The 144,179-nt window shown below is 40.7% G+C and overlaps 2 protein-coding genes across 2 annotated transcripts in view; one reads left to right on the top strand and one right to left on the bottom strand.

Annotated features, from left to right (window-relative positions):
• Positions 1-866, top strand: part of LOC134487053 (uncharacterized) — a 2,359-nt gene extending 1,493 nt beyond the window's left edge. Inside the window, exon 2 of the mRNA XM_063288671.1 lies at positions 274-866. Within this exon, the coding sequence (XP_063144741.1) occupies positions 274-776 (503 nt within the window). The 3' untranslated portion in view covers positions 777-866. The remainder of the gene's footprint in view (positions 1-273) is intronic.
• A 59,597-nt stretch (positions 867-60,463) lies between these two features.
• On the bottom strand, positions 60,464-114,729 carry Trpa1 (transient receptor potential cation channel, subfamily A, member 1). The gene is made up of 27 exons (NM_207608.2): positions 114,482-114,729; positions 103,788-103,947; positions 102,308-102,483; positions 97,472-97,579; positions 96,144-96,252; positions 95,837-95,982; positions 94,838-94,974; positions 93,437-93,485; positions 91,701-91,800; positions 91,084-91,184; positions 89,997-90,166; positions 89,750-89,914; positions 88,569-88,683; positions 84,739-84,905; positions 82,822-82,915; positions 81,646-81,705; positions 80,601-80,699; positions 79,811-79,881; positions 79,085-79,250; positions 78,002-78,091; positions 76,363-76,532; positions 73,847-73,976; positions 73,292-73,474; positions 71,897-71,965; positions 63,937-64,047; positions 62,191-62,288; positions 60,464-61,576 (listed from the first exon to the last, which is right to left on the bottom strand). The coding sequence occupies exons 1-27, from the start codon at positions 114,590-114,592 to the stop codon at positions 61,354-61,356; spliced, it is 3,378 nt and encodes a 1,125-aa protein (NP_997491.2). The 5' UTR covers positions 114,593-114,729; the 3' UTR covers positions 60,464-61,353.
• Between the last annotated feature and the right edge of the window lie 29,450 nt (positions 114,730-144,179).

Below are 144,179 nucleotides of genomic sequence, written 5' to 3'. Positions count from 1 at the left end.
GGAAGACTGCCATGCCCCTCCTTCTCCATCCAGGACCGAGACCCAGGAAGTGATACCTCCATAAAGATGGGTCTTCGCAACTGGGTGGTAATGCCATCACAGACACTCATGTGTCCTTAAGCCATTCAAAATCTTAAATTGATAATATTGACCATGCTAGCTGACCAGGTCCTTTGGCTGGTCTGTGTCCCTTCTAGAGAATGGATAGGCCATGCTATACCAAGTCTCAATCAAATGCTTGCTCCCAGCTCACTGGTTTTTCTATCACCTTAGCCTTCTGTGCCCAGGCTGCAGCTGCTCAACTCCCACTGCAAAAGCCCTGCAACTACGCAAGCCCTGCTCCGACTACGCAAGCCCTGCTCCGACTACTCAAGCCCTGCTCCGACTACGCAAGCCCTGCTCCGACTACGCAAGCCCTGCTCCAACTACGCAAGCCCTGCTCCGACTACTCAAGCCCTGCTCCAACTACGCAAGCCCTGCTCCAACTACTCAAGCCCTGCTCCGACTACGCAAGCCCTGCTCCGACTACGCAAGCCCTGCTCCGACTACGCAAGCCCTGCTCCGACTACGCAAGCCCTGCTCCGACTACGCAAGCCCTGCTCCGACTACGCAAGCCCTGCTCCGACTACGCAAGCCCTGCTCCGACTACGCAAGCTCAGCACAACTACACTTTCAGCAGATGTTCGCTGAGTTTTCTCGTTTTCCTCTATCTGATTCTATTCGTTTTTGCCCTTGAGTTTATGTTTCCACTTGTTTCCTCCTTGGTTGACATTTGAGGAGTCAAGCAAACTGTGCACTCACCGGCTTGGTAGTAAGTACAAGCTGTGGAAATGTTTCCGACATGCTCTCTAATAAAGTTCTCAATTTTTATAGGCTGCGAATCTCATTTTCTTATTGAACACTCTCTATATCTAGGGCGTAGGGATTAACATCAGAAATGGTGTCAATCTCCTTGATGAATCTTTAGAAATCTGGTCAGTTGAAATAATGATTGTTAATTGTCTCATGTGAAAAAGCATTAGAAAAAATTTCATATGGTAAAAAATACCATTTGATTAGCATCAACATATTAATTTTCAGTATTTAGCTGTGGTCACATATTTTGTGTTGTACAGTTATTCACATTCCCAGTGATATTACTTAATCAATGAGGACAAACCAGTTTGGTCAACTAACAATGTACAGAAGGCCCTTGCTTTACTCCATATGAGTAAATATGACCATATAAGCTGAAATAAACACAATAATTTTAATAACTAGTAGGAAAAAACTGTGATCGCTCTTTGGTTTTTAATGCTTTATGCAACACATTGAATGCTTGCTTTGTCTTCATTATGTTGAATATTTAAGTGGTTATAATAAATATCCATGGAGACATAGAATATGCTAAAACTAATATATCTTGATTTACTGTATTCTAATTTACTAGAAATTTTGATAACTAAGGTGCTTGCGCTGTTGTACAAAAGTTCCTATTTAGAGCAACTGCTTTGAATAATGTCTCCTTTTTTCTCATCTTACGTTGACAATGTCTCTGAGCATGCCTTAACGATGAGTATATTTAACAGCTCTCTTCTATAACTCTGTCTTCATTCTATTCAGACTCCCATTCTAATATTGTCAACTATATTGTTTCCCTTCTGTGTTTTCCCCAATTTCCACCATTGTTTGCTTGTCTATATATGTAAATATTACATGGGGAACAGGGGAAGCAGTACAAATCCATTATTTTCTGCCTAACTGACTAAATAGACCATCATCAATAGATTTTGAAGGAAATAAAATCAGGTAGACCATGGTATGTGGGCTAAAGGGTCAAAAACCAAGTGGGTGTTTCATACAATTTCTGATGGATAATATAAATGGATAACTGATGTCTATGAGAGACTAGTGTTGCTTTATTAAATAACAGTAGCAGAAATTCATATATATAGAAAGTTCACACAGTGTGAACTGCCAGAATCATCATATTAAAGGCAGTCAACCAGGTAGTTATGGTTGCTATGAAGACATGCACTACATGTCTATACCAGGAGAGGTGCTAAGTAATCAGGCTCACAGGGCGAGCTCTGAACCTTGTATTGTGTTTCTTCCAAGCCTGCATTCCCTATGCCTGTCTTCTAGACACTGATTTAGTGATGTACACATCAAAAGGCATGGCAGGTTCACTTTGGTCAGGCAGTGCTTTGGCTTCAGGATTCCTCCTTGGCTTATTAAGACTTTTCTTGGAATGTAGTATCCCCTCTTACTGAAGCTTTTTCAGTTCCTCTTCTCCTTCCTCATAAAGCATACCTGTACTGTGGTTCTAAGAGTTTCTCCACCAATCCCAATTCATTTCTGTCTACATATTTCCTCAAATGATTCTCTTGCACATCTTCTCTCACTCTAACATCTGCTTCTGAAAGAACTTAAACTAACAGAAGGAACTGATTTGGTTCCAAGTCTATCACCATCCAATGGTGAAAGGAACATAATAGTAAGTAGCACAGAGTCAGCCCTTTGCTTCACATTTCACAGGTGAAGATCTGAGACATGGGTCCTACAAACCACATGATCTGACATTTGGATGAAGCCTTTAACCAGGTGCCTGGTTATTGATAAATGATATGAGTGCCCTGCAGAGGGATAAGAAGTTTAAGGTCATCAATAAGCAGTTACAGGCTGATTAAAGAGGTATTTATTGCATTGAATGAGCAGAGTAATCTATCATCAGACCCCAGAAAGCCTGGGCCCCAGAATCATGGGGGACAAGCTATGAAGATGGCTGACTTTGAGGATCTCAGTTGTGCTGAACCCCCTAAACCCACAGAGCCTGCATTGGTAGCCCACCATCCCTTAGTACAATAGAGCACTGTCCGTGTGGACACCATCACAAACATCACACTCACAGGCACCGTGACCCCTCAGGAGCTGCCCTACCTGCTCGTTGGGCTTTGAGATGAAAATCAGTAATTTTATGTCTCATTTACAATATGGCCAGAAAGAAAATAATGATAACTTAAGCCATAGGGAGGACAGAGGTATAAACTTAATTAAGTCCTAACTGAAGGAAGATCAAAGAGAGCAGACCAAAGGTCAAAGCTAGCATGGGCGGATGAACCTTAGTGGAACAAGAAGGAGAAAAAGGAGGAGGAGAAAGGGGAGGAGCAGGAGGAGGAAGGGGAAGAGGAGGATGAGGAAAGGGAGGAAAGGGATGTTTGTGCACAGGCAAAGATGCCTGGGTGAGGCACTTTTGTGAACTGAGAATCACCCAGTGTATTTAAAGAAGCAGAAGAGTAGAGCATTTGGTGAAAACACTCACAGCCATTAGTGTGAGTCCCAGTCCTGAAAAAGAGGCTGAGACAGAGGCAGTGCAAGAATCTTGGACATTTTATGCTGGAGGGTTCCACGGGAAGGCCAGTGTTTATCATTGAACACCCAGTGTCATAGAATTTTATGTGGACGATTCTTGCTTTTAGATGGCAGTAGAAATGATTTTTGAATAAAAATACTCACAACATAAACTCTTTTTGTAGTGAGATGGAATTAGAATTGTACACAGATCCAGGAATCATGCCCCTCAACTTTATGGAAGTTGTATAAATGGTTTAGAAAGCTTGGTCCTGTTGAAGTCTCTTGCTTTCTACTCTGAATCCTGGATTTTGTGGAGTTTTTTTTTTTGTTTGTTTGTTTGTTTGTTTGGTTTCTTGTTGGTTTATTTTCCCATCAAAGATAGATCATAGAAAGCTGTCTGCTCAGGCTCAGAAGCCACAGGCAAATGCGAATTAGCAAAAAGAAATATAAAAATGGTCTTGGAAGTGTGAGATTGGGAAGGAAGAACATGTGCACAAAGTCTGCTCGTGCCCTTTGTGTTATCACCTGCCTTGGTGCACACTCGGACAACGTGAACTGGTGAAAGCCACGTCACAGATGCCATTCTTGTGTTCTTTCACTTCCCTGTTGGAAAGTATTTTTTTAGTTTTATATTTTGCTTCGACAAGTGAAACAATCAATAGTTGAGGACCTGGTTCCATTATGTAGTGGAGTAAGAGATTTATAGATGTTTATCCGAAATGCTGTTGCAGCTAAGGCAAGCCAGCGTAGGGAAGAGTTTAGCCCCTTGCCTTGGGTTCTGCACACACTCCTCTCTAACAAGGCACCTAACAACAGGCTAGGGACACAAGTGCATAGATCTGCTTCTCCGCCTGCTTTAAACAATGTGAAAATGAGTTTAAATGAGTCACTCTCCTGAGGACACATAGATAGCATCGTCCCATGTTTCTACTCAAACACGTCCTGAAATACCATCCAGGAACCGCAGTAATGGGTTGATAAGCCTAGATTGGTTTGGAGTACATGGACAGGTTAAAACTCTGCCACAGATGAACTTTTAAAATGAATCTCCTATACCCATGCACAATTGTGTGTGTGTGTATGTGTGTGTATACACATGCATTTGTATGATTAAAATCAGATGCACTATGCAAGGTGATGTGTGCAGGGCAAAGAAAAGCCTACATAATCTAAGGCTGTTAATCAAAACAGAACTTCCCACATTATGTCTTAGTAATAGAGCTTCTTTACTTGAACCCCAGAAAAAAGTTCAAACAATAATTAGGGCCCCTGTCTTCAGTCTTATAGGCAGCCCACTTCACTCCTGAAGTATAAGCTGTTCTGTTCCTTTGCTTTTGAATAAAGTTTCCTGACTACTTTGCAAACTGTGTGGACTTACTTCACTCTTGGACCTAGAACACCAGGGAGAGACCCAACCCTGGAATCATAACTGTTGCTCGATGTTTTGAAGTTGGAGGTTCAAGCAACACAATAGAAGAACAAAATTTGTTTTTTCTTGCAAACATAGATTTGGGTTTGCTTGTAGTATAGAAAAAATGAGTCAAATTCCTTTATGTAGTTTCATGTATGATTTCCTTGGGTGTGGCAGCCAGTTCAGCTGGCTGATTTATTTATTTATTTTTATTTTTATTTTTAATTTATTCTTCATTTTGCTTTCTCAAGATGGAGTTTCTCTGTGTGCAGCCCTGGCTGTCCTGGAACTTACTCTGTAGATCAGGCTAGCCTCAGCAGTTTGGGCTTATATATTTGTTATTTGTTAATGAGACATTAAAAGAAGACTTGATAAGGCCTTGAAATGTGTCTTCAGAATAGGACAATATTTGATTGATCAACAGAAAATATCCTTTTCATGGTTCCAAATGGATTCCCCATGAATCCATTAATCCCGAGTCCAGATGCTTCATGAAGCCTTCAGTGTAATGAATTAGATAGAAATATGAACCTTTCGTATGGTGTATTTCGATCCCAGCTGGGAATATGACTGTGACCCGAGGAAGAATTTGCAGAAGTACTAAATGCAACTGGAAAAGCAGCAACAGATATTAGTCTCAGCTCTCATGGTATCAGATTTTCATCTCTGCCAGCCTGGGGCAGCCTGAGGAATCTAAGCAATCCTGTGAGAGACTTCACAGAACTGAAGCTGTTAATGTTCTGAGTGCCCACATCTAAATCCCTGCTTGGATCATTTAAAAAAAAACAGAAAAAGAAAAAAGAAAAAGAAAGAAAGAGAGAGAAAAAGAAAGGAAGGAAGGAAGGGAGGGAGGAAGGAAGGAAGGAAGGAAGGAAGGAAAGAAAGAAGGAAGGAAGGAAGGAAGGAAGGAAGAAAACTTGAAAAGTGTGTTGGGAAAAAAGAGTCAGGATAAAAATCTTCAGTTTTGTTAGGACAGCTTCAGACTTGTCTCTCAGTGTGGGGCACTGACACTAGAGCCAGCCCCCACCCCTGGGGTCACAGGGGAAGAGTTAAGAGATAACACACAGCTGTTCCCCTTTCTCCAGAGGATGGAGAGGAAATGGGTTTACACCCAAGCAGAGGGATTTAGACTGATCTCGGGGAAGGCAAGGTAATGCTTTCTCAGAAGAAACCTAGTGTCTTCCCAGGGCTGGTTAGTGACCAGTGATTCCCCAGACCCCCAGAGCCCCACAGAAGGACTTTGTTAAACACCGCTATTCTCTTTGATAAAAAGACTAAAAAGTCTCTTCTAAAAAGCCATTTGTGTGGGATTATATCAATTTGGTATATTCTCAGTTGCCAGATGCTCTATTTGGAAATAATCTGTGTAAATTAAAGTGGGGAATTTAGTTGTGACTTCATTTTTATCACTTACTTTTGGTTAATTTTTTTTTTAAGTTGGGTCCAGTGAGAACAAATGAACATTGACAAGAATTTCTTGGTCCTTTCTTGGTCTTCATGTGGAGAAAACAGAGCGTGGTAAGCTAGCTTTAGACTTCTGATTCTTGCAGCTTTGAAGTCTTAATTCCATACTCTGCCTTGGGCATTCCCAGCACCCTGCTCTACTTTCTCATTTAAAAGCGAGGAGAACATTCAACTTGCTAACATACATTTTTCAAGAGAAATTACCTAAAATGAGTCTCTATGGTTTTTGGTTCTGAAGATAGAGACACAGAGATATATTTTTGTGGGGCAGAAAATCAAGTGCATAAAACCATGAAAAAAATTTGGAATATTTTTCTCAATAGCTCTGAATCTACCACCACCATTCATTGTCTCTTGACACTTATTTGTTTATCTGTCCACAATAGTGAAAATACTCATGTGCAAAAACAAACAATTACAATAGAGGGACGTCAAATTTTAAGAGAGTAAGGAGGAACGGGGAATGGAAGGGAAGGGGAAGGGAGGGGGAGATGATATACTTATAATCTCAAAATTAAAGAACGAATACAAATGCATTTATAATTAATTGCAATAAAAAATAAGGAAGAGTTAAGAACGTGGAGAGGGAGCTCAGCCATTGAGAACACATACTGCTCCCAGCAGACTTGAGTGGGATTCCTAGCACTGTATCAAGTGGCATACAATCACCAGAATTCCAGCTACAAGGAATCCAACATTTCTGGCCTTCATGAGTGCCTATATTCATATGCACATACATATCCATAAACATACACACATATACATATAATTAAAAATAACAAAAAGAAAAAAATTTAAAGAATGACAAGGCTTTACTAGAACAGTGATTTTAACCATTTTTGTCACTTTTGTTTTGTCTTTCATTCTCTTAAAGCAAAGCAATCTCAATGCAGTTAATAATTTATAGATAGCTTATAGTTTGTAGCATCTGTGTTATTGACGCAATATTATCTAAGAGGCATTAAACATTCCTTAACTTCATTGGAAGATTAGTATTCCATGTTTCCTTTTCCTCCAGGATTACACGGTTATGCAGGACAAGCAGGAAACCTAGGTCTGCATAAACCCTTCGAATCTGCTGTTCATCTTCCCACATGGGTCACCATCTTCCTTCTCCTCTGAAAGTCATGGCAGGTTTCTAGAGGCCCCAGTTTCAACAGGAAAAGACTCATGGGGGCCGCCTGAAAATGGCAGCAGTGATGGGGTCCAGATGCAATCTGGTGTGGAGAAATGTGTGGCATTTTTGTGCACAGAGGCTGCTGGGTTCCCATAGCCTCTCACTAAGAACCTCCTTAATTGCTTATCTACAGCTAATTTACCACCAGCTCCACCAGCTATTTATTTACACACACACACACACACACACACACACACACACACACACACACATTTGAAATTTCTTAATATTAGGAGAGCTCAAAACTAGATCCAGAAGTCTGAGGTAAGACAGGAACATGACTGTGGTAGAAGTTAGTCTGTGGAAGAATGGTGGAAGGAAGGCAAGAATGACTGCATCCTCTTTAAAAGAAACAAGCAAACATTTTTTTTTTCAAGTGGCCGGAAGTTAAATTTCTCATTTAGATAGCTAGACACATTTATCTTTTGTTACTTTTAAAATAAATCAGAAAATGATTGTGTGGTTGTATATTGCATAATGTCTTGAGGAACAATTAATAACAATAACAACAACAATCCAAAATCAAAACAGCAGTAACAATAAACCAGAGCTGTGTTGAAGTTCTGAGCACATTCCTACATTAGACAAGAATTCCTGAAAGGCTGAAAGGTTCATCCACAGGAGTTTAAGCTTGAAAGATAAATTCAAGCTGTGTGTTCCCTTGGGGGTTGGCCCAGCCATTAGCAGGACAAAAGCACTGACTTAAAGGCAGAGACTATCAGCCTGACTGAGACCCATCTTCCTGGTGGGACTTGCCTCAAAATGCAATTAGTGGGTTCTTTGTAGAAATCGTTTCCATGTATAATTACAGAGCAAGTGAGGTTGCAGTGGCGTGGGGGTGGTGCCAGAGAGGAGATCCTATGCTATTGTTTCCACTTACCCATTGTGGACACTTAATCCACCAATCTCCCTCTCCTGCCAACTTCCCCAAGGTGCATCTTCAACTTTGACAGAGCCAGTGGTGGAAAGGACATGCCAGGGTTCCCCCCTCATGATCTGCACTCTCTGTTTTGTTTTAATCTTCATTTCGGATGTGCAAAATGCAGACCACTTTCGGCTCTCTCCGATATTGGAGGATATTTGATCCTTCAGCATTTACCCATTATCGGCCCTGTTTTACCCAAGGGAAAATTAGCTGGCTTTAGAACAGGCAGTGCTTTAATTTGAGGATGCACATGCTGATCTCTGACAGATGTTGGTCTTTGGGAACAGCAGAAAGAGGAGCTACGTCATCCACTTGGGAAGCTGTTTGTACAAGCTGACTGATCTTGCAGGTGCCCAGGCAGTGCAGCCATGAGCAGAGAGTAGAAAAATGTTTTCAGGGACGATGCCCAAATACTTGTGCACACACACACACACACACACACACACACACACACACACACACACACAGCTGGTATAGCCCTCAGAGCAGTGCCTTCCTGAGAAAATTAGCCATCTGAAGAGATTTTCATTTCAGCTATGTTACTAGCTTATAGATTTTTACTCTGTGTTGTCTTTTAAAACATTTGTGTTAGTTACTGGGTAATATGGTTGTCTTCCGTTTCTTTGCTTTGTTTTGTTTTATGTGAGTCAAGGTTCAGACATGCTAGGCTGGCCTCCAACTTTCTGTTATTAAGAATGACCTTGAACTTCTGATCCTCTGTCCTCCACTTCCTGAGCACAGGGATTGTGATGGCAGAGACTGTCCCAAAGGAATCTCTTCACCTCTTGGTAAACAGGAAGTAGAGAAAGGAAGACAGAAAAAGAAGAAGATATTCTCAAGGACTTGCCCATGATGATGGACTTCCGTCAGGGAGGCCCAATTCCTAGTGTTTCCAGAACCCCCCAAAGTATCACCACCGTCTGTGAACCTATCATTGACACGTGAGGCTCGGAAAACATTTCATATTCAAAGCACAGGCTCTCATCAGAGAGTGTACCCAATGCTCTTCAGTTTTGCTTATAGAAGATAGGTAGGGTCTCTTATATTAGCTAAGTCCAGGACAGACACAGCCATTTCAGAGGTCTTTAAGCAGGCAAGAACCAGCACCACGTTCTATAGTTGTCCTTCCAGGACATGGGAAATAGGAGCTGACAGAGTCTGGTCCCTTATACTTGGGACTGGAGCTACTTCTCAGGCTGAGAGAATACTCTGTGTTTAAATCTTGGCTCGTGTGCAGTCAGATCACACCAAACCAGCATGATTACACGTGGAGCTGTTTAATGTAGAAGGGGGGATAAGTAAAGGCCGACCATGAGCACGTGGAGAGAAGGGAGGATGGGGAGAGAAGGGACAGAGGGAAGAGGGCAAGCGAGCAGAGAAGAAGAGGAAGAGGAAGAGGAAGAGGAAGAAGAGAGAAGAAGAAGGAGAAGAAGAAAAGAAGAAGAAGAAGAAGAGGAAGAAGAAGAAGAGGAAGAAGAAAGAAGAAGAAGAAGAAGAAGAAGAAGAAGAAGAAGAAGAAGAAGAAGAAGAAGAAGAAGAAGAAGAAGAAGAAGAAGAAGAGAGCAAGAAGGGGCCAAGCAGCCCCTTATATATATAGTGTGAGGCATAGCTGGCTGTTGGGGCGGAGCATACCTGGTTGTTGCCAGGTAGCTGTAGGGGTGGAGCTCAGACAGAATACCAACATTCCCCCATTTTGGTTTAATTAAAAAAGAAAAATTAGAGGTGATGGTGAAGCAGGAATAGGGTCATTGTGATCTCTGACTACTTCCTGCTTGCTTTGGGGTGACATGTCTCTAGGGAATCTAGAAAAATGGGTATGGAATGTTTGTCCAGTCTTAGAGGTGGCTGTTTCCTTGTTGTCCAGGGTCTGTGGAACCATCTGAGGCGAGGTCAGGTGGAACAGGTCCAATAGAAGCGTCTGTGTCTGTGAGAGGAGATCAAAACATCTGGAGGTTGCTTCTCTGGAGCCGTCCTGGGTGTAATAAATGCCTTGACTTGACAAGATGCTGAAACGCACCTATCTACACATATATAGGTAGAGAATAAGAGTAAGTGTGTTTGGGAGAAAAGAAAGTTTTTTTCTTAGATGTACATTTGAAACCCAGAGGACTCTCACCCTTTGGAATAGGTAGTAAGTGGGAACTTTAGGCAGATGTACTTATCTGGGTGGAGTCTATTTGATCCATAAGAGGTGGGTCTGAGTGGGTCTCCTGTAGCTTATAAGTTTACAAAAGAGATAACATGAGATAACAACATGAACATTCTTTAAAATAAGGTTTGGGTTTTGTGTGTGTGTGTGTGTGTGTGTGTGTGTGTGTGTGTGTGCGTGTGTGTGTGTGTGTGTGTACAGAAGGAACAAAAAATTGTCCTACAAAACGTGTCCTGGATGTCTTAAAATAGTTTGCCATGACAAAAATACAGACAGAGAAAACAGTTTCCAGATCCTATTTGGAAAGACTGTTTGTTTAGCAACAGAGGGGTTCTGGACCTCCCAGACTAGGGGGTCTACCTAAGAAGCTGGTAAAGGAAGCAACATGTCCGTGTTAGTAGGTTGGCTGGCTAGAAGGAGCAGAAGGCAAGCTTGAGTTTAGGAAAATGGGGGGAGCAAAGGAAATAGAGGCTCCCAACTTAGCTAGAAGATCCCTTCCCAATAAGGGGACAGGGCATGTTGGCACTACCACAAAGGAATGGGAGAGAGATACACCCCTAAAAATGTAACTAAGCAGTGGGGTTTGGTGATGAAGGTAAGGTTGTCCCCCTACCCTGACAATGGGGAAATGGGAGAGAGAAGTGGGTCTCCAAAACTCCATTAGGACTGAGTAGGTAGCCCCAGTGTCCAAGAGGAAGGAGATGGGCTGCCCATATACCATGATGGTTACCCATGGCTCTGCTGGTGATGGCAGTGGTCAGGTTCAGGGAACTCAGGTCCCTTCAGTCATCCATAGCCAAGCCAAGGAGATGTCCTTCTGTCCTGTGCAACATGAGGGTAATCAACAGCCCAGTGTCCCTCTTGATGGCACCTCGAACATAGGCCCTTGGCTTGCAGAAGTCAGGGCAAGCCCTCACCCAATGACCTTGTTGACCACATTTGTAGCAGGAGCCTGGTGGTCCCAATCCTAGAAGACCAGGAGTTCAGACCAGGAGTGCTGGTTGGACAGCCTTTGCCAGCATATGGTACTTTAGTCTGCGAGCCTTCCCATCTCTCCCATGGTACACTTTAAATGTCAATGTCAAAATTTCTGCCTGTTAGTTAGGGGCCCCCTCTCTTGCTTTTTCAGTTGTCTTTTATGTCAGGGTAGCTCTGGGAAAAGAAATAGGTCATCAGAAGTTGCTTACCTTCTGGGTTTTCAGGGTCCAAATTAGTGTATTGCAATAAAGTCTTTGTAAGGTGTTCTAAAAATTGGGATGGGTTTTCCTGTTTTTCCTCTTGCAGTTTTTCAAAATTCACTGGCTTTAAGACATGATTCTATCTCTGGCTAAAATACCACCCATGGAAATATAATTCCATCAGGGATCTTGGTCAGGAACTGCCTCAGATACAATTGGGTATGTTTATCTGCATGTATTCTCACCTACTCCCAAACTCGCCAGCGTTCCTCAGGAAGCAAATTATTAGTAAGGATCATATGTCAAGACAGGGTAGGAATGAAAAATCTGCAAAGCCAGAGAGAGGCACAAGTGTGTGCGCACAGGTGTGTGCAGCTGAGGCACTGGCGCATGTGCGGTGGTGTGAGCACGCTGGAAAAGACAGTGTGAGAGCTGTTTTTCTTGATGCTGTGGTGGGCCGAGCACAGGAGCAAAGTCCTGGACAGAAAGAGAGAGAGAGAGAGCTTGCACCCAGGTCTTAGCCAGCAGAATCCCTGGCAGAATGCAAGGGGCAGGGCCAGACTCACTTTTCCTACTGCTGTGAACCAGGAGCAGAGACAGGCAGAGAACAGAAGTCTCATCGTGCACAGAAGTGCGCGCGCGAGAGAGAGAGAGGGGGAGAGAGAGAGAGAGAGAGAGAGAGAGAGAGAGAGAGAGAGAGAGAGAGAGAGAAGGTGTAGGGGTCACACGTGCCTGGAAAAGCAGGTCTCACAGACAGAGTCCTTGGCAGATGCAAGGGACAGGGCCAGACCTGCTTTTCACGGGGCAGCAAAGACCGATAGACCCGTGGGTGAGAATAAGGATTATTCATTGTCCCTTCCAGGTCTGGGGCTTCACTCAGAGCTGGTGTTCCTGAGCCAGGGAGCATCAGAGAGGGAATATCTTACCCAAGGGAAAAGGCCCTAGAACAAGGGTCAGTGAAAGGATCCATCCACAGGGCAGCACAGGAGTAGCTCCAAGCTCAAGAAGCCTCCCCTGAGATGATATATACATTCTGGAAAGTCAAGCTCTGAGATAAAGAAAGCACACAGTGGTTGAATAGGTACTGCTCACCAGCACATGCTTAAAGAGGGAGCTCTCCTTGGCAGGCAGCTACACATAGGGCATCACAGCAATGGGGAAGCCTGATGGACTGACCAGCCAGTACTCAGGACACAGGTTACCTCAGCGAGATGCCACAAGAAGTGAAACACAGAGAAGGGTTAGAGCGAAGTTATATGAATGCTTGGACATCAAGAACCTCCTTCCATTTACCAGACTGCTGGCAATATTTGTGAAGATCCCATAAAATTGAGGGATTTAGTGTGCCATTATGCGGCCATTTTGAACCATTACCTGATGAATACTGGTTCCATGCATTATTTGGAGGCTGTATCAGTTTGATGTCTCCAGGTGAGGCATTAGTTTTAGAGTTTTGAAATTATCCGGAAAACATATTCTGGAGGTTCGTGCGAAAACATGAATTGCTCATTGAGGGAAGTTACCACGTCATCGTCCCAAGAGGATTTACTGGTAACTGTAGCACTCTGCCAGGGCAGGTGTCTGAGTCATCACTTAGAATCCTGGAGGCCATGATCGATGGGTCTCAGACCCACCAGAAACCATTTCTACCCAGGCCTGGGATTTCGTGATCGGCTGCGAGAGACTAGAGGAGGAGGGGAGCAAGGAACCGCTTTTGAGGGAATCCCTGCCCAATAATCAAAGTCCTATCTCATATGTTAGCGGGGTGGGGGGGTCCATTAATCCCAGAAAGGCTGGCCTAGCCCTATCTGGGAAATCTTGGGTCCTCCTTGCCAACTGGAATAAACCTAGCAATCTGCCAGTGTTTGTGTGGAAATTATAGCTGCAGTCTGCAGGAGAAGAGAGACCATGTGGTTGATGAGGGCCTAAGTGACCCATGTGGCAAGAGCCGGCATCATGTGGTGAACCATGGAGGGCAGTGGCTCACACAGAAATCTGCATGTGTGTCAGCTACAGCAGCAACTCATGTGGTAGAAGTCCTGAGTCCCACAGCAGCCAGCAGATGGTGGTGTCCAATGGCGCAGTGGAGACCTAGAAGTGACGATCAATTCGGGTAGTGCAGGGCGGCAGTGGCGATCAGGTAGCTTGGGGTCACTCCTCCCTACAGCTCCGTGTGAGCATGTGGCCAATGCCAATTGACTGAGACTACTGTGGGCCAGCTCCATCCCTCCCTACCACGGCTCTGCGTGACCATGACCAAGTGGCAGTGGCGGGCGACTGAGACTCTCCGTGGGAAGGTCCTATTCTCCACTCCTAGGTGGGCCACCTCTGCGGCCAGCCAGGCCATGTATTCACAGGGAGATCAATCATGGAGTACGGTGGTGTAGAAATCCTGGCTCATGTCCAGACAGAACACACCAAACCAACATGGTTCCACGTGGAGAGGTTTAATGAGAGAAGAAGAGTAGAAGGGCAGGATAAGTAAAGTCTGACCATGAGCATGTGAAGGGAAGGGAGAATGGGGAGAGAAGGGACAGAGAGAAGAGGGCAAGAGAGCAGAGGGGGAGGAGGAGGAGGAGGAGGAGGAGGAGGAGGAGGAGGAGGAGGAGGAGGAGGAGGAGGAGGAGGAGGAGGAGGAGGAGGAGGAGGAGGAGGAGGAGGAGAAAACTCAAGAGAGCGAAGAAGGGCCAAGTGGCCCTTTATATAGTGTCAGAAACAGTTGGCTGTTGCCAGGCAACTGTGGGGCAGAGCATACCTGGATGTTGCCAGGTAGCTGTGGGGGTGGAGCTTAGACAGAATACCAACATTCTGGAAGCTGCTAGGCTACAGGACAGGTGGATGCTGGTTTGGACACATATACCTACTTCATCTGTTAGGATCTCCATCACCTATCAGTTGAACCGCCCTGGTGAAGTTAGCTCTATGAGATTTGTCCTTAAGTCTCTTTCCTTCTTATAAGAGCATCAATTTAATCATGGTGGCTCTATACTCAGCTCATAATAATTCCCAAGTACCAGCATCTTAAGAGTTCATATTTCTATCAGTAAATTGGGAGACAAGGCAAAAATGCAATCCATAATGCTCTTTTAGTATAAGAGGCAAAGCCCAAGTATTTAGGCCATTTAACTTTGTGAAGCTGAAATTGGATTATGCATACGAGATTGACACATTACAAAATGAAGTATAGCTGGTGTTTAAGTCAACTATACAATAAATTGAAAAGAACCATTCTGTGGTAACATTGGAAAGATGCATCTAGAGGTCTCAAGTAGGGAATGCAAAGGAAATGACATTTAAGAAATAATTCATGTTCAGCAGAACTCACAAAGTCACAAACTTTTGACTATACTTATATGTAGTGGTAGAATTTTTCAAATAATCATTTAGTAATTGATAAGTGGCATCTATGCATAAGGTAATAAACTTCTAGAGGCCTTTCCTATACAGAAAACCATTTCATAGTAGGCAGCTTCTTATTACTAACCTAGAGGTCTTTTACTGGATAGTGCAACATCGGATCTTTGACCTCCTTGTATCTCATGTGTTCACTGACTTTAAGCTCAAGGTCTGCAGCAGTACCTAGAGTTCCTCTTGTTTCTATTCCACACAACCTAGGGGCTACTAGTAAAATGGAAAAACATCTCTATTTAATAATAAACTTGAAGGTCTTCAATGTAATACACAAAGCAATTTTCCAAATGTCCAAAATTCCAAACCTATTTATCATCACCATCACCATCATCATCGTCGTCATCATCATCATCATCATCACCATCATTATTCATAGTAGTAGTATGTCTGCCTGTCTGTCTGCCTGTCTGAATGTATGTATGTATGTATATTCATGTGGATGTGGACACCTCAGGTAAATTTGGGTGTCATTCCTCAGGTATCAGCCATCTTGTTTTTCAGACAAAGTCTCTCACTAGCTTGGTGCTCACCAGAAAAGCTAGGCTGTCTGATCAATGAGTCCCAGGGCTCCTCAGCCTCCTTAGCCCCAGGCTGTCTCCACCTCCTTAGACCTGGGATTGCAAATATATAACTACTATCCCTGGTTCTTTTATGTGTGTTTTGGGGGTTAAATTTAGGTCCTCATGATTACAAGAGAGCACTTTAACAGGTCAGCTATCATTCCAGCCCTAGATCTATCTGTGTTATATCCACTAATCCTATTAGCACAATTTCTATGTGATAATAACTATTCGTAGTTGCATTCTACAACTCTAGTCATGATAACACAAATCAGTATCTGTATAAGGCAAAACAATTTAAGGTTTTAAGACTTTAAGGGAAGAAATAAACTTAGTATTATCTTGACCATCATTCATTGACATAATGTTGATTGAATCTAGAGTCTTTGATTAGTGTATGTCTTTCAATTTAATGAGACAGAATTTCTCAGTCAGAATCAGTAGAATGGATGGATGGGTGAATGGGTATATAGAAAGATAGTAATAGTTGATGATAGATAGATAGATAGATAGATAGATAGATAGATAGATAGATAGATAGATAATAGATGAAGTTTATTTCACAAATTGTCTCAAGTGGTTATGAGAAATTCCATGAAACTGTCTACAAGCTGGCAGTGTAATTTAATCTAAGAGCGAATCCTATGAACAGTGAGATCTGGAGAAGAAATGCTGCTTTGGACCAGAATCTGAAGGCCGGAGAAACAGAAGTGCTAGTGTATGAAGTCAGGAGGAGCTAGGTCACCTTTTGTTCTATTAGGGCCGCCTCAATGGGCAGATTGGATGATGCCCAGCCACACTGGTGGAGGGAAATTTCTTTACTCGTTCTATTCATTTAATTCTCGTCAGAATTAAATCAGACAGAAGCATCCCTGCAGACTAAGCCCTAAACATTTTAACAGCTATTTGAATTTCCCTTGAACTAGTTTCCGTACAAAATAGCCCAGCACTGTGGTTATAATTCTCAAAGGTGAGGCCAGAGAAACACTTAGCAGGAATAAGCTAGGTGAGGTGATCTGTGATTAACATGAACTAATCTGATGTTTGTTTGGGTCCTGGAAAGTCAATTAGCTTATCAGAGCATCCAGGAGGCAGTGCTTGCCCTCTTTGGGCTGCTACAGAGTAGCATGGAGATTGTCCTGGAAGCAATGCTATTTTTAGGTGAGAGGCAGCCTCATTGTTGTCTGGTAACACCAAAGTTTTAGACATAAAGTAGAGAGAACAGAGTCGATCCTTAGGAAAGAGGCACCCTTAGGATATGTTAGTAGAAATAATCCTAGGATAAGAACTAGGGGTACGGGTGCATTAGGCTTTGGACTCATGCTCTGTTTACAGACATACAAGATTGAACCCTTAATCACCTAATGGTCAGCTGGGCAACAGAAGGCTGCATGCTTTCTCAGCTGACCTTCCCTCCAAGGGAGCCCACCTGCCTGACTATGGGGGTGGTCAGGGCCTTAAAACTAAATTCCAAGCTCACTTTCTTTTACTGAAATAGTTTATTTGGGATGATTCAGGCCCTGTCAGGTAAATATTTGGCTAAGAGAACTGTGCTAGTTTGTCCTTGGAATGTGAGAGAGGATTCTGCTGAAAGCCTTCCTCTTTCTCAGACAGTGCTGAACCAAATGTTTACTGAGTACGTCCAGGAATATAGACTTTTCATGATTTTGATGCTGCCTTCTTCCTCCCCCACACCTCTTTCCTTGCTCACCAGGCTCTGAAATTTGCAGTTTCTATATGTGATCATAGTTTAGGGTACAAAATCTTTATACATAATAGACAGTATGACACAGGGCAGCCTACACAGATGTGTATGCCATGCAGACCATGCCACCAGAGGAATAGGCATGGGATGAGTGAGGTAGAGCATGCTCAGACTGAGGAAATCTCAGAATTTGAGACCAGCAGGAATAAAATTAACTCTCTTCTGTTTCATGCCTGTCTCAGAGCAGGTAATCATAACCTTCAAACAGATGATCACAAGCAGTCAGTCATGAGACCAGTACCTGGAGCACCTCTCCATGCTAAATAGACATCAGTACCCTTAGCCTTCGGCCTTTTTCCTCTCTGAATGGTCTCAGATCCTTTCCCCAAATTACTTAACCTTTGGTTCACCCAAATAAAACACACACATTCAAACTCACCCCTAGTAAAGAAACACAAACGAGATAAAATCGTCAGGGAGAACTGCTTCATTAGATATGGTTGGTCAGGAAGGCCTTCGCTTAAAAGAACCACATCACTAAGAAACACCCCCTACCCCACTAGTCCCAGTCTCTGCTTCTCCCTCCCATCTCTTCTTTCCAGCTACTTATTGTCCTTTTGGAGCGAGAGGGTCAGAGGTGTCCAGACACCACTGGAGGAGAGGCAGAACCTGGGACCACGTGGATGCATACTTTTAGGATAGATTTTGAGGTCATAAGGCTCAAAAGTGAGAGAGAGAGAGAGAGAGAGAGAGAGAGAGAGAGAGAGAGAGAGAGAGAGAAATACAGAGAGAAACAGAGAGAGAAACAGAGAGAGAGAGGGACAGAGAGTCTGTCTGTGTGTCTGTGTGTCTATGTGTCTGTGTGTCTGTGTGTCCATATATATGTGTGTGTGCCTATGTAGGTCAGAGAAAAACCTTAGGTTTTATTCCTTAGCTTCTGTCCTCAGGCAGGTCCTCTCGCTGACCATGAGTTCACCAAATGAGCTGGGTTTGCTGGTCAGCAAGGTCCAGATATCTTTCTGTATCCGCCTTCCCACTGCTAAATCCCTGGATTCTTTTATAGGAGTTCTGGGTGCTGATGGGTGGAGCTCACACTCTTGTGATTATAAGATGAGTACTTTACCAACTGAGCCATGCACAGCACTCTATGACTATCTTTTCTCCCATCTAAAAATGTCACTCCTGACTAGTTCCAAGGATGTAAACTAGCTTTTCGCTAAGCCACGTTCCTTCTATGTAGACTGCACTATATATGTCTTAGGTACTTCTTCCTCAGCATTTAAAATGCCTACTCACATAAAAACCCAGTCATTCATGACTGTATTAAATTTACTGTAGGTGCTTAATAGCTACATATGCTAAGTTAAGTCTAGTTCGGGATATAGATTTCTTTTTAATTTAGGGTCAGTGACAGGCCCTGCCTGAGGACAGAAGCTTAGCAAGGCAGAGGGGATGGGAGAAAGGCAAGGTCTGCCAGAGTCATGTGCTCCTCTGGGCTAGGTCCCCTCACCATGTGTCACTGGGTTTGACATCTTCAGTTTGTTTCCTTGCTCGCTTTGTGTTCCTGGGTTCCTTGGATACTAAAATTGACTTTTGAAATAATTTGAGAAACATGAGGTACTCGTCATCTGGTGCTCAGAGGGCTGAATGGAGAGTACACAGGGAAGGGCCAGAGAAACTTCACTGATGCTCATAGAATACTGGAGTCTTTAAAGCATTTCTCCAGGCGAGGATGTTATTAGACTTGCAAGAATAGTAGCCTTGAAAATGATTGTAAAGGCAGGAGACAGTGAAGGAACAATAACGGTGATAGAATCCTTGTCCCACGCTGGGTGCTACACCTCCGCCTGGCACATGCGCTCTCGTCCTTCATTTGTGTTTGCTAAATCCCACAAAGCAAGCACCGGAGCTGAGCTATGAACCAAGGCAATCAGAACAGACTACATTTAGTTCTGCTGCTGTGTCTCCCCCGTAGGTCAGTGTAATCGAGTTTGGAGATGTGTAGCTTGATAACATACAGAAGCGACAAGATAGGAAAGAAAGCAATACTACAGCAGAGGTGACACAAATAAGTGTGCAGTTGACAGGGGCCTGGAAATGGGAAAGCAGTTTTAGGCTTTGAGAAGCTCTTGGAAATCAAGTAGACATGTCACCCTTGAGCCAGATAAAGAATAGAAGACTGGGTTTGTGGGGGAGGAGGTGTTTTAATGCATGAAAGGGACCCAAAATGCCATGGCAGAGCATGTAAGGCAGATGCTGGAGATGCATTCTGACTTAGAAGAGGAGGACATTCGTTGTGGATAGGGGAGACCCAGATAAGTAGGATGGAAAGGAAAGAATGGGTATCTATGGGCACCGAGAGTCAAGCGTAAGTACAGTTACAGTGCCAAAGGAGAGCAGGGTGAGTCCTACACTGCAATGAGGATTTGAGCACAGCAGGGAGAGGGACAATGAAGCCAGAGGGGCGTGGGGGAGGGGCTGCACAAGGCATCGGCTCTCCAATTTATTTCCTGTACACTTGCCAGAGACATTGCATAAGTTCCACACCTAGTGAGCATTCACAGATACACAGTGTCTTTAGGAGATATGTTAAATTATCTTTATCATTGCTGAAACAACAAACAAACAAACAAGTAAACAAAACCCCACACAAACAAACCTGACTTAGGCTGAAAGATTTTATTTTGGCATTTGGTTTCTGACCATCATGGCAGGGTAGGCGTGGAAGGGTCCATGACCGTGGCAGTATATATGACACCTTCTCATATCTGGGTGGAGCAGAAAGCAGAGACCTGGACCAGAGAACAGAATGGGCTCCATTTCTTAAGAAGTGACACACATCTCGCAATGTTTCCCAAAGGGTTTCCAACCTTCCAAAGCAGAGCTAATAGCTGGCTGCCAAGGTTTCAAACATATGGACTTGTAGGGTCACATTTCCTATCCAAACTGTGACAAAATGCCACAGCCAAGGTGGTACATAGGCTGCTAGACACCTTTAAAGAATCATGAAGTTCTTAAAAAATCTAAGTTTACAACCCAGCCAGACCAAAGGCACTTCTGTTCTCACCTGCTTCATATACTAGCCCCAAACAGCAGTGGTGGCAATTGCCACTATGACAGTATCTACCTACCTATCATCTGTCTGTCTGCTGTCTGTCTGTCTGTCTGTCTGTCTGTCTGTCTGTCTGTCTATCTATCTATCATATACTTATCACCTATCATGTCTATCGACCTACCATCTGTTTATCATCTTCTATCATCTATCTATCTATCTATCTATCTATCTATCTATCTATCTATCTATCTATCTATCTATCCATCTATCTATCTCCCTATCCATCTATCATCTATCATTTATCTATCATGTCTATCATCTGTTTTTCATCTTCTATCTATCTATCTATCTATCTATCTATCTATCTATCTATCTATCTATCCATCCATCCATCTCGTTCCCTTTCTAGAACAGGGATAAATTCTGGAGGTTTATATAAACATATGAATCAAATGCTCTACCACAAAGCTGCATCCCCTGAGACTAGGATGTCTTTAATTTGACCAAAAAGAGGAACAAGAAAATAGACTAGTATGGAGCAGGGTAGATTTGAGAATGTGGCTTTTGTTCTGATGTGACTTATATGACAAAGGAGAAAATATACACAGCAAAGCTACAAAGTTGAAGAGGTCTGAGAGAAGTGGTCACTGACTAGCCAGAACCACTAGAACAGGGACCATGCCATGAGCAAATACTCAGGGTTGCAGAGGGAGCACTCAGGGGAGGGGTTGAGTGGGAGGGCTGTTGTTGTATATTTGCTTGTGACAGAATCTCTATGGCTCACACTGACACTGAGTTCGAAGTTATTCACCTTATCTCACTGAGGTCTGGGACAAGCATGTATCACCAGGAGAGGTTTTCATTCTATGTTTTAAATTAAAATGAATGCTACTTAATTTGTCTCTATTAAAAGTTCTTTCTAGTGTTGATGAATTGTGGAATATGTGCACTTTTCTATCTTCTTGAGTTTTTACAAGATGAAAACTAGTCCCAGAAGTCTTCTGATAATGAAGTTAATTAGAACATCATTGAGAATGTAAACATAAGAAGGAAAAGCAGTTTACTAGGTAGGGTAGATAGGACTGCTCTAAATGTCAACACATGACCTTTGACTATGACTGTTAAGATTATTACACATTGTTAGAAAATGAAATACTCTATCCTCCCTGTCTTCTGTCATGCAGTAGTTATATGAACTCTTTCATATCATTACATAGTTGCAAAGCCCTTAAACAGTCCCTCCTGCCCTGTCCCATTCTTATGAAATTTATATCTTACTTTATCAAGCTGAATTGCAGTTTAACAATACTTCTCTCTTTAGAAAAATGCAAGCATATTTGTAAAGTGTTACCAGCCTAGACTACTAAATGTCAGCACCCTTTGTAACAACTTGACTTTGAAAGGATTGCAGATAACACTCAACGGCTTCTACTTTGCTTTGCTTCTAGCCCATGAGAACACACCCAGTATTTAAAACAAACAAACAAACAAACCAACAAACAAACAAAGTTATGACTTCAAAATACCACAAAGAGACAAGGAGTCAGTAACATTTTCTCTTCCTCTACCCTACATACCATATATGACTTACTACTATTCATGCACAAATATGCTGAAAACATTAAGAAATGTTCGTTTCTTTCCATTTAGCCACCAGGGCCTGGCCATGTGCTTATTGAATAAAGTCATATGGAAAATGTCATCTCTGCTGACAAGAAGCTTCTAGTCAAGAAAGAGATGAGATATCATACTACCAATACTAAAGTTATAGAGTAATTGACTGTAATTATAACATGTCTACAGATATACAAATTCCATAAGGGAGAGAGATGGACTCTCGAAAGTGTGGATAATTCTGAGAACTCAGAGGAGACAACTTCTGCTCACACTCCTGACCCAAGAGGAACCCATCTAGTGCTTTCTGCAGTCAGGGGCAGGACTCTTCCAGTTTCTCCCTGAGTCCAGAGCTGAAAGCCAGTCACCAGGAGCACTGACACACCTGAGGGCAGAGGTAAGACCAACTTTTCTGCTCCAAGTGACTCACCTGGAGGATTCGGGGCACACAAACCCAGGAGCAGCTCTCTGTTCCCAGATCTGGCTGAAAGAAAACAGGTCTACTTACAGGAGGGCCAAGCTCCAGTCAGAGACAGCAAGACCAACTAACATCAGAGATAACTAGATGGCCAGAGGGAAGCAAACTAAGCAACAAAAATCAAGACTACTTGGCATCATCAGAGCCCAGCTTTCCCACCAAAGCAAATACTAGATATCCAAACATACCAGAAAAGCAAGATTTGGATTTAAAATCATATCTCATGATGATGATAGGGGACTTTAAGAAGTATATAAAAAATTCCCTTAAAGAAATATAGGATAACGTAAGTAAACAAGTAGAAGCCCTTAAAGAGGAAACACAAAAATCCCTTAAAGAATTAAAGGGAAAAACAACCAAACAGGTAAAGCAATTGAACAAAATATTCCAGGATTTAAAAATAGAAAAAGAAATAATAAAGAAATCACAAAGGGAGACAACCTTGGAGATAGAAAACCTAGGAAAGAGATCAGGAGTCATAGACGGAAGGATCAGAATACAAGAGATGGAAGAGAGAATCTCTGGGACAGAAGATACCATAGAAAACTTTGACACAACCATCAAAGATAATGTAAAACACAGAAAGTTCCTAACCCAAAATATTCAGGAATCTCAGAACACATTGAGAAGATCAAACGTAAGGATAATAGGTATAGAAGAGAGTGAAGGCTTCCAACTTAAAGGGTCAGTAAATATCTTCAACAAAATTAAGGAAGAAAACTTCCCTAACCTAAAGAAAGAGATGCCCATAATCATACGAGAAGCCTACAGAACTTCAAATAGATTGGTTTAGAAAAGAAATTCCTCCCATCACATAATAGTCAAAACACCAAACACACAAAACAAAGAAAGAATATTAAAAACAGTAAGGGGAAAGGTCAAGTAACATATAAAGGCAGACCTATCAGAATCACACCAGACTTCTCACCAGAGACTATGAAAGCTAGAAGATCCTAGACAGATGTCAACAGACCCCAAGAGAACACAAATGCCAGCCCAGGCTACTACATCCAGCAAAACTCTCAATTAACATAGATGGAGAAACCATGATATTCCATGACACAAATTTACACAATGTCTTTCCACAGATTCATTCCTACTAAGGATAATAGATGGAAAACTCCATCACAAGGAGGGAAACTATACCCTAGAAAAAGGAAGAAAGTAATCTCCTTGCAACAAAACCAAAAGAAGAGAAACACAAACATAATTCCACCTCTAACAACAAAAATAACAGGAAACATCAATCACTATTGCTTAATATCTCTTCACATCAATGGACTCAATTTCCCAAGTAAAAAAACATAGACTAACAGACTGGATATGTAAAGAGGACCCAGCATTTTGCTGCATACAGGAAACACACCTCAGTGACAAAGACACTAAAGACACTAGCACAGATTAAAAGGCTAGAAAACAAATTTCCAAGCAAATGGTGCCAAGAAGCAAGCTGGAGAAGACATTCTAATATCAAATAAGATAGAATTTCAATGAAAAGTTATCAAAAAAGATAAGGAAGGACATTTCATATTCATCAAAGGAAAAATCCACCAAGATGAACTCTCAATCCTAAATATCTATGCCCCAAATACAAGGGCACCTACATACGTAAAAGAAACCTTACTAAAGCTCCAAGCACACATTGCACCTCACACAATAATAGTGGGAGATTTCAACACCCCACTCTCATCAATGGACAGATCATGGAAACAGTAACTAATCAGAGACACAGAGAACCTAACACAAGTTATGAACCAAATGGATTTAACAGATATTTATAGAACATTTCATCCTAAAACAAAAGGATATACTTTCTTCTCAGCACCTCATGGTACCTTCTCCAAAATTGGCAATATAAGGTCACAAAACAGCCCTCAACAGATACAAAAAGATTGAAATAATCCCATGCATCCTGTCAGATCACCATGGATTAAGTTGTTCTTCAATAACAACAAAAACGACAGAAAGCCCACATACACATGGGAGTTGAACAGTGATCTACTCAATGATAACATGGTCAAGGAAAAAAATAAAGAAATTAAAGACTTTTTAGAATTAAATAAAAATGAAGACACAACATACCCAGACTGATGCACACAATGAAGGCAGTGTGAAGAGGAAAACTCATAGCTCTGAGGGCCTGCAAAAAGAAACAGGAGAGAGCATACACTAGCAGCTTGACAGCACACCTAAAAGCTCTAGAACAAAAAGAAGCAAATACACCCAGGAGGAGTAGAAGGCAGGAAATAATCAAACTCAGAGCTGAAATCAACCAAGTAGAAACAAAAGGAACTATAGAAAGAATCAACAAAACCAGGAGCTAATTCTTGGAGAAAATCAACAAGATAGATAAACCCTTAGCCAGACTAACGAGAGAGGACAGAGAAAGTAACCAAATTCTCAAAATCAGAAATGAAAAGGGAGACATAACAACAGAATCTGAGGAAATTAAAAAAAATACTACAGAAGCTTATATTCAATAAAATGGAAAGATCTGGATGAAATGGACAATTTTCTAGACAGATACCAGGTACCAAACTTAAATCAGGAACGAAGAAATCATCTAAACAACCCCATAACTCCTAAAAACAACAGAAGCAGTTATTAAAAGTCTCCCAACCAAAAAACAAACAAACAAACAAACAAACAAAAACAAAAAACAACACACACACACACACACACACACACACACACACACACACACACACACACACCAAAAACCCAGGACCAGATAGATTTAGTGTAGAATTCTATTAGATCTTCATAGAAGACCTCATACCAATACTGTCCAAATTATTCTACAAAATAGAAACAGAATGAACACTACCCAATTCCTTCTATGAAGACACAATTATGCTTATACCTAAACCACGCAAAGCCCCAACAAAGAAAGAGAACTTCAGACTAATTTCCCTCATGAATATCAATGCAAAAATACTCAATAAAACCTTCAAATACTGAATCCAAGAGCACATCAAAACGATCATCCATCATGATCAAGTAGGCCTCATCCCAGGGATGCAGAGATGGTTCAATATACAGAGATCCATTAACGTAAAACCACTATGTAAACAAACTGAAAGAACAAAACCACATGATCATTTCATTAGATGCTGAGAAAGCATTTGACAAAATTCAACACCCCTTCATGCTAAAAGTCTTGGAAAGATCAGGAAATCAAGGACCATAACTAAACATAGTAAAAGCCATATACAGCAAACCAGTAGGCAACACAAAACTAAATGGAGAGAAACTTGAGGCATTTACATTAAAATCAGGGACTAGACAAGGCTGCCCACTCTCTCCCTATGTACTCAATTTAGTACTTGAAGTCCTAGCCAGAGCAATTAGACAATGAAAGGAGGTCAAAGGAATACAAATTGGAAAGAAAGAAGTAAAAATATCACCATTTGTAGATGATACGATAGTATACTTAAGTGACTCCAAAGTTCCACCAGAGAATTTCTAAGCGTGATAAACAACTTCAGGAAAGTGTCTGGGTATAAAATTAACTCAAACAAATGAGTAGCCTTCCTCTACACAAAGGATAAACAGGCTGAGAAAGAAATTAGGGAAATGACTCCTTCACAATAGTCACAAATAACCTAAAATACCTCAGTGTGACTGTAACCAAGCAAGTGAAAGATCTGTATGACTAGAACTTCAAGTCTCTGAAGATAGAAACTGAAGATCTCAGAAAATGGAAAGACCTCTCATGCTAATAAAATAGCAAAAATGGCCATTTTACCAAAAGCATTCTAGTGATTCAATTCAATCCTGATCAAAATTCCAACTTAATTCTTCACAGAGTTAGAAAAAGCAATTTGTAAATTCATTTGGAATAAAAAAGACGGATAGCAAAAACTATCTTCAACAATAAAATAACTTCTAGGGAAATCACTGTTCCTGACCTCAAGCTGTATTACAGAGTGATAGTGATAAAAATGTATGTTATTGGTACAGAGACATACAGGTAGATCAATGGAATAGAATTGAAGGCCCAGAAATAAACTCACACACCTACAGTTACTTAATCTTTGACAAAGGAGCTAAAACCATCCAGTGGAAAAAAGATAGCATTTTCAACAAATGGTCCTGGTTTAACTTGCAGTTCAGTGTGTAGAAGAATGCAAATCGACCCATTCTTATCACCCTGTACAAAGCTTAAGTCCAAGTGGTTTAAGCCCCTACACACAAAACCAGATACACTCAAACTAATAGAAAAAAGTGGGGAAGAATCTCGATCACATGGGCATTGGGGAAAATTTCCTGATCAAAACACCAATGGCTTATGCTCTAAAATCAAGAATCAACAAATGGGACCTTAGGAAACCTCAAAGCTTCTATAAGGCAAAAGACACTGTCATTAGGACAAACCGGCAACCAACAGATTGGGAAAAGGTCTTTACCAATCCTACATCAGATAGTGGACTAGTATCCAATATATACAGAGAACTCAAGAAGTTTAACTCCAAAGAGCCAAATAACCCTATTAAAATATGGGGTACAGAGCTAAACAAAGAATTCTCAACTGAGGAATATAGAATGGCTGAGAAGCACCCAAAGAAATCTTCAACATCCTTAGTCATCAGGGAAATGCAAATGAAAACAACCCTGAGATTCCACCTCACACCAGTCAGAATAGCTAAGATCAAAAACTCAGGTGACAACAGATGCTGGCGAGGACATGGAGGAAGAGGAGCACTCCTCCACTGTTAGTAGGATTGTAAGCTGGTACAACCTCTGGAAATCAGTCTGGAGGTTCCTCAGAAAATTGGACATTCCACTACCTGAGGACCCAGATATACCTCTCCTGGGCATATACCCAAAAGATGCTCCAACATATAACAATGACACATGGTCCATGATGTCCATAGCAACCTTATAATAACCAGACTCTGGAAAGAACCCAGATGCCCTTCAACAAAGGAATGTATACAGAAAATATGATACATCTACATAATGGAGTATTAATCGGCTATGAAAAACTTCATGAAATTCATAGGCAAATGGATGGAACTAGAAAATATCATCCTGGGAGAGGTATCCCAATCAAAAAAAAAAAAAACCCAACAACAACAAAAACCACACACACATGGTACGCACTCACTGAGAAGTGAGTATTAGTCCACAAGCTGGAATTACCCAAGATACACATGAAGCTCAAGAAGAAGGATGACCAAAGTGTAGCTTCTTCAGTCCTTCTGAAAAGGGGGAAGGAACAAAAATATTCATAGGAGGAGATATGGAGACAAAGCTTGGAGCAGAGACTGAAGGAATGGCCATTCAGAGCCTACCCCACCTGGTGACCCAGCCCATTTATATACAGCCACCAAAACTAGACAATATTGATGAAGCCAAGAAGTGCATGTTGACAGGGGCCTGATATAGCCATCTCCTGAGAGATTCAGCCACAGCATGACAAATACAGAGGTGAATACCAGCAGCAACCCATTGAACTGAGAATGGGACCCACGTTGGAGGAATTAGAGAAAGGATTGAAAGAGCTAAAGTGGTTTGTAGCCCCATAAGAACAACAATACCAACCAACCAGAGCTCCCAGCATCTAAACCACTACCCAAAGACTAGATATACATGGATAGACCCATGGCTTCAGCTACATTTGTAGCAGAGGATGGTCTTGTTAGGAACTCAAAGGGAGGAGAAGCCCTGGGTCCTGCCAAGACTGTACCCCCCAGTATAGGGGAATGTCAGGGTAAGGGGGTGGTTTTGGAGGGAGAACACCCTTACAGAAGAAGAGGGAGGGGAATGGGATAGGGGGATTATGGATGGGAAACTAAGAAAGGGAATAACATTTGAAATATAAATAAAAAATATCCGATAAAAAATGTCCACACTTAGGAATCTTCCTGCTCACATTTGGATAATACATTGTATTTTATATATCTTGCACCACATTTCTTCACTCTTCCTTAATTAAGTCTCTGCTCTTGTCAGGTGAGCTTGTTGTCAGAGTATCTATTTATAGTTTTAGTCTGTTAGGCATACCTTGACTTTTTATCTGTATACTGCAAAGTTTCTATATATCTGCGAATTTTCTAATTTTCCGTCTATCAATTATTTTAGTCAAATAGCTTGCATCTTTTGATCCTATAAAATTTGTTGTTTTGTAAGTCTAACAGATTATCCCGGAGAATTTCTAGATTACTATAAAGTAATTTAAAAAAAAAAGAATTGTATATTTTGTTTGTTTAATAAAATTATCTCCACTTTGAAAAAAAAGAAAGAGAAATGTCTTGGTCATAATGTCTGTTCACAGCGGTAAAACCCTAAGACACTTTCTAAACTATTTACATATATATGAGGTCACCAAATAATGGAGGAGACAGCCTCAACTGGATCTGTCTTCTCTAAGTGAAGCTTCCTATTCTGAGACCGGGTTACATCTCATTCAGTTGCTGGTCAAAGGCTTCCCATGTGAAGGAACCCCCATACAACCCAGGATGTTGCCAAAGCTACACGTTGCTCTATGCAAATGGCCTGCAAGGCCTTATTGCTGAGGACAGCATTTATGTAACTCGTTGAATGTGGAGAAGCTGAGCTGGTGCCTACCTGGAGCCTGCACCCTTGTGAACTAACGTCCATGGTACTGAAATGTGCTCTATAGCATGCTACCAACAGAGAAGCATAAACAGCAGTTGAGCTAAAAACTCCTTGATCTACCATAGTGTTCTGCCTATAAGATATGCTAGTGCAATGGTGGCACAAAACTTCTGAGAGTAACCAGCCAATGCCTGATTTCACTAAAAGCCCACTCCAGGAGATGGAACCAATTCAACACTGCTTGGGTGACCAAAATCCTGAGGCTAGATAGTACAGGGACAGAGGGTAAAACCGAATACTACTGTCTTAAACAAACAAACACAACAAACATAGCGATAACACGACTCCTCCTGACGTTCTGCTATACTAAGAGATGAGTGCCTGGCTTAGCTGTCACCAGAGAAGCTTTCTCCTGAGACAGATGCGAATACGGAAATCTGCAGACAGAAACTGTGCAGAGCAAGGAAGCTTGGAGCACTCAGCACTGAAGTGGATGTCGCCATCAAAAGGCTCCGCCTAGGCCTCAGGGACCCCCAGGGAAGAGGGGGCAGAAATAGTGTAAGAGCAGAGAAAACAAGGTGCTAGACGCCGACCTGATCAGTGCACATAGGAATTCACAGACACTGAGGCAGAATTCACAGGGCTTGCTCCGATCTGCACCAGGTGGGGTCCCAGAGCTGGGAAAGAAGGAGGACACACGCTCCATCCCTATCCGAGAAGCCATATCCACTTAATAAACGCCAGTAATGAAAATTTCGTTTTCTCTAAGGGAGTGTCACTGGGGAAGCAAACTGTTCTTAAGTGCAGGCTGTATGCCCAGCAGTAATGCCAAGAGGAAATGCACCCAGTGCACCTTTGGAGGTTCTTTGTGTCATAATGTTGTATCGGGGATTTAAAAAAAATCGTCTTCTAAAATTCTCACATATTATTCTTACTCGCCCCTCCCTCTCCCCCTTCACGTGTATCCTGTATGTATAGATTGTGGCTTCAAACTTAGTGTTTCTTAGAGGATTCCTGAATGTGCACAAAAGTGTGTGTCTCTGCGTCTGCATCTGCTTCGATGACTGCTCCTGGGCTCTTGTCTTTCTGTTTGTGTTGTTCTACTCTGGTGTCTTAGTTTTGTTATGTCATATCATATTATGATCCATTAGAAGCCTGTTTGTTTTCTAATGAGAGACAGAAAGGGGATGGGTGTGGATGGAAGAGGTCGGAAGAAACTGAATGAGGGAGGGGAAGCCTAATCAGGATATATTACATTAAAAAACTATTTTTGGCAAATAAAAGTTATTAGTTAAAAAATCCCGTTAGGAAAGCATCAGAGCTCTGGTTTCCGGTAAGCCGGAGAGAAGGGGCAAAGGGTGTAGGAGCAAGCACTGTTGTGCACAAACGCACCACCTAGTGACCGTTAGGAGAACTGCGTGTAAAAGGCTGCAGTTCGCGTTCCTGTACAGTGAGCGCCCAAGGAGAGCGACTTGCCAGTTATTCCAAGCTCTGCTGCTACCTCCTTTCAGTAAGTCTTCAAGGCTTTACGTTTTATGCACTTCCTTCTTTCCCTCTATCGGCTCTACTTTGAACTGTTTTAGCAATCATACAAATTGAAAAATTGTAAACTGCATACATTCTCCTGCTACGGTGTCTCAAGACAGGTCTCAACTAACCAGTCCAAGATCTGCTGGGGTAGGAGCTGTGGCCATACTTGGTTTAAAAATCAATTATTCAAAATAATCTGCCAAATATTCATACCCCTTGGTCTGAAACCGTCAACATTAACCAAGCATTAAAAACCCTATTAACGTTTCCCTATTGTTTGGAGATTAGATTGCTGAAGCTAAACACTACGGTCAGGGTGGCATCTTCCAATGCTATGTGTTAATTTAGGAATAACACGGGTTTTTGTTTGTTTGTTTCTCCCTAATCCAAAATGCCGTTTACTAAAAGCTCAGGAATAACTCATACCTTTTCTGAGGAAGTAACCACGTTTTAGACTGAATCTGATGAGTATTTATTTTATTTTTAAATTGGATCTGGGACTCTCATCTGTCATTGATGTAAATCCTGCCCACGTGGGTTTCTTTGCTTTCTATGGATCAAGACTTAGGAAGATCGTGTCTGCCAACTAGTCATCCAAGTAGTAAGTACGACATATTTCTATGGGTTAATCTGTAGACAGAAAATAAACCAATTATCTGACTTTATTTAGCAGCATAGAAAATGTTTCTCATTACTTATACTTAATATAATTAAATATAATTCCATTAGACTTTTTAAACATTGTAATTATAATTTTACTTTTAGTGTAATATTAAGCTTTGCGTGAAGTCATTTTTATGTCCCTAGGAGAAAACTACTACACTGATATGCTCTAAAGCTGAGCCTCTATGTCTCTTCTATCTCTGTGGGCTTAGGCAGGGTGGAACACACATAGAACAGAGCCCAGACCTGCAGCCAAGGAGCACTGGCCTCTGCCTTTCTGCACATCCACACTGGGCCCTGGGATTTTAGCATTAACTGTAGAGAATGTGACTTCATCCTTTGAAGAAGCAATCCCAGCATGGCTGTGGGCAGAAAGCTGGCTGGCCTGGGTCAGGGCAGACATGCTCACTGCAAGCAGGTGCCGTGCTGCTGTACCCCAGGCCCTCTTTATTGTCCCTTTTATACATCTTGGACAATGAGATTTGGCAGAAACTGAAATCTGTACTTAGGACCTGGTTAGCTCCATATTTTACATGTTGTCCCTAACATCTTCGCTTTAACGTCTTTTTTCAATGGATTAAATTCACTTTGGCCAGTGTGATACAGGTGTATTGTACGTGCTGCCTATGCTTACCCTCTCGTATTGCCTTATTACTGCCTCCACCCACCCCTCTCCGTCTCCTCACCTTCATGCCTATTCATTTTGATCTGTGGTCCACTGAGTTTAGTGGCTGAAAAAGAATTTATTAACAGCATAGTCATAGACTAAAAAGCTATAGTATTTTTCATTTTTCACACTCCAGTTCTGTCCTTCCCTCTGTTTAAGCTTTCTCTAACACGATGAAGGAGGGCTTGAACGGAAGGTCAGTGCTCACAAGGCCCTGGATTCTGTTCTTATTCTGGTCAAAACAAATAAACAAAAAAGATGACATCAAATACAGAGCAGCACTTCTTTCCAAAGGACACTCTGAAACAGTTCAGCTTAGAATGAGATGATTGATTGATTGACTGATTGATTGGTTGGTTGATTTTTAACCTCATGAGAAAGGCGGGCAGTAGTCTTACATGCTGTGCTCTGGTTTCTGGAAACCAGTAATTTACAGAAGATATTTTCCCCCATTGGCCAGCCTGGTTAAGTATAATACATCCCTTTGCCACTCTATTTACCTTACTCCAAGCAAGACTGTCTTAGTGCAGGCTGAATGGGCTTTTAGGAATATCTTGTATTGAACCTCAGATGCTAGTCCTGGTTCTATGCAATGCTGGACCAGCTACAAGCTGTTTAGAGCCAGGTGGCATTTGGACCTTCAATGCACTAAAGAGTATCTGAGCCACATATGAACTGGGAATAACCTAGAACAACTGGTTCTTTGACTGTCTCCACTGTGAGTCTTACTGAACTGGTCCTAGACAGGGTCACTATTGCTGTGATGAAACACCATGACCAGGGCAACTTGTGGAGAAAAGGGTTTATTTGATTTACACATCAATATTGTTGTTCATCAGAGAAGGAAGTCAGGACAGGAACTCAAACAGGGCAGAATCCTGGAGGCAGGAGCTGATGCAGAAGTCATAGAGGGGTGTTGCTTACTGGCTTGTTCACCTTCTTGTCCAACAGAGAACCACCGGCCCAGAAATGGCACCATCCACAATGTGCTGGGGTCTCTGTCATCAAACATTAATTAAGAAAATGTCCCAGGGCCAGATCCTATGGGCACATTTTCTCAATTGAGTTCCCCTCCTTTCGGGTAACTCTAGCTTACATCAAGTTGATATAAAACTAGCCAACACAGTGCTCAGCTGTTGAAGTCTGTATGATCGATGACTAATGTCTGACTTGACCAGAGTCTCCCATCCAAGGCCAGAGTTCTCAGATCTATGTTTTGATCTTGAAGCCAGCTTAGAAGAGGAGCCTCACAGCCGCGACCTGTCCAGGAAAGAAGGAACTTCCTGCCTTTATTTATCCCTTGCCAGAAGAGTAGCAAACTGGAAATGGTTTTCTAGACTGGTTAAAACACTAACTAGATAGCTGGTACCTAGAAATTCTGTTTATGGCAGTACGGCCAAATATTTTTTCCACACTAAGCTAAGATAAAGCCCCCAGGGTGTGAGCAAGAGACTACACATGGGGTCTTGCTCTCTGATCTGTTAACCAGAACTGTGGGCAATGGGCGTGTGCGGTGCAAGAAGAGGGCTGTGCGTATGCAGTTGATCATGGTAAATCTGATTCAAACTGTGTTAGAAGAGCCAATATTTTAATAGGACTAATGAAACCCTTTCCGGATCTTTAGGCTTCTATCAGTCAGTAATTTATGACCCAGCTTCTTCTGGCACATTGAATTTTATCTTGCTAAAGTCAAGTCTAGCACCTTTTAGCAGGCAAGCTACGAACTGACTGGAATTCATGGCAAGATGAAGTGTCAATAAAGAACATTACAGTAAGCTTTCTTAAATGATTGCTAAACCTAAGCAAATCGAGTCCGGAAGTATAAACGGACTCGTTCACTTGATACTTGAAGTCATTGTTCATTGGAAGCCCCTTTCATTTCCAACAGCTGTTCTCAGTTCTGAGACACTAATGTCCTAATAGGAAAAGAATGGAGCCTTTCCCTTGGGAGAGAAGTTCTGGAGGAGGCTCTTCTCTCTAAAAGTTGCTTCTTCAGTGTAGCTTTGCAGTGAGCCTAGGCTGCCGTCTCCTTCCCAGCTCTAATTGGAGGCCTTCAGAAGACCTTTTCCTCGAAGTTAAATCCACAGTACTAAAACCTTGCAGCTGTTCACTAAAGATTACCAGCAAAGACAGGGGCTATAAAACCCAGGCCACGAGATCTGAAGCTCTGTTTCCTCAGGTCCAGACTCCTCCGAATACTCTGCAGCTTTCTCAGCTCTCAGAGAGTCTCCATGAGAGCTTATGATGTGTCTTGCGTCTCTGGAGTCTAAAAGTTGGTTTACAAATGCTGTTCTTGTCTCAAAAGAATGGCCCGCTTGGTGAGGAACATCTTTGAAGTGAACAGAGCCAGGCCACCCTTCTGTTTTTACCAGGGACTGAAAGTGCAGCCTTCCTTCTAACATTATCTGCACTAATGCAGTGTGGAAAAGCAAACAGAATACTTTTGGTAAAATCAGATTAGACTAATTCTATATGAAGTGCTTTAATGAAAAATGTTTAATGGTTGAAATACTATAACTCTGGAGTTAGAGTACAGGTGCAAGGTTGATATTCTACACTCCCTAGAGAGCAAACTAGTCCGTACTGTGAAAAACCAATTAGAGTTTACAGTTGCCTGGGTTAGCTAAATGTCTTTCTTCATGGGAAATTTTCATCCTTATAAAATAATCATTTTGTATTCTATATGTTCTGAACAATGTGGGCATCCCAAGCTCTTAAGAAATGGATTTATTTTACTAAGCATTCTTTGCTGTTTTTATGAGGTCATCGACATGACTTTTAAATGGGGCGCCAGGCCAACTCTGATTCTCACATCAGTTCATTAATTCACACAGCTGTCTCTGAACAGCACAAGAATAATATATACTGCAGACAGAGGGCCAGCAAGGGGTGGGCTAGGCTAGGATTTTATGCTGTATTTCAATCAGGAGCTCCTGCTGACATCGTAAACTATGAGAAGGCAGCTTAGGCTCTGTGGGGAACAGTACCGCACCCCCAACCCCTTTGCAGGGAAATAAGGCAGGTTTAATAGATCCTTTTCAGTGTCATCGTATACAGAGTGAGGCACTGAGTCATTTTAATCTGAGGAAAGTCAGAACATTAAAGTCAGGCACTGCAGGAGTAGATTAGCGGGGAAACCCAGGCAGAACCTTCAAGAGTGGAGACAGATTTAATTGTGTTGATGATATATGGGTAAGCACAACAGAAATGCTTGGGCTTGCTGCCTCGCAGAGGAGGCTTAGGGTTTGTTTTATTGGTGGCTGAATTCATCTCCTCTGGGAGGTGTTTCTCCAAGTGAAGGGAGACACAGGACGAGATGATTGCAGTGTGAGCGAGGGGTGGGGAGAACCAAGTTCTATATCTAAATCCTGAGAGGCAGAACGCCAGGGACCCTATATGTTTCCATGTGACTTCCAGCAACTTACCCTTCTTGATGTGACGGCAGAATTGCTGAAAGAGACCTAAAGCCTCGTTCCGGACTGGGACCACTTTGGATCTGCTGCTAAACTGAGCTTAGACAGGACCCAGACAGAACTGAGGTGTCTGAGAAGGTCCAGGTTCTCACTGCTTCCTCCGCAATGCACAGAATAGTCTCTGAAAAATATATTTGCTAGTTTCACAGCCTTTAAATTCCAGATTGGTTTTGGTTTCCATGCTGGAGGGTGGTGAGCTAGCCCTCTCTGAGAATAATTTTAATTTTACAAATAAATCTAGCCATATCTTTGGACATGGAGGAAGTTTATAAAGCGTGACATTTCAGTCACTCTCTATTACAAAGCTCCCACCTGGAGCAAGCACGTGACTTGCAGAGATCTGGTGGTTCTTATCTGTACAGACAAGTGTCTTTTTTGTTTGTTTACAAGTCTGTTGAAGCTTTGCATGACAAACTGGTTTCTCTTTACAGAGTATGAGACTGACAAAGTGTAAGAAAGAGAAGATATTGAAATTCACTGAGGACATCAGGAGTCTTCTCTAGGCTCCCCCACCCCAACTCTCCCAACCCCCTCACTTCCTGCCCTTACAGCTCCCCACACACACATGATCTGACAGCGTGCTCTCTCTCTCTCTCTCTCTCTCTCTCTCTCTCTCTCTCTCTCTCTCTCTCTCTCCCTCTCCCTCTCTCCCTCTCTTTTTCCTCTCTCTCTCTCTTATTTTTACAAATGCCAAGAGTCTTAGAAATCTAGGGACTGTAGTCATAAACCCTCTGAAAGACTCTTAGTGGGTGGAGCTGGCTCAGTGCCTCATGCCCATCACCACTACAGTTCGCCTACAGCAGGGTAGGTGGTGTCACTCTAAAGGGTTATCCCAGTATGGTGGCACATAATACCTTTCATTCCAGGCAGAGACAAGTGGATCTCTGAGTTCGGGGCCAGCCTGGCCTATAAAGTGCTTTACAGACCATCCAGAGCTACACAGAGAAACTCTGTCTCAGAACAACAACAAACAATTCTCCTGCTTTCTTTCACCATCCTTTTCTTTTGTCTCTCTTCTCCTCTCTCTTTTTCTTCCCCCTCTCTTTCTTTCTGATCCCTCACCTCTTTTCTTTATGTCCTCCATCCCAGTTTCCCTCCCTTCCCGTCTTCTCCCATTCTCTTCTCCCTTCCGCCTCCTCCTGTTCTCTCCTTTCCACTCCCCTCCAGCCTTGTAAGGACATCACAAAATGTCAGCTGTCTGTAAGCGGGGGAAGGACGTTCACCCGGCACTTAACCCACCCCCATCTTGAGCTTGGACTTGTCTGCTTTTGGAACTGTGAGAAACAAATGTAGCTAAGCCACCCGATACGTGGGATTATATTATAGCAACTTGAGAGCTAAGACAGCAAGTTTATTTTATAGATTTGTTCCAGTGAATGACTCTTTTACTGTTACTGAACTTTCTTGTTATGAGGATTTGTTTCTTTTATTTATACATTACAGATACTCTGGCTCATTAATTGAGTAATTTTATCTGAATCTTCTCACTTTTATCTTTCCAAACTGCTGCTATTGGGAATTCTTTCCCTTAAATACTTGAGATCACAAATGATTCTGCGTCCAGATTCTTTTTAGATTTTGTAATGCTTGCACAAATGCAATAAGGTATCTTGGAAATAGGACCTAGTTCCTTGGAAATAGGAAATAGTTCACCTGTGTTAGCATCTTACGTATGCATATAAACTAAGGTCATCGTCTCACACAATATTCTTAGCATACATGTGTTTTGATAATACTGACATGAAACCAGGTATAGAATTTTGCACTTGTGATGTCCCACTAGTTTCAGATTTGGGAACATTTTTAGATGCTTATAATAAAAGTTGCTCAACTCTCACATAGTTCACAACAGAATAGCATCCAGTGGCAGAGAGGCTGTAACAAGAGGGAGCAACGGCAAAGTCACAATGATTCCTGTGACATGGAGATGCATTGGGACAAACAGATCTTTTATATGATCTTTCCATTAAGTAATCCAATGACTTCCCTGGTAAATGAAAGATTAAGGTGTTGAAATATAATTTTCTTGTAAAACATGTGGTACTACAACAATGATAATTGAAGCCCTCTTGGTTTTTGGAATGTTCCTTTTTATTCTCAAATGGCAAACAGATTGAGCATAGAAAATGTGTGCATTGAATATGCTCATATTATAAATATTATTTATTATTCCATCTATTATAAGGATAAGAAGTCCTTAAAGTCTGAGTTTAAATATTTTCAATAAATATATTTTTTCTAAAGCTCATTAGAAACAATACTTCATACTATTCTTTTTGAGATCAGATGGCTAATTTTTCTCCTTACCCAAGTCAGAATGGCAAAGATCAATAAGACAAGCGCCACCAACTGCTGAAAGGGATGCAGGGAAGGGGAGCTTCATTTCAGGTAGAATTATAAACTAGTTCAGCCCTTCTGGAAAACAGTGTGGAGGATTCTTAAAAATCTAAAAATAAGTCTACTGTCTGAGCCCTGCACTGCTCCTCTGACAACGCACAACAGACGTGACAGTCAACTGCATGGATAGGACACGTCCTCTGTCACATTCAGTATTGTTTCAGCCACAGCAGCTAGGAAGTGCAAACAGGGCATATACCCTTCAGCTGACAAGTGGAGAATGAAAATGTGTTGCTTACACACAATGGAGTAGTGTTCTCCTAAAGAGAAAGATGAAATCATGAACTTCACATGAACTACAGATCGAGCGAAGGACCCCAACCTAGGAAGTCAAACACCATAGACTTACTTGAGTCTCCTACCTCCTAGTCTTCAGAGGACAGTATAAACCTGGAGGAACTGCAAAAAGCAGGAGAGTAAAAGGAACCATTGAATGGAGAAGACTGAGTGGGGAATAGCAGAGTATAGTGATCTGAAGAGGGTGATGGGAAAATGGGGAGGCTGGGAAAGTGGAGGGACAGATATATAATAAGAACGGTAAAATTACAGGAGGATATCTAAGAATGTCATCAGAACTATATTACTAGCTACCTAAAAATATCAACAATACACACAAGTCAGTATATAGATATACATAGGTGGTTTAAAATGACATTTTCTCATCTGGGCTGACAACGCCCACACTCCCAGCCACAGTCCATGTAACAAACCGCCAACACCAGCCATAAAAAGTTCCTTTTTGAGTTGTTACTCTTGGATGTTCAAGGGACTTTCAAACATTTTCAGCTAGTATGATTGCTCTTGCTTGCTTCCCAGAGGCAGAGAGTAAATCTTTACTTCTGAGACACTGTGAACTTTGGACAGGACCCAGAGGATCTGAGCTGGTGCTGATTTGAACCCCTTCTCTCTGATAACTCATTTCACACCTGAAGGTGTCCTCCAAAGGAGGGGAATAACGAACATTCCGAACAGCTATGACACCTGTGAACCACAACAACAACCAGCAAGGCCTGATTATCAGGAATCATTGAAGAACACAGAAGAACAGACTGTAGTAGCCAGTGAACAGGGCATTGGCCATCAGATTGTATCTCCTGGGAATATCAAGCCACACTCATAAAGTATCAGCTTAAAAATAACATGAACGGCATCAATAGACAACAATAGACACACCAACTAACAGGACAGGGAAATCTCTTAAGCCTAGGCAAAGAACTCTAGGCAACTAAGGAATTCTGGGAACAGGAGAAAGAGTCTTCTCCAAAGAAGGGTCCACTAGTTGAGTATCCAATAGCAGATGGTCAGCCTGAAAACATATGTACAAGTAAAATTATATGAACTGAGCTTATATATATATTCCTAATATATATAAATATATATGCAATTATTCATAACATATGTCAATATCGTTTATATTAATATTTATATATTCATACCAATATATTAATAATATATTAATATATTGTACTCTATTAATATATTATATTATAATTCTAAGTATTTGTCCTTATACCAACAGATAAGTGTAGTTCTCATCCATTATATATCAATTATATATAATTATATATAATATATTATTACAGCACATAATTATATTAATATATTATATAAATTAGTATATGTTATATGTCATAGGTAATATATTATTAAGGTGTATATATGTATATATACATATACACACATATACATATACACATATATACATACATATACATACATATACATATATACATACATATATATATACATTTCTAGGGCCCTGAAAAGCAGCTGACTATTAAGCTGTGGATAAGCACCTAGGCTCTGGTCTTATACAGACCTTAGGTTCTGTTACTCTCATAATTCATGACACTGGTGATGTACTATAAATAATATATACATATATAGCATAATACAAATTATATACTCCTAAATACACACATCTATTCCTAAATACATATGTAAATATATGCATGTAATAACAATAAACAAAAAATAGGCCATGGATTTTAAGAAAGGGATAGGGATTCGTGGTACATGGGAGAGTTTAGAGGAAAAAAGGGAAGGGGAAAATAATATAATTTACAATTATGTAATCTCCCAAAATTAAAAGAAATTGAAACAACATATTTGAGTCTTCTTTAGAAAAATAGCAGGCCACCCCAGACAATCACATTATTTTTTTGAGGACTGTATAATACAAATTTCACTTATCATCAAGAGCGCCTAAAAACTATTTTTCAATTGATGACAGACTGTTCATTGATGATATAAAATCTTGTACCTGTCACAGATGCCCCATTTTTCCTGAGGCCACCCAGTGCTCTCCTGGGAGTGTGTCATAGTTCACTGATGGTGCCGACCTATTTCTGGGGCTGTGAGAAGCAGTAGATTATCAAGGTGTGAATAAGCCTCTGGGGTCTGGTCTCATGCAGTCCTAGGTTGTGCTGCTCTAATGTTTTATGACATTGGGGATGACTGTTTCATATATGCAATGTGCCTTGAACGTGGAGGTTACAGCAGACTACAGGACGATCACACACGTACATGCCTAGAGCTCCTGCACACAGCAGCACCTTGAGAAATAATGGTTCATTTTTGTTCACCACATCTAGACCCACTTTTAGAGATGAGGTAATAGAGACTCCACATACGCAATGCCAGTAATTGAAATGAAGTTGTAGTTAGACTAAAGACTTTCCTGAGAGATTGAAGCAAATGGCAAAGGTAAAGCCCAGGGAAATAAGCTTATCTTAATAGTAACAAGGAACGTGTAATTGAAATCGAGTGTAATGAAGTGTCACCCTTGCCAGTGTGTCAGGTGTTCGGATTCTACTAGTGTAGATGAGGCAATGGGAAAGGGGGCTCACTACAAAGGGTGGAGGTGCTGCCACTAAACTGAGGCTCAAGTTAGTATTCTCCATGAACGCGGAAAAAGTGTAAACTGTGAAGCCAGGGGCTGCAATTCTTTTAGTGGCATTTTATGTGATTATTTGATCTCAAAACCACAAGAGCATGAACTCCATAAAAGTTTAAATATTTGTTAAAATTAAACAGAATAACAATAACCTTCACCTGGTAATAAAAAATCCAACTTGAAAACCCACCAAATACCAGGGGAACTCCATTTTGTAATTGACTGATGTGGATAGAAAGTTCCTGGTTAGCTGTGAGCTGTGAAGTAATAGAGAAAAGTTATTCTTTAAGATTTTCATTGAGAGATATGGATACTGTTTGGAAAAAAGCCAGTGGCCCGTTGAAAGTGCCACATTAGCCTAGGAATGGACTGTTTGCAGATGAACTCGGGGACTGAGTTCCCGAAGAGAAGGCTGAATTTGTTAATATCCCATTTTCTGCATCCACAGTTTGGCTGCTCTCCTGAACATTAATGTCTTTCCAACACAATACACCAGACTTCCTGGCTTTTACTAATCTCCTGTGACCTTTAGACCCCTGCTGACTCCTGTCCAGTTGAGTTAATTTAACCTCTGATGTCACACCTGATGTGCCATCTCCCCCTCCTTATCCAGTGGGTATCATCTAACTGTTGGAGGGCAGTAGCATCCTTGTTCCTGTGCCTATCAAAGACAGAAAGAAGCTGGCCTGTGAATTCTTCTTTCTCCCTTTGGCTGGATATTCCCGTGACAGGTAGACCCTTTAGAGTCTCATCATCCTTGTAGGTAAAACACAATCTCACTGATTACAGTCATTATTTTTCAAGAAATTATTATCTCGGGAACTACCAAACATATTCATAGACATCAAAGAAGAATTTATGTTCTTCCTGTAAGGGTGTAGCTCTTAATAAGTCTGGAGATGGTTTATTTCACCTTCTCCATGCTCTCTCATTGTTGAAATGCCCAACATAGTGCCAGGCAGAGACCTCAGTCACTGGGGGAGATACAATGATACAACATGACAGCTGAGCATGTGGCATAAATATCTAAAATGAAATTTGTGCATTTCAAGAATGCATTTTCTAACATAGTAAGACCATCTGAATGGAGTGAAAATTTCTGGTAGTGTCATGTGATGCAGACTCAAGTGATGCTTTTTGAGGTAAGATCTGTGGAAGGACACATAGTGTTTGAAGAGAGTATAAATAGGACACAATCGACAGTGACACAGTGCTTGCATGGCAAACCTTGCAATGTTTCATTGGTCTTGCATCTCCATTGGACCTTCAGTTCCTTGAGAGAGGAACGACAGAGAACCTGGCACCCCAGCCGGTCCTGACCACTCCTCCTGACAGATGCTCTTGGGAGAGAGGCCTGGCAGTTTCTCTTGGATCATGCCTCTGCTGCTGATTCATGTTGGCTCTCCTGGTACTACTGAACTGGACTGCTGGCATCCTGACAAACAGAGATTGGAATCGCCCCAAGGAACGACTTCTAAACAGGCCACACACCCTCGTCCTATTTGCCATCTTTTCTCCCCGATCTTTTGGAAAATGGAATAGAAGAGGTGGTTAGCATTTGAGATCCCTTATTTAAGTAGATTTTGAAAAATTTAAGCCTACCCCTGAATATGGATCAGTATTAATCCATACATTGCAATGAATGCAACAAATAGTAGATGTACATCAAATATAGAGTTAGACTTGGAGGTCTATATATATTAAAATATCATATTGTTACTTTGCTTTTAAACCTATTCCATTTACTACACAAGAATTTTATCCAAACTTTTTATTGTTATTTTATGTGTGCATGATATGGGTAGAGGGGGCATGTGGACGTTAGAGGACAAGTCTATGGAATTGATTTCTCCTTATACCTTTACATGGGTTCTGGGATCAAACTAAGCTCATCAGAATAGTGTGGAAAGTATATCTCTCCACTGAGCAATCTTGCCATCCTTAAACTGTTTCCTTTTTCAAGAATTCAGCATAGTTTTGCATCTTGAGACATGGGCCATCATGGTCCACCATGACTGACTAGCCTACATCATAAAGGCATGGCTGTCCTCAGATTGCCCATCCATGCTTGATCCTGTATGATTTCAAAGGACAAAAAAGAACAATGGTCTTCCCTCACTCACCTAGACAAAGCTTTGTTGTCACGGAATAAATTGGCTTTGAGGAGCTGGTTTTTGATATTGAGTGTATGATTTCTCTTTAATAACATTATGTGGCACTTGTTCCTTGCGAGGTATGACCTAGTCACTGTTGGGAAACTGGAGCACTTCTCTTTTAAGACGAACCCAGTGCTTCCGTTTTAACTTTATTTTCTTAGTAGCATCAATGTAAGTGAACATTTCCATCAGGAACACTATTGCAAGAGGAACTGTGACTAAGTTATGGTTAATTTATTGTAAGTTTCACATGGGCACACGTCATGTAACCTCATAACAAAAGCTCCATGCACTGTAGTAGTATAATCAGTTCCTAACACCAAGGAGAAAAGACACCTTAAGTAGAAAAGAAGCATAGGGAAAGAACTTGGACTTTGTGGGTGAAATTGGGGACAAATGAGTTCTCAAGTGCTTCGGTGAAATGTATAGGCTGGGTGTAGCAATCAAGGGCCTCTGGCTTCCCCTGCTCTTCCGCCTCTGACTGCCCCACCTGTGAGGTCAGCTGCTCCAAAGAGCAATTCATAACATTACAGCTCATATTGTGGTTGCAGGTCCTGAACTGACATGAAACTAAATCAGTCTTGAGTGCTGTGGGATAGCACAGCTACCTTCCTAGTTTACTGAGCCCTCTTGGACTCCTAATAAATCTTAGAAGGTAGCAATCACCGTGCCTGCCAGTTTTCTCTGCTCACAAAAGGACCTTGAAATGGAAACAATAAAGTCCTCTTTGAGACTGAATTTTATGCCAGGGAGAAAAAGTCATACATGGAAGCCAGATTCTTAAATTGCCTTTTCTAACCTTGATGTAAGCACTTTGCAAGACAACATTAAACGGACCCTCAACTTACTGCACATTCCAAGTTGCTGGGGCCACAGGTCATGAAAACATGAATGAAAAGTTCCAGTGACTGTAGCCACAGAGTTCTTTATTGTTTCTCAAGAAAGTGAGCTTCAAATAAAATTTAGGCCACTTATAAACATATGTTCACTACAAGCATGCATTGCCTCAGTTTCCAGGGACACGTGAGGCTCACTGGAGAAGGTTCCCATAATGTGTCTGAGAAAGAATCAGACACAGATGCCAACTCTGAATTATAGCCAAAGATAACTGGTGGCTTCCAGTGTTTTAAAACATAATTTTAAATTATAAATCAGAGTCACTGAAAATCTTAGGGCATAAGGTCGGTCATTGTGACCAAGTACCATGTGTTGTGTTTATAGTTCATCGATGTTACTACTTAGTTCTCCAAAAATTATAATCTCTTGTGAGTCGGTATGTTGCTCAACTTGCCTAGCCATGCGGCCCACTTTATCCACTGTCTGCTAAATGTCAGTCCACACTTTGATACATAGGAATGCTATGCTATAGACATTAAACTTCTCTTAGTAGGGACTGGGAGTATAGTTTTGGGGCAGAACAGGTATTTATAGAATATAAATCCCCAGGAGTTTATTCCCCTAAAAACAAAACCACCAAGCAAAACCTTTAAGAGAAGTGTAATGAGTTGTGGCTGATCATAACGGCGATGGCTTATAGTGGAGTGAGCCTCTCTGAATCAGTTGGAAGGACGATGGGCAAGACTGAGATACATCAAAGAGGAAAGACTTCCATCTATGTTCTGCCCGTGGACTTGCACTGTCCCGTCAGCTCCTCGCTGGCTTCCAGCCTGTAGCCAGCAACCGTGACTCTGACTTAAAGGTGTGTGAGGCCCCTCAATTGCAAACTCTGATTCCTTGTCATAATTTCACTCTAGAGAGCTGTGCATCCTCTGCATCTCTGCCTCCTATTGCTCCTGGTTTTTTTCTGAACCCTGACACATCCATTTCATGACACAAAAGCTCTCTGATGTAAATTCTATGCTGTAGCATTCATCTCACTGAGGTAGGGCTCACTGAAGGGGGCTCTTGTGCTCTGCATCCCCACCTCACTTTCAAGCTGGAGCCCTCCCATACTGTGGCCAGTGGACATGTGAGAGCATGTGGAGAAGTGGGTTGTTTAATCCTCTCACCGGTTTTGTCAGAAAGCTTTTCACAGCAGCCCACGTGAGAGAAACAGATTTGCTCAGAATGAATGTGGCCACCAGTGTGCTTTCTCTCAGTCTAAACAGAGCCTCACACACACTCCATCGATCATACCTCCACACTAAAAGGTCCCCCTAATGCTGGCCTACAAATATTATGTGTCTCAGGGAGCCCCATGCTATCAGCCACATTTCCTGATCTACTCTGATTAGATATATAAACAACTTCAGTAAAACAGAACCTGGGCTTTGCTGTTAAAGATACAAGATAAGTCTTTCATAAAGATTCATCAATGACAGAGGGGCTGTCGAAGTTAGGCATGAGCACTCAGATTATTCACGGTTTCTTTCTATCTTCCATGTTGAAAGCGGGAATGGGCAAACATGTGTGATGTACAGTCAATGGTTTCAGAGTGTCCAGTCTACTACTAAAGTGGATCTTGGGGAGAAGGAAAGGTTAACATAACCGAGAGGTTCACCAAGTGCTCTTGCACTTTGATTGCCCAGCACATGATTGGCTTTCCTTTCAGCTACGTTGTCATTTTGTATCTGGTGAACAGTGCATTTGGTCCCAGCTGAGAGCAGGGAAGAAGAGGGATGATACCCACGAGGTACAGAAGATAACAGAGGCAGCACCGGGAGTCTTCATGACCAGCAAGAAAGGTACTGCTTCATGAGAGATGCCCAAGGTATAGCAATGCTAACAACAACCTTGGACTAGGGGATGTAATAGGCAGGGGATGGAAAATATGTACTAAAGCTGTTTCAGTTAGTCCTGTCCTTCTCTGATGATGTGGGTTTGCTGTTTTAGCTGAATATTGTTCACTTTGTGTGTGGTAGTCACATATTTTGTGTGATGGAAAGTTGTGTTAGAAAGTTCATTTGGAAAGATTGGGCCATTTTTTGGGGCTTTTGATAAGATGTGAACATGTCGATATTTCTTTAGATTTAATATCTTTAGTCTTTCTTTTCACACGATAGTGGTCTCAAGTATCAGACTGGTGGAAATGAGCACCTTGGTCCCATGGGGTTCTATGAATGCAGATAACATCAGGGACCATCATCCCATTTAGGTAGAGAAAAACAGATACACCCTGCATTTGGAATCTGCAACCCAGAATGCCAGACCATCCTGGTCATTCAGGTCTGAAGGAGTCCAAAGCATCACTTTGAGATCACTTTGAACATTTATTCTTCCAAATATCCCCCAGTGACAATTCCCCCAGCCAAGAGACATAACAGAAGTACAAGACCAAAAGACAAATTCCTCATTTGGGATGAAAAAGTGAATCCCTGAAAGAATCCAGGTATCAAGAACCCTAGAGAAGAAGCTTTCTGCTCAAATTGGCTTCCTTAATATGATATTGTCAATAGTCCCAAATAATATAAAATACCTTGATGTGACTCTAACTAAGTGAGTGAAATATCTTTATGACAAGAACTTCAAGTCTCTGAAGAAAGAGATTGAAGATCTCAGAAGATGGAAAGAACTCCCCTGCTCATAGATTGTCAGGATTAATATAATAAAAATGGCCATTTTGCCAAAAGCAATCAACAGATTCAATGCTATCTCCACCAAAATTCCAACTCATTTCTTCATAGAGTTAGAAAGAGAAATTTGCAAATCCGTATGGAATAACAAAAAACCCCAGGATAGTGAAAATTATCCTCAACAATAAAAGAATTTCTGAGAGAATCACTATCCCTGACCTCAAGCAGTATTCCAGAGCAATAGTGATAAAAAACTGTATGGTATTGGTACAGAGACAGGCAGATTGATCAGTGGAACAGAATTGAAGACCCAGAAATGAACCCCCACATCTATGGCCACTTGATCTTTGACAAAGGAGCTAAAACCATCCAATGGAAAATAAGATAGAATTTTCAACAAATGGTGCTGGTTCAATTGAAGGTCAGTGTGTAGAAGAATGAAAATCAATCCATGCTTATCACCCTGTACAAAACTTAAGTCCAAAGTCAGATCAAACCAATACACTCAACTAATAGAAGAAAACGTGGGGAAGAGTCTTGAACACATGGGCACTGGGGGAAATTTCCTGAACAAAACACCAATGACTTATGCTCTAAGATCAAGAGTCAACAAATGGGACCTCATAAAACTTCAAAGCAAAGGGCATTGTCATTAGGACAAAATGGCAACCAACAGATTGGGAAAAGATCTTTACCAATCCTACAACAGATAGAGGGCTTATATCCAATATATACAAAGAACTTAAGAAGTTAGAATCCAGAAAGCCAAATAACCCTATTAAAAATGGGGTACAGGGATAACCAAGAATTCTTAGCTGAGGAATATCGAATGGCTGAGAAAAAAGAAATGTTCAACATCCGTAGTTACCAAGGAAATTCAAATCAAAACAAAACTGAGCTTTCACCTCACACCAGTCAAAATGGCTAAAATCAAAAACTCAGGTGACAGCAGATGCTAGCGAGAATGTGGAGAAAGAGGAACACTCCTCCATTGTTGGTAGCACTGCAGACTGATACAACCATTCTGGAAATCAGTCTGGAGGTTCCTCAGAAAATTGGACATTGCACTACCTGAGGACCCAGCTATACCTCTCTTGGGCATATACCCAAAAGATGCTCCAACAAATAGCAAAGATACATGCTCCACTATGTTCATAGCAGCCTTATTTATAATAGCCAGAAGCTGGAAAGAACCCAGATGCCCTTCAACAGAGGAATGGATACAGAAAATGTGGTACATGTACACAATGGAATACTATTCAGCTATCAAAAACAATGACTTTATGAAATTCATAGGCAAATGGATTGAACTAGGAAATATCCTGCGTGAGGTAACCCAATCACAGAAAAACACACATACTATGCTCTCACTCAGAAGTAGATATTAGTCCAAAAGCTTGAATTACTCAAGATAAAATCCACAGACCACATGAAGCTCAAGAAGAAGGATGAGCAAAGTGCAGATGCTTCATTCCTTCTTAAAAGGGTGAACAAAAATATTCACAGGAGGGGATATGGAGACAAAGTTTGGAGCAGAGACTGAAGGAACAGCCATTCAGAGCCTGCCCCACATGTGGCCCAGATATAGATATAGATATAGATGTAGATATAGAGAGTTGAGAGAGAGAGAGAGAGAGAGAGAGAGAGAGAGAGAGAGAGAGATTGATTGATTCACCCCAAACTAGATAAGGTTGATGAAGCATGCTGACAGGAACCAGATATAGATGTCTCCTAAGAGACACAGCCAGAGCTTGTCAAATACGGAGGTGAATGCTAGCAGCAAACCATTGAACTGAGAACTGGACCCTTTTTGGAGGAGTTAGAGAAAGGATTGAAAGTGTTGATTGTGCTTGCAACCCCTTATGAACAACAATACCAACAACCAGAGCTCCCAGGGACTAAACCACTACCCAAAGACTATACATGGGCTAACCCATGGCTCCAGCTGCATATGTAGCAAAGGATGGGCTTGTTGGGCACCAGGGGAAGGAGAAGCCCTTGGTCCTGCCAAGGTTGGATCCCCAGTGTAACAGAATGTCAGGCGCGTGGGAAGGGGGGTCGTGAATGGGATTTGGAACACCCTTATATAAGAAGGGGAAGGGGGTGTGATAGGGGGCTTATGTCCAGGAAATCTGGAAAGGGAATAGCATTTGAAATGTAAATAGATAAATATTCAGTAAAAGGAAAAGAAAAAATATGATATTGTCATACAGAACCACAGGTGTGACAAGTACAGGATACTCTTAGGCATTTAATCTGCCTAACTAGGAACTCAGTGTTTTACTAGATGTTCACAAACAGACCCCCCATAGTCCTCAAGGAAAGGAATTTGACATAGCAAGTTTACACTCAAGGTCTTGAGTATAATGGTAAGTTACTTCCTCCATTCAACTTTATTCCCGAGTACACAGTGCTGGATAAACAGACCTACTGGCAGACTGTTTTAAGTGGTATTATAGGCACCTACAAGTCCACAGTATGCAGTCTCAAAGGAGATAAAGCATCTTCCATGCATCTCATAATTATAATTTCCTGTTTATTCAAGGTAAGCTTCTTGCTGACCAAGACTGGAATCAAACTTAAGCTGTTTGTATCCAGAAGAGCTGATGCTTCAGGGATCCTCCCTGTTTTAAGCAAGCTGTGTTTATCCTAACTTCCTTGAGGTTGACCTTGCCAGTTTCCTTCATTCCGTTTGTGCTCTTTTGCTCTGTTTATACATTTCTTCCAACACATCCCATGACTGCAGCTGCTGGCACGCTGATGTGCCTTCTCCTTGCCTGTCAGTCACACTGTGTATTTTCTCCATTTTCTGCCATGCACAGTCTTCTGATTACCCAGTAGTAGCTATGCACTGAATTAAACATGAAGCTGACAAGGTCTGAGCTTATAAAATAAATAAGGCAATTCTTTGCATCCTCAAGCTTATCATGAATGCCTCACTTCCCTGAACCTAAAAATTACTCTGTCATTTAACAATTTAACTTGGGGGAGAGGGGACTGAGCCTAGCTGCCACTTTATACCCTCACTGTCAGGACAGCTCCCTACCCTGACCCCTACCCTAGCCTTGCTGTCTGGCACTAAAGAGTGACCTGTGTTTTACTCTGTATTACAGTATCTTTCAGAATGTTCCTATGAATGACAAAACCTTTTGTCGTCAAATCAAACATTCAAGAAATGCTCAGTTTTCATTTCTGACTAATCTTCCAATTTTTGACATGCTGTCGACTAATCTTTTTATTTTCCTGTGTCAGAGTGGCCAGACGGAGATAGTTTAAGAATTGACAGAAGAAAATTTAACCTGGCCTGGACACTCTTGATGTGAGCAGCGACCACACATTCTGAGAGTGTCTTGCAATCTTCTGACTAGATGTCTGAGTAAGCTGGGCTGGCGAACAGTGGCAGGAGATAAACAGGTCAGATTGGGTGGAAAGTCTAGTTAACAATTAACTGATGACCTTTCACAGTTTCTATTTCTGTGATCTCATCACCTTTCTACGGCATTGCAAACTTCCATCAGTCTTCAAGACTATTTCTCTCTATTCCAGTTGGGCCGACCTTGGCGCTATTGGCATCATTGCTGAGTCACAAATGCAGTTAGAGATTTAGCATCGGGCTCTTAGACGCAGGGAGCAGTACTGCATCCCCTTCGTTACAATCGACTTCTAACTCTTTACTGAGAAAATTGCTGCCTTCATGTAGACTTCAGAAGTCCTAAAGGGCAGAGTATAGAGCAAGCCGTAGAACCACATCTGGGACCAAGGGTCCCACTTCTAAGGGTCCCTACTTCTATGGGATGTTACAGAAAGGAGTCAGACACGTCCATCCTGCACCATTCCCTCCTAGGAAGACTTCTATCGAGTCGTGAAACAACCATCACTAACACCAGCTTGTATATAGAGTATTGAATTTAAAAACTGATCATCAGCAGAGATGGCCCGTATTAGGGAACTTCCTCCTCCTCTTATTCCTCCTCTTCCCCTAGGGCCTCTAGTCCAGGCTACTTGTATAACTATCTAACTGAACATGTAATCCTCCTGCTTCAACCTCTTAGATAGGAGGATCACAGTTTTGGCATTCTAGACAAGCACCCTATCAAGTAAGGTATCCCAGGCCTTGGTGTTGTTTCCTTTAACTCCTGTGTTTTGTAGTCCATGTTGATGAGCCAAATCACTGCTCTCTCTCTCTCTGGATGTTTTAGGCACATTTTTACATTTCTGCTTTCAAGTCTCTCAAAGCCCTCATTCATAGATGAAACGATATCACAAGACAATAACAAGTTTGGAGAGTTCTATGTAGAAGGTATCATTCAGAAATGGGAATGTTTATATAGAGAAGGGAGAAATGAAAGAATTCTACAAGATAGTGTCTTCTTTTAAAAAGAGGCCATGAAGTAGGGGAGAGCAGGAAAAATTGATATATCTCAGAGGACTTGGGGGAGGAGTAGGGACAGAGATGAATAAAATAAATTGAACAAATATATATATATATATATATATATATATATATATATGAGAAGAGGAAAATTTTGACACTAAGAAGACCAATTTGGAGCTTTGTAAGATTTTGTGTGTAAAACTGACTACAGATCTTTGTTAGTGGCTTTTCTGTTGCTTGAGATAAAAGGTTATTTTGACTGAGAGCTTCAGAGGCTCCATGACCAGCTGGCCCCGCTGCTTCAGGGCTGCAACAGAAGGGACACCTGAAGAGTGCTTGGTAGAAGAGGCTCGTGTTTCATGGTGGTCAAGACACAAAGGGGAGTGAGAAAAGGGAGCCTGGGTCTAGAATCCCCTGTAAGAGCAACTTCCTCACACTAGACCTCACCTTGGGTACGTGAGGTTATCCCTGAAGGAACCACAGGCTAGAACCTAATTTGACCTTTGGTGACATTCAGAATTTAAACTGCAAAATAGACACCTCCTATAAAAATGCTAAAAACTGTCTTAAGTTAGGTGAAAATAATATAGATATCATTATCATACTCATATTTGAGGTTCTATGAGACAGTGAGTCTGGGACAGCTGTCAAGACTCAGAATAAGACATCAGCAAAATCAACACACAAAAAACAGCAAAAACGGATTAGGTAACTTGTCTTTCTTATCTGGAATAAAGATATTCCATGTGCATCTGTGATGAGATCAAAAATGCCATCCAACACTCATATCCAAGTAACTATTATCAGTCACTGCCATCTAGTGTTAACCAAATGAAGGGAGTTTTATATATTATTTCATCTTTTAACTCATTTTCCAGACCTGCACATCTGGATTAAAATGGAACATGTGAACCACGTTTCTGGCATGTGGAGTGTTATACTGTAATGTCTGCACTCTGCTACACCAGGTGATTTATGCTACACCAGGTACAATTTGTAGCTCAGGACCCCCAATTACTCTCCTTTGTGTTCTCTGGCTGTCGTCACAAAACTGGTTTGTGACTTTTGCCTTCAGACACCACAGTCTCCTAGGACTGAATGCATGAGCTGCCAAACAGTAGGTTTATAATTCATAAATGAATTAAAGAAATAATTGAGAAAAGTACTGCTTCAAGTTTTTGTAACCGAAGATTAAATATTTGCTTAAATAAGATTTCAAACTAAGAACAATTCTGTAATATATTAAAAATGTTTGACCTTCTTGGAGCTAGGGATATGGCTCAGTGGGTAGAGTACTGGCTGTGAAAGTTCAAGAACCTGAGTTCAGTTCTTCAGAGCACACATGGGCCTACGATAGCATGCATATGTAATCCCAGTGTGCCTATAGCAAGATGGGAGGCAGAGACGGAAATGTCCCTACAAGCTGTTGGCCAGTGAACCTGGTATACAGTATACCAGAACAGCAAGTGATCCTGTCTCAAACTGGACTGACACCTGAGGTTGTCCTCTGACCTCCACATGCTGTAATACACACACACACACACACACACACACACACACACACACACACACACACACACACACACACACAGAGAGAGAGAGAGAGAGAGAGAGAGAGAGAGAGAAAGAAAGAAAGAAAGAAAGACAGAAAGACAGAAAGAGACAGAAAGAGACTTTTTAAAGCATATTTGGGTTCTGAAGGAACTTAGAGAAAGCTTACTGAATTCCATTTTTATGTTTTCCTTAACAGTAATGAACTCTTCACCTCAAATCCTTAAGAACTTTACTGTTTCAAACCTTTCTAGTTACTGAGCTCCTTACATTCTATTCCAGCTGTCTTAGTGAAATTATTAGACAAAAATATCAACAGAATATTATAGTGAAAGTACCTAGAAATGAACCAAAGAAAATAATTTACTCATAACAATTAATCTAAGTAATCTGCTTTGGCAAACAGTTTCTGAGCTCGCTTTATCTGGTTTCATTTTGATAAACTGCATGATAATTTCACAGAAGTGAAACTAAGGAAGGTATGAGACATTCAGTATCATGCTGTATAAAAGAGAGAAATAGGTCACCATACTTCTGGACCTTGAGAGAGAGCTGAAGATTGAATCCCCTTCTACTTTCTGGATCAGGAGGAGGAAAACATGTCATCACTTGGAAGAAGGACCTTTTCTATTGTTAACAGATTTATTGGATCAGTGTTACTCTTCCTAAAGAGAACATTTGCATTTTTTGATATGAGTGTTTCCTCCCTCTAAAACTCATGTTGAAATTTAGTTTCCTTTGTAATATCACTAAGGGGTAGAATATTAAGGAGCAGGTTAAACCACGTAGTCTCAACCCTTCGAGGGGGGGTTATTGATGTTGTAAAAAGATGTACTTGGCACCTCCTGCCCTCTTTCTCACCTGTCACCCTCTTACATTGTGATGTGTACTAAGGAGAACATTATTAAGTATTGGCATTTTGGCAATGGACTGTATTTAGAACCCTAGGAGCATAACTCTGTATACTAGGAAGTATCCATCCGTAGTGCTATTACAGCAGCACAGAATGGAAGAAGGCATTGTCCAATGTCTTTCTTCTTCCTATGTTAGGGTTCTCCAGAGAAACAGAACCAAGAGAACAAGCATGCATCCATAGAACCAGCTATAGTACAGTGTGGGATATTGGCTCATGTGATTGCAGAGACTAAAAACTCCTCAGATCAGCTGTTCACTGAGTTCTGGTGGAACTAGGAAAGTGCTCCCATTCCAGGCCCAACAGACTAAAGGTAAGGATGCTGAGGGTAATGATTCTGTGGTTTGAGTCTGAAGCCCAGAGTACTGGGGTCCAATATTTCAGGACAGGAAAATTGATATTCCTGCTCAAGTGGAGAGACTGCTGTCTCTGGCACCACCCTTCTCTTCTCCCCAGGTCTTTGATAGACTGGATAACAGATGCCCTTCAACATGAAAGGGTGATCCTCACTAGTCTACTGATTGAAAGGTGGGAGTGCTCAGGGAACAACTCTATGGAGTTTTGTTTGTGGTGCTGGGACCGGAATTCAGAACCTTGCACATGTGAAGCAGCCAGTGCTCTACCTGCGAGATGTAATCATCCTTTGCCATCCCTTTTAGGGTTTGAGTACCTTGTTAAGTCAGCATGCAGTGCCTGTGAAAGGAAAAGAAGCAGAAATGGAAGGGGGAAGGTGGGTGTGGGTAGTGTAGGGGGTGTGTAGGAGGCTAGCGATTCATCGACCTCAGGTGGCAGGGCAGCGAAGGCAGTGAAAGTGACTCTCCATAGGCAGATTAAGTGAAACGGCTCATTTTAATAGGGAGGACAAAGGCTGTTTAAACATTTGGGGGTAAATAAGGACTATGGGGTCTATGTACAGCATTGGTGGGGGGCCAGGGTGCTGTGGATGCCTCATTAGCATAAGGAGAGATTCCAGGAATGACATCATAAGGGGAGAAGAAGTTCAACTTGGCAACCTTTCTACTTGACTTTTTCCATGCTACATGTGCCCCACAGGGACAGGCAGGTCCAGGGCAGAGGTGATTGACCCTACTCTTGCCTATCGAAGGATAAGACTTCCAGAGTTTGGATGTGCCTTGACCCCACTCTTGATCCAGGTCTGCTCCCCCAGTCCCACACAACTCCACTCATGACCCTGTCCATTCCATCCCTGGGCTCTCCTGCCCTTATAGTACTTCTTAGATGAGAGTTTACACCCAGTTCTACATGTGGATCTTATTAAACTGCAGAGTCTGCTCCTGTAGCTCAAAGTGAGGTTTGAAGTGCTACATGCTACAAGCTTCCATTGTTAGTTCCCCACAAGGTAAAAGAACACAATGGAGAGACAGGAAGAAATATCTGATACTGGGGGAACATCATGATACGATAGACATTTCCTCCTCCTTAGGATCAGTAGGTTAGACAAGTGTGCCTTTCAGTGTGAAATGAGAGAATGAGGGAGACAGCCCCTTGAAGAGTGGGTTACAGTGAAAGAGCAACAAGGCTACATTTAAGTAGCTAAGCAGGATAGATCTCATGCAGCTGAAGTCAGTCCAGGAGATGAGTCAGATCACAAGGGGCTCAGGGATGGTGTCACAGCCCTTCACTGACATTTGGGCCAAGGTTATGCAAAACATTAAACTCTCATTAGTCATTTTGAATGGTTTGCAAGTGATGAAAACTGGAAGATCAAAATGTGAACAGAGATAAAAAGAGGCACAGCCGGGTCAAGGGGAGGAGGTGACATTTACCTAGGAAATACAACCATCTACTGATGGGAACCATAAGCTCTGCTAGCCCATAGACCAGCTTCCTGGCCAGGCCCTGGTCTAGTTTGAACACCTGTATCAGTCCAGCGGCTTCCACCCTCTGCTGACCGCCTCATCTTAGCAGACACTCCTGGCTACTTGGCAACTATGTTTTAATAACCTTTGCAGGTCGCATGGTTCATAAGCCTACGCTGGCTGGGTTAGACTAATGCAAAGTGTGATAAGACTTTTCATGTGTTTCTGTATGACTCATTTCTACCAGCACTAAGTTGCCTTATTTCGATAATTTATTGAAAGCAAGAGGCTGATAACAAGAATTCTTTGTCAGCAAAGTCTTCATTACTGTAGTAATAATTTTATCTGAATTCGTGCTTTCCCTCGGGTTCTCTGCCACAAATCCCTTTTGCTAGTTCTGCAATGTACATCTCGTTGTTTACATACCCTTCTTAAACAGATTCTGGAAACTGGATTTCGTCACTCAAATGGAGTATATTTTGTCTTCCTCTATTTTTTATTCTTTCCATTTATTATCATACACGATCTTTTAGGTCTTGATAATGTTTTTGAACTTTCGTGGACCCTAGTTTATTTAGTAATTTGGTTTTTTTTTTAGTGTGTGTTTATATGTGCATTGGTAGGTGTTTTGTATAAATTATAGTCTTGATTATCTAATACTTGAAAAGTGTTTCTCTATATATTTATTTATGTGCTTAACTTTGCTTCCAGTAGAATTGATATTATTTTTATGAAAAGCAAGGCGGTTTTAATATGCCTAGCATCCCCAGCTCAGCACCTGAACTGTAAAGTTCAAACAGCTCGACTGTTTGGATAGCTGTCAGTGATCAATACAAAAGACAGAATCTACAGGTAGGATGGCTGCCCTGGTCTTTAGAGCTTGAGCTTCACTGGTGATAGTTATTGAATATGTGAATTATTTTATATGAGGATTCTCCCTTGAATCCTATGTTATACTACACTCAATGATAACTGCTTTTCTGGCCCAACAGGCATCCATACACACGTGTACACAGACACTCGTGAACACACACATACACATACAGTTAAGATGTTTCAGGCTGTAATGGCCTGATAGAACACAATGGTGTTGAGTCTGCTGTGAAAATACACAGTGAACTGAGTGGCAAGAATCATGGAGTTAGAAACAAATCCTCTGCCATTTGATTCTGATGTTGCTAGGTTGGAGTATCATTTCTATATGTGGGCAGTGAGTTAGTTCTTCAGTTTCTGGTTCTCTTAGTCTACCCTTCATGACCCCTGCCCAGATCCTGAAGCAGAGTTTAGTAGAAAGCTGGTCATCTGTACCTGGGTCAGGAGCTGAGCCTCAATTCCCACTGCATATGCTGGCTAACTGGTTTTATAAATGTTTTTTAGTACATTGATAGTTTAGAGAGAAGCATTTTCTTATCATGGTCAATGGTTAATTGTTTTGGAAGGATGTAGCAATGTCTAAACTGATTTTAAAATCATATTGTGCCTAAAAATATTAAAATAGGATGGTGGCTTAAACACATTGAGCAAATAGAGAGCCTGAGAGATGCTTTATAAGCACTAATACCTATACCTAGTTCTCAGATGATGTGTTTTCTCTTCATATTCCTTTTTAACCTCCTTATGAATTATTGTCCTATGAAATCAGATGTTGAGGGAGATGAAGTCTACTTCAGTCATATTAAAAGAAGCAACTTCCCTGTTTTAGTGTTTACAGCTTACAAAATGTCATGTTGACTTGATGAAATAGTCATGGGACATTTGGTACCTGAATCAAATCATGCCTAGGAAATTCAGAACCACGCAGGAAGACACTGAAATAGGATTTGATCACTGAATTTGTGAGATATATGTACATAGATCATATTTTTCTTAATATGGAACAAAAACAAAAAAATTAAATAAGTGAGTAATCTTTCAGATCTTTGCAAACAATGTATCTTGCACATTGGCTAGTATTTTCTGAGTGCTATGTGACAAGTCCCTTGAAATTCTGCGCTGCTGTTAACTCATTTAACCTTTCAGGCAGCTCTGTGAGACGTGTGCTTTACTCTTACACCAAGCTACAGGATGGAGGGGGCCAGGAAGTCACTTCTCAGGGAAGCCCAAAGGCTTCATTGTCTGCTTAGGGAAGCCTGCGGGCGTGTGTCATGCCCTATGTCTCCTAGACTTCCAATACCCCCTTTTATAACGAATGCTTCCCTGCATGAATCCGGTTAGTAAGGTAAGCATGAAGCCATTGGTAAATAATGTTTTTTGTTCATTTTTGGGAGAGAATGTAGGTACACAATGAGAGCACAACATCTGAAAAGGTGTGCTGTGCTCTTCTCTCAGTGATGTGACGTCAAGCCTGGGATTCAACATGGATGTACCATGATTTTCTCGCATAAAGCAGGAATGGTGCTCATAGCCACATCCATGCGGTCTTGAGACTCTGAGTAGTTAAGACATGGGTTTTCTAGCAGTGTCTCATACAAAGGAACCTCACAAGCCTTTCTTTCGCTACCATTATTTAATCTGGTCATATTGAAGTGTCTCAGATGGTTTAAAACACTCAGTGGGTTTTTCTGTGTGTTTAGTGCCTGACTTACTGAGGGTTTAAGTCCAGGCAGCTGAAGAATGTGGTTAGCAAGGTGAGCAAAGATATGCAGATAAGAGCAGTGATTAACCAAAAACCAATAGAAACTGGAGAAAGAGAATGCCTCAAAGATTGCTGAGAGCTCAATTAATTGAGTATGGCTGGAAGGATCAGTTGAAGGCACACTGTAAAAGAAATTAAAGAAAACTGACTGGAACATGTTACTGTTGATGACTTTGTGGCTAAAAGAGCCCTGGTACCTGACAATGTAAAGAAGGAATCCTACAAAGAAGGAAAATTCCTTGCTCGCATGCAAGTCTTTAAGGGAGAATTAGAATGTGTTGGTCTGTGGATTTATTTCTGAAAGTAAAACTTGCCATAATTAGAAATTGATTTCCCAAAATAAAGTCCTTTTATGTATGATGGTATACTTTTCAGTAATGATATATACGTTATGTTAATTTTTCCCTAAACGTGTTATTTTAATGTCTCATGAATGAGTTTCAAAATCACTTGGTGGTGATCTGTAGTGATTGGTGAGTTAGTGTCCAACTATGTTTGTTCATTTGAGTCTGAGATGAAAGTAGGATTAAAAACATTGATATGTTTTATTTTAATGAAAGCGTTCATAGAATGTGTGGTTTATATTATAGCCTGGGTAATGGACTCTAGGAGTATCTCAGAGCATCCATTTATAGCAAGATGTTGATTAACTTTCAAGTAATTTAAAGAGCAATTAATGTCTGCTTCTATCCACTGTACCAGTTTTCTTAAATAAGTAGGTACTGAGCAAGGTAAGCTGTGTACACATTGTCTAAGCTTACCAGTGCTCCATTGGAACACATGTTATTGCTATCATTATAGAGATGAGGCAATCAAAGAGTTACTGAACTAGTAGGGACTAGAGTCCATGCAAAGGCCCATACTGTCCTATTCTAAAGTAAAAACTATGTTATTCATTCCCACCATAGTTAAAAGTAATAAAAAATAATGCAGAGTGAGGGAGTGAGAAGAGAAAGCATGACTGTGTGGCTCCTGTGACACTGCCTCTCCTTGGGAAGAAGTCTGCTGAGTAGGATGGGCCCAATGGTTCAAGGGCACGAACCACTTCTGAGACCGTTTCCTTACCTTCTTTTTCTAGGCTGTACTTGTTTCTAGCCTGTATCTTGATTTTATTTGATTCACATTTGTGTTTGTTGAGCATCTGTTATGCACAATGTGTTATCCTAGAACCTGCACAGGCTATGGGGAAAAAAGCAAAGAAAGCTGTCATACTTTGTATTACCTAAGAGTGAAGACAGAGGTGAACAGGAACGGTCTAGGTCATGCCTGGCTGTGGGTTGGAGGCAGGTCATCATCACCATTATAGCGGAAGTAGAAGAGACATCTGTGTCAGTCTACGAGAGAGCAGGAGCACAATCCAGGAAGACTTCGATGTCAAGATACCACATAAACTATGCCTTGAAAAACTTGGAGAGAGAATAAACTGTACAGAAGACAGAAGGAGGGAGATGGGAATCATGAATTTGTGAACCAAGAGTGATTTACCTACCAGAAAAGGAGTATAAATTCGGCCTAGAATGTTGTGCTACTTCTGTGGAGGAAGGAAATCTTCATGACCTTTGTTCTTTAGTTATTAATACTGGGAAATAACTTGGAACTACATAGATACTAGGAAAGTATTTTACTGTGTAGATACTGCTCCAGTGTGGATATAGAGCCTTAGATCTCTTCTTTAGGAAGCATACCTCAACAAATCTTGATGCATGTCAATTTGAGATGTAGGAGCCTGAGAGAATGTTGGTATTTTTGGTTGCTAGTAGGAAGGCAAGATCTGGTCTGAATTCAATGTTGTGTATGTTTACTTTAAAAAACTATGGAGATATAAGCCTGGGTTTTGGTTGAAGGGAAGAAAGACTTAGTTTGGCAGCTCAGTTATGCAGAGCAATGATGATATTGACTCTGGAAAGAGAAAGGTGTGTAAGAGATCAGAGTCAGAACAGAGCTCAGAGAAGGAGACAGCACAACAGCAGTCAGGAAAGAAGATATGGTCATGGAGAGGAGTGGGCAGAAGAAACAGTGTTGGAGCCAACAGCAGCAGAGAATTTCAGGAGGATTCACTTAGTTGTAAGCCTTAGGAGTTTGTTACATGTTTATGAGGTTGTAACATGTCAACCTGCATACTTCGGTGTTCCCCACAACATGAGGCATAGTGTTTCTTTCACCTGGTGCTCAGTAGTCCTGAGTATTTGTCCTGTACAGAGATTTAAGGACAGTGAAGAACTTCATAATAAAATCAATAGGTACTTGAGTATTGTTTCTGCACTGAGAAGGGGAAAACAGAGAACTTTACACCAAAGATGAAGTCACAAAGAACACTCCCTCCATTGCATGTGTTTTGTTGAACCATGAATATAAATATGTCTGGGTTTAGAATGTGACAAGTTGCTAAGCAACACTGAGTGTTGAGCTTGCACTGAATATATGTGGCAGCGAGAAGGTGGAAACCATTAAGATATCCATCTCTTAAATCAGGTAAATCTAAGAGTCTACAAGATAAGATGGCATGTCAGAGGTCCTCCACTAGATGGCCACACGGACCAATTTATCATGTAAACTAAACATAACGTCCTTTCGAGAAGAAAAGAAAATAGACACGAAACACTCAAAACAACACTATTGAAATAACGTCAGGACATGCGTAGTCAAAGTCATGTTCATAGGATAGATCTCCTCCGGAATTTGTGAGGGAATAAAGATGAGAGTCACTTCATGAAGTTCAGAACTGGGCTATCTAATAAATTCACACTTCATATTTTACAAGAAAAAATTAAAGGCTGTGATCTAATGAAGGCGCATTTCCAATTTCAAAAAACTCAATGCAATAAAAATTCATACTGCTGTTTCTGAGAAATGACCATACATGTTTTAACCTTTATTAAGACCATTGGTATATAAATTACTTTCTGTTGCTATGATATAGTACCACACAAAAAAAGAAATTTGAGGAAGAAACACTTAATTTTTGCTTACAGTTTCAGAAAGAGTCCATAATAGAGAAAAGGGCACAGCAGCAGGAGCAGGAATCTGACCGATCACATTTCTATCCACACCCAAAAGGAGGGAGCAAGCGAGGTTGTGTGGCTTCCCTAGGCAGTAGCATCTACTGGGACCAAGCGTTTCAGTGCATGAGCCTGTGGGCAACATTTCTCATTTACACCAGCCCAACTGATGACTATAAATACAGAGGGAACAAATATCTGTTGTAACATTCATACTTATCACAGTCTAGTAACTGGGACTTCCGTTATATGGCTCAAAATGTGGCCCTATGTGATGGGATGAGGAGGGTGAGACTGAGTTAATCATAGTAGGAACAGAGATTACAGTGTAACTCTCAGGTTCTAACCCAGTTAGGCTTTACAAGATAGGGGATCGAATACAGTACTTGGGATTATATGCATTTTGTATTATGTAGTTATTAAGTAGAAATCTAGTATTGACATTTGTATCCCGCCTTAATAGTTACATTAATTCTTGTCCTTCATAATGTGCATTCCAACAACACTGTTTTCTATTCACTCAAAAGAGATTACCCTTCATTAAAGTCCAATTTAAACATGTCAGAAAAGATCTTCTCAATACAGTGATTGACAGAAAATATGAGCATATATATAAGAGAGGTTGAAGGGACTAGAATCTCCCATGCAACAATATTAGTCAAACTTCTGTTTCTTTGCTCTTTTCCAAACTGAAATTCACTGAAGTAATTAAAGCAGTCTCCCACTCCCATAAGACACCCCACTAGATGTCTGGGTGGCTAATAGAACAATGTGTTTTAGTCTTAACTGCGTTTAAGACAAAGTTCCATTTGCTATGCATTTGTTCTAGCCGTTCCTTTTTGAACCTGTCTTGGAAAGAGCAATGGTTATCTTCATCTTCTGTCTCCGAGATGATCTCCATCTTTTGGATGATGAGTTTGATGAGCTCGTGCTGCTTTTCCAAAAGAGAAGTGAGGTCCTTCAGCCTGTAAGAAAGAACGTGCATACATCATGAACTTACTTTCAATCACTTGTAAGCCCCTTGGACAGACCAGGACTAGAAATGTTCTGCACCAGGTAACTTCTCAGCTTGTAGCCTCACAGTAGTCATCACATTCTGGAAGTTCAAGTGATCTCCCCCTAAGTTAGAGTACTAGTTTGTGACTAGCTCTTGTTTACAGTTGCTGATATGAAACACGCAGTCTTCCCACGGACATAGTTACTAAATAGTTGATTGGCAATCAAATTCAGGTGGCTATAGAGCTCTCTTGTGTATATCCTGCCCACGAGGTAGCTATTCCAAGAATTCTTCAAGTATTCCAGGGTTCTGTTACATGAACCCAGATTGCTCATGAAGAATACAGTTTATGATAAGGAAGCCAGAAGTAAGGAAAGTGGCTCGTAATTCTCATTCACTTACTCCTGGGAGAGCAAACTGGTTGATGAATGGCCACAAATAAATTGAGTTCAAAACAATGTCTCTTGGTTTTGAATAAATGTGCAACTCAGCAAAGCCTAATTTCATATACAAAATAAAGACCACTATCATAATGTACCTGCACCCAATTTCCCACATGAAGACAGATGTAAAAATACATACCGGTATTTCTGTTTCAGTATTTCCATTTCCAAACATGTGTCAATGTTTGGTGCTTCTTGTCGTGTTTCTTGCATACTAAGAAAGTAATGAAAAAACCGCTGTGGGTAAAACACAGTAGTTAGTAAAGGTGGATAAAATTCAGGAACTATTTCAAAGTTCAGCCCCTAAGTCAGACTCAATAGGACATTTTTCTCTGTCCGCCTGGGAAACCGTCGGGCCGAGTGAAGTCACTGGTAAAAGAAAAAATTAAAAATGCAAAGATATAGAAGGCATAAATGTTGAAAAGGATTTTATTTTACTATTTTACAAATGCTCAGGAAAGATGCCTGTCCTGCAGCATGCCAGGCCTGTTCCCAATGCACTGTTAGTTCTTTAAAACTGCTCCGCCTCCTTACCCATCATCACTCAACTACAAAACAGCAGTCCACATAGAGAGGTTTCCAGAGTTAAATTTTAATCATTTAAACTCAGTGTCCGCATTTTCTCTGGTCCCAGGGGTAGAGTACAGGAGCCGGGGAGCTCTTTGACATGAGAAACACCTAAACTTAACTGAGGGCCTTAAACCATGGGTGACAAGAGAAGGTCAAGGGAGATGTGAAACGACCAGGTAGGAGACAATTCTGGGATTCCAGGCCAACCAGCAGTCAAGAAGAGCAAGTGAACAGAGAGCACAGGAAGAGGACATGGCCTTTATATATAACCAGGATGGCTGGCTCACTTGGGTTGATGAATGTTATATGAACTGCAGCAAAGAACTTTAGGGAGACACTGTAACCTTCCCATTGGTGGGAAAGAAAGGGTGAAGCCTGGAAGGAGTGAACTTGGCTTTAGGTGTGTTAAATTTAAAGAAGCTTTGAGACAGACAAGGGTTCCCTTGACAAAGTAGCCAGTTGAAGACAGGGGTCTCAACCTTAAAAGTGAGCACTGAGCTAGACACACAAGCTACTGCATATTCTTAGGCTTAGCTGGTGATGGCTATCATGTACAAGGCTGAGGGATAGCATGGAGTTAAAGCTTAAACTGATATGCAGACGTGATTTTGTGATTACACAGGTAAAAGTAACCTATAAAGAATCAGGGAGAGGAATCATAAAGATGCTGTCAGCCTGGGCATGGCAGAGTTAGTATCTGGAAGTTCTAACTTTTAGTACACCTGTCTATTCTATCCAACAGAAGAACATGGTCCTGGTCTTCCCTTTGTTTATTTTACATGTCTTTTAGATAGACATCCTCCAGCATTTGTTCCTTAATTTGCTTCTATATCTGCACTTTGATTCGCACATCTGAACATAAGCCTACTCACGTGCATGTGGCAAGTAATTAGAAAGAGCAAATGAGGTGCTCAACGCCTGTCGTGAAAGACAGCTACTAATGGGGTAAAGCAGCCCCATCCACCAGATGTGCACATCTCATGTGCTGCTGTGCATGGACAGCTGTCTCCCACCCAGCATCCTGATACTCTGATATAATGTGTTGTGCACTTATGACCCTGATATAATGTGTTGTGCACTTATGACCCTCCCACAGGCAGGGTAGATTCAAAGTTCTCTTGGAGGACTGCTGAGAACAGCACAACAAATATATGTCATGCACCATCGCTTAGTATGCTCTTTTTTTTTTTTTTCTTTTTTTTTTTTTTTTCGGGGCTGGGGACCGAACCCAGGACCTTGCGCTTCCTAGGCAAGCGCTCTACCACTGAGCCAAATCCCCAACCCCGCTTAGTATGCTCTTAAGAGTGCTACTTACCAGCATCCTGCCGTGCCTGGGTCTATTCGGATACACGATGGTGGACCTCTGATCCACTTTGCGCAAGTACCAGAATGGCAGCTTTTTTTCTAAGTTGGTATGCAGTTCCACCTAAAATGCATGTTGGATTTATTGATAGAATTATTAACTAGTATCTAAAGCAATCACACCTAGAACAAAATTTAAAAATGGATTCCAGTGTCCCAATTTATACACAGTGGGAGAGCTAACACTCTGTCTTCCCCTGCCACCTGCCTTAGCTCAGTGACCTAGCTGTCCCTTCCTCACCTCATCCATCACCCATGAGACCAGAAAGCAGCCCACAAGTGGTGTGAGACAAATGGTTGAAGAATTTAATGTAAGCATGCTGGAGTTTAGTGTTCAGGGTTGGGAGTCCACATTGGAGACACAAAGCAAAATGAGATAGCCTGCACTCCTGGGGTGTTACAATCCCGAGAGCCTAGTACTGCTGGGAAGTCTGAATGGTATGACGTACCCAGGACAGGTGAGGAAGGATGGCTTCACTGGAGAGATACAAAGTGAACATGCAAATGCAGTTAAATGCACAAAGCAAACAAAAATGGAACTAGCATGCTCCTTCCTCAGGTTTGCTGCTGCTGCTGCTGCTGCTGCTGCTGCTGCTGCTGCTGCTGCTGCTGCTGCATTAGCCAGTGCAGAAGTTTCCATGATACGTATTGACTAAAACTTCTGTTTGGAGATACCGTATTTCATCTCTTTACTGTTTCCGTTTTGAGCTTGTCATATTGTTTATTATTTTGGGGGCAGTACTGAGTATCCCACTCAGGGTTTTACATCTGCTCAGCTAAGACCTCACTGTCTTCCACCGAGCCTTCCAAGTTTCATTTTTGCCTGTATTAACCAAATGTGTCTTCTACTCTTTTCTAGCTCTGGGCGGCTCTTTGAATGGGTTAGTTATGATAACCAAACGACAGCAATGTCTTTCTAATCCAAGACAACACTGCTCTTCGATGTCTATGATTTCAATAATGACTTTGACTGATTCAATGATTCAGGAGGTCAGATATACAGACCACCCTGAGTACGCAGCTTCAAACAAAGTGTTTCCCCAGGAAGACACACTCACTATCTGACTTTCCATTAATCTTTATGGTATGCGCCACCCTTTACATACAGTAAATTAGTTTCATTTTTCAAAACTGCTATATTGTCTTGATCTTTGATTATAATTCTGGTTATATACTTGTTTGGATTATTGCGCTTAGTCTACTTTTCCCTTAGGTCTTCTGGGTAATGTTCCTTTTTCCTTATATACTTGTCAGAAGTCACATTTTATTGTTAGTCAAAGTCAATTGAAAATTGTTTAGTGAAGCCCAGTTTAGGACAACAGATGAGGGCCATGGCATCTTAACTTTCTTCATTGTCTACAAAAGAACTGCCAGATTTCCTCCTTCAGATGTAGTCTTGGGAGCCTGGGAGGGTGGGCCATAAAATGACTGTGGCTCTGTCCCATGAGCGTGCACTACTCTGCTAAGCTAGAACAGCGCCCTCCTTTGCTCACGGGTGCTTTGCCCAGCTGAAGGGTAATGTGTGCACTGCAGATGTCATTTCTTAATTTGATCAGAGCTATAAATATCTGTGGGATGACTAGAGTCCATGGCACTGTTCAGAAAACTAGGTCCACAGAGGACCTACCACACTGGCACAAGCCCCACAAAGTGCGCCTGTGCCCAAGGCACTAGAACTCCTGTCCAGAGCACATCTCCCAGTGCACACATGCCCAGGACACAATTCTGCTCCATTCTGCTCCTGTATGTTATGGATCTAGAGAATTGATTTAAAAACAGCTCAAGGAAGAAGAGAAGGTATTTCTGGTTTGCTGGTCAACATTATTCTTCATCTAAAAGAAGGAACAATGTCATGATGTTCTTAAGTGATGTCTTGTTACACAGAGCAGAGTAAATACAACATGGGGCTTTCCAACGCTGCCCATTGGCAAACAAGTTAGCTGCATTCTCAAGATATTTTTGTTGCTTTTGCTTATTCTTTTTGTTACTCCCACTGCTGGTTTAAAAAAAATGCTTTTTGGACAAGACTGCCCACTCTCTTCCTACCTATTCAATATAGTATTTGCATCAACGTAATCCACTATATACACAAACTCAAAGGAATAAACCACATGATCATTTCAGTAGATGCTGAGAAAGCATTTGACAAAATTCAACACCCCTTCATGATAAAAGTCCCGGAAAGATCAGGAATTCAAGACCCATACCTAAACATAGTCAGAGTAATATACAGGAGACCATTAGCAAACATTAAACTAAATGCAGAGAAACTTGAAGCAATTCCACTAAAATCAGGGACAAGACAAGGCTGCCAACTCTCTTCCTACTTATTAAATATAGTACTCGAAGTCCTAGCCAGAGCAATTAGACAACAAAAGGAGCTCAAAGGGATACAAATTGGAAAGGAAGAAGTCAAAATATCACTATTTACAGATGATATGATAGTATATTTAAGTGACCCCAAAAGTTCCACCAGGGAACTACTAACCTTGATAAAGACCTTTAGCAAAGTGGCTGGGTATAAAATTATCTCAAACAAATCAGTAACCTCCCTCTACTCAAAGAATAAACAGGCTGAGAAAGAAATTAGGGAAATGACACATTTTACGATAGGCACAAATAACATAAAACACCTCAGTGTGTCTCTAACCAAGCAAGTGAAAGATCTATATGACAAGAACTTCAAGTCTCTGAAGAAAGAAATCAAAGAAAATCTCAGAAGGTGGATACATATTCTCATGGATTGTTAGGATTAATATAGTAAAGATGGCCATTTTGTCAAAAGCAATCTACAGATTCAATGCAATCCCCATCAAAATTCCAACTCAATTCTTCAAGAATTAGAAAGAATTTGCGAAGTCATTTGGGATAACAAAAAACCCAGGATAGGGAAAGCTATACTAAACAATAAAAGAACCTCTAGGGGAATCACCATCCCTGATCTCAGCAATATTATAGAGCAATAGTGATAAAAACTGTATGGTATTGGCACAGAGACAGACAGGTAGATCAGTGGAATAGAATTGACCCAGAAATGAACCCACACACCTATGGTCACTTGATCTTTGACAAAGGAACTAAAACCATCCAATGGAAGAAAGATAGACTTTTCAACAAATTATGCTGGTTTGACTGGAGGTCAGCTTATAGAAGAATGCAAGTCGATCCATTTTTATTGTCCTGTACAAAGCTTAAGTCTAAGTGTATCAAGGGCCTCCACATCAAACCAGATGCACTCAAACTAATAGAAGAAAAAGTGGGGAAGAGTCTTGAACACATGGGCACTGGAGAAAATTTCCTGAACAAAACACCAAAGGCTTTATGTTCTAAGATCAAGAATTGATGAATGGGACCTCATAAAACTGCCAAGCTTCTGTAAGGCAAAGGACACTGTCATTAGGACAAAAGGGTAGCCAACATATTGGAAAAAGATATTTATCAATCCTACATCTGATAGAGGGCCAATATCCAAAATACGGAAAGAACTCAAGAAGTTAGACTTCTGAGAGCCAAATAACCCTATTAAAAATGGGGTACAAAGATAAACAAAGAAATCTCATCTGAGGAATATTGAATGGCTGAGAAGTACCTAAAGAAATGTTCAACATCCTTAGTCATCAGGGAAATGCAAATCAAAACAACCCTGAGCTTCTACCTCATACCAGTCAGAATGGCTAAGATCAAACACTCAGATGACAAAAGATGCTGGCGAGGATGTGGAGAAAGAAGGACACTCCTCCATTGTTGGTGGGATTGCAAACCGGTACAACCACTCTGGAAATCAGTATGGAGGTTCCTCAGAAAACTGGATATTGCACAACCTGAGGACCCAGTGATATCTCTCCTGGGCATAGACCCAAAAGATGCTACAACACACAACAAAGACACGTGCTCCACTATGTTCACAGCAGCCTTATTTATAATAGCCAGAAGCTGGAAAGAACCCAGATGCCCTTCAACAAAGGAATGGATACAGAAAATGTGGTACATCTACACAATGGAATATTACTCAGCTATCAAAAACAATGACTTTATGAAATTCATAGGCAAATGGATGGAACTAGAAAATATCATCCTGAGTGAGGTAACCCAATCACAGTAAAACAGACATGGGATGCACTCACTCATAAGTGGATATTAACCCAAAAGCTCAAATCGCCCAAGATATAATCCACAGACCATATGAAGCTCAAGAAGAAGGATGGCCAAAGTCCAGATGCTTCACTCCTTAAAAGGTGGAACAAAAATATTCATAGAAGGGGTTATGGAGGCAAAGTTTGGAGCAGCAACTGAAGAAACGGCCATTCAGAACCTGCCCCACATGTGGCCCACATATATACAGTCACCAAGACTAGATAGGATTGACGAAGCTAAGAACGGCATGCTTACAGGAAGTGGAATGAGAGACACAGCCAGAGCATGTCAAATACAGAGGCTGATGCTAGCAACAAAACACTATACTGAGAATGGAACCCCTGTTGGGGGAATTAGAGAAAGGATTGAAAGAGATGAAGGGACTTGCAACCCCATAAGAACAACAATGCCAACCAACCAGAGCTCCCAGGGACTAAACCACTACCCAAAGACTATACATGGACTGACCCATGGCTCCAGCTGCATATGTAGCAGAGGATGGCCTTTTTGGGCACCAATGGAAGGAGTAGCCCTTGGTCCTGCCAAGGTTGGACCCAGTGTAGGGGAATGTCTGGTGGCAGGAAGGGGAGGTAGATGTGGAGGTTAATACCCTTATAGAAGACGGGGAGGGAAATTGGATAGGGGGCTTATGTCTGGGAACCTGGGAAAGGGAATAGCATTTGAAATGTAAATTTAAAAATAGCCGATAAAAATAAATTTAAAAAGACCAATGACTTCTTGAAATCCTTAGGCAAATGGATGGAACTAGAAAATATCATCCTGAGTGAGGTAACCCAATCCGAAAAAAACACACATGGTATGCACTCACTGATAAGTGGATATTAGCCCCAAAACTCAGAATACCCAAGATACTATTCACAGATCACATGAAGCTTAAGAATTTGGAAGACCAAAGAGTGGACCTTCCTTCTTAGAAGGGAGAACAAAACATTCACAGGAGGAAATACAAAGTGTGGAGCAGAGACTGAGGGAAAGGTCATCCAGAGATGGCCCTACTTGGGGATCCATCCCATATAGTGTCACCAAACCCAGACAATATTGTGGATGCCAAAAAGTCTGATGCTGACAGGAGCCTGATATAGCTGTCTCCTGAGAGACTCTGCCAGAACGTGAAATACAGAGTCAGACACTTTCTTTTTCTTTTCTTTTTTCTTTTCTTTTCTTTTTTTTTCGGAGCTGGGGACCGAACCCAGGGCCTTGCCCTTGCTAAGCAAGCGCTCTACCACTGAGCTAAATCCCCAACCCCCAGAGTCAGACACTCTCAACCAACCACTGGACTGAAAATGGGGTCCTCAAAGGAGGAGTTAGAGAAAGGAATGAAGGAGCTGAAGGGGTTTTCAACTCCATAAGACAAACAATATCAACCAACCAGACCCCTGAGAGCTCCCAGAGACTAAACCACCATCCAAAGATTATGTGTGGAGGGACTCATGTCTCCAGCCACATATGTAGCAGAGGATGGCCTCATTGGGCATCAATGAGAAGAGAGACCCTTGATCCTGTAAAGGTTCAATGACCCTGTGTAGGGGAATGCCAGTGTGAGGAGATGGGAGGGAGTGGGTGGGTGGGTGGGGGGACACTCCATTAGAGGCAGGGGGAGGGGAGAAGGGAGAGATGGATTCCAGAGAAGAAATCAGGAGAAAGGATAACATTTGATATGTAAGTAAAGAAAATATCCAATAAAAAAAGAAAAGAAAATGAAAAAGAAAGAAAAATGCTTTTTGGATAGTTATAAAGATATATGTCTGTCAAAGGTCATTGACCATTCTTCATATCTTCCTGGACGTCTGGACCCTACCTATCTTAGAGTGACAGCTCATCAGTCTCGTTTCTTTCTTCTAGTTTTTCTCCATGGAACTAAAGTAAGTAGAAGACTAGCTTAAATGCTACTCTCATATGGTGTGAGCTGAGAACAACTCTCTACTAATATGACAACTTGAAGCATTCATTTGCTGCCCACTTTTTTTAAGTGCTAAGGCTTCTTCTTTTCACCTTTTGCAAATAGAGCCTTCCATCATCTGGGCAACAATGTCACCTGCTCAGACCAGACATCCTTCCAGACTGAGGGTCGTATATCAGCACCATAGGAATTTCATGTGCGTAGTCTAGATCTGTCCTATTCAGAACAATCTCATTGATGCCTCACCACCTGCATGCATGTGTATGCACATGCATGAGTGTGTACATGTGCATGTGTGTTTTGTATACCTACTGAAGCCCATCATTTTGAAATAGTAGCCAAAGTCTTTACCGTTGAGCAACATCTCCAGGCTCTCAATACCCACAGTTCACCACCTTTCAACTTCCACTTGCCCCATTCCTGTAGGCAGTGCAAACACCCTTGTAGGAGAGATATTTGATACACTCTCTCTACCCAGTCCTCTTTGGCTACCAGACTGCTCAAAGATTAGAGTCCACTTCCATTCTGAGGAAAGGCAAAGATTGAAGCTCTGGTGGCAGCCTGGAGAGCAGCATGTAGGCTAGGAAGAGATTTCACCCGCTTTTCACAACTGTTGAGACAATTTTGCAGGGAAGTATGGAGCCAAAGATAGGCCATTGATGGAATGGATTGTACCTTGACCACAAATACTTAACTATATGTGCTTCTAGCCAGCTCCGATATAATTTTCTTTTCACTCTTGCATTTTCTTCGTGGTAGTTTCTTTGTTGTTGTGCATAAATTTATTCACAGAACAGTTTTCTAATGTACAGCATGTGCACAATGTGACAAGGGAGAAAACAAAATGATACCATAACATGGGTTTCTCTTTTTAGTCTGTTTAAGTTTCTAACTGCATGTATTCAACTGATCATCAAATATTCTTAAAGCACCACACAGTCCCACTCAAAGTTAAAATATAAACAACTACAGCATAGAAAAACTACCTCAAGATCTAGTAGCCAGAATCATCCACAAACCTTTGACTCTGGGGAACTTTATATTAAAAGGCCTAACAAAATAAGACAAGAACACCTGACAACAAAGCTTCATATGCCTACTTAAAGCTTCAATATAAAACATATAAAGATTGTGTGGTCACATGTCAAAATATCAGGACAGCTTCTAAACTGAATATTTCAACTGTAATAAGACAAAATATCTCATGTCAATTGGGTGAAGGTAGCACAGGCCTAGAATTCCAGCACTCAGTAGGCTGGGGCAGGAGGACCACGAGTTCAAGGTCAAAGTGAATGACAGTGAGTTCAAGGTCAGCTTGGTAGAACACTCATACCTACACACACACACACACACACACACACACACACACACACACACACACACAATACAGACTGAGAAAGAGGAACACACTGAGAGAAAGAGACAGAGAGACAGAGACCAAGAGACATACATGCAAAGATACATAAGTATATACATACCTACATGCATACAAACATACCCTTACACATACTTACACATATGTACACACATACACATAAACACACACCTACATCGAAACATACATGCACACACTTATACACATATCACATATACACATACAGATGTACATACACACACATACATACATACAGGTACATTCACATACACATATACCTACAAGTACACATATACAGTCACCTACTAACCTCACACAAGTAGTAGACAATTTCTCAATTCTTCTGAATAGATTCCTCCAGAGTGTTCTCACCGTCTCCTTTCATTATGACAAGCATGTATAGCTGGCACTCCAGCTATTCTTATACACACATAATTATAGGAGCAGTAGTTTTGTTATGTGTTTAGTAATTATAATGTGTACCTGCATAGCAATCCTCTTTAATGATGCATGCTTCTGGACCTCAGCAATGTCCCCAACTGCCAAACCAATCTATGAGATGACAAAAGATCAATCATAATATGATACTTAAAGTTAAATTAAAGTTTAATACTTTACTTTCCACTCAAACTTCAATAACTGAACACTGTAAACTAAATGGTACGTAATCAGCTGCACACACTGGATCAAATAGTAAATATATGCAGTGAGATTTCGTCCTTTTACATCTCTGGGGCCAGCCAGTCTAACTGTAGCTCGTCAGGCTGCATTTGCTTGATGTCCCTGGGAGGCCTGCTCTTTTCTGAGGGAGATGAAGGAGAGGTTGAAAGGGGAAGGGAGGAGAGAATTGGAAGAGCAGAGGGAGGGAAACAGCAGCCAGAATGTGATATATGACAGAAAAGTTTTTTAAAAGGAAAGAAATAAGTATTGGGGCCATGAGTCTAAAACTGATGGTGGTAGCAGACTGAATTTTGTACGGTGCCTTCTATATATTCTCAAGGAACAACAGACGAAAACGTTAACAAGTTCCCACATTCCTTCTTCAGAAAGGTATGAATTGTGCTCACGAGTGCACAGTCCTTATGGTAAAGTAACTGTTTAGTATCTTGCCAATTAAACATTTAAATGGTGGCAAGCTCTCTCTGCCAACGTGGAATCATAGCATAAGATGAGTTGGCAGCATCTGATTCACACCGGAGCAATGTGGGTGGAGCCCTTCATTGGTGAAGGGATCCTGCCCAGAGGATCTGAGCTGAACTTTGCAAGGTCAGAAAGAGTCGGCCTGTGGTGGGAGGGTGTTCTACAAAAAACGAAAATATTTCACAAAAGTTCCGGAGGCAGGAAGGAAAGGCGACACGGTCCTGTGGAAAACGGGAGCTAAGATCAAGATGACGGTGATTAAAAATAAAGATAAAGAGATAGACATTAAAGCATGCGATACAGATGGGTCTGGACTTCTAAAGGCTTCTAAAGAGCCACGAGAATAAATTTAACAAGCCCACTTTCAAAATGATCAGCTTTGAATTAGCTATTCTGTAGTGAAATTCATAGAATTTGACAGAGAAACGAGATAGCACACTTCTCTATTTACTGTTGTGATAAAGATCAAGTCTTGAGATGCAGGTCAGTTAGAGGAAGAGGTGAAGGTAAGAAGGGGTGAAGGCAGGAGGCAGTAATGAAGAAACCCTCCCCGACCTGAGTATCATGCCTCCGGACAAGGAAAGCAAGAGCTATTCATAAGTTTGCTGCCTTCTGTCCTTTTTGTCAACAACAGAAAGCTGACTAATACACCCCTAGTAGAGATTAAAGGGGTTAAGAATCCTTATCATTCCTAAATGTTTGAGTAATTAATGGAGGGAGCAAAGGTACACCACGTACCAGTAGGTTCATGAGAACAATTGGGACGAACATTGTGAAGGCAATAAGCTGCCCAAAGGTGAGGACCGGGTATGCCAACTCATTCCTGAACAACGGTTCTAGGAAAGCATCTCGGTAATTGATGTCTCCCAGCATCATACTGAACGTCTGGATTAAGGAAAGCAACGGGGTGCTGAAGGCATCCTGAAAAAGAGAAGGAAACAAAAACAGGAAATGAAAAGCATGTAGCATGAAAAGGGAATTCCTGATAGTCAAATGATAAACATGATGCTAAAATTTAATTCATGCACGTAGCTAGTGAGGTGCAGCCTTGAGAAATATTAATAAACTACAATCATCCAAAATAAACAGAAAATGTTCATACTCAATATAAACTTTTGACAGAGAAAAATCTTAAAAAAGTATATTTTTCTGCTATAAAATCATTGAAAAGATATATAAAATAAAAGGTACTCAAACACAGTTATTAATTTACCAGGTCATTAAGATTTAAGGATAAAAATGTATTTTCAATATTATTAATGATAAAATCAACTAGAGATGCAAATATCTCACTTGGAAATTCAGGAGGACGTAAAAGCTGAGGCCAAAAGCCAATAGCAGGAAGATAAACACTCCCGTCGATCTCAGCAATGTTTTAAAAATCACCTCCAACATAACAATGAAAATGCCACAGTTCTCAAACCTGGAAAAATAAAATCATTAAAGCAGTTGCTCACTGTGTGGGGAAGTCAGATCGAAGGTTTAATGAGATAACTGAAGCCAGTCATTCCAGAACAAAGAAACAAATGCAAATCTGTCCTTTTGGAATAAACAAATACATGGAAATCTGCAGGCAAGCAGGTTTCTTATCTGACTATTTTCCTCCTCCTCCTCTCCTTTCTTTTCTTTCTCCTCATCCTCCTTGCCCTGCTCCTCCTCCTCCTCTTCTGATTTTAAGACAGGGTCTCCACCTGAAGCTCAAGAAGGACGACTGAAGTGCCGATGCTTCAGTCCTTCTTAAAATAGGGGGAAAATATTCATAGGAAGAAATATGGAGAAAAGTTTGGAGCAGAGACTGAAGGAATGGCCATTTGGAGCCTTCCTCACCTGGGGATCCAGCTTATACACACACACACCACACACACACACACACACACACACACACACACACACACACACACACACACACACACACGCACACGCACACACACACATATATATGGAAAGAGAGAGAGAGAGATCAAACCCAGACAATATTGATGAAGCCAAGAAGCACATGCTGACAGGAGCCTGATATAGGTGTCTCCTGAGAGGCTGTGCCAGAGCAAATACAGGGGGGAAAGCTAGCAGTCAACCAGTGAACTGAGAATGGGGTCTCCACTGGAGGAGTTAGAGAAAGGACTGAAGGAGCTGAAGGGGTTTGCAACTGCATAAGAACAACAAAACCAACCAACCAGAGCTCCCAGGGACTAAACCATCATCCAAAGACTACACATTGACAGACCCATGGCTCCAGCTGCATATCTAGCAGAGGATGGCCTTGTTGGGCACCAATGGGAGGAGAAGTCCTTGGTTCTGCCAAGGCTTGATGCCCCAGTGTAGGAGAATGTCAGGGTGGGGAAGTTGGAAGGGGTGGGAAAAAAGACAGGGTCTCTCTGTGTAGCCCTGAACAGAGTGTTTCTGTTTTGTTAATACCACCTTCAGTGTTTTATCAGTTCACCAAGAGAAAAGAAATTTACTTTAAGTGGTAAAGAGAAACCATCATAATCCAACTTAAAAAAAAGTGATGCCAGTTGTTTAACAAGGGGATTGGGGACAGAAATTCTGTTATGGATCAAGTAGAGACTGAATGAAGGAGCATACATTTTCCGGAGCCCACAGGACAGGGCACAATTTACACTCAACCCTCCTTGTGACCCACCTATAGCATAATACAGTGTGAAATGTTTGGATAGACGGCAGGTGCAACCTCTGGCCACTAGCTTGTACTCTTTTTCTTTGTTAAAGAAAGATTCTTAAAAGAAGGAATCACAACATGTAAAATAAAAATACACTACCTAATATATACACGAATCAAAACATTGTCTTGTACTTTGTAAATATGTGTTGACTAAAAAAAAATACACATTTTTGAAAATCTGAAAGGAAATTTAGCCATGTTCACAAAGGCAACAGAGATATAGAAAGCTCACTGCTAGTGCCTGGCGTGGATCTGCTTTCCTCCCACTCACTGCTCTTCCCACACCCATGCCTCCAAGGATCCACACCTCAGTCAGCAAGATTGTACTACAAACAGCCACGGAGATTAAAGTGGGGTAGTATTTCCCTGGAGGACCAAGTCTCCAACACAGCCTAATTCTCAATTTACTAGATGAAATCGTCAGTAACGTTCCCTTTACTCGATGCAGAGGTTTCTTCTTTTATGCAAAGCAGATCTAGCCATTTACTTCTTGTTATTATAAACACATGTAAAGAGGACATTTAACTCAAAACCAGCAACTCTTAGGAGGTGAACTTAGCACATTTTCCCTCTCTTGAATTATTATTTTTAAAATTTCCCTGCATTTCTATTACTGTTATTCCCTTAATATGAGTGTTTGAACCTAAAGTAAATGCTTATCAAGCTACGTCAGGTGGAACAAGAGTAGTCGATGCGTTCAGTGCCATTCCTACACATTTGTTCTGGGTTTGTTGTTGCAGGCAGCTTTGGCATGGAGGCCACCATGGCCATGGCTGGAAACTCTTTTGATGATTAATTACACTGACAATGGTGAGCTGCAGCTGGTGCCTAGTGAGCTGAGGTTAGGGATGCTGCGAACTGTGTAACGTGTTGTTACATTTTCAGAAGAGCCCCTTCCGCACACTCACATACAGCACAAATAATAAACGGGTCCCCAAAAGAGGAGTTAAAGCCTCAGTCTACATACCAAATTTCAGAGCCCCGTACCCTTCAGGATTAAGATATTAAAATACATTTGAAACAATTGGAAATAGTGAAAAACATGTTACAAATTCACCTCACCTGTAATAGTTCTTTCTTTGATATTAAAAGGCTTAAAGAACGTGAATGTCATCCAAGCTGGTCTTACCTTTGAAGATATAGTAGGAAGTTCATCCAGTAGAAGAATATTGCTATCGCTCCACATTGCCACTGCATATACGCGGGGATGTCGAGGAATAAGGGCAACACGAAGATCATACTGGTGGTGTAGATGACCCACTCCAGAGCATTGTTGTAGTCCAGAAAGTAGTTCCTTTTCTGGGTAGAGGAGGAAGGAGAACGTGCACATGGAGAAATCTGGCACTTACGAATTGTAAAGTGCTACCTAGTTTTGTTGTTGGTTTGTTTCATTGTTTGGTTGGTTGGTCAGTTGGTTGGTTGGTTGGTTGGTTGGTTGGTTGGTTGGTTGGTTAGTTGGTTGGTTGGTTTGCTGGTTTTCCATATACAGGGTACATTTTCCCTTCAGGGAACTTCTAAAGAACTGCTTTCACAATTTCTGAGCTCTCTCTACGTTTAAGGACACACATTTTTGGTAAGGCATAGGGTGCAAGACCCTCAGTAAAAATGTTTGAGACCTGTGCTGAGAGTTAACTGAGGAACCAAACCAAAGCACAAGACTGTCTTGTGTCATGAATTTAATGTCTAGAATGTTCTAGACATTAAATGTTCCATACTGTAAAGCATTTAAATATAAACCAGATGAAGGGCGATCAACTCTAATAGAAGATTTATAGAATGTTATAGTTTTTAAGCTATCATTTGCAGGGTTCAGTTAGGAAAATGAGGGCAGATAAGAGATAATGTGGCCTAAATCATTTAAGGTAAAACAGGTAACTTAACTCTAGGATTGTGACAATTTACTGAAACAAAGAATATACATACACACAAAAGTATTTGTAACTCAAAATAGTAAATTAATACAAGTTTTATTAATACCATTAGTTTCTAATAAAAATATCAATGCACTTATATAACAATGAAAACTTTTGAAATAGAATGCTATAAGAGATGTGATTTTTTTAAAAAAATTAAAAATATACAAAAAACATAAATTAAAAATTTTAAAACTATAATACAAAATAATGGGTTTCTCTCATTTTGGATACTCTGTATAATTCTTACATTTAAAAATAGAAATAAAGTAAGAGAAAATATCATAAAACATCTCCAAGCCATGTATGTGGCACATACAGATAATCCCAGCTTTCCAGAGGTGATGGCAGAAGATCATGAGTTGAAAGCCAGATTTAACCAGAATAAGACCCCCTATCTCAAACAATGTTTCTCAATTTTATAATTTCCTTTTCCACAATAAAAAGAAAATACATTGATCTCACAACAACAATTCAAAGACAAACTTGGTTGAAAGGGGAATTGGATAAACTCTGTAAAATGTTTATATTTCAAATTTGAATTGACTTTATAGCATTACAATTAAAATTTATAATAAGCAAAATATCTTAAACACAGCCAAGACATTCATAAGGATCACTGTGTACAGACACAGAGACAAACCTCCCTGGAAGTAGTAATGGTGGGCAACACTTTCTCACATGCTTCAATTATGCAAGACCTTACCAATAATTATGTGACTTTTACATTTTGAAGTTTCTATATTAGTCAAGCTGTGTGAATTTAGAATGACAAAACCATTTCGAATAATTGTTTACTAATTAATTCTCTTTATATTAAAACAGCTAATTTAAAAATACAACTGAATAACATACCTGTTGGAAAATTTGGACCACTTCTTTGCAATATCCAAATATACTTGATAAAAAAACTAGAATCATACATATTTTTAATGGAAACGAATTCTGTAACAAAAAGTATAAGACAAAGGGGTTATGAGGAGTTTATAAGTACACAACAATTATTTGCATCATTATTTCCTACTATTAATTTTGTTTCGCTCTCATTTCATTTTTTCCATTGTCTACAATTTCACTGAAGGGAAAGTTAGTGTCATGGCAATACCCATCTCTTTTAGTAGACATGACATACTAATTTCTTAACACTTCAATCATTGCATGGTCAAACAGTGCAAAGTGAGCTATAAAGGAACACAGATCTGCAGACCTGCATACATTTTTTAAAAACATGATTAACTACACATGCCATAAAAATTACTGCTTTAAAGTTTTTATCACACATACTTCTTATATAGTGTGCATTTGTGTATGTGCACACGTGCATGTGTGCATGCACTCATGTCATGGTGTGAAGGTGGAAATTGGAGCACACCTTGAAGAAGAGGTTTCTGTCTTTCTATTATTTGGGTTCTAGGTATTGAACTCATGTCATTGGGCTTAGTAACATGTGCTTTTAACCCACTGATCCACCTCATTGCCTTCCACCCCCAATTTGCTATTTTAAATCCTCTACATCTTCAATACTCTTTACACTATAACATGTATGATTCCTATCATTAAATGCACTCACATCCTTACATTACCATCACTCTATTTCCAAAACTTCTCAATTATTTCATTTTAATAAAAGCCTGCACTTGGCAAAATACCTCTTCCAACTTCCCATCTCCTGCATTCCTCACAATGACAAAATGATGGGATTCCAGAAAGGCTGTAAAATCTCACATTTAGCATTTTAACAAGATGTTATTCCTTTGCAAACTCTCTTATTGATAATTTGTTAATATTTGTTCTCACCCCAAGACAGCTTTAGAAGACACATGTCCATATATAAGCTCTATTTATAATAATCAAAGTCCTGATATTAAAAACTTGTTATTTCTGAGGAAAAACAATTTTTACAATTCTTAATTTTAAAATGTCAAAGTTTTAAAATACCAGAGTGTTTATTCTTTCCTCATGAGTACTAATAGTTTCATTGATTATTCCAGTAGAATTGAAGGCCATTCCAGGCTGTATTTTGACAACAAGAAGGGTCATGGGTATGAGACCAAGACAATAAGATCCTAGGTTCATCATATGAGCTCTGAAGCCATAGGCACACCTACAAAGAAATGAGTAAATCACAAATGAACCATCTCAAATAAACGTATTTAAAAGACACCTATGAAAAAAATAGCAACGATCTATTTCCAGATGTCTAATCTATAGTTCATTGCATTTTACAGCCAAAGTTCTTGTGACTCACCTTCTCCATTTTCAGAGGTGGAATCTCAGCTGCTGAACAAACAATAATGTGCCATCAACTCATGGAAAAGCAGTCTTCTCTCCATGGGCCCTAGCTACAAGTTGAGGCTATCCGTACTATATACGAATTACCTCACTTCTCACTAAACTCCATGACCCAGGATGTAGGTTTGTATCTCAGACAATAATTCCTTCCTACCCCTCACATATTTGACACAAATATATTCGTATCAAAGATAACCTCCATGATTTTTAATGACAAAATTTGCCTTCGATTCTTATTGCTCTTAAATTCTAAACCATGATAATAAATTCTAAAACAACAAACTAAATTATTTTAGCAGCAAGAAAATTATTTAAAAGGCTTTCGGTAGAGGTAATAGTAACATCAAATTAAAGAGAAGGGCAGGTACCCACCATTTCATAAGTAAGTATTCCCTACACACAGGGTGGTTGAGGAGCTCTATGCGGTTATGTTGGACCATGACCTGAAAAATGAGTAAAACACCATCAAAATAAAATGATAAGCAACTGAGGATGAACGAAGTCTTTTATTTTCTGATTTACAATATTACCATGGTATTATGAGCTCAGCATTACTTATTTTAGAAAATTCAAGAAGTTGTTTTTAATAGATAAAATGAAAAGTTTTATTTTTACAAAAACTAAAAACCCAAAACAGGAAGGAGGAAGGAAGGGAGGAACGGAGGGAGAAAGAGAGAGAAAAGAAATCATTTTTATATAGATGCAACCACTTGATTTAATTTGTTTCTTCTATCTCTGCCCCAACAATATGGCATAATATCGTTGATCTTACATAGGCTTCTAACAGAAGTAGACATTATAGGTCAGTTGGCAAGGATTTACCTTCATTCTGCCACTGAGAAAATTCAACCTTATCTTTCTAGAGGTGTATAGGACATGTATAAACAGTTAAAATAATGTGTACATTATTTTTTCAAGGTTAGTATTGAGAATATTAATATCTATTTTTAAATTACATTTTAATTATCACAGAATATGTAATCAGAAATAAATTCTAGAAAATCTAAAGTGAAAAAATACAGGCTTGGACAACATAGCAGGTATGGAAATCAAACTCGAAAAATATCTCCCCAGAGCTCTTCCATTTCTGTCAAGCATGCTATGTCCAAGCAATTCAGAGCTCAAGTGGAACCAAGTCTGTTAATGCAAACACAAGACTTACATTGAGGATTGTAAGAGGCTCATAGATCACATCCTGGGTGGGGGTTACTTTTTTGGTCATGGATAATGGGCATTGGAGATACTTGAAATTATACTCAATCTGTGGAAGACATAAATTTAAAACATCAGTCTTGTAAAGATCTCCACCTTCTTTGTAAAATGCTTTTTGAGATTTATTTATTTATTTATTTATTTATTTATTTATTTATTTATTTATTTATTTATGATGCATGGTTGTTTTGCCTACATGTTTGTCTGCATACCACACGTGTGCTTGGTGCCCACAAATTTCAGCAAAGTATACTGGATCCACTGGAACTGGAGTTACAGACAATTGTGAGCCACCATGAGGGTTCTGAGAATCAAGTTTGGGTCTTCTGAAAGAGCTGCAATGTTGTAAGCACTGAGTCATCTGTCTAGTCCTGTCATTTCTTGATAAATCAAATATGCAAGTTTAATTTTGTGCCGGATGTTAACTAGCATAACCAATCATAATTTCAAATGGAGAAAAGGAAATTAAGTTAGAACATGAAAATTATAAAAAATATGTTAGAAAGATAATCTTTCAATTTCTTTACAATTTGTAGACATGAATAAAATACAATTATTTGGTTTAGGCCCATGTCTATAAAATCATCCCAAATCTGGTGGTCCTGAGACCTGAGAAAAAAATCTTTGCTTGTCATGCTGTCCTCTTGGATCCTGGAAGGACAGGATGTCCTAGGTATCATACATGCACCATGAACTCCTGGAAAACTGGTCATCCACCCCAAGGGACATGAATTACTTTAGAGATTCATCATTCACACAAAATATCTAAGTAAAATGTATTTCTAGTAGAAATAACATTAAATATTGGTGTTAGAAGAAACTAAAAATTTGGGGGAAACAGAATGTAAGGAAAATATTCTTTCATAAATCAATAATGCAATATGAAACCAATACTCACTATTTAATGTAGATTGTAGAAATATAGTAGCACCACTTTTATATTTTCAAGGAAATTTTTAATTACACTTTAGATTATCATAATAAAGTAAGCTTACATGGTAGTCTTGGCAGGACTTGTCTTCTGTGGAAGGTATCATGCAGAAATCTAGAAGAACCTTTGAGAAAGAAAACCCAGCTGAGTATCAGACAGAAGATTGTGCATGAGAAAGGAATTTTTCCCACATCTAAAATAACAAACAAGCATTTCCCTGCTTCCCTTTGCCTCACGATCCTTCTCTAGGAATAAAAAGGGAATTGAGAGTTCTCTCCTAACTGTCACCCTAGGAGAGGTCATGGTAAATTAAGACCATGAATTTTCCTTCTGTCAATGGTATTGTCCTTCTAGGTTATATGCTTATCTGGAGTGCAGGAGACTCATAATCAGCTTCTGCACTGCTCATCCAACCATAGCTGTTGTCTTCTTCTTTGAATAGACACATATATTAAAAAATCTTCCTAGTACAAAGAAAGTAGTTCCATAAGAAAGATGATATATGACCACTGCCAGTTAATGTTAATTAGAGCTGAGTATGTACAAAAGAAGAAATTGGGTATGCCACACGAGATAGGCTTCTGCACATAAAGCAACTGGTAGTCAACATGGTTATCTCTGCCTTCTGAGAAGGCAACCTAGGTATCTTTATTTCTAGAGAACGTCAAGCACCTGTATCCTTTTTTTTTTTTTTAATTTTTAATTAATTTATTTTTTTTTTGCCTTTTTTTTTTTATTAACTTGAGTATTTCTTATATACATTTCGAGTGTTATTCCCTTTCCCGGTTTCCGGGCAAACATCCCCCTCCCCCCTCCCCTTCCTTATGGGTGTTCCCCTCCCAACCCTCCCCCCATTGCCGCCCTCCCCCCATAGACTAGTTCACTGGGGGTTCAGTCTTAGCAGGACCCAGGGCTTCCCCTTCCACTGAAGCACCTGTATCCTTAAGGAAGGTATCTTGCGTGTACATGTTAGAAACAAAAGTAAGAGCACTCATACAGCCATCAAATACCACTGTGGCTCTGCCCGAAACTTGAATTATTTGCAGGAGAAAAATCTGTTCACCAAATTTTATTATAGGTATTACATGTAATAATTGTTAAGATTCTTTTGTAAAGCAGGTCCTCATGGAACGTTTGTTGGCTAATTTTCCTCATTTAGAAACTAGAAAGAAATTATTTATGAGAGTGAGTACACCTACCACACTACTCCACCTATGAGATTTTGCTTTAGGGATCTTACTTTCATGCACTCGGGGAGGTATTCCACCATTTCCATGATTGGACAGCGATTGCTTGGAGAATCATGAGTAAAAACTTGAAGACACTCATCCCATCTGTAAATAATATGGAGGAGAAGCACAATGATTAATCATTGTTTTGCATTGCTGTTCAAACTGCAGATTATGGACTTCTAATGGAAGCCAAGCTTTAATTTCATTCTTAAAGCATCATGGTCTCATTATTGCAATGGTGCCAAGGTCTATTCATCAATATGATTCTCATCTAGTAATGGTGATTAGAAATGTGGGTGAGGTTCAGAATGGCTGGAATAGTCACCGTTCTCTCTCTTTAACTGCCTTTTAAGGAAGGCAGGCCTTACTCTTCTTTCTCACCTGAAACTATGACATGGTAAGTATGTTCAGGGGTGACTGTGTGAAGGAGAAAGTTACGTTCACATACAAGAGTTAGCAGCTTGTACTGCATCCATATTTAACATATGTGTGTGTGTGTGTGTGTCTGTGTGTAATATGCTGAATTGAATTTAAAAAATAACATGTGTTGAATACAGTAGTGAGTGTTGATCCTGGTATAATGTTTCAGTGAGTCTGTTTCTTCAACGTCGGCTAAAGAGATGGAATTTGGGGGTTGGGGATTTAGCTCAATGGTAGAGCACTTGCTAGGCCCTGGGTTCAGTCCTCAGTTCTGGGGAAAAAAAGAGATGGAATTTGAAGGTACTTATGATTCCAAAGAGAAATTAAATTTATAACAAGAAGCAAATATGAGCTCATTGATCTCTAATATAAGATCTGTAGGATGAGTCTGATGCCACTACTGCCAATCCAGAGAGTTTACGAGTAAAATTCATGTAGTATATCTGCATTATTGTCAGCCACTATGTTTAAACACTCCTGTTCACTGGCATTTCAAGGAAAATGAATTTCTTGAGACTCCACATGCTCCAAATGTAGGCTAGATCTACTGTGAATATGAATATTAGTCAACTTTGTGTCCCTCAACACAGGGGTTGTCTAAATATTTATCTGCAGTGCTATAGAGAAGTTTTGCTTGAGGAATGGGTAAAAGCCCCATCTAATTTCATCATCCAAACTCTTTAGAGGGGCTTGGTGGTTAAGAGCAGTGGCTGCTCGTCCAGAGACCTTGGGTTTGATTTTCAGCACCCACATGGTGCTCACAACCATCTAACCTCCAGTTTCCAGGGCTAGCAGCCTCTTCTGTCCTCTTCAGGCAGCATTTAGACATGTGGTGCATGTACACACATGCAGAAAACAACATTGAAACAAATAAATCTTTTGAAAAACAAGGGTAAATGCTGCAGAGAATGGTTTACAAATATACGTTCATAAAAGGTCAGATGCTGTTAAGGTACATTTCATTCAATGGTATTAGTAACCTTAGTTATACTTTCTATATTCTTATTATTTATATCTCTTTCACTTATTCATTTATTATTTATTGTGCTTGTGTGGAGGAGGGTTCACCACACTGTGTATGTTAGATTAGAGGATAACTTGTGGACGTGAGTTCTCTCCTTCCACCATATAAGGACCAACTCATAGCCCAGGCTTGCCTTCATCAGCATCCAGTTTGGGAATTTGTACTGACAAGAACATGTCAGGCAAGTTCAGGAAGGCAGACTAGAGTTTGCTTTGACAATAAACTTGTTGTCAAATTTTCCATGTGCCTAGATCCCAGTATTCTCATAAAGGTCTAACCACGTAGTATCGGACTATCATGTTAAAATTTGTAGTAATGAAGACTGAGGGGTAAGCAAAGCTTCTGCTGTCGGCAGTAAGTGAACAGTAGGCATCTCTATATGCAGACTTAAAGCTGAGGCACGTTCTTCTCATCTGCTCTCAGACTAGGGCGTGTCCCATGTTATCAGAAGACAGGGTCACAAGGAAGACAGGACACATACCTTTTACTCCTGATGGTTGTGAGAACCACTTCCTTGCGCTTATTGTGCAGTGCAATATGCAGAAAGGAAGCTTGCTTCTTGTTCAGGAGGATGTCAGCATTGTAGCTCAAAAGCATCGCAACAGCCTTTGCATGGCCTTCCCGTGCTGCAAAGTGAAGTGCTGTGTTCTTTAAACAAAACAAAGCATACAGTATGGGGTGAGAGCAGTTAGCATTCTTTGGCTGTTTTGTTGTCTCGTTTCATTGCTGAATTTCTTAAAGGAATGTTAATGAAACTACTTAATAGCAAAGTATATCATGATGTCTAAACATCATGTTCACAATGAAGCTTTTAAACAATGCATTTAAACACACACACACATACACACAGAGGGGGGCGGTGGGAGGGTACAGGGGAGAGAGAATGTTTCAAGCAGTCTGTGTTGCTTCTGGGGCAAGATGACTCTACAAGAACAAATGAGACGTTCTTAGAGTAAGGCTCTTATAAGAAGACATGGCCCTGGGGACTTATCACCTTTCCAACTGTGGATCTCAAGCACAATATGAAGTCAGCGACTGCTATAAGGATGCTTGTTTGTCATTTCCCCATATAAAAATGTCTTTAAAAAGAGAAGCAGAAATTAGATGGTTTATCTCAATCATTTCTTGAAGAAGTATACATTTCAGTCCTCTCTAAACGAATAATAAGCAATGGCAGTTTTAATTGTCATCTTGACACAACCAAGAAGAGCATTTCTACTGGTGAACTGTCTAGATCAGGTTGGTCTGTGGGAAATTGTCCTGATTGTTCATTGTTGTAGAAGGACTCAGCCCATTGTAGGTAGTGGGCACCATCATTCCTTCAGCAGGAGAAGTAGAAAAGACAAGCGGCCATATGGGAGCAAGAAGGCCAGAATCCATTCATTTCTCTCTGTTCTTGGCTATGTATGTGATACAACTAGCTGCTCTGAGCATCCGCCTTGACTCCCTTCTATGATTAGCTGTAATGGAATTGTAAGCCTGAGAAACCCTCTCTCTGTGTTGTCAGAATGCTTTACCATGGCAACAAAATGAACCTAGAAATTAGTACCAGAGAAGTAGAATTGTTGCTGCGATGAACCTGATCTCATGACTTTGAATTCTTTTGTTAGAGGGTTGTGGAGGGCTATGGAACTTTAGATTGGAAAGCTACTGAGTACTCTGAGCTTGATGGGAAATTCTTGTGGTATAGGAGCTTAGAAAATAAGGATACTCAAGAGGCATCCAGGTAGTGGAGGCCCAGATCATGATTCAGGGGGAAACAGTTTATTGATAACAGAGATAGGGGTCATTTGTATGATATTTTGGCTAAGAATCTGTATGTGCTCATCATGCTGCTGCCGCAGAATCATCTGTGATTAAAACCAGGTCAGCAGTACTGAAGTGAAGCCATCTGTGATGTCTTAGGACGATAGGGAAAGATTTCCTCAGGGTAATACAATTGTGGTCCAGGGATACAGGCTATGTCTCTCAGTGGGACTTGACAATGAAACCATTGTCTGTCACGATATAGGTCTTAAAGACATGAAAAATAAAAGATTGTGGAGAGTGATTGAAGCTTGATACTTTGTCATAGGGTGGGAGTCCCCCTAGAGAGACTTTGACCAGCCACTGGTAAGGTGAACAATGCCGCCATAGAGACAGGCCAGTACTGTGGAGGATCCACTAAGGATAGGTCTAGGTGTGAAACAAGGCCAGTCTAAGCCTAGATGGAAAGCCGTATGTTAAGGATGGCCAAGCTGGACAGGTAAGGATGCCTTTCAAAGCTCAGAAGACTGCAAGCCTTGGATGCTGGACAGTGAGAAAACAACATTTGATTTACACTGGTGGGTTTTGGTTTCACTTATATGCCATGTCCAGTTCTCTGTCTTAGGGCTATTACTGCCATGATGAAACACTATGACCCAAGTAACTTGGAAAAGAAAGGGTTTCTTTGACTTAAGCTTATTGTTATTCATCGTCAAAGATAGTCAGGACAGGACACAAGCAAGGTAGGAACCAGAAAACAGAAATCATGGAGGGGTGCTGCTTTCTAGCTTGCTCATCATGACTTGCTCAGCCTGGTTTCCTATAGAACCCAGGACACCCAGGGATGCATCACCCACAATGGGATGGGGCACTCTCTCATCAATCACTAATTAAGAAAATGCACTACAGTGGTATCTTACGGGTTCATTTTCTCAGTTGAGGTTCTCTTCTTTCAGATGATGGTAGCTTATGTCAAGTTGACATAAAACTAGCCAGTACATTTCCCTTTATAAAAAGAATGCCTAACTATGTAATTCGTTTTTTTTATAGAAGCCCATGTTTATGAGATTTTAAATGTTTGAAAAGACTTTGGATGTTTAAAGAGTTGGCTTTTTAAGGAACAGGATCTTTAAAATTAAATTATATTTCATACATAATATAAATATGAGAACCAGTAAGAAAGGAAAGGACATACGTCATTTACAAATGATACCGCTATCTGTATGTCAAGTTGACAAAAGGAGAATTACAATGGTTTTGATTGTCAACTTGCCAAGAACTAGTGTCAACTCAGGAGCAGAGCCTCAATTAAGGAGTCCTCTATTATTAAAACAGAGACTGAAGGAACACCCATTCAGAGCCTGCCCCACATGTGGCCCATACATATACAGCCACCCAATTAGACAAGATGGATGAAGCAAAGAAGTGCAGACCGACAGGAGCCGGATGTAGATCGCTCCTGAGAGACACAGCCAGAATACAGCAAATACAGAGGCGAATGCCAGCAGCAAACCACTGAACTGAGAATAGGACCCCCGTTGAAGGAATCAGAGAAAGAACTGGAAGAGCTTGAAGGGGCTCGAGACCCCATATGTACAACAATGCCAAGCAACCAGAGCTTCCAGGGACTAAGCCACTACCTAAAGACTATACATGGACTGACCCTGGACTCTGACCTCATAGGTAGCAATGAATATCCTAGTAAGAGCACCAGTGGAAGGGGAAGCCCTGGGTCCTGCTAAGACTGAACCCCCAGTGAACTAGACTGGTGGGGGGAGGGCGGCAATGGGGGGAGGGTTGGGAGGGGAACACCCGTAAGGAAGAGGAGGGGGGAGGGGGATGTTTGCCCGGAAACCGGGAAAGGGAATAACACTCGAAATGTATATAAGAAATACTCAAGTTAATAAAAAAAAAAAAAAAAAAAAAGGAGTCCTCTAGATCTAGTCAGCCAGTGGGTGTGCCTAGGGGGCATTGTCTTGATTGTTAGCTGGCTCTGCCTACTGTAGGCTAGAACGAACTTTGACTCTTGTCTGTGGATGTGATGCCCGAGGCATGAGCTCCTGCCTTACAAGCCTGTCAGTGATAGGCTGTAACCTAGAATTGTGAGTCAGATGAAGGCCCTCCTCTCCTATGTTACTTATCAGGGTGTTGTATCAAAACAACAGACATAAAACTAAAATAATACCCAATAAACAACACTAAAACCAATCCTTTTGTATCACTGTGCTTTGTGTCCAGTGCTCTGCTCTCTTTATTTTATCTGGGTTCATCAAGGAGAGATAAAAATTTTAAGGTGAAATAGTCTTTGGCAGCCATGAAATCATGGCTTTAACACACACACACACACACACACACACACACACACACACACACACACACACATCCCTCACAGTTCTCCAATTTCTAGTCCCTTTTACTTATTCTTCTCATATACTAATTTTTAAAATTCTGACAAGAGGCATAGAGCAGAGCAAGGAATGAAAACGCTGTGAAGAAGGCTTCTTTACAATTCTGTGTGTTTGCTCTATGCCAGGATTGATTCGGTCAATGAAATCCAGTACCTACCCCTTCTTCATCTAGCCGGTCTGTGCACTTCAAGTTAGTGTCAAGAATGACCTTCATGGTCTGAGTGTAGCCACCCATGGACGCATGATGCAAAGCAGTCCAGCCATTGTGGTCACTGTTAAAGAAGTAAGAGAAGACATGCAAATACACTTACAGGGAACTGTGGAAGGTGAACCACTGACTGTAGCTTGAGCTGATGGCAAAGCACGGGATGTAACCACCCAATTCTGAGTTCATATTTATAATACATGAAGCAGTTTCAAGCATAGCTGCCACTCACTTATAATTGCGATTCACTTGTGTACTTTAGTGAAGTCTCAAGATATCATCAAACTCTTGAGAGTCGGGAAAGTATAATATGTTCTGTGTGTTATTTATCAAAGCCTCAATGGGTTTATAAATATACTTTTAATCATGTTTCCCTGAACATTGGATCAGAAAAGTTTCCACAATGCTTCCACTATCTTTACAGTCACTAGTGATTGCAGTTGTAAGGTAGTTAATATTGTCTCTAAGCATTTAGGTCTACACCCTCTTGTGCTATCGAACTTCCTTATACTTACAGAAATTAAAGATACAGATATAGTGAAAGCTTGTTATATTGGTGATACTTGACCAAATACAATATAGAAAATAAATTACACAGTTTAATTTTGGCACTCATAAGCAACTATTCAGTAATGCTGTAATTAAGGGCCAGCTATGGAGCTGGGTCTCCACATGTCCTTTTTACAGGTCTGATGCTCTGTGTCCCTTACAGCAGGAATAGACTGGGCAAAGCCTGCGGCTCAAGGCTGTCATTTACACACTGCTAGACGGGCTCAGATGAAGAAACTGGCTGGTGGTCTCTAGCACAGAGAGCCACTTGCTCCCTGTCACTTTGGGAAGACTGAAGAGAGCGCGTTGAATCTAAATGTCTCTAGGCCGCCTTTTCCTTTTAGAAACATGCTATTCAATTCCTCTCCCCAAAAGCCTCCAGCAACTCTACAGCAGCAGACTCCCTGATCCATACACTTAAGTTGCCATTTGAGAATTACACTTAATTTCATTTTAGTGTTTGAGAAATTATGTTTGTTTTGGACATAAAATGGGATAGATTTTTTGTACCGTCATTTAAAATACAGAAAAGTTTAAAACACCTAACCTTAAGATATCCACAATTCCATAAATTCATGCCTCACCTAAGAAACAAGGCCCCTTTCTTGAGAAGAAGTTGAACGACTTTATCATGTCCATTCTTTGCTGCCAGATGGAGAGGGGTCATTCCATGGAGATCCCCTTCATTCAAAAGCCTTGTGTCGCTGATGTCTTGCAGAAGCCTCTGACATGTATTGATGCGCCCATAGCTTGAAAAGGTCAGGTTCACATGTGTAAGATAAATACAAAACAGAAACGCACACGCTCAAATACCGGGAGTCCGATCCTCACCTGGCGGCAAAGTGCAGGGGAGACTTCTTATCTTTGCTTTTGGAATGAACGGACACATTGAACCTGAGGAGGTTATTTACAGAGACAGGGGCCCCCTGCCTACAAGCATAATGGAGAGGCGTACATCCATCATTGTCCTCATCCATCACCAGCTCCTTGATGTGTTGCATCTGTGAGAAGAAGAGTCTTAGAATGTCACTGAATCAGTGTCCTGGGGTAGATTTCATATTATTCTGTAGCGTGGGATTTTCCAATCTATTGCAGACAAATCTGCAAGTGACCTACAGAGGAAACTCCTCAGGATGAGGTCTCACGTTTTGCCCCCATATCACGTGAGAGATTCTGCAAGCATAGTGAGTAGGCATGGCAGCATTCTCTGACTGTTTGACACATTCTCCCTTCTGCTCCTCCCTCTGTTATTTCCACAAACACTTCAGCACCTAAGCTATTGGGTGAAACCAAACAAAACACTGGGGGTCTTGAAAGTGGATTTACTTAATTTTAAAAATAGATTAAGTGAGAATAAGAAAGTCAAATGAGGAAGTCAACCCATGTAGTACACACTTACTTTTGTTTAAAAAAAAACTTAATTCCATGTGTATTTTGATTCTATATTAAACACAATAACAGCATGAAAATCTACTCATTATAAGATACACCTCACATTTCAGATGCACTTAATAGCTAGGCAGTAAATATTAGCTGGCTCATTAAGCACAATACTGTTGTCAGTCAGTCAAATATGTCAGGCAGTGTTCCTAACTGAAGGTGAAACACTAGTCATTCACCTTCAGACGAGTCTTCTCCATTCACAAGGAGCTTGCTGAGTGAAACAGTGAAGGAAAAGGACTGATTGTCAATGGGCCTTAGTTACAGATGAGAGTACAAACCCCTGTGACTTTAAAAGTTCAGTCTGCATTATCACCAACTAATTACCATCATCTCCACCTCTATGATGAAGATGAAACATCTTTACTTTAAAGCAGTATTGAATTTCTAAAACAAACTCTCATAATATAAATGGCAGTGGAATCAGCATAGTCTTCATTATGTATGATTTTGTTTACAGTTCATGGACATACCATACCTGCAAAAACTCAGGCCGCAAATTCCTTAGCCCATAAGGCTGCTGCACAGTCAAATGTAAAAAGTTACGCCCAAGATGATCTTTTATGTCTACTTTGGCACCTGAAAAAAATCACAATAGAAAAATAAAGTGTACTCATATGCTTATAACATGGTTTTTGGTGATCCTTCTCAAATCTTTAACTTACAGTCAACTGTAGTTAGGTGGAAAAATTGAACAATTTTAAAATGGGTTTACTTTACTCTGTCTATGTTTGTGTATGTGTGAGAAAGGGGGTGGAAAGTCTGTGAATCCTTAAGTTTTAAGCATAAAACTTGAACAATGAGAGATGAGCAGTCCCCTTTGTCCCCACAGCACCAGGCCAGCCTGCAATGGAGACAGTGACAGACAGCAGCTATATAGATGTTTGCTGTGGCAGAAAGCTCAGAACGTCTTCAGCCAACTCCACAGTGTTTACCTTACACATGTGGTCTGTTATTGCTATGAATTAACATTATTGTAGGCTTGGTAAGTCTTTTATTAACCTTTGTATGTACAGAGAATGTCCCAGTGCCTGGCATGAGACAGCTGGTTAACAGATGTTTATCTGAGAAGATGGGTCTACTTCTGATTGGTACCTTTAGAGAGGAGCAAATTCACAATATTCCAGGATGCAGAAGCAGTTGCTAAAATAAGTGGAGAGCGTCCTTCAGAATCAGTGCTGTTGATGTCTGCTCCCTAAAACAAAGCAAGTCACTCAGCAAGGAGATGAAGCCAGCAGCTGGCTTCACACACGAGAAGACTATGCCCATGGCTTCAGCACTCAATCATAACTAACCGTAGAATCACATGACATTTCTGTAAAATTCAAATACCAGTAAACATCAAGATATTCTCTCATAAATTCATCAATACAATTATTTCCCTGTCTTAAGTTGTTCTTGATTAACGTTTGTCAATAGATGAATTACTACCAAGTCCTTTGAACAAAACCTTCTTACCTCAAACACCATTTTAGTTCTCACCACAAGAAATTATTATTTAAATGCCTCTAATTTTTATTTTTTCCACATTTATTGCTCTGTAATTTTTAAAGCATTAATAAAAAATCATCTACTTAAAAGTGCCTACAGTATTGAAATATATAAAACGAGACAACTGAATTGAAATTATGGAGGTAAGAGTTTAATCAAACATCATGTGAAAATTCACATTAAAATTAGTGTGTGTGTGTGTGTGTGTGTGTGTGTGTGTGTGTATTTTAAGGGTCTATATTCCCCACGGTAAGAAACAAAGTGCCTTTAAAGTTTCCATGGACTAATTCTCTACTTTGGGTAGATGAGTAAAAGGAGCATCAGCTTGGATCAGGCATCTCCCTTTGCTCTTACTCCATGGTTGCCAGCAGCAGCCAACAGCTTCATGGGAAGATGGTGGCAATGGTGAGGCTCAGCCATGACTCTCCCTACAGCCCATTGACAAGAAAGCACACATGGCACAAATACATGGCATCTATTGAAGCTTTTCTGTATACTTTTATGTAACTATCACAATTTCAGTAGCTACTACTAATAACCCAGGAATTGCTAAATATTGTGAATGGAACTTTGCTGATTGTGCATTTTGTGGGAACTAATATACCCACCAGCACACAACCACTCATGTCCAGGCTTGGGAAAATGCCAGTCAAAAGCTAGTCATGTCTGCTTCTCTAACGAAGATGATTTCGGGCTTTTATTGACAGCAAATTTTCAATATGTCATTTGACGTCACTACTTTTCATGGTTTGGAAGATGATGCTGTGGTAGTGGGGATAAAAACTTATTTTGGAAGATGAAAGAGATGTAGGTGGCCTGTACTACATCTGCCCAAGAGATGTATCAGTGCTGATAAAACATCAGTTGACCTGTCTATACCCAGTGTAAAGAGAATCCCTTCATTGGCCCCCAAAGAGCTTTCGTTGCAATGAATCCATAAACTCTAGAGGAAATACACTCTTGGACATGGGTTAATCAACTTTCTGGAAGCTTTGGCTGCCAAACAACTGCCTAGACTTTCTAGGTATTTCAATACCTTGTTAGCAATCCCTTAACTCTCACCTCACATTCTTCTTTGTATAAATTGCAATTAATAGTCAAAATTTTATGACCATGATTTAGAATAGCTTTTAAATATTGATTCATATTTGTTTGAGTCTGAGACTAAGACTAAAATAATTTCAATTTCCACAAATATTTCTATTAAATCTTAGACAGATCTGCTAACCAAGAACTTGTGGTTTACTGAAAATAAAAAACTCATACGATAATATATGATGTTTCCAAGTGTAGTGTAAGTACTTGTTTAAGAAAGCTAGACCCATGAGTTGAATAATTACCACTGAAATTAGGTAGTCTGCCAGGTCATGATGATCAAATAATGAGGCTCTGCAAGAGAGAGAGAGAGAGAGAGAGAGAGAGAGAGAGAGAGAGAGAGAGAGAAATAAGTTTTTATTGAAATAAGTATAAAGACCAAAGATGCTATATTCAGAAACTAGACAAAAACAGCACAATGTTATATTAAAGAATTCAGATTCTGAGTAGAATATTTACAAGTATATTCAAAAATCAGGAAAAATAAAGTACAACACAAAATCACTTTGTCATGTTTTAATGAGCCCACTCTTTCCCATAAAATCCTCATTATGAAGTGAGTAGCAACATCTGCCTTATTCTAGTTGATAGAACTGGCGGGCATCATGTGACCACAGGGATAAGGCAAGATGGGCCTAAATGCATCTGTAGTCTTCGGAAAGTCAATGCTTTGGAAAGTCAATGTATGGGTGGGGCTGTCCTTTGGCAAAACCATGAGGAAGCATCAGCTTTCCTGAGCTTTTATGAAGCCTAAACTTACTATAGTGAGAACTAAAGTCATTTTAGTCACAAGAAATACTAATAAATAAAATAACTAAAAGCTGCAAATATTCATTTAAACATCACTGTATAGACGTTAATGTTACTGATTTAAAACTTAATGTTTTCTATTGAACCCCACACTGTTCCTGTTCAAGGCCCTCAACTACTCTTGATCTTTTGTATATACATACATTTCAGAACATGCCTTTGAGTGCTACAGAAAGTTCACTGGAAACAGCTCAGAGACCTAACATAATTTCCTCTTAGCTAAATTAATATTCTAAAACTGGATGTCAAAATTAACTGAATCAAAGAATTGTAAAGAAGGTCCTAACTCACCCCAGTGACTCTAAAAGGATCTGGACTACTAACCCACCTGGGTGTTCTCAAGCTCTTGAGTGATTGGATCAATGGATCATTGACCCAGACTATGCCAAGGCACTTTAGTTCTGAAAAGTTCACTCACGGTCTTTGATTCCTCAGGGCATTACAGGCTCTAACTGAAACACAACATCGTGATTAATTCTCTCCTGACCTTTGTCTCTTTCATGTTTGACTTCAGGCTGGACTTATCTAAAAGTCATATCACTATAGCAACTTGCTTAGATTTTCATTACACGATAGCTATTTCCAACCTCCGCACTTTCGTTTCTGTGTAGCACCGTCACTAGTGAAGTGAGATGCTTGTCTTGTTGAATCTTCCTTTATGTATCCTGCTGACATCATTTGACTGGTGGCTTTGATCTATGGCTCAAGATTCTTCCTATTAGACACGGTTTTCCACCTGACATTTGGGTAATTGTCCATCAGTTTGTACGTTTTTAGAAATTTGCCACCTTTCATTCATTAACTTTTGGGGTGTACGAAACATGTAAGTTACTTACCTGTGAAGCAGGGTCTCCTGATTGCCATCGACTGCATTCACGATATCGCTGCTTCCAGTATAGGATGAGATCATGAGTTTAACGATGTCAGTGGCTCCCTGGGTTGCAGCAAAATGGAGGGCCATGCATTTGGCATTCTATAAAGAGTGTTGATGTTAGCATTAGTGCTTAAATCCCAACTTAAGGACTTAACACATAGAAACTAAACTGTGAGCTTATTCTTCCCAGATCTAGGGAAGTGATGATGAACTTCATTGTTTGATCTACTAAAAGCCATGAAGACCTGTATAGGAAAGGTACTCCCTAGCAACCCAAGTGCCTTCAGAATACACTTATATCACTCTTCAACTGAATATCATTCTTTGCTCAACAAATATGAATCTCCTTCATTACAGAAGCAGTTGAATGAAATGACTTCATATGAGCAAAGTCATTTCTATTTCAAAGAATTTGGAAGCAATAGGAAGAAGCCCTGTGTGTTTAATAAGCAATAAGCAATTTCTGCTTTCTTCTGAAAGGAAACAGCTTTATGGCAGCTGACCAAGACCACTATAGGGAAAAGTCTTACAAGTCTCTGCTTCTCATCAGGTCAGGACCCAGGCTCAGTCAAAGCTCTTATATACTTACCACTAGAAGTAAATCGGGTGAGCCTTAGCTAAAACATACGAGTCTTAGAATGAAACCATCACCCAAGACATTTATGATTGGGCTTAAGTGTCCTAGATAGAAATATGGATGCCATTTTCTCCGTGGCTAGGACTTACTACACTATAGCTCATGGCAGCAAAGTGCGTTATACTCATGCAGCTACTTGGTTATTTGCTCTGGAATATTGAAATTTATACAATTAGGAAATATTTTTGCCTGTGGACAGGGGAACAACATTCCTTTGCACTATGTGCATATCCAGTCTGACTGGACTATAAAGGAACCACACAACACTTGAGAAGTAGTGTGTGGAAGCTTTCACTTCATAGACCTCGGAGACAGAACACTTACCTCCATCATGTCGATGTGTGCACCGCTGTCCAGGCACATCTTAATCATGTCCAAGTCGCCGCTCTGAACTGCGAGGTGGAGAGGGCTGGCTTTCTTATGATTCACAAAGTTAATGTGAGCCTCCCGGCTATAGCCGGTCTTTTCACCTTTAGGAGGAAGCACCATTTAAGGTTAACATAAATGGGCTGGTAAAGAGAAAGGACATGCAGAATTACATAAAGGCCCGTGTGTAAATTCTATTAGTTTTCAAATGAAAGGTTATTTAAAGACTTCTTAACTATGTACAATGTAGAAAGCATCAACTCACCATATGCTAAGATTAATTCCATGCATCTTTTGGCACCTGAAAATGCTGCCTGGTGCACAGGGTAGTCTCCCCATTTATTTGATTTACACAGCTTAGCTCCTTTTTCTAACTGAAGGAAAAGTAGAGAAACATAAATTAAGTAACAGAAACATAAATCAGTAACATAAATTAAGTGAGCAACGTGGACCAGAATTTCTGTGTCTCAAGCAGGCCATCCCACCCTCCAGAGCATAAGGGAAAGCGAGCAGAAGGCTCTGGAAGACATGTGGTCTAGGCAAGAAGTAACTTCAGAACTGGGCTGAGACAATGGGGACACTACAGCTTATAAAGCTGCACAAATCCCAGAACACAAAAAGTATCGACCTCAATCCCCCAGACTGGAATGCTCTGACATTCTTTCACTTCCAAAGTGTTTTATTGTTTGAAGTTCTTAAAACCCAATATCCACATAAAAGCAAAATATTGATACATATGTGCACATATAACTATTAGGAAAGTCTCGCGTATGCTTTTATTTCTGAAGAGCAGGCTAGCAACCCAAAAACACTTGAGAAAGAGCTATTTCTCACTACCAAGAACAGAAGTCATTCCTGAGACAGGTACCTGTGGTGTCTTGGTGTGTCACACCCGAGTGGTCTTCCAGAGAGATGGCGGCCTTCTAACCGCAGACCTATGACTTAAGGCAGCTAGGCAAGGCAGGACGCTCCCTTGGAGAACCCATAAGAGTACTGATCTTGAGGATGTAAATGAATGTTTCTGTCCATGCATAATTTTTATCTATGGCCACTTGAAAGCTCAGAAATCAAATTGTATGTTTTAAATTTTATGTATGGGTTCTTTATCTGCACACATGTCTGTGAACCATGTGTGCCTGCTGCACAGAGACGGGAAGAGGACATTAGGTCTCCTTGGATTACGATGAGTGGAATCCACTATGCGAGTGTGAGAGCCAAACCTGGGTCCTTTGGAAGAACAGCAGTGCTCTTAGCCACTGAGCTGTCTCTTCAGCTACAAGATCAAATGGTTTTAGTGTCACCCAGGCTGTTATATTTTGGTTTTATACTCTAGCCCAAGTGTCAGACTCATCTTAATCCCTGTCTGTATTTTCTTTTGACCTTGATTTTTCTTGTGCCTTCTTTCATGCTCATTTGTAGTCTTCTGTATATAATCTAGGGCCCACATTGGATCCTAGAAGTATATTCATGTAAGTTCTTTTGACCTATTTTCTGTATTTCCCCTTTTGCTATGGAGATAGTATGAAGTGCTTAAATAACAATTTGTATCCAATTTAGAGAAAGAAAACAAGACAGTGTGATGGATTTACGAACCAAAATTTGCAAAGCTTCACTGTTGTCTTTGGCACACGTGGACATCAAAGCTGTGTTCCCATTCTCTCCTTCTAAATTGATGTTAGTGGCCTTGTGCTCGGTCAAGACCTGCACAAAATGAAGAAGTCGTTCTTACAAAGGTAATCTACTGACTTTCAAATAGCTACATGTCTCCAGGGGACTTGGTTGTCAAATAGCATTTCTCACTCATCTTTTCTAATTCCTCTTCCATAAAAGATGTCATAAAATTTTGGACACAGTAGCTATCAAATAAATGAGTGACTTTCATGCCAACAATTAGTAGCACTTTGAATTGTATATTTGGAAACACAATCCTAATGGTAAATACTAACTTCCCTGAAAGAACAGTACTCTCAAGGGTTTACATTAGCTATGCCTTCGGAAATCACGTGTGGAGACATTCCTGATATGTGGATTGAGGGAAGGGATCAAGATCGGAAAGATGTGGGGAAGGGAAGAGGGAAAATGATGAAGGGGAAATGAGTTCTTTCTCCCCAGTCAAGCAGAATGCAGAGATGGTAAGAGATGCCAGGGAGAACCCTATTCTCCTTAACAGAGAAGCTGGCTTTGTGTAGACCTGCTCACAAATTAACTCAAACTTGGTTTAGAATTGAAGAAATTAGTATTCTAATTAAATGTCAATTAGTCATTCTTATGAAATTTAAGTAAACATCTAGTACTCCCTCACCAGTAACTACCAGCTCATCATTGGCCAAGTCCACTGTCTGTCAACCAGAGTTAAGTTAACAATATGTACCTTTTGCGAATGTTGAGATAAGCTCACCCCCCCCCCATGCCCTAAGCTACTCCACATTGGGGAAAATAGTGATTTTTCATTTTGTTCCTTGTTTTGAGTATCTTGACTTTACGAGTAGTATTTTCTCCCTTTGGAGAGAAAAGGGTAGCCACAGCCCTTGATGGGGCACATTGACCACTCCATCTGTTCAGCACCACCCATCCAGCAGACTGATAGATTACTTCTTCCTGGGAATGGAAAGGAAGCTGATCTTACCAAGGGAATTGACACTATGCGGGCACACAGGGGTATTAAATTTTATCGGGAAAGGACTTATCAGACACCCCAGACCAAGTAGAGGATCTAGCTGTCTTTCCTGGACCTCACACAATGGTGGGCACTTAACACTGGAATAACATGACCACACAGCATTGCAGCACCTGACACCTGGTGAATGCATCACAGATTGATAAACAGAGGACTCTTAACCATCCCTCAAGTTTTAGTATGGCTTGGCCGTAGCTGATGCTACCTGCCTGACTTCATGGCTGTCCGTCTTTTCACCCATCTGGACCTAAGTCTGAACTTGCTGTTTCCTAGCATAAGATTCAGTCTTTCACCTGGCAGCCTCACACACTCTAGCTCAGCGACAGCTTCCTCTTAGCACTGGCCTGGTTCACTGATTTATCAATACAGAGTCTCTCTATGTCTCTGTCTTTCTATCTCTCTCTACACACACATACACACACACACACACACACACACACACACACACACACACACATTTTAGAAATCTTTTGAAGCATGCTGCAGACTCTTTAACATGTATTCATTGCATATTATGTAATAATAATAATAATATATGAATATATAAGCATGGTTACTGCATACTGCATTATAGAGTTAATATTCGTATTTAAGATTGGAATACAAGAACTGGCATTTTTCTCAGCCAGTAGGTGATGTCAACTGGTAAAGTGCTTTCTTCTTGAGGTGATACTGTGATAAGTCAACATGAGTCTTTCTTTTTCAGTACAAGTACCTGAACCTAGTGTCTCGTGCTTGTTGAGCATGTACAACCACTGTGTCGTTTCTTCTTCATTATTTGTTGATTTGTTGTCAATGGTGATACAAGGTCTCATTGCCCAGAATTGCCTTAATTTTGAAACAGTGCAGGAAAAACTTGAATTTACAATCCTCCTTCATTAGCTTCTGTGCAGCTAGATTGCACACCTGCACCACTGCCCTAGCAGTTGAATTGTTATCGTTGTTTGTTTATTTGTTAAAGCTTATCCAACTGACTGTTTCCTGAAATTCTCTGCTTATTCAAAACAATCAACAGCTTCTAGGAGAACTCCCTCCCAACAGAGTGTTCCACCCTGACACCCTGCAGATGAACTAGGCTTACTAGTGAGTTTTATGCCTGGAGAAACTTGAGCTGAAGTTTAGTGCATAAGGACAAACAGGGTTACTCTTTGTATGTGAAGAGAAAGTGAGAGGAAAAGATCCCGTCATAGACTTCATGCACCTTCAGGTTCTGTTCTTCAAATTCAGATCTGCATGCAAAGGAACCCAATGAGTCTGTTATAAGCATTCTCCCCAGCCTTACCTCATAGAACTGCAGACCACAGATCTGTAGCATGTATTTGTACTGTCATAAGCATAATCATTCAAAGGGCTGAGTTAAATTCTAGATGGCAGTGGTCACAGAGAAAGCAACTGAACTGTGCAACTGCTTCAATTCAATCATGACCAGTCATGTTCAGAAGCCCCACAGGACTTTCTAGGATCCTTCGATAAGAATCAAGGAAATCTAAAGAAAGGCTCAGGCAACTGAGCTAGCTGAAGCCCTAAGGACGAAGACCATGAAGGAATAAGGTTATACCCTAGCCCCTAGGGGAATGGTCCCAGGGAATATTGTACATATAAGATCTTGAGGTGATTCAGAGATGACTGGGGTATTTTGAACTTTACAACTGCAGACCATGGTGGGGATTCTAGAGGAAAACTGGTAAATCACTGTTTAGTGAAAAGGCCTTTTGAACTGGGAAAGGTTGTGTAGGTAGAGGCTCGATCATGGGCATGTCTAGAGAGGTAGGCTGGGACAGAATTGCTGAATTGTCCATAAGCAAACTTCCTTCTCTTCCTCCTGTGGTCATGAGCCATGGTGTTTAGGAACACTGGTAGCATGGTTACTGTTGGTAAAATCAAGACCATAAGGTGCAGACAATTCAACTCACTCACGCCTTAGCTTTTGTTTTGTTTTGTTTTGTTTTGTTTTGTGTGTGTGTGTTGCTAAGGACAACTAGCTTTTTGTTGTCATCTTTGCTTCTATTATCCATTGATTTTGTGAATTAGTTATGGACTTTATTTATTTTCTATTTCTATGGTTGGTCTGAAGAGTTTTCCAATTAACTGTAGCTCTTTCAACCACCACCTGCCTGCAAATTCCCAAATCATGCTTCTAAAGTCAAAATAAATTAGTTAATGAGCATTTATGGGTGAAAAAAGCCTTCAGAGAAAGTACTAGAGCTCCTTGGGGAAACCAAGCGAGTAGTCCCTGCAAGCCCTAATGACCCAGCATCCAAGATGGAGAAGTCCTGGCCTGGTGCATGATAATGATGGCGCACAAAGGTGTTAGGAGGAAGGCGAATGCCTGGTCCATGGACACTTTCCACAACCTTCTCATCCATTGTTCCATTCCATTCAAATATCCACCGTTTATCAGGACAACATCAAAACTACAATTCTGATCAGATAAATATCTATGACATTGTCTTATCTGGGAAGGAAGGCACAGCAACACTTAACAACAGTGTCATGCCATAAAAATTAAGGTGGACTTCAAACCCAAAGCACATAGGGCAAGACGAAAGGGGCTCCATTTATCTTCATTTGCTAGCATCCAGACGTTCCAACGGCTGAGAATAAACTTTTTGAGGCAAATGGAACTTGGAACTCTCTTTTGTGATGATTGACAATTGGCATGGGGGTGGGTTAGCACATTATCTAAAGCTCATCATTTCCTGTGGTGTTTCCTATTGTTACGTTCCAAAAAGCCTAACTTGAAAATGACCTTCTAGAACAGTGGTTCTCAACCTTACCAACGCTGTGACCCTTTGTTGTGGAGACCCTGAACCATACACTTATTTTCTTGCTATTTCGTAATTGTAATTTTGCTACCACTGTAATATATAATGTAAATATCTGAAATATAAGATATCTGGTATGTGACCCCAAGATGGTTGGGACTCATGGCTGAGAATCACTGTTCTAGAATGTAATTCAGCTGTAATTGGCATTCCTCTTTGAGGAAGCAGACATACCCTCCAGTGTGCCTGTGAATCTATGAGATATATATAATCTAAAAGCTATGGGATAAGACCTACCCTTTAAATATTTACCAGAGACTCTTCTAGTTGAGGAAGATCAAATCTTGAAAAAGTAAAATAAAATTCCCCTATATGATCTGTATCTGATGTTGATCTGTCTTTTGAGAGGCTGTCCATCTGACAAAACTGACCCACTTAACTATGGGTTCTCCCTTCACTAAGATTCTAGTCACTCTTTGCATTTCAGGCACAGAACCTAGGAGATCTAAACGTCACAGCCTAGAGCTGAAAAGAGTTACTCAGTGTTAGGCAAGTGATTTAACTTCCTCTATGCTTTTTCTTACACAGCTATGAGGTGCTAATAGTCTTGACTTACACTTTTTAAATGGGAATTTAATAAAGGCACATGACTCTTTTTAAAAACACCCGATAAATTAAAATTCAAGGAAAGCTGAACTGTGACAACTGTTATCACAGTCTTCCTCATCATTACTGTGCATCATCAACTTTCTCATTTCTGTCACATCGTCACCATCACCATCATCACCGCCATCTCAGTCATTATTCTGCCTCATGACCATCATTCCTCTGCCTTGTCACCATAACCACCACCTCATTTGAGGAGAAATAAACGTAATTGTTATGTTTCATTTGCCACAACATGGCGCTTGAAGTCAGCCACTCTGAAACAGGAAGTGAGTCAGGTGTGGATTCTGGCTCCTGCTCCAAGAAGGCCAGCAGGCTCACCTTGATCACTTCGTTGTACATGCCCTGTACAGCTATGTGAAGGGGTGCCATCATGTTTCTATTTCGGAGGTTTGGATTTGCTCCTTGGCTGAGAAGAAACTTCACACTTTCAACTTGATTTTTTTCTGCAGCCCAATGTAGTGGGGTATTTCCATAATCATCCATTACATTCAGCGCTAAAGAAATAACAAAATATGCATTAAATTTTGTTTTGGATGAACTCATACTTCCTGAACAGCTACCCACTCCAAAATACAGTGTCAAGTGCTTGTAAAACCAGGCACATTGTCTTGGCCTACAGAAATGGATGTAGCCTTAGCTTTGTCCCAGTGGACACCATTTGAGACCATGTACCTTTGGATCTGAAAAAATGGGTTAATTTTTATATACTATCTATAAAAACAGATCCTCTTGTCACTATACTCACAGTGTGTATATTAATTTTGTAATTGTGATATTATGCTGAGATTACATTATAGCAGGTCAAAACTGGGTTCCATGTGACATATTTAGTCAAGCTTGCAATTGCCCAAAAGATACCCCCATGATATGCGATGCTATTTGCCTTGTGATTGCTGTGTAAAAATAGAATGCCCTTTGTCCTGCATTGCCCTGTAACTGTGATAAGGTAGAATTAGTGATATATTACTAACTCCACGGAAAAAGAAAAGTACTCACACAAGATCGCACTTGGGAGCCATCAACAGTAGCAGGAACGATAAGGAAACCAACCAAGATTCCTGGTCTCTCTCTCTCAAAAATTTCTTTCACTACTCTTTTCATTCATCCAAAGTTCTTAATTCTCAGTCTAACACACACACACACACACACACACACACACACACACACACACACACACTGTGTTTAAGCAAGACAATAATTCTATTCAGCATCAAATAATTCAGCAGCTTCATTCAGCAGCATACAACTTGAAAACGACTTTATCTTGAGCGCTTTTCATAACTGATCTCCCTGTTAGCTAGCACAGGGCCTTTCTAATCCAGGACTCCTCTGTGACCTCCTTTCTGTTCGATGCCTTTGTAGCAACAGATCACCTGACGTATCTTCTCACTCTACCTCTGCCATCTGGCTCTTTCGGTCAGTCCCCTTAGCTATTTCTTACTAGAAATCTCTGTTCTCCTAGACTATGTCCAGTCATTTCCTCAGTCTCATCTACTGCTCAGGCAAGGCCCCAGAGGGAGGGTCCCTCCTCCCAGGTCTGATTGTTTATGTGCCTAAGATATGCAGATTCAGAGTAAGCAAATCTCACACCTCACACCGACATTGTTCCTCTTCGGTGTGCTTGTTTATGCTTGTCACCTAATCTCCTAAAGTAGAACTCACAAATTTAGCTCAGTTCCCCAGATACACTCTTCATATTCACTCTAAGTACCACTGATGTCACGGGTACAAATTTCCTGGTGGTCACAAGTCTAAGAGGATGATGCCAGTATGCACCCTCATAGCAACACTTGGTTACCTTCACAGGAAGAGCCATTGATGATCAATTGCATCAGTTCAACTTGACCTTCGGCTGCGGCGTGATGCAGAAGACAGAGATTTTCATCCTCGTACTTGCTTAGTTTTCTTCGGTTCTTGATGAAGGCTTCTAATCTGCACATATCTCCTTCAATGTCCACCTAGAGGAATATGTAAAGTCCATTACCTAAAACAAGCATGTGCAAAACTTAAAAATATAACATTAGTCATGGAATAGCCTAACACTTTACTACTATTCCTAACAGTCACACAGCAAATGCGTTCCTTAAAGAGCATGGTGCATATAGACATGAAGTAGGCAAATGTCTATGCATTGATAAATACATTAAATCTAGGTTTTCTTTTTCTAACCTTTATCTTATATCTGTCTTGGAAATAAAGACCTCAAGCAAAGTATTGAAGGACTTTTACAAAACGTGCTCTAAGAAATTATCTATTAAAAAGCAGGGACCTTTGCTTTGCTGAGTGAAATGCATTTATTTCAGGGACAGCAAGAAGAATCAAGAGAAGGACAGAAAATGATCAAAGCATGCATGTGTGAAAAGGTAACCTGAAAGCCCTTGTTTCGTACAGTTAATAGAAACTTGACAAAAATAGTAAGAAGGGAAGATTGTCTGAAAGTGAGGCTTACTAAGTCTAGGAATCTAAAATATTTTTTGCCCCTCCTACCTATAGTCAATCTCTACCCAACCTGAAGCCAGGATCATCCTGAAGCACTGTCCCCTAAGGGATTTTTTCAAGCATCTAAAACAGCTGCCCCACTCTTGAAAATGAGCAATTCCTGGCAAAATTAATTAAATAATTTTCAATTAATATCCATAATAAGCAATTTCTTTGTTCAGCTATTTGAACCTTGCAAACAATTGTCTTCACATAGGAAATGAAGACGGCTCAAAATCAATAATTACAGAAGTATTTAATTACTCTCCAATTGTTTGATGAGATTTCTGATCACAGTTGAATCTACAAATAGATTTGGAAGTAAATGGCTAAGTATTATCACCCAGTCCTCCGTAGCCCTCCAATTCTTCCTGGAAGTCATGCTACAACAGGACCAAATCCTCCTCTGCTGTAGCCTCTCACTCTCTAGCATCCACAGCGCAGAGTGGACTCGGGATGCACGGTGGCTGACACTGTGACTGCAGATGTATGTTGTAAGAGTCCTTAGGCTCTTGTTTACTTGACTGCTTTTGTGTTTTTAAGACAGGGTGTCAGGTAGCCCAGGTTTGCCTCAGTCTTACTGTATGGCTCAGAATGGCACCAAGTCATTTGTTGCAGGAAATCCTCCAACCCAGATAAGCCTAGGCAATGAAAACACAACTCAAATACCATGAGTACAAGCTGCTAGCCTTGATTGGGTAGGTCTACCCCTACACTACTCTATTCCCCAGCTGTGTGATCCCTGGTAACTTGTGATTTCTCCAGGCCACGTGCTTCATCTCTATCTGCCTCCCACCTCCTTTCCTCGTCCCCTTTTCTGCTCCCTCTTCCCCCCACACCCCTACAACCCTTCAGCTCACCTTCCCTTTCCTCACCCAATCACTGGCAGGAGCCTCTATTTTACAAGTTAAACTGAGGAGACGTCTGAACGAAGTGATCTGAGTACCGGTTTCAGTCTTTGTCATAGGCAGCCCCTCTTGGGGAAGCCTAATTAGCATCAAAATCTAAACAGCACCAGGGCAGCCCACACTGGTCCTCCTCCTTCTCATCTCCCTAGCTTTCAGACCGTGAGTGTGAGCCACCACCCAGGGAATGTTTTTAGGTTTTAGCTACTTCACTTTCTTATCCAGCACACAGTGGCTGTACCTCACATAAGCCGCTCCTTTCCAGGACAGTCTCCAAGCTCAAATGGCCTCTAAGACAAAACACTGAGAAACACTGTGGGCGTTTCCTCGGGACTCTTTCACTCTATGTGCTGTGTTCAATGTCTGCTGCACATTTTCATGCTTCACTTTCCAGGACAGAGTCCTATATGTAATATTTTTCTAAAGAGGGATGGCAGAAAGAAGTTTTCACACAGAACATAGAGGAATATAAAGGGTTTTTTTTGTTTGCCTTTAAGATAGAGTCACAGGTATCCACAGGATTGGCCTTGAAAGAGCGTATCCCTAAACGGGGAGCCGCGTCTCTCGCTCCGATCGTAGGGTGGGGTACTCCCAGGAATCACGAGGAGCCATTCTTGATGTAACAGCAAGAGGTAGCTTTATTAGTGGGATCCCAGGTCGATACGTATCCCACACAGGAGACAGAGGAATCGACCCCGAGCTTCCAAACTCGGGGGTTTATATAGGGGAGGTAAGGGGCATTCGCGCGGTTACACATGATTGGTCAATTCAAATGGTGCACAGTTACTTTCGGCGCGAAATGACATCAGCAATGAGTATGTGTTATCTAGCAGCTCGGCAGGCAGGTAGGGTGGCTCATCTCACTCAGGGGGGGGTGAAGGAAGGGGAGGGTGTCCTTGGGGAAGGAAGGATGGTCAGTGTCCTTGGGGCTGATAGCTGGTTTGGCAAGTCCTATCTCTGGCTCTCCCTCAGGCACGTCCGGCCCTGCACATCCAGACTCTGACAATGAGCAACCTTTATGAAACTCTAGTTCTGCACATTCGGGCTCTGACAATGAGTAACCTTTATGAAACTCTAGTTCTACATTCCCCACTTCTTTTTTTTTGTTAATAGTTCTAATCCTAGAACTTCATGGAGAACTCAGCTTCATCTAGCATAACAGCTTGGTATTGTTGTCTTAACATGAGGATTCTAATCTGGACACTATCCAAGCTTATCCACCAAGGTCATGACTAGCTTTTAGAACTTCTAAGCTTATACAGACTGTGATCCCTGAGGCACAGTCCCAAGAAGTGTTAAGAGTAATAACATATGCAATGTTACATCATTTGTAATGGAAATCAAGCCTATCCCACACCTATCTTGATAGAACCCAGGACAAACATGACTGAATTTCCCTCTAGGTCCCAGCTCTCAGCCCCAACAGCTAGTACTCGGCTGGTGAGGGCTAAGAATTGACAGCTGTCAGGGTGGTCAGCAGCACCAGGTACGGTCCTTTCCAGCGAGGCTCGAGTGTCTGGGCTCAGTGTAGCTGCAACCTGGAACTGATGGGATGTCTCAGGGGTCTCCGGGTCATAGGCTGCTGTCAGCTGTGAGCAGATTTCTTTCTGTATCACCTGTAGGTCTTTTAGCCTGGCACACAAATCATTATTACTATGGCACTATGACATGTTGGTTCAGTAACATCATCTAATACAGTCGGGGGGGGGGCCTGAGCCCCCATATAAGATCTCAAAGGGGGTAAGGCTGAATCTGGAAGGGGTATTTCTTGCTCTGAAGAGAGCAAGAGGGAAGGAGTGTCACCCAGTCTGCGCCAGTCTCCATGGTTAATTTGGTCAGGGTCTCTTTTAGAGTTCTATTTATTTACTCTACCTGTCCTGAACTTTGAGGTCTGTAAATACAATGTAATTTCCAATCGACCTCTAAATACTTGGCCACACCCTGGCTTACCTTGGCAACGAAAGTAGGGCCGTTGTAGCCAGCACTCTAGGACCAAGAAGCTCTCCAGTGGCCCCTCTTGTTCTTTCTTGGGCAGTCCCTGACCCAGTGTCCTTTTTCTTTGCATTAGGCATACTGATCTTTAGCCAGGAATTCTCTTCTGTTGCCAGGTACTATCTTCCTAGGTTCCCTAACTACTGTGGCCAGTATATGTTCCTCTCTTGTCTTCTATCTCTCTTTAGCTCTCTAACTTCCTCTTCTTTTTGTCTCTTTTCTGCCCTAGCTTCCTGCTCTTTTTATCCTCTCTTTCTTTCCTTCTTTCTTTCTTTCTTCCTTTCTTTCTTTCTTTCTTTCTTTCTTTCTTTCTCAGTCTCTCTGCATCTTCTTCTACAGCTATTAGGTGCTGTCCACTTTTCTGCACAGACCCTGAACCACGCATCAACTTATTTTCTCTGCAACTTACAATAACTCTCTCAGTGACTTAGCTTAACCCTTCAAATTTCTGTAACTTTCTCTTCATATCTTTTCCTTATCTTAGCCAGATTGGTGGGGCATTTTCCAGCCCCTCAGAGACCCACCCTTGGAGCCTGGCGGCAGACCTGGCACTCCTTACCTTCAGGCGTCTGAAGAGAGCAGGCAGAAGTGAGGGCCTTCTATCCGTGTCTGGAACATTTTTTTTCTGGCCTCTAGTAGGATTCCGTCTTTCCTCGGTGGTAAAGAAGACCTGTAACAGTTACTAACAAGCATCTCAAATGGGATGGTGAGAAAACAAGAGAATCTTGAGAATAGAGGTCTACTGAAGAGGGCAAACAGCATTTATCTCTCTTCAGTGTCAGCTCCGTTGCTTTGCCTCTCAAGAGAACCAGCCTCCAAATGACACTAGGCTTTTAGTAACAACTAATAACAAAAGGATGGAGAAATGGTTAGAAGAACCTGGTTGCTAGATGCCAGGTGGCTGACAAAAGAATCGTAACCAGTTCACCTGGGGCTATCAGGACCTCAGTAGTAGCCCTTTACCAAACTGTCTCACTGGGTTTAAAGGGCCCAAGGAAAAGAAAACATTAATCCTGACCTTGGGCACTGCCAAGTAATTTAGTGCTGGAGACTGACTTCTCCCTTGGAATAAAGACAGCAGATAAGGCAGGCTTCCTTAAAGAACTTTTCTAAATGAGCACTCTCCTACTGTGAGCAAATGTCAGAAATTCCTTATAGCCCCACCTAGCTCTCAGCCTTTTTAGATCATTCTTCCTGTAGCATTTCTAACACAGCCTGCCCCCCCCTTTATAGCCTGTTAACAGCATTTCTGATCTTTTAGGCAGCTACGCACTAAGTGTCATACCGGCTGAAACTCCGCCTTTAAGATTCTTTGCTCCCAAGCAAAATTTAAATCCTTTTCCAGCTTATCTCAGCTGTCCACCGTGAGATTCCCAGAGATCGCGAACCAAGGTGTAGTAATTCACTAAGAAATCTCTCTATAGTGTTTCTTTTTACCTTAAGCCTTTTCCTTTTAAACAGCTCCTGAAGAGCCAGAAAAATTGGGTGAGACTTGAGAAGTCCCCATGCTCGCTGCAGCAGCTCCGCAGCTAATTTCGCTCCCCTCTACTGTGTGCTACGAGCACAAGCACAGATAAAACACTATTTTAAAAATTAACTTTGGCTATCAACCAACACACCGCCACTAAAGCGGGGTCCATAAGATTAAGTTTCTTACTCACTAAGCATTAAGGGGACCAAGTAAAACTCTTCGACGAACAAAGCAAAACATGATTTCAAACACAGTCATCAGTCCAAAGTCAAACACGAAACAAAAGCCAAAAAAAAAAAAAAGACACTCGACAATACCACAGAAAACAAACCAGACAAGCAAGACTAAAACAAAGCATCCTATAACCAATTTCCACAGATGCCTGGTACCTTCAGTACCTGGCCCAAACTGTAGCTTAACCGCTTCTGGGATACCAAACACAGAAACAGAATACAGACAATAGACACTAACACATCTAAGCACACTTGTCCATGCCTATACTCAAATAGGCAACCGAACGCAACCTCCGAAGTCAAGTCACAGTCAGATCTTTTTGACTGTCTGTTGCCGGGTCCTCCCGACAAAATTCGGCTCTTGGAACGTCTCTCACGCGTCCCAGAGCCTGCGCGATTGGGGCGTCCCCCGGTGCGCTTTCTAAAAAGGAAAAAAAAAGAAAGAAAAAGACTATTTGGAGTAGGAAACCCTTCTACTCACAGGCGCCTGTCCGGAGCGGGAAACCCTTCCGCTCAAGTACACTCAAATACGGGGCAGGAAACCCATCTGCCCAAGTGTACTGTCTGTCCGGGGCGGGAAACCCTTCCGCCCGAGTGCACTCAAATACGGGGCAGGAAACCCATCTGCCCAGATGTACTCGAAAACGGGGTGCACTCAAATTCGGGGTGGGAAGCCCTTCCACCCGAGCACACCCAAATTAAACCTTAGACCATGGCACAATACACAGTATGAGAAGCACAACGTACACACACACACATACATACACATACACAGCGGCCGCTTTCAACACTCACACCAACGTACCTCCAAGTGGCATTCGGGGTTCCAGGGGGTCACGCTCTGATCCCGGACGAGCCCCCAAATGAAAGAGCGTATCCCTAAACGGGGAGCCGCGTCTCTCGCTCCGATCGTAGGGTGGGGTACCCCCAGGAATCACGAGGAGCCATTCTTGATGTAACAGCAAGAGGTAGCTTTATTAACGAGATCCCGGGTCTTAGCGGGATCCCAGGTCGACACGTATCTCACACAGGAGACAGAGGAATCGACCCCGAGCTTCCAGACTCGGGGGTTTATATAGGGGAGGTAAGGGGCATTCGCGAGGTTACACATGATTGGTCAATTCAAATGGTGCACAGTTACTTTCGGCGCGAAATGACATCAGCAAGGAGTATGTGTTATCTAGCAGCTCAGCAGGCAGGTAGGGTGGCTCATCTCACTCAGGGGGGTGAAGGAAGGGGAGGGTGTCCTTGGGGAAGGAAGGATGGTCAGTGTCCTTGGGGCTGATAGCTGGTTTGGCAAGTCCTATCTCTGGCTCTCCCTCAGGCACGTCCGGCCCTGCACATCCAGACTCTGACAATGAGCAACCTTTATGAAACTCTAGTTCTACAGCCTCAAACTTGCTATATGGCTAAGATTGACCTTGAACTTCTGACTGTCCCATTTCTTCTTCTTCAGTGCTAAAATTACAGATGTATACAATCATTAAAGTTTATTCTATACTGGGATTCAAACCCAGGTCTACAACCATGCTAGGCAAGTACTCTTCCAGCTGAGCCACCGCTCTGCCCCTTGCAGACTTTTATACACACTAGGGTACTTGGCCTTTAGTTTCCTAGAAATTTAAATAAACAAAACAGGAAGAATTTACAGAAGTCCACTGCAGTTCTGGAGTAGCGTCAAGATTCAAATTATTTAGCATTGTACTTTCCAGATTTACAAACAACTAAAAACATTTGCCTAAATTGTTTTCAATCCTACTTTAAAGGGGGAAGAAAATAATCACAGGAGGTAGAGGGAAGGACCTGGGAGGGAGAGAGAAGGGATAGGAAAGGAGGTAGGGGGCAGGATCAGGTGTGGGAAGAGACGAAGGGGGATACATAGGCTCGGGGAATTGAACAGAGGTGTGTAGCAGTGGGGGATGAGGAACTGGGAGTAGTCACTAAAGAGTCCCAGATGCCAGGAAAGCAAGAAGCTCCTAGGGTCCAACAGGGATGATACTATCCAACAAAGGGGGGGGGGGGAACCTGTAGAGACCAGATCCAGAGATTTGGTACAGCCCCTGGTTGAGAAATGGAGCCACTCACCCATCTATTGCTGATGCCAAGAAATACTTACTGACAGGAGCCTGGTGTAGCTATCCTCTGAGAGGCTCTGCCAGAGCCTGACAAATACAGAGGGGGATACATGCGGCCAACCATCATATTGATGGGGACCCCAGTGGAGGAGTTAGGAAAAGGGCTGAAGGATCTGAAGGGTTTTGCAACCCCATAGGAAGAACAACAATATCAACTCACCAGACACCACCCCCCAGAGCTCCCAGAGACTAAAACATCGGCCATGGACACCTGGAGGAACCCATGACGCCAGATGCTTATGTAACAGAGGATTGCCTCATCTGGAATCAATGGGAGGGGAGGCCCTTGGTCTTGTGTAGGCTTGATGTCCTAGCATTGGGGAATGATTGGGCAGTGAGGTGGGAGTTGGGGAGCACCCTTATAGAAGCTGGGGAGATAGGATAGGGCCTTTGTGGAGGGAAAACCAAAAGGGGGATAACATTTGAAATGTAAATAAATAAACTAACTGATTAAAAAAACATTTTTTAATAAAAAGCATTTTTTAAACGAAATGCTTTACAAGTAGCTTTTCATAGAACCAAGGCAGCATGATATACTTTTATTTTCCCTCAAACCACAGAAGTAGTCGCCCTCCAATAGAGAAAGTTGTTTGAATTCTCTTATGCCTGTAACTGGTCCCCTTTGTCATGGAAGATAGCTTTCACAATCTGATTTGTTATTCAGGAAATTTCGACCCTTCTTACTATTGTGAAGAAAGCTATCAAATAAAGCAGAGACGAAGTTAGCATATTAGGATTAATTCACTTATAAACAAGAGAACAGAATAAATTAAAAATCTCTAAATTTCCAATTTTGATTTTTATTTCTCTTGTCACAGAGTAGAACTTAAAATAAAGCCCCCTTTATGTTGGCAGTGACAAAAATGTGCCACTTTCTAAGCAAAAACCAATTCCAATTCCAAGGTCCCTTACTGACTATGGGACAGGACAGAGGTATCCAGTCAAACTCAGAGTCACGCAGATTCAACAATTAAACTGAAATTCTGAAGAATTAAGGGTCCCTCCCCCTCTTTGTGCCCTGCCTTAGCAAAGAAAGTGCTCACTTAAATAAATTTGAAAGCATTTTGGCACTTAATATTCTTTAGATAATAACTGCCCATCACCAACGCTCAAAAGAGCAATTTACAAGTCTGTTCAGAAATAAGTAATTGACATAGACCCTCCACACTCTTTAGAAGAAGAACTAGGTTCAGAAGTGCAGAAGATACTATTGACTTCACGGTGCTAAAACAGCCTTCAAACATGTCCCATGAACCCATAAAGGATGTTAAACTGTCTCTGTTCAGAACCTGACAGGCACTAAGAAATTGTCTTAAATCTATGGGCCTGATATGCCCATAGATAAATTATTATATAAAATAAAACTGCCTTGTAGTATACTTTTATTTTGGAATTTGTAATAGTATTTATTTATTTATTTATTTATTTATTTGAAAATAATGTAGACAAATGCTTTACTTGGCTGCAGATCTCCAAGTCTGGAAAGCACACTAAAAACTCGTCTTAATATCAGTGCTCTCCCGGAACTGCAATGAGGCTTCAGTATTTCTTTCTGTTTTATATATTTAACCCTTTGTTGGATTAACTTATAGGTTTAGTCTGTTTAGTTTTTTTCTGTTTTGAGTAATCCCTAAGCTCTTGAATTTTGAGTTCTGTGGTTCTCTTAAGGACAACAGGCTCATTTTTAGGGAAGTTAGTTCTAAATTAAGCCCTTCAAATTAAAGACTTCAGACCCAAATCCCAAAGTACTTTTAAAAAGTATTAACTTGAGTTAATTTATTGACTTAATCAATGAAACTAAAGATACTAAAATAATAACTAAAAGAAAACATTTAGACTAGATACAAGAAATTCTTCCACAAATCTCTAGAAAACTGAACATACATGAGGAATTTTTTTCAAATCTTAAAATTTCTTTCTGTCTCATATTAATTATAACAATAGCACCTAATACTGAAATTCAGTCATGATGCGGTTTTTCCTACTAAAGCGAAAGGCTGAGGTTAAGTGGGATGGGCACCAGTGTTGAATCTGGAGGTGCACAGGTTTCTGTGAGGTGGGGTGCTTCTGACTCACAGTCATGGTGGTATCTGCATAGAAAGCAGTTGGATAATGTCTGCCTCTATTAGGACCAAGCTACCAATAGACACAAAACTGAGAACACATTTACAGTCATAAATAAAAGCATCAAAGCCAAATAAAACAAAAAACCCAAAATACAAAAATGACCTAAGTGTGTATCAGTACGTAAGTAGTTAGACAAATCGTGATGTGTTCCACATAATGGATGCTGCGAAGCGGCTACTTAAAAAAAGAGGTAAATTTCCAAGTACCGAATTGAAAAGTATTCTAATAATTTGCTTCATGTATGAATCAAAACAAGAGCTCTGTAAACTCATATTTTTGTAAGTTAAAGAAAGATCCATGAAAGTTTGTGTTTGCACAAATATTTCATTTTCCTCCGAAAGAAACAAATGTGTAAGGATCTGTTAACATGGTTTCGTGGTGGAGAAGAATTCTCACAGGATTGAAAAGCCACACTTAATAATACCTTGGCATTACATGAGAGCCCGTCCCTTCTTACTGTCTGAACGCTAATGATTTTCTAGACATCCAATAGCCTGCCTCTGCCCTTCAGAGCGGCTGCAGCATCAGCATCAAATTGGTAGTGAGTGCGACTTTCTTATAGGTCAGACATCCAGAGAACTGAGAATTAGAATCCCCACAGCGGACCTCTGGTCCTCACTAGGTCTCCCCTTGCGGTCTCTAACCGGGTCTCGCCTCTTTGTCTCCAACAGGCATCATTTGCAAGTGCCAAGTTCTCTTTTTCACTTTTAGATAGAAATGCTTTTCCGCCCCAACACACTTGTTGGATCGCTATCTGACTACCAGATCCCCAGCTGCAGTAGTTCTACTTCAGTTCAAAGGAAAAAATCTGCTTAAACGTTGAAGAGGAACTACACGCACTCCAAATGTATCCTGGCTTTCTGTAGTCCCTGGATTCCAATTCTGTAGAACATCAAAAGTACTTCAGGGGAACATCTTCTCTGGCCAACACATCCCTTGGCAAGATGGAGTTATGCAAACAAGAAAGCAAAACAGAGGACCGCAGGTAGCAGTTCAGGTGCTGGGTACACTGATACTGTCTCCTGCCATTTCCACCCGCCGTGCTTCCTAAACTTGAGTGCGAAGTGACAGAATACTGCACGCAAGGAAATTTCCAGCCTCTCGCCTTTCACAAAGCCCCAGCATGCTCCAGACCACCGATTCCCCAGTACCTTAAAGGATTCCTTGGAGCAGTCCATGTCTTCCCCCACGCCGCGATAGACGACGCCCTGGACCTCCTTTCTTTCCTCGGGGCGCAGAACCCTCCTCAAGCTGCGCTTCATTGACTCCACCTGGGCTCCTGCTGGCGCGGCAGCTCTCCACAAAGCGGCACCTAGGGACAGGGCACCGGAAGCTGGAGCTGGACCTCACTGCGCTCTGCTGGAGGGATCCCTGAAGCTAAAGCCGGTTCTGCGACCAGGGTAGGAGGGAACTTCTGCAAAGAGCTGCCCAGCCTGGGCTACTTGTAGAGGAAGTAGCAGGCGGGGCTCGGGAGACAAAAATGAACGCAGTGGGCATCTGACCCGGACTCCCCTTTTTGAGAGATCACAGGGCAATTCTAAATTGGAGCAGATTCAGTAAATGCGTTAAAATAAAAAAGGGAGGGAGGAATGGACAAGAGAGAAAGGTGGGGGCAGGGAGAGAGTGGGGATAACTTAGTCGGTGAAGTGCTCACCCAGCCTTCAGGAAGTCCTGTGCACAATCCCCATCACACAAATACAGGAATAATAGTGTGATCCCACTAGCAACCCAACAAGCTGCAATCCTGTAGGTGGAGGTGGAGGTAGGGAGGTAGGGAGGTAGGGAGGTAGGGAGATCTGAAATCCAAGTCCCCCTGGACTGCATGGCAAGGTTGAGGTCAGCCTAGGCTACCTGAGATTGCCTCAGTAAGACAAAAGTCCTAGGGCTGTCCTGCCCACAGCCACATCCTAGGAGGTCAGGGTGGGGTGCTCTTGAATTACCAGAGAGTAAGATTTTCAGCAATTTTTCTCTTCCCAGCTGTCAGGATGAAGTGAATACATTTTAGAATTGGGACTAGACTGAGTCCCTTCGTATCTCAGACTGCATTTCTTGTAGATAAAAGTATTCATCAGTCTTATGTTTTGACGTTTAAGATAGTTAATGAAATGGTTATTTTTTAATTACAGTTAATAAAATGTCAGATTAATAGAAGCTTCTGTTGATCTACAGATGGTTTTGCTGACAGCATTGTGGGAGGCTCTGTCTCCCTGAGTCTGCCCTGAATTCACTCCCCACAACATAGGTGTATACCGTGGACCAAGAGGGGTATTCTGCTCCATCCAAGAGGCTAGGTCTGCTCCGTCCAAGAGGCTAGGCACAGCACAGGGAGCCTGTGTAGCCGCTGCTGCTGTTTAACCCAGATGAGATCGCAAGTGGGTAAAGAATTTTGCTTTATCAAACAGCTGTTTTAATGAATATTTGATTCACACCTAACATAGATCACCACCACCTAACCCTAAAACCTACAGGAAACAGACACAACACTGGTCTACACCCAGGAAAGGTTTGAGATCTGACCAAGGAGCTACATCGGGCTGAATTTAGTAATGAGTCTAACGTGCTTAATGACATCGAGGAGTCATCGAAGACCTGCTGTACAAATCTTCACATTGGTACAGTAAGCTGTGACCAATGGAACCCCCTGAGTCGGGGTGATGTTGAGGGTCTCACCGGCACCCAAGAGGATTAGCTGGAAAATTCGAGTGGAGAGTGCAGATATTGAAACTTTCCACTCTCAGCTTCCTTCAGACCAGTGCCCTTATACTAACAGGAAGCACGGGAGAAATGAGATCCATCTGAAGTTGGTGATTGAGGTAACTCATATGAGAAATCTAACAAAAGAAAGTAAGGAAAGATTATGCATACCAGACCCATTCCCTGGAAGACCAAGAATGTCTGGATCTTGAATGACCTTGCTTACTTGGTTCTCTCCCAGTAAGTGGGAAAGAAGCCCAAAGACAACAAAGGAATGTAGCACAATGGTTTTGTTTGTTTGTTTTTATGTTAGGGGGAGGGGTGCAGTAGAAGCTTTTTAGCCCAGAGAAGAATGTGGAGTCTGGAACAGCAACAACAGAGTGCAGCTGGGAGAATGGTTACCACAGCAGTGAGCCTCACTACTGTCTTATGCCCTGGTGACAACATTCCTACAGAGTGATGTAGGCTCCACATTTATATACAACCACCCTCAAGCACAGACAGGGTACTCCAAAGTATGGATCCTTACCACCTCGGCCTTTCCTGGGTTAGTACTGAAAGCTAGATGTGTAACCTTATAGGACTGGCCAGACCCTTCTTCCTGCTCTGAGAGCACAGAAATGGAAACCGACATTAATTTTCCCTTCCATCTTCTGCTGCATATGCCCACTTTTCAATTGGGAATTTCTGCGGCAATTTCTTCCTAATTGTCACATTATTTCCTGCCTATCAACAAGAGAAATCTTTTTCATAAGTGGAGCCTTTTTTTCCCCTGCAAAATCCTGAACTTTTAAGATGTGTAATGCACCCGCAACAGGACATTAGCTGACCACTTACAATTAGGTTCTTATTTCCTTTGAAATTTAATTATTGATGAGTATAAATAAATGAAATAATTTCACCAGTAATAATTTCAAATAATTCTGGTTATTAGAGGGAAAAACCTTTGTAGATATTTCCAGAAGGTGTATTTTATTATTGCTCTGTTTTGATATTAAGTCATCATGTACTTGAGAAAAAAAAAAACAAAGGACTTCACTTAAATTCTCAGGGAAACTATGGATATTATAGGTGAAAAAAAATAAAACAAAATCCAAAATTATACAAAGTTTTCTTTATTTTGTTCCAACAAAGATGTTTGACTTTGCCAATTAACTCTTAAAATATTTATAATTTTTGTCATTCTTTGAGGTATAGCACTGTTAGTACCCACGACTGAAGGTAAAACTGCACATATTACCCTAAACAAAATAAACAGTAATGCATCTTTAAATATAAATACGTATGTACTACTCATGCTGCATGTGCAATTTGATTAATTTTAATAAATATGCACAATTATGCAGCACTCTGTGCTCCAGTTTTAGAATACTTTCATTAATTTAAAAGGCCCATATGTCTAAAAGCAGTCAGCACCCTTCCCACTGCGAGCCAAGCCAACGTTGACGTGCTTCTATCCTATGGTTTCTGTCTTTTAAAGCTGTGCCTTCTCTGGACGTTTCAGATACATGCACTGTGGGATGCTGGCCCTGGGCTTCTGCTTAGATTTCCCAGTGCAGCCATGCATTGGCAGTCTCTTCGTTCTTATTTTCAGTCGTGCCCGGTTCTGTTGCTACACCTTACTCTTCTCTCTTTAGCAGCTAATGGTCATTTGATTATTCCCTGTTTTGATCTATTATAAATAGTGACTCTCCAAATAGCGCTGTGCAGATCTTTTATAGATAACATTTTCATTTACTTGGTCAGATATATCGTAATGATATTAACTATTTGTAGGCATTTAGTCCTGTATGAAGGTGCCACTTTACACACCTAGCACTGCAGAAATAGTCTAACTACTCTCTGTTCTCAAAACTTAACACGGACAACGTTTAGTATAATCATCTTAGTACCATAGACGATGGTGGCATTTCGTTGGCTCTAATTATCATTTCACAAGTGGATTTTAACACTGCCCATGCTATCACACATTGATTGACATTATTTTGGCTACTTGATGAAACACTTAGTAAACGTGTCCCTCTTTTAAAATTGGGTTGCCTTATTGTCATTGAGTAATAGAAGCTTTTATTCTATACATGACTCATACGATATAAATGTTTTAATCTGTTCAGAATATGTGGCTTTTTACTTTCTGTGACATTTTCTGAATATCAGCATTTTAAATCGTGATAAAATTTTAATCACTAAGGTTTTAATTCATCTTGCTTTGGATGTTGTATATAAAAATGTTTCCCTATGCTAATTTCAAAGTTCTCTGCAATAATTTCTTCTGGAAGCAGATAGAGTTTTAGTCCTGTCATAGATCCATTTTGAGTAATTTTTAGTTCGCTGTATGACTGAGGCCTGTGCTCTTTTTAAGTAAATGCACAACGGTTAACGTTTGTTGAAAAACAAACAAACAAATAATTAGAAAACAGACAGAAAACAAACCAAAACAAAACTATACTTCTTTAGTATTTCCTGGAAAATATTATTAAAAATTAATTGATCATAATTTTAGGGATTATTTCTATGCTGTTGAATTGTAAGTATCAATACAATACTGTTGTATTCAAGCCAGTATCACATGACCTTGACTCTTAGCTTCACAATAATAGAATGTGAGACTAGATGATCTGAATCATTGAAATTTGTTCTTCATTCTCCACACTGTTTGTGATGCTCTAAGTCCTTTGTGTTTCCATACAAATTTTAGGATAAACTTCTCACTTGCTATTAGTCTTTTTGGGCTGGTCACAAACATTTCTGTCAATGTGTTTCTAATGTTTTATTAGTTTTGAATAATTTAGACTGGCATTGTTATTTCACTTTTATGTTGAGATGTTTTAAAGTCATTACAGCGAAATCAAATCAATTTTCATCCAGTCCTCATTACACATTACAAATCTTGTTAGTTAATTCTAGTAAGAGGAAAAGTTTTTTACCATTAAATATATTAGAATCTACATAGATGTTTTTTAGATGATAGAAAACTTCAGAAACAATTCCTAACTGTATATTACCATAATGAAATGTTGCATGTGCCTGATCTCTCCCACCCAGGATGTGAGATAGCTTCCTCCTAGTGTACCCAAAATATAAAGTCACTATGCTATTCAGTTGTTGCATTATGAGGTCATCTGAATAACTGGCTCTTATTCCAAAAAAACCTGTATTTTATATAGTAATGCCGGCCCCCAAGCATGAGAATACTGATCCTGGTAATTCAGATATTCAAAATAGCACATGTAGCATATTTTCTTTAAGTAAAAGAAAGGAAGGCCGGAAAGAATGGAGAAAGGAAGGAAAGGAGGGAGAGAGGAGGAGAGAGGGAGGAAGGGAAGGAGGAAGGGGGAAAGAGGGGGGAAAAGCTTTTGACCTAGTGAAAGAAACAAAAACAAAATAAAACAACAACAACAAAACAATTGTGTGCCAAGAACTACGCTATGAATAATTTTTCTATCTATGAAATTGTTAAGAGGAAGAAAAATGAAAGTAGCGGCCGAAGTCCAAAGCTTGTCTTGGCAGTGTACAAGTGCTTGCTTGAGGTGAAATGGCTTTAATTATCCTAGCCTTTTGTTCAGGCATCCATTGGAGGTCTTTGAATAGCTCCTGCACAAGGGGGAACTACTCTTCTGCTTTCAAATCTATGTGGAAGAATTCAGCACAGCAGCTCTGTGCTTTCCTTCAGGAGAGATATTTCTTCATCACTGTCCTGGCTTGAGACATCTCCAGTGGGGTCCAGTTTCTGAACAGATGGTTCTCGTCTGCAGTGCTGATTTCAAAGGCTGTTCCCCTTCAGTAGTGCATTGTGGGAGAGACTCTTGGGAGGAAGTGAGGCACTGGGTGCGTGGGGGCCTTGAGATTTTACGAGATTCTCTCCTTGTGGGTTCACAACCCGCTGCCACACTTCTGGTCCGTTCCTGCTTCCCAACTGCAGATGCAATGTGACCAGCCTCCAACCAAACTTCTGTTACTGCTCTTTCCCGATGATTCTATGTCCACTCAAAATAAACTTGCCCTCCTTTGTCTCTTGTCTGGTATTTGGCCACAACAGTAAGAAAAGTAATTTTTACAATCACAAATTCAATTTCCTTAACTTTTATCGAATTAGTGTGATTCGTGTTGGTGTGAATTTTGGTAATATATGTTGTTTGAGAAGTTTGTCTATTTGTTGACATCAACCTCTTCCCAGGAAAGTCAAGAATTTAAGTTCTGTAATGATGTCTCTAGTTTCATTTCTTTTAAAAATAGTCTGTGTCCTCTCTTTTCTAGCTAGCAGTCATTTTATTCATCTTTTCAAAGAACAGACTTCTGGGTTTCCTTTTCTCTATACTCTTTTCTTACTTTGAGTTTATTGTTTTTAGTGTTTTTCCTCTCTGATTTTCTTCCCAGATAGCAGTATAGTCAATAATATAATCTGGGAGTTTACTCCCCATTACAGTACTGGCCTGACATTCGTGAGGTCCTGAAAAAAGAAAAACCACTTGCCAAACAGTGGCTAAGCTCTGCATAGCGGCAGCCAGAAATCTTGTTTGGTCTTCTTTCCTCTGAGGTCTTTACTGATTCTTAAGTTACTGTTTGAAGTGTATTGTGTAATTTCCAAAAATGTAAATTTCCCCCAATTTCTTTCTGTTGTTAATTTTCAATTTAATCTCATTTTAGTCAGGAAATAAACATAATATGATTTAAATTGACAAACTTAAACGCTGACTTCATTTTGTTTGTTTGTTTTATGGCTAGCTTGTGGTCTGTCCTGGGGATCAGTCAGGTTGGATTTGAAACTGTTCTGCTGTTGTTTGGACTAGATTCTGCAAACAGTGGTCAGGTGTGGCTGTCTGACTGTGAGTAGGTCTTCTGTGGTCTTAGTCACTGTCTACTGTTGTGCCGTTCCTGAGGTCCTCACAATGGCTGTGCAGAGTCTCTCTTCCTGTCCATCACTAAGGATATGTTCTCTGTGCTTAGCTGCATTCTCTCCAGATTCGTCATGTGTGCTGTTTGCTCGCTAGACTGGTTTTGTTTTAAAGGAAGGGATTTTTATTATTGATTTGTGTGTGTGTGTGAATGTGTGCATGGCTGTGCATGACCTGCAGAAGCCATAACTGAATCTGTGAGGCTCTCACCCAGTTCTCATTCCTCACAAATGGTTCTTTAAGGGTTTAATACAACTGAGACCACACTCACCCCTCACACCTCCCCTGAACTCCTGAAAATCAAAGCCATCTCCTCCCAACTACCCAGCTTCATGCCTTTTTTTTTTTGTAGATCTATGTATTTTCATTTAACGTCAATGAGTGTTTTCCTGCATGGATGTACTTCCTGTGTGCCTGGTGTCTGTGGACCTCAGAGGAAGGTTAGACATCTTGAGACTGAAATTACAGGTGCCTGTGAGCTGTCCCAGTGGTGCTGAGAACTGACCTCAGGTTGGTGTGGGCTCTACCTACCTTGACCACACCCTTGAGAAAGACTGCTTGGGCCAGAAGGCATCACCTGTCAATCACTCCTCGGTTGGGTCAGGTGTGGGGAGTCCTGAGCACCCATCCCCTCCAGGACAAAACGCTGAGGGCTTTCTCCTCCTCCTGTGTAGATCTTAGGCAGGCAGTCGCCAAGGCTGTGGGTTTGTGTGTGAAGTCATCAGCCATGCCTGGATGACACTGTTTTGCTCCAGTCTTCCATGACCTCTGTCTCTTTCTGGCTTTTTACTCACTTTCAAGTCCCTAGGTCTCTAGCAAAGGGGACGGAGTAAATGTCTATTTGCGGCTAGCCCTTCACTGACACACATTCTTACACATTCTCTGCACTGTATGACAGGTCATGAGTTTCTGCATTCACCACCATTTTTATACTTTTTCATGTGCCTCATGTCCTTTTGGTCATTCTTTCCTCTATTGCCATATTACAGCACTTAAAACACAATTCAATACTATTTCCACACTGCGGTGCTTACAATAGCTCTAATAAATGACAGAATACATGTTTGCTCTGTCTCCACTTCTGTCCTGTAGCTCGGAACACACTCACCCATTGCTACACTTTAACGCTGGATATCCCCAAACACTGTGTCACCATCACTCCAGATGAACACAGGTTGAAGAAAAGCAAGAACACAGAGAGACACATGCAGACTTGTGTGACGTTTTACATTTGCCTGCATATTGACCATAGTCAGTTCCTCATTTTCTTCAGAGATTTGAGGCACAACCAAGCATCATGTCCCTTTACTCTAAAGATCTTCTTGCAGAATTTCTTAAAAGCAGGACAGCTTCAAAACAAGCATCAACGAGGGCTTTTCACTTGATGTCAAGATTTTCTTTGATCTGTTGGCTGGATTTGTGCTCTGTGGATTGTTTTGTTTTTCTTTCTTTCCCCCTATATATGAGGTTCCATCACACTGCTTCATAGCTGTTACTGTTTCTAGAGAAATGCTAACATGCTCTTTTCTCTTCTATAAGAAATATGATTTTCTCTTGTGTTTAAAATGTGTCTTTCTTGTTCAATAGCTCGGAGCTACACATAACAGCTTCAGTGTTGAGTTCTGTTTTTCCTGAGCCTTGTTCATGAGATCATGTGTTTGCAGAATAAGGCTGCTAATCAAATTAGAATTTTTCAGCAGTTGTTCCTTCCATTCAGTTTTCTTTCTCCTTCCTTCTGTCCTTTTTAGCACCTCTGTGATACCTATTAGCAAACCTGAGCTTGCCGCATGTCAATCAACTCTTGCCTGTAGAGAGTTTTCCCTGAGCTCTCCAAGTTCACAGATTCTCCTTCCGTCTTGCTGTCTATTGAGTCTATTTCGGGCAACATTATTCAGAATACTAGTCTTTCAAATCTCAGAAGCCATTTTGAATCTTTGGTTTTACACTTTTTCTCTATTAAATTCATGTTTCGTCACTGTTATTCTATTTTCATTTACTTTTTAGATACATTTTCTTTAATCGAAAAATTTCATATTGGTTAACTTGAAATATTTGACTTCCTAATCTAACATCTATGCCCTGAGAGAATCTGTTTTTATTATTATTATTATTATTACTATTACTATTATTATTAGGAGAATTAAATTTGCATCTTCTTGCCTCTCTATCTGAAAACTTTTGATTTAAAACTGTGCATTTCACTTTAGAACTGTGTAGTCCAGCAGACTCACGCTCCAGGGCACTTTATAGCTCTGTGTTTACAGTTTCTGGAATGAAGCTGTTTCCTAAAGCATTAGTCGCTCATGCTACTCATTATTCTTAGATTTTTTTTTCAATTTCAAGTTTTATCCTGGATTTATAAAATATCTTAGCCCCTTTTCCTTGCACGGAGAAGTTCCTCTCATGCAGTTTTTAAATGTCTTTGTCCTTTGGCACTACATTATCAGAAGATGCTTTAATTTGATTCTCTAGCAGTTTTGTTTTATAGTAATCTTCATCTAACAAATATCTATATCTTTTCATTTCATGAAGATATTTTGTTTTGAAGATTCTTGTCCAGTGTCTGGAAATTAAATAAGTTCTAATATTTAAAAATTTTTATTTGTTAGTGTATATGTATGCTTCTGTGTGTTTGTGTATTTGTATCTGTGCACATCTCTCTCTCTCCCTCCCTCATTCTCCCTTCCTCAACCTCCCTTTCCCTTCTTCTCTCTCCCTCTCCTTCCCTCCCCCTCTCCCCCTCTCCCCCTCTCCCCCTCTCCCCCTCTTCCCCTCTCTCCCCCTCTCCCCCTCCCCCCCTCTCCCCCTCTTCCCCTCTCCCCCTCTCCCCCTCTCCCCCTCTCCCCCTCTCCCCCTCTCCCCCTCTCCCCCTCTCTGTATGTGTGTCAGGTACAACTGTCTTGGCCTTACTGGGCCAGGTTCCTCATATTGTTCCTAACAGCACTATGACAGGGAGCTTCTGCCTCTTTTCTAGCCCTGCTGCTGCATTAGGAGTGCTGGCATTTAGGATAAGGGATCAAACATGCATGGACCAGATGGGTTTTGAGTGTACTCACCCACAGAGCCATGTAGCTGGCTCTATTCTTACACATACTTTACTTGGGGTATCTGCATTTTCTGCACCTCAATTTTTCACTTTCTCATCGTGTTCTAGTTTCCTCCAGATGATACACAATCCACCTTATTTGGGTGTCATTCTAGTTCTGTCTATGACTATGGTGAGTTTCTGGCATGTGCAGAAGGGAGAGCTGTGTGATGCTGGTGGCTGTTCAGTACGCAGAAGCATTCCATTTGGATACAGTCATCATCGTGCCTTCATCAGCCCCAGAGCTGATAAACCAATGTGCTGCTGGTTCTAGTCACCCACACTATCCCTCAGTCCATGTCAAACAGCTTCCCACCACTGCTTCCTGCACACTGTTGAGGAGCTGAACCATTGGCTCTCACTGACTGTCTCCAAAAAAAATTTCTAGCAAACACTTCGAGCCATTGACTTTGTGTCTGGGCTCTCCTGTCTTCTTACCACATTTATCTTTGATCTCTGTTTAACTTGGGTTTTCCTGCATTTAGTAACTTTATGAATATGATCTTATCTTTCTTCTATAGTTCTATAATTCTTAAACGTTCTCTGATTGCTGATGGCTGGAAAAATCAGCAGTCTTTTTCCTCCTCTGGTTTGGATTTACACATCCATAAAAAATGTTTTGTTTTACAGGATCATTAGAGGCTTTGAGCTGAGAACAATAATGGACCTGTGAGTTCAGACAACGACCAATGACCATTATCTAGCTGATTTCTCTTGCTTTCTATGTAATTAAAAATCTATCCTGTTTCTGATAAATGGTAGGACTGCGGGAATATTTCATATGGTAGCTGCTGTGGTGTTTGAGTGACGTTAAAAAGAAGCAGGGAATGGGGTTCATTGAGAATCCATTAGTTTCAAGCCATGTCTTCAGTTTGGTAAACATTGAAAAGGTAAACATGCAAAAGGAAAATTCTGCTCACAGTGGGGAAACATGGATACACACACACACACACACACACAGACACACACAGACACACACACACACAGACACACACACAGACACAGACACACACACACACACCACTGTAATACCAATAATTTCGGTTTGTTTGTTTGTTTGTTTGTTTGTTTTTAACCAAGGAACTAGGGAAACTTTGAGTACCTATCAGAGAGGAAAACAGAAGAAAATCTTGGGCTTTTTATTTCATAGAAGGTTAAGTGATACAAATTATCCAAGCCAGTGACAACAGCAGGTTTCTTGGCAACTATGGTCTGAGCAATTACTATAACAGTCAATAACAATGCAAATCTGATTAACTCATTTAAAATGTGGGGCATAAAAAAGCTAATTAAATTGACCTCCATACAAGGAAAAGTTGATAACATATCAAGTTTTAGAATGAAGTAAGACATATAAATCTAGTTTATTAATATTAAATATTTATAGATGCACACATTTCATTACTTAATCAGACTTTGTTAGAAATATGTTGCCATAATTTTTTCAGCAAATGTGATATGGCTGACTTGTACTCAGTCATTGGCACTCATAGGATTTGAAAGCACAGCTGGAACACCCATGGGTTGTAAATGTCCTCTGTTGGGCAACGTTAGTTGTTATTCACATAATTCATCGTCACAGGATTTCGGATGGAATGCTCTGATTGGCAAGACCGCTCTTTCTTCTTTGCATTTACCCCAGTGCTGTTCCCCAACAGGAACCCTGAAAACTGGCAGCTAGTTGTGTATCACATGAACATGTCTTATTGGGTTTGTCTTTAGTTGCTAAGTCGGATTTCAAAGTCTGTCTTTGGGTCAAAGAAACATTCTAGTTTCACTACCTCAAACTTCTTTATCCAAGACATGGGTCTAACCAGTTTATATACAAATTTAAAGAATACCTTAACTTATAATAGCACAAAAATCCAAATAGAATAAAATTTGTGAAAACATTTTTATCCTTTCTAATTATACTGGAACCTAAATCACACTGAAACCAAATAACATTAGATGTAAGATGGGAATCTATGTTTTTTTTAAAGGTTTATATATTTTATTTGTATGAGTACACTGTCACTGTCTTCAGACACACCAGAAGAGGGCACCAGAAGAGGGCATCAGATCTCTTTACAGATGATTGCGAGTCACCATGTGGTTGCTGGGAATTGAACTCAGGACCTCTGGAAGACCAGTCAGTGCTCTTAACCGCTGAGCCATCTCTCCAGCCCAGAATCTATGTTTTTTAGAGTTGAAACTCAAAGTTGTATTTTGCTGTATATGTTAGAATAACAATAGTTACACACACACACACACACACACACACACACACACACACACACAACCTCAAGTTGTTTGACAACTGAGATATTTTCATTGTCCTTCTGAAATAGGAGCGCTACCAGGTACTAAGTAGAAACATGCTTACCTTTATCCACAGAGGAGAACATCCTGCTTCTGCTGTTACTGAGGTATAAATATCCAGAAGAGATCTCTTCCCACTCAACAGGCTGTGGGACTTTTATAGTCCTGCTTAATTGTACAAGGTGTGACTCACTAAGGATCAATATTACAACTTCTTATTAAACTGCCTTATATAAATTACTTTATACACAGACACAATTTAGCCCTTTCAATTGGAATGATGCCCACTTATAACCAACCATCTAATTTATTTAATTTTATTTATTTTATGTATATGAGTGTCTTGTCTGCAAGAATCCTGGTGAGGGCCAGGAGTGGGGATCAGATCAGGGAGTAGCAGACAGTTGTGAGCTGCTGAGTAGGGTCTAGAAATCAAACCCAGGTTCTCTAGATGAGAAGCCAGTGATCTTAATCACTGAGTCCTCACTCCAGCTCCATAATCTCATTATTTGATCACACATTTCACTACGAAATGGCACAATTCAATTGGTCAACAGCAGTAGCTCCAAGAACATTTCAGCTTTTCCCAAAACACGATTGCCATTCTCTCCTGAGTAAAAGAAGAACTGTCCTAGTTTCTTTTCTGTTGATGTGATGAAATATCCTTACAAAAGAAACTCAGGGGAGAAGGGGTTCATTCTCATTGACAGTTCCAGGTCACAGTCCTTTGCCACAGTGAGGTAACTCTGGCAGGAACTTGAGCCGACTGGTCACATCTACCTACAGTCAAGAGCAGTGAGAGAATGGACACATCCATCCTAATTTGGTTACTCAATGTGCTCAGCAAAGTTCTCTATTCTTGTACACCTCAGTATCCAATACCTAGAGAATGGTGGGTTGGGTCTTTTCAAATCAATTAACTTAATTAAAACCATCACCACAAACATGCCCACAGGTCAAGCCAATGTAGATAATTCTTCATGGAGACTCTCTTCCCATGAGTTTAGGTTGTGTCAGGTTGACAAATCTAACCATCACACAGATTGTGAAGGAAAACAGTTTCTGGGTATGGTGTGGTAAACTTGTCACAGCATGATTAAAAAGCCGAGGTAGAAGGACTTTCAGAATCTGAAGTCAGGCCTGGGTAAATAGGAAGACGCTGTCCTAAAAAATGTTTTTAAATACTTTGGTAATTCACACTGTAATTCCACTAGCTATGAAGATGACTCTGGAAGATTGCCTTGGCTACGGAGTGAAATTCTGACTCAAAAAATGAGATAGATAACAAGGAGTAACATTGCAATTATCAGTAACAAATTCAAAGACAAACTCAACTCTTCAAGTGATATATACCTAAAATAAAATGTAACACATACCTCCTGTAAATATTTCTATTAGAAACACAGTTTCAATAGATAAACTTCTAAAGAGAGTGATTGAATTTAAGCCTTTCACCATTTTTGTTTCTATCAGATTTGTGATATCTAGACTTATCTTGAGGTCATTGGTTCACCTGCAATTGACTTTTGTGCAGGTTGATAATTAAAGCTATAGATCTATTTTTAGTCTTCTAAATGCATCTATCCAGTTTGATCAACACTGTTTATTGAAGATGCTGTCTTTGTCAGGTGTGCATTTTTTACTTTTTTTGTAAAAAAAAAAAATCAGGAAATCAGGTGTTGATAGACGTGTGGAATCATGTCTGAGTTTCAATTCAATTCTGCTTATCTACATGTCTGTTTTATGTCAACAGCCTGCTGTTTTATTACAATAGCTCTGTCATGTAACTTGGAATCTGGAACAGTCTCACCTCCAACAGTTCTTGTATTATTAAGGAGTGTTTTAGCTATCCTGGCCTTTGGGTGTTTTCACATGAAGTTAAAGACTTTTCAGTTTCTGTGAAGTATTACAGTGGAGTTTTGGTAAGGATGGCATTCAGTCTGTGGATGGTTTTTGGTAGAAGGGCCATGGTCACACCATCAATACTACTGATTCATGAGCATGGTAGATCTTTCCATATTCTGATGTCTTCTTCAATTTCTTTCTTTGGTATCTTAAAGTTATTATTATGTAAATATGTTACCTAAAAATGCTATAAATGTTTTGTTAAAACAAGCTACCATTGGTGTCAAATGGAAATTAATTGAAAATTCTCTATCTTATCTCCATTTCCGTCCCCAGGGTATTTTTATTTATTCATCCAATTATTCATTTAGAAATATTGATCTTGACATATCTAATATGAAGTAATATATGAGAAGCATTTAGCTTGATGAGAAGGTTTTTAACAGTGTAAAAAGTATATTACAACAGGAGAAACTATTAACTCAATTTTGCAAACTACAGAAGAGATATTCTAAATATGTATATTTTAAAACGTCTGACTTAAATAATTGGTACCTTATTTATGTGGTACCTTAAAATTTTCATTTCATTTTGTTTGTAATTGCAATACCTATACCCTCCCACATATGATATTCCCCCAACGTACCTCTGGAAACATTCAATATTCTCTCTACTAGCTATGTTTCAACATTTAATTGTCAGTCATAGTTATCATGCCAAGTGTTATGGTTTGAATATTAAATGTCCCTGATAGGCTCTGTCCCCAACACAAGGTGGTTGTCAGAAGCCATCTAGGAAAGGCTAGAGCAAGCAAGTGAGTTTCTGGAGATGGCCCATCCTTTTACATGATTGTAATGTACATGATTTGAGATACAAGGTCCTCAGAGATGTCATCCCAGGATTGTCTCTTATTGCTGATATGCCTTTCCTGCCACTATTACATAGTCAAATAATTCTTGGGCATCAGCCCATCCTATTGAGCAAATTTTCTACAGATCAAAATGAAGATGAACTTTCATGAGTTAATGCTGTTTAAATGAATTAATGACTTTATAGAATTCCTGATTCAATTCAAATGATTTTAGGAACAAAGTTTAAGGAGATGGTTTTGGTTGTTTTCCCAAAAAATATAATAAAGTTTGAGTCAAGAATAGAATGTGCCCACTCCTCATAGACTAGTAAGTAAAGGCTATATAATAAATACAATGAGTTTTCATAAATTACACTAAGAAGAGAAATAGTCTTGGGACAGTTTTGTGATAAAGGAATTCATTGTAGGTCACATCCAAGGATGAGACCACGGGTGTGCACTTTATAAAGCAGGACCATGTGGAACTATTGCTTTGAGCTTATAATGAGTTTTAGAATGAAACACTGCTTTGAACTTACCATTAACAAACTTCTGTAACTCCCCTTTTGTTTAATATTTTATCTATGACATAATCTTAAAAAGAACTTTTGTCTAAGAAGGTATAAATTGCCAGAGAGAAGAAAAGTGTGGTTTTGGAAGAACTGTTTCATTCACCAAATGCATATATGTCTGTCTGTCTATCTGTCTCTGTCTCTGTCTCTGTCTCTCTGTGTGTGTGTGTGTATGTGTGTGTGTGTGTATGTGTGTGTGTGTGCATCTTCCTTTCTTCCTTTTCTTTTCTCTCTGACTCACAAGGAGTTAAGGTGGCTTCTTTCCTGGCCACCTAGGGGTTCTTGAGCTAGAGAAAAAGAGCCCAGATAAGTAGGGTTTTTTACTTAATCCCCTGTTGCTATTAGCAGGAGTTAAATTGCCAGAAACCAGAGACTTTTGGCCATAGAATAGGGAAGAGTTAAAGAAAAAGATACATTACCAAAAGTAGGCAACTTTTGCCCCAGGTATGTCAGACATCATTCTTCTGCAGTTCTCAGAGAACTGGATGAGGAGCTGGTGTTTGAGCAGATGGTGTTTGAGAAGATTGTGGAATACTTTTAATTTATTCACTTTACATCCTAATCTCAGTCCTCAGCCCCCTCTCACATAGCCCCTCTCCCAACCCTTTTCCCTTTTCCTTTGATTAGGGGGACCCCCTACCCGTACCTCACCCCAATCCCAGGTATCAACCCTCTTTGGTACCTCAAATCACTGCAGCCATAAGCGTATCCATTTCCAAAGGTGTATCTTAATAGTTAAGCTGGAGGTTTTTGAGGTCAGGAAAGAACAGTGGCAGCGACTGGTATCAGCTGAGGTCCCTGTGTTGCTAAAGCTGGTGATTAAGGTGATGATTAATTTCTTGCACCCACTGTTGTCCTCAACTTACTGATATGATTTAATTAAAAAAAAGACTTGTTAATGAATAGCTGTGCACCCTGAGGAATTACAGTAACTCTGACCTTTTTCTCTCTCTTTCTCTTTCTCTTTCTTTCTTTCTTTCTTTCTTTCTTTCTTTCTTTCTTCCTTCCTTCCTTCTTTCTTTCTTTCTTTCTTTCTTTTATTTTATTTTTCTTGGTGGTTATTTTTTGTTTTTGTTTTTTCCCATTAATTTATTTACTTTACATCCTGATCACTACCCCCCTCACACGGTCCCTCCACCATCCCCCACTTCTCTTCTCCTTTAAGAGGATGGAGGCCCCTCCTGGGTATCCTGCAACCTGGTGCATCAAATCTCTGCAGCCTCATCTTTTCCCACTGTGGCCAGACAAGGCAGCCCACTTAAAGGAATGGAATCCACAGGCATGCAATAGCTTTTGGGATAGCTCCCACTCGATTTGTTTGGAACCCACATGAATGAAGACCATGCTACAGATCTACTATGTATATTCAGGTCCAGCCTGTGTTTGCTCTTTGGTTGGTAGTTCAGTCTCTGAGAGCCCCAAGAGTCAAGGTTAGTTGATTCTGCTGGTCTTTCTGTGAAGTTCCTGATCCCTTAGGGGTTGTAATCCTTCCTCCTTTTCTTCCATTAGAGTCCCCAAGCTCCACACACTGTTTGGCTGTAGGTATATGCCTCTATCAGAGTCAGTTGGTTGGTGGGGCCTCTCAGAGGACATCCATGCTAGACTTCTGTCTATATGGCTTAGGCTCAGCAGGTTGTATGAAGGTGGGAGGACAGGTGGCAGGAAATGGATGTCCCCCAGACATAACAGGCTGCCCAGGCCAGCTCAGCTTGCTCTAGAGTCATTGTAGAATCTTTAAGAGATGGAGACTTTCTGGGAGGAGAATGTCAACAGAAGCAGGTCTTTAGGTCTTATAGCCTTGGAGTATCTGCTATCCTCTCTCAGCTTCCTTACTATGGATAGAATATGGTCAGCCAGTCTCATGCTCTTGTCACCTGGTTTTTCCCACGTAGGACCTGTAAGCAAAAACATACCCCTCTTCCTTTAAATTGTTTATTGTCACAGCAGCAAAGCCATCATGCTGCAGAATTTGGAAGTTGCTGCTACCATCCAATAGTATCCCTGTGTCCTTCAACAACCCTTTCTCCACCCCTTCCCTTGCTTCTCCTCTCTATTCTTCCCTGTAGTATCAACATTATGGATGGCCGAGTGGCAGAAGATAGAAGAGACCTGTGGCATCAGACAAGGAGGAAGGCAGGGCTCACTAGATCTCCTAGATATTCACAGTATTAAAGCCCAGGGACAGTTTGAAGATCAGATGTAAGATGTGGACTCTAGCATAATCTCTGACTTCACAGGGGAATAGAAGAAACCTATAGGTATCTTTGGAGCAGGTTCTAGGAAGGACTGCAATAGGAAATTAAGCAATATGAAAGGAGTGTTAGATAATAGGAAAGATCATTTAAAAATCTGAAGGGATGATAAATAAAAGAAAAAATCAAAAGAAAGCCTTCCAGTGTTTTCAAAATGCTAGAGTTGATTTTTTTGGAATAATAAAAAAAAAGAAAAAGAAGAAAAGGAAGTGACACACTAACTGCTATTTGCTTATGTAGCCATTGTTTTTTTGCAAAACCAAAGTATTTTGGCCTTTATCACTTTACAGTGTATAAGAAACGAAAAGCCTTAAATGGGGAATTACTAGCACTTACACTAAAAGTACAATATAATGTGTTATTACCGAGACAAAGCAGTAACTTATTTTTGGTGGCTTTAGTTTCCTTTTCTTTCTACTGAGTCAATAAGAATAAAATAAGTACTTCTATGTTTGAAAGTAAGACAAACCAAAGAACAATATAGAAAACCAATCATTTTGGTTTATTTCCTCAGTGAGACACCAGCAAACCCCTGCCTGCTTACTATCCATGGAAGACACTACTGATGCTCTTCTGAACCTGAGATTTCAGGTCAGGAGAACCAGAGGTTGTGCAAGAAGAACAATCGTTTGATTACCACTACTTCCTGGCAGCTTCCTAACCTCAAGCTGTTCATTGAATTTCCCTGAACTTCTGATCACTTATGCACAGCACATAAATAATAAAACCAACCTAAGTCAGGCTCTATTAGAAACAAACTAGATGCTGCATTAGATAATATCTATTATGTAACAAAACACCATAGAACAGAGCTGTGGAGCTTTTTCAAGTCCTGTTACAAATCACTTCTCGTGTTGATGGTCATCTGTAAGGATGCTGAGATCACGGAGCAAGACAGACCATTTAGGAACTTAAAGTTAGAAAATGCATTTCATTGTGCTCTTCCAAAGTTAGATGCACTTTATTGTGGTTCGGAAGACTCAGATGACCACTTGGGGAAGTGACTGCAAAGTAAAGTTTTAATTGAGTCACTGGGACAAAAGGGGAAATGATGCCTCGTGTTTTCTCAGAACCGTCTCACAGAGTTGCCAAGTGAAGAGTCACCATGAACAACAGCCGACTCATGTATCATTAAGTATTCCACACCTATTTTCACATCGAATACTTACACCTTACGGGGTACTTCTTTACTTCCCTTAGTTTATACTTGAGACGCTAACGTGGAGAGAAATGAGGTAAATGTCTTCAGGTTAGAGATGGCGTCTTTGGTTAGGGATTGTGCCTCAGCCTGCTGCATCGTCAGCGTCCTCCTACCCATTGACTTACTCACGGGATTGAGTTACTCCATCTGTGATCGCTAACCCTTGATAGTCTGATTCACACTGACTCTGCTGGGTAAATACTTTCTGACAAATTGCCTTTCCAAGGTGAAATCCTTCCAGATATAAATTTCCTGTGTTTAGACCAAAATAAATGAAACAAATTACCACTCAACAGCTTATCAGGGTGATATCACAATTCTGGTGTAACATCCGAAGTACACATAATAGCATTACTCAAGATAAAACATTGGGGCACATACATAGCCCAACGTAAATCTTCTACATAAAATGGTAAGTTCATCCAGCTAATATCCACTAAGGACCACCTGCGTTAACCATGTTCATATAGTTATGATGTCCAGAAAACAACTTAAGAAGGAAAAATATTTCTTTGGGTTCATAGTTTCAGAGGTTACAGCTCATAGTTTGTTGACCAGTGTACTTGGGCACAGCATCATATCCATGGGAGCACTACTAGAATGTCTTCATCTTAAGGCTGACAAGAAGGAGAGAAAAGAAAGCGAAGAGGTAGCAGATATAACCTGAGAGGGAGACTCACAGTCTTCTTGTAGGTGTGCTTCATCTTCCAAAGCTTTCATTGCATCAATGTCAGGACCATCATCTGAGATTCAACATTCGTGCTCATTCAGAGATCTCATATTCACATCTTAACACCCCATTCTGCTACAGGCTGGAAACATGTTTCTGGCCTGAGGACCTTCTAGAAAGAATTATTTATAGGTCTGTGCTTATAAAAGTCACATGATGATGGAGGCTGTCCAGAGAGAAAAATAGAATGCATAAAGTTTAAAGGTCTGAAAAAATTTGATGGTGGTTTAATCCTCTAGCACAGGAAGCCTAGTCGTGAATAGCTGCATAGAATAGAAATAATAATGGTTTAAGGGTTTCCTTGTTCATTTTGGAAGTTGTCTCTATACCCCCAAAGACACATCTTACAGAACTCATCAGACACTCACCTGAGGAATGGGTTAGGATGTCCCAGCAGCAGGTTATTCTGAGGACCTGATTGGCAGTGGTAGAACTGGTAGCAAAAATCTATAGGAGGTATAACATCAGGGGTAAAGGATTCACTATTAATAGGTGAGAGGCGTTCTTCTTCCTGAAACTATGCTTCTGAGCTACTGGTGGTTCGTTCCATGTGGAAATTCAAAGCGGTCTGAGCTCAAAGAGTAAGTGAATGCTATCAATTGAGATGAATCAGTGGAGGAGGAAATACTGCCTGCCAGATGGTCGCTGTGAGTACAGCCTAATAGAATAGGGCAGAAACGTAAGGGGAGTAGGAACCTGTTGAGTTGCTGTTCTTTCTTCTGCCTTGCTAGCCCCACAGATCACTCACTTTGACTTCACCTGAGAGTTTGTTAGAAATGAAAGGCGCATGCCTTTAATCCCAGCACTAGGGAGGCAGAAGCAGGCAGATCTCTGAGAGAGCTCCAGGACAGCCATGACTGCACAGAGAAACCCTGTCTTAAAATCCCTCAAAAGCAAGAAAACAAATTTCTGAGTTTATCAAGCTCAGCATTGAGCTACTGAACCTGAATATTCCCATTAACTAGATTTCTACTAATCTCCATGAATGCCAACATTTGGGAAGCGCTGGGATGGAGAATGCCATTCTTTTTATGCACTTGCAGAAGTAATAGGCCTAGCCTTCTGGTTTTTTGTTTCATTTTTGTTTTGTTTGATTGCTTGTTTGTTTGTTTGTTTCAAAAAAGCAATACTCTCCCAAGTTTAGGACATGTTATAAAAGTCTCAGATAGCAGCAGGTTATCTCTTGTGATTTAAATTCAGAGGTAAAATGGAGGAGTTCTTGCAGAATTGTGTAGGATTAAGAAGGAAAGAGATGGGGCTGGGGATTTAGCTCAGTGGTAGAGCGCTTACCTAGGAAGCGCAAAGCCCTGGGTTCGGTCCCCAGCTCCGAAAAAAAGAACCAAAAAAAAAAAAAAAAAGAAGGAAAGAGATGCTGAGGCTCCCAGAGATGCTTAGCTCTGCAATGGGAAGAAACACATTAAGTTAGGACATGAGAAAAGGTGAAAAGCTGTCTGAGCTTACTGAATGTGCTACATTATGGCTTCCGACAGCAGCCATCCACTGACAACTGACCAAGGGGACGTGCGCAAACCACCCACCCACCCTGAATCCTGTAAGCCAATCTCATTTAGTAGCTACAAAGGGACAAGACAGAAACACATTTTAAAATGAACAAACAAGAATTTCTTTGTGTTATATAGTTTATAGAGGGGAGATTCCATGCCTGAAGAAACACAGTACAGAATGATGGATTCCAGGAGCTAGAAAGAGGGGCAAGTGGGGAAATTTTCCTATTATACAAGATGAATCTATTCTAGAGCTCTAAGTACAACAAAGTAATTACATTAATTATAGTGCATCTTATATTTGAAGTTTGCAGACATGGCCTTAGTTGTTTTTCTATTGCTATGATAAAATACCATGACCAAAACCAACTTGGGACAGAAAAGGTTTATTTCAACTTACAACTCTCAGGTCAGATTCTTTCACTGAGGGAAACCACGGCAAAAACTTAAGGCAGAACCAGGAAACAGGAAGATGTGCAGAGCCATGGAGGGATGCTGCTCGCTGGCTTGTTCTCCATGGTTTGCTCAGTTTATTTTCTTATGCAATTCGGGGTTACCTGCCCAAAGGTTGTACTGCTGAACCTCAGTCATTAAGATAACATCAACTATTAATCAAGAAAATTCTCTACAGATTTGCCTACAGTAAAATGTCAAGTTGACAAGAAAAATAAAAACAAAACAAAACAAAAACCCGACACAGTGTATCTTAACTATTCTCACTATATACATAGAAGTAATTATGATGTGATATATATAATTGGTAGCTTAGTTCTAGCAAATATTTCATAATGTATGTACATGAAAGTCATCAAGTTGTATACCATAAATATACACATGCTTAATTGTTGATCATATCTCAATACATTTAAGGTGATCCATATTGCATGGTTTTGATGGGATTCCATTTCCAGTGATGCTACTCATAAGAGTGTGGCACAGAGGTGACCTTGGGAATAAGGGGACAGAAGCGCCAACCTGGAATCTGGTCCGGCAGCGTTGACCATCTCTTGTGCTCTCCAGTGATGCCTTCCTCCCATTTCTTACTCTGCACTTTGCAGTTCCGGATTCCTGTCATTTCTTTGGATCTTCTCTCTGATAAAGACTCTGGCCACTGTCACAACGGAAGATGACGTAAGACCTCCATCTGCTTAAGCAGCCGGAACATGCCGGCTCGTGCGATGAGTCAGACACAGGAAGATGAAAGGTTCAAGGCCAGGCCTGGTCGCTTACAGAGACTCCACCAAAAACTTACATCCCTGTAGTCCATCTCACAGCCACAAACAGCTGACTAACTACGAGTCCAAAGTTACCCAAAGATGCGATTGTTCATCCAGGACTTACATGTCGTGTTAGAACGCTGTCCCCACCCCACACACCAGTACAAATGCTAAACTTCTAACCTTGCATGACAACAACAGACCGAACATTCGTATAGGTAACCAAGTACTGTTAGATTTTTATAAAGTGTTCATCATATTTTTACTATTTTATTTAGCCACTAGAGTATCTGAAAGCCTTAAGAAGTTTAAGCATCAAGAAAGCCATCTAAATCAATTAAAGCAAATTAAATAAATATTTAGAGGAAAGACAAACTTCATTGTGTTTGCATAAGGTTAGTAGCTGTGATGTAGTCTCCATTTTCATTTATGGCTTTTCTTTCCTTTCATTTCCCAAAGATAGCTTGATGGTATTTGGTGTATCCAGATGAAGTATTTCAGAAGTGCATGCTCTTTGATTCGGTTCTGCATGGTGACAATAAACACATGTTAACCCATTGATCACACCTCGACCAACTCATCATTGTACTTCTTGGAGGATTGAGATTACATGTTCAGTCTAATTATATATTTAGAGCATATTTACATTATAATATATGATATGACTTATGAACGTTTCAGTAACATCCAGACGCTTGAGGTGATGAATATGAGAAGTCATTTAAGAGTCTAAACCTTGCACCATATTATTGTGTATATTTACATAACTTACATACACATGAAAGTTAAAAATTAAAATAAAAATTAAAAATTACTTCAAAAATAAGATATTTATCTGTGCTATATATGTGCCTTGATTTTTGTTCACTTTCATCTGCTGTGTGACACAGGTTGGGAATACAATATTAACAACAATATTAACAAACTTATGTAAATGCTTCTTCAAAATAGTTCAAAAGAGAGACTCAAAGCAACTTTTAATAGATACCATTCTTTCTATACCCCATATCTTTGTATTATTTTCTTGATTATAGAAAACTGTTTTAAAGGGATAAACCATAAATGTGTAGACAACTTTTATTTCTCTAGGGATTGGTATGTGATGGCTAAGTTCAATTGTCAGCTGGTAGGCTAGGAATGAGGCACACCTTTGACTGTGTCTGTGAAGGGCTTTCCCCAGATGTTTAACAGAGGACTGGAGACCCACCGTGTGTGTGGGACAAAGCACACATATACTGAGGTCCAGGATGAATGAAAAAGGGAAGAAGCATAAAGCCAGCTGAGATCCAGGATTCGTCTCCTCGGCTTCCTAACTCTGGGCACAGTGTGCGAGCTGCCTGCCAACATGGACATCATGCGCTCTACTCGTGAGCCCCAAAGACATCTTTCTTTTCTTCCAATGCTTTTCTCAGTTATCTTGTTATATCAATGAGGAAAATGACTAACGTAGAAAAATAGCAAGAAGTAGGAGGGCTGCTGTGATAAACCTGACCACATGACTTTCAGGCCTTTGAACTTAGTTTATGGGATTTTATGGAACAGTTTGTAGCTACAGTCTAGAGTCCTAGAAAGATGTAGGCATGGCAGAGTGAGCCATTCTGGAAGGAGTTCAGAAGTCTAGATAGCCAAGAGACATGCAAAAGTGGAAGCCTGTCTCAAGAGGCTCCAGAGATGAAGCAGTAGAGTATAGGCCATTGGCATTGTAGTCTGTCAAGGGACCTGACTGCAGTGTTGTCCCATGTCCTGAAAATCTGACTGAGGTTGAAGTCAAGACAGGACAGCATCTAGTCTGTGGCACGGTTATTACCGACTGCTCTGCTAGTGCAAGAAAGAGTAGAAAAATAAGCAAAATGTACATGCTGACAAAGAAAAGGGCAGTTTGGGTTTAAATATGGAGACAAGGTGAGTGCCTGGAAAGTTGAACTGTTAAAGAGGTTATCATCTCTACAGAAAAGCCTCAGGCAATAGGAATGATATTCAGATGGCAAGACCCTACCCACATAAAGTTTCATTTAGTAAAAATACAAACTCATTGGAAAGATTAGAGACTTGGCTGAGACCAAGGTGACTTAAAGAGAGAATCATGCCACAGGTGCTTTTTTCCTCCATACTATCCCCTTTATTTTACTTTGGATATTGCCATATCTGCGTGCACACACACACACACACACACACACACACACACACCAGGATAACAGGATACTGCGATCTGGCATGTTAAAGGTGGCAGTATAGATGGATAAATGCTGTCTGTGATATTATCAGTAATCTATTAGAACAACCCTGACACTGCTTACAATATCCTCCTTTCAAATATATAAAATTATTAATAAATTGTAATGTTTTCATTTCCTTGCATTAAAGACATTTCATCTAATTCACAATCTTTTTGAATTTCCCACTAAAATGTCATTGAGCACACATATACTTTCTAACTTAAAGTAACCACAGCAATATTTATCATTATATTTCCCTTTATTATCAAATTTATAACCCATCTCTGGAGAACTGGAGTAGCAAGCCAGGTAACATTAATCTAGGATTTTTTTTTCCTTGAGACTGAATCAATTTCTTGTATTTTCAAGAAAATAGTTTGTTATCTTGAATTTCCTTCCTGTCCTGCCGGTCTGCCTGCTAAGAACAATTTTGATCAAGAGTCACTGCTGGAAGCGTGGCCAAAGATCTCTGCTTTTATCACTATAAAGCTTTGTTGTTTGAAAGATGATGACACGAGAAAGCACCACAGTACAAAGACGTACGCAACATCCTCAGTGCTGTCTCATCCTCGAATGACCAATGTGCAGTGAGTAAATATGGGCCTCACTGTATAAACAGCTTCTGCAAACGTAGCATTGGTTTAAACATCCTGTGCTGGGCAGGCACCATAATCATTTTCTAAAAATATCCAGCAACAAACCTGGGATGTGATGAACACATGTCCCCAATCCACAAAGTCGTAACGACAAATTCCCACTTCTCATGTCTCACAAAATCTCGGATGCTCCTTACAAAGCAAAAGCACCAAACCCGGTCTTTCCACAAGAAATAGCATCAAGTAAATTTTAGCTGTAGGCATAATGCCAAAATTAAAGAATTTAACAGGACTAGAAAACCCTATTATAGAAATTCATTAAAAAAGCAATAGAATTTAATATAAAATCTAAACATGTGCATGTATGTGCATAGCTCAGGGAGTCTGACATTTACCCACTAGAGAAAACATCACTAAACTTACGTGTGTGTAGAGTTGTGGAAGTGAACTAACAGATTGCAAATTCCATGAATGGCTGGAGAGATGGCTCAGCAGTTAAGAGCACTGACTGCTCTTCCAGAGGTCCTGAGCTTCGTTCCTGGCAATCACATGGTGTCTCACAAGTTCCATGGAAGCCATCTTTCTTTCTAGTCTCTAGAGGGACTAGAAAGACCCTTACATTTCCTTTTCTCCTCAAGCAAGCAGAGCGAAAACATCTGCACTTATACAGCAGACTTTCTCCGGAACTCATGCCAGCCATAAGCTTCGAAGGAGGGTGGGGGTATTTGATTGATTCCAGTTTGAAACCCCATGATTTCATGAAGATGAATAACCTTTTCTTTCCTTTCTCCTCTTGGAAAGAGGCACAGGACTGAAACCGGTAGATGCTCTGATAAATGTTCACTAATTGATAAAACCTAACAGGTTTCTGGGCAGTGATGAGCTAGCAGCCTTCCAGACTGGGGCATCCCAGGAATGTTTGTAAAGGTGGAGTGAGGAGGGTGAGCAGTGAAGGTTGGGTTGAGTGCCTTTTTCTAGATTTACCAATCTGTACTCATGCTCAACTTTGAAACGTGAAAGGAAGGAATTGTGGCCATTATTAGTAAAATACTGTTATTGTAGTTATTAAATTAATACTCCACAAGACAGAGCTACAAGCTAAAATATTTATAGATGAAATAACTCACTTCAAAACAATATGGAAAGTGAGAAGTTTAGTTGTCCTAAGGCTGGTCATAAGTTGGTCATTGTAGTAATGTGTCATTGGATGGTTACAGTAGCTATTTGTGTCAATATGGATGAACTCTGGACAACTTCATTTTCATTTATGAAAATACAGCCAGCCATGATGGCTTGAACTGTCCATCTTAGCACTTGGGAAACTAAACCAAAAGGGTGTCCTATTAGTTTAAAGCCAGTTTGGGCTACATAGCAGCAAGATTTTTGCCTCAAAGAAAGAAATTGTTATAAGGGAAATCTAGCCTAGTTTTCACAAATCGAACACCCACAAGTAAGGAAATAAAACATTCATAAAATTTTAAAATTTCAGTTGTATTTTAATTGATTATTTTTGTTTTTTAAAAGATTTTACAAATTTGTTATAGCTTTTACTTAGCTATGTGTGTGTAAGTGTATGCGTGTTACACACCTGCGGTTCTTTATCTGCTGTGGAAGTCAGAAGATCAGATCACCATTACTATTCCTGTTTTTTAAACACAAATTCTTACTACATATCCACAGTCACCCTGTTATTAGCTGGATAGCCGAGCCTGCCCTCAAATTTACAATCTTTCTTAGGCTACCCTGTGCGGGGTCTATCATCACATTTATTTCTAAAAGCTCTCATAATCTCCTTGTCACACGTAGATCTATAATCTATATATAATCCATATTCGGTCCTCATGTGAATGTTTAATTAACCTAAAATAGGCTTTGAAATTGTGCCTGTGTCTAGTGCACAACTAGGTCAAATTCATCATAAATCAAGTGTCTAAGTGCCCATAGGTTTTCTGCAGAATTCTGTGTCCTATCTGTTTGATTAATGTACTTATTTTTATACCATTATGTGAATATTATGGATAGAATGTTAGTATGCCTCTTCATGCTATCTTTACTATCTACGTCATTTAAAAGTTGCCTTTATGTCCATTCTCTCTTAGATACCACAGGCTAACAAAAGTCCAGTGCCAGAATGAGTTTCCTCTTTTGGACTTGTTTACTACTGAAGACCAGCAAACGCTTCAGGCTTCTGCACTTGGTTACACTCCAAAATTTGACAGTAAGACCTTATTGCTAAAGACTCCCCATACTTGATTCAGGGCATAGAAGAATGAAGCTAATTCTGACCTAGAGTCTGAGTCCCTACTGGCTAACTTTAGTAATTCTGTAAGGTTCCATGCATGTTTCCAGAAAAAAAAAAAAGCAGTCATCAATGGTAAGTACACTCGACCTCTGTTAGATACAGTCATGAATAGACTAGCAAGACACCCATGCAACAGTGGCACAAGCATCAAAGGAGTACAGTTACTTTCTGATTGAATTTAAGTCCCACTCCACGAGATGAAACCCATATCTGGGGCCACCATTGGACCAAGAACTTGCAATTAGATTTGTTCTAGCCCCTAAAGAGAAAATAGATTTCTCTTTTTCTGCTAAATGGATATAGTATTAAATGAACTCCTAACGACTTAGATTAATGCATTTCTTTAACCATCATGAGAGAAGCTTCTATCTTTCATAGGTGGTAATGAACACAGAGACCCACAACTGGCCAAGGTTCAGAGAACAAGAGACTGTGTGTAGAATTCCGAGAGACTGTATGTAGAATGCCGAGAGACTGTGCGTAGAATGCCGCATCCCTGCTCCTAAGACTCAGAGTTCAGTGGAAGAGGCAGAAAAAAACTGTAAGAGCCGGAGGCACTGATGAGTTCTGAGCGCTGAGAAGCAGCCGTGAACATTTACTCAGAGCAGCTGTGACAGCAAGCTCCAGCCAAACTAAATCCCAGCTCAGTGGCCGAAGAATCTAGAATTTAATGTGTAAGGAGTGTTGCAGCAGAAAAAAAAAACAAACAATAAACAAAAGCAAACAAAACAACGAATCATGCCCTTTAAGAAAGCAGAGTCTGATGGCCAGCAACACAGAGCTAAGACACTGTTCCCATCTGGAAGACCTCTTCGGAGCTTATTGGAGCTGGATGGAAAGAATTCAAGGTCAAAGAAATCCTACACTAATCTTTGTTTGCTCCTTGCTAATAAACCCTCAGACAAAACAGCACTAACAAGTTCACAGTGGAAAATTACTAAACACGGGCTGTGTGGTCAAGGCAAACCCTACCTTCCAGTTCCTTCCATCAGGTCTTCCAAAAAGCAGAGGAAGCTCACAGCTGGGAAGCCCTGGCTATCAGTGAGGAGACAAAAGAGGCAGAGAAATGCAGAGCACTCTGGGTTCCAGAGAACACCAGAGAATAGAGGTGCTGCCAAGAGAGAGTCAATTGGAAAACCACAGAGGCCCAGGAGACTACCGGAGAGTTGTACTCTCAAGAGAGTCCAATTCTTGTTTTTCTAGCTCCTACTAGAAAAACACTTCTAGCGTAGGTACTTTCTCAAACAAACTTTAGTTCTCTAAATTTATGTAAATGCTTTTTAGTATTGTCCATGTCTTTAAAATAAGGATGAATCTCATAGGAATTGCCTTGGTTACGTCTTTGAATGTTTTTAATATAGTCTAGTGTTATATCCTTGCATCTGTTTTTAGGATTCACAAAAATGGAATTAAAGATAGCATATTGTTATAAAGAATATATAATTGTTATGCATTCATTTATTTGACCAACATCATTTGGACCAATTCTATGCTAGACATTTTGCTAGATGCTAGGTATATAGTAGTATGCAATTAAATCATTGTGATGAACAAGATCAAATATTTTAAAGGGAGAAAGAAGAGACAAAGATCCTTTGACATCACTAGTATGTGTTGTTTATAATTTCTGGAAGCAAATAAAAACAAAAACAAGGCATACCCAAGTCTATAGCCAAAATGGTACTAAGGTAGATACTTATATTTATAAGTATCTACATAGAAATAATAGAACACCTTTCAAATAACTTAATGGTGTAAATCAATAAAGTAGATAAGGAAGAACAAACTAAACCCAAAATTACCAAGGGAAAGGTAATAAAGACCAGACAATAGCAAATAAAATAGAAAAAATACAAAAGACAAATGACACGAATGGTTTTTTTTCCAAGTGCTAGTTAGATTTTGGGACTATGAAAATTGTCTGAGGAAAGAATTTAGGGGCATAATATAGGACACACACTCATCGTTTTAGACGTTTGAATCCAATGTCTCCTGGGTTCTTTGATGCCTGAGGTGAGGCAGAATATCATGGAGCAAGAAGGGGGTCAGTGATAAGATCCTTCCTCAGGCACACACCTCCACTAATCTACTTTTCCAATTCAACTCCACCCTCTATCTTTTGTCAACTCCTAAATAACATCACCATCTTGTCCTTAAACTACAATAAAAGAGAGGACTGACAAAGGCTTCACTAGACTAGAGAGGAAAGACAGTGGACACAGATAAATAATATTAGAAATGAGAAAGAAAGCATTACAGCTGGTGCGGCACAAACATGGGGAGTCCACGGAGCAGCTATGAATTGCTGTCTGCCAAATACTTGGGGAGAATTAACTAATTTCTGCATAAACATAAGCAACCAAAACTGAACCACAAGGACAAATAACATGGACAGACCAAAAGCATACAAGTAAGTATCATAGCAAAGTTGTTCAGCAATAAAAACCTAAGGCCAGGGTGCTTCACTACTGAACTGTACTAAACTTTGAAAGAACTGAATTCTATTCTCTCAAATGATTCCAAAAGTAAAAACTCTTCCAACACCACATTATGAGGTTAGCATTACCCTTATAGAAAGACAGACAAGA

The sequence above is a fragment of the Rattus norvegicus genome, chromosome 5 (assembly GCF_036323735.1).
Source record: "Rattus norvegicus strain BN/NHsdMcwi chromosome 5, GRCr8, whole genome shotgun sequence".
Lineage (NCBI taxonomy): Eukaryota > Metazoa > Chordata > Mammalia > Rodentia > Muridae > Rattus > Rattus norvegicus.
This window is presented reverse-complemented; position numbering and strand designations above follow the sequence as displayed.

What these genes read in the sequence shown, in the direction of transcription:
- Trpa1 (NM_207608.2), bottom strand. Translation starts at nt 114,592, where the DNA reads ATGAAGCGCAGCTTGAGGAGGGTTCTGCGCCCCGAGGAAAGAAAGGAG. An exon ending in CAGGAGACCCTGCTTCACAG is followed by an intron (nt 93,486 to 94,837) that starts GTAAGTAACTTA and finishes TCTCTCTTGCAG; the next exon opens with AGCCTCATTATTTGATCATC. An exon ending in GAATTTGCTCCTCTCTAAAG is followed by an intron (nt 91,185 to 91,700) that starts GTACCAATCAGA and finishes GATTTTTTTCAG; the next exon opens with GTGCCAAAGTAGACATAAAA.